This window comes from Lithobates pipiens, unplaced genomic scaffold (genome assembly GCF_037356315.1).
Source record: "Lithobates pipiens isolate NorthernLeopardFrog02 unplaced genomic scaffold, aLitPip1_a1.2 Scaffold_8, whole genome shotgun sequence".
Lineage (NCBI taxonomy): Eukaryota > Metazoa > Chordata > Amphibia > Anura > Ranidae > Lithobates > Lithobates pipiens.
In genome coordinates this window covers 450,271,852-450,377,994 of record NW_027507903.1, presented here as the reverse complement: position 1 = coordinate 450,377,994, position 106,143 = coordinate 450,271,852, and the positions used below count along the sequence as shown (strand labels likewise).

The 106,143-nt window shown below is 45.4% G+C and overlaps 1 protein-coding gene across 1 annotated transcript; it reads right to left on the bottom strand.

Moving 5' to 3' along the window:
* Window positions 1–44,824: 44,824 nt before the first annotated feature.
* On the bottom strand, window positions 44,825–84,434 carry CNOT8 (CCR4-NOT transcription complex subunit 8). The gene is made up of 7 exons (XM_077468381.1): window positions 84,273–84,434; window positions 76,514–76,715; window positions 72,126–72,319; window positions 67,957–68,118; window positions 57,136–57,280; window positions 55,140–55,250; window positions 44,825–47,061 (listed from the first exon to the last, which is right to left on the bottom strand). Exons 2-7 carry the CDS (start codon window positions 76,628–76,630, stop codon window positions 46,921–46,923), a joined length of 870 nt encoding a protein of 289 aa, XP_077324507.1. The 5' UTR covers window positions 76,631–76,715; window positions 84,273–84,434; the 3' UTR covers window positions 44,825–46,920.
* Between the last annotated feature and the right edge of the window lie 21,709 nt (window positions 84,435–106,143).

Below are 106,143 nucleotides of genomic sequence, written 5' to 3'. Positions count from 1 at the left end.
GAGGTCACGGGTAGAAAAGTTTTACATTCACAGCAGAAAGGCCCCAAACCATCCTCCCCAGAAGTCCCTAGCTCCTTTGACTTTTTGGCTGCCAGGGCAGGCATTCTGCTTGTAAACAGCGTTTTTAAAAGTTTTCGAGCTTGTGGGACCACAATCTAAGTACCAACAGGCTGAGAGCTATTGTCACTGGGTTAAATTAACTAAGTAATTAACTGCCACCACTGACTCTTACTGAAAGAATCAGAAATATCACAAGATTAGCAATGCAATTATGATTTTAAAATAAACATCTGTAACACACTGTCAACACAAAGCGGTATATTTATAGATGTATACTACAGTAGCACTCTTCAAGAGACAGGGATTCTTTGAGTTTGCGTTAGGGCAATAGAGATAGTTTAAAACTTTTCGAAATATGGTTTGATAAGGAAAGTGTAAAAAAATAAATGGTGTAAATAAAATATTTACAGAAAAATGGTGTTGCAAGGAGACAATAATGCAGCAGAGAAATAAAAGGAGTTGAAAATTAAGAATACTTAACAATGTCCTACCGTGTTTCCCTGAAAATAAGACCTATGTGATTTTCGGGAAGGGCTGCAATATAAGCCCTACCCTAAAAATAAGCCCTAGTTTATAGTACTGAAATCCACTCTGTTGCAGTAGTGTATAGTGTTGACTGTATGTGTTTGTATTAGGGTTGCACCGATACCACTTTTTTAAGACCGTACAAGTACCAATACTTTTTTTTTTCCAAGTACTCGCCGATTACCAATGCTTTTTTTAATGTCATGTGACAGTGGAACTAATATGGCATGGATGTGGACATTGTCAGTCAGTGTTTTATTTTATTTTTAGAATTTAACCTTTTAAATATTTTTTATTACAATTCTTTATTTCTTATCAGCCCTGTTGTGGGGCTTTGGTGAGATATCAGGGGTCTAAATAGACCCCCGACATCTCCCCTTTGAGACAGGGAAAGGGAATGAGGACACAGATTCCCCAGTCCCTTTCTCTGCAGCCTTAGCTGCACTAAAAATTAATGGACGGGACACGGAGGCTCCTCTCTATTCATAAACTAAAGCATAGTAAACACAGTTTACAATGCTCAGTTATGAATGGGCAATCAGTAATCACTGACTGTGTATTCAGAAAAGGAAGGCGCTGGTAAATGACAGATTTACCAGCTCCTTCCTCCGCTCTCCATCCTGAGAGATCCAGGATAGAGGGTGCCGGAGGAGCACAGAGAAGGGAGCTGGCAGAGGACCTGGGGAGCCACAGAAGGTCACCAGGGGGAGATCAGAGGGGGACCAGAGCAGACCCAGGGAGCCCACGGAGGACCTGGAAGAAGACCCGTGGAGCTGCAGGAGGATACAGGGGGAGACTGGAGGATCACAGAGGGGGACCACTGCAGACCGGGGAAGCGGTGGGGAGCCACGGGGAGACCAGAGGATCACAGAAGGGGACTGAGGACCCAGGGTGTTCCACAGGGGGAGACTGGAGGAGCACAGAGGGGAACCAGGGCAGACTGGGGAGCTGGAGGAGTACCCGGGAAGCCACAGGGGGAGACCAGAGGAGCAGAGAGAGGGACCAGAGCAGACCAGTGGAGCCACAGAGGGAGACTGGAGGAGCACAGAGCAGACCCGGGGAGCCAGTGGAGGACAGGGAGGAGGACCTGGGGAGACCGGAGGAGCACAAAGGGCGACCACAGCAGACCCCATGAGCCGGCAGAGGAACCGAGGGACACAGGGGACAGTCGGGAGGGTCGGTGGGGGCAGTTACAAGCACCGATCTCCCTGTATACCTTTTAATAAAGCAGCTGAAAGCCACAGGAGGGAGAGGAGAAGTGACTGTTGGCTACTTTATTAAAAGGTATACAGGGAGAAGGTGCTTGCAACTACCAATCATCTGTGAGGCTGCCTGGCCCCCCCTGCTATGCTGAGGACGCATGTATCGGGTACAAGTACTCGTGCAAATGCTTAGTACTGGTACAAGTATCAGTATCGGTGCAACCCTAGTTTGTATGATCTAATTGTGCCAAGCACCTTCAGTATAGCGGCGCAGAAGCACTGTGCAGCGCTCATCTGATCTCTCCTTCTCCAAGCTGTCAGTGGGGGATCTCGGGGGCCCCCTTCCTCTGCAGAGCTCCGGTGGGTCAAGGAAGTGCCCAGTGGCACTATAAGAAGGTATGTAGCACAGTTGGTTTGCGGAAACCTACACCGTTTGCATTGTGTGATAATGGAATGGAATGGATTCTAGCATTTTACAAGCACTTTTACACAGAGGATTCCTGACAGGCAGGGAGGGAGAGGGGGAGAGAAGACTGCTCATGATGAGATCTACCCCAAAAATAAGCTCTACTGTGTCTTTTTTTGCCAAAATTATTATAAGACCCGGGCCTATTTTTGGGGAAACACAGTAATTTGCAGAGTCTATTGAATAAGCAAAAATGGTAAAGTGTCTCTCTCAAGATGGGTTAGGTGTTCCTTGGTTTGACGTTAAATTGAGAGCTTTCACAATGTACAGTAGTTGCATTCCACTTTTCTTCACATCAAAGGGAGTGTTGACGGAGACCATCTGACCAATTATCTGGTCAAAGGGGTGATTGCTGGGATGTCACCACTTTCATGACCAAGTCACAGAATACATTTTCTAAAAGTAATAATATCGCTGAATATCTGCAATGTGTAGCCGGCTACCCTTCATATTATTGTACAGCATGAAATTAACTTTGAATTGTATATAGATATGACAGATTTCGGATATCTATTTCTCATAGAAGGTGTGTGGAGGCCTAATCCACTCTGGTACCTACTAGCATAGGGGTGTTTGGGTTCAAAATGCTACCTAATGTCGATGAAGGTGAATATGACTTTATTCTGGCTAAACTGTCATGATTTCAGAAGTTGAACTATACTGGGATGATGGATTCTACTGAGAGACAGATATCTTTGAATTCCAACTAAGATATTTATGACCCAATTCTTTATTTAATGGGAGGAATGATTCCCCCTGTGGGGTCTTCTACATAATAGACACCAAGTGTCTAGTATCACATTCTGAGAGAAAACCTACAAAAAGACTTGAACAACTAAATTGAGGACTTTAACGGTACCACATCAAGTATGATAACAGATCAAAAATGTTTATACATATATTAAGTTAAAACATTCTAATCATGAAGAACAAGAATATTATAATATATATAGTAATGAGATCACAAAATTGAAAGCAAGCCTTGGTTAGCAAAATATGGCAGCTACGATTGCTAATATGACTTTGCTGGTTGCATGGCTATGGTCTGGAAACATTGGCTTCATTGTTATTTGCACCATTGACCTGGGACAAGCGTGTAGCAAGTAAGTTCTAGCAGTCAGATGTTTAGAATTAGCATCTTAAAGAGACCTAAACTGTGTAAACTGCCCAAAAATTGCAAGCAGAGGGCAAAGGACTACTCACCAATGTTGCCTATATGATCATTGCAGCTGATCTTTTCCCATTACTGACTTACCATGCCTTGTTCTGCATATGTTTCTTTTTGTAGGCTGACACCTTGGTAGAGAAGTAGGCCTTTAAATTCCTATGTCAGACCTGCTCCCAGAAGACTGGTGATCTGATGACTGATGTGGGAATATTTAAAGCAGTATTTTACCTGAAAGCAATCATTTATTATATTGCAGCTTACCAATTCTTAGATCTGGTGGCTGTATTTGTTTTCTTTTTAATGTTGTTTTTTTTACCTGGTGATCTGGCCAGCAAGTCTGTTGTTTTTCAAAAGAACAATCTTTCCTCCAGGCGTAGCTGTTAGAGATGAGACAAACCATTTTGAAAATTGGTTTGTATCAAATGTTTGCCGCTGACGTAACACAAATATGCAGCCCCACTGGACTGGGCTTTTTTTTCCACGAGGCTGCTTATTTACGTGTCTCCTTTGTACTGGGAGCGCCCTGCAAGGTACACTCTCAGCAAAGAGACCAGTGTCTCGCCGAAAGCCACTGGCCCAGAACTTCAGATTCCAGGTCATCTGATCACTGTGATAGCCTCTGATTGGCTCTTGTTGACTGATCAGTCACTGTGAAGCCTGCCTCTGTGTTTTCTGTCTCTGAATGGACGAGAGTGATGCATTGTATCTTTCTCTGTTCTTGCAGAGAGAAAGAGAAAAAAAAGTGTTGAAATACAATAATAATTTAAACATTTTTTTAATACCTAGATCAGGGTTTGATTTTGGCCAGTGCCAAGGTTAGTGTTTGGGTCATGGTCAGTATTTTTTTTGGACAAGATTTATTTTATTTTTTTAATTGGTTAAATCAGTGTCAGTGTTTTTTAGTTATTGTAGGTTAAAAAAAAGCAAAATGTGCAGTATTGTTTCTGGGCTATATTACGGGTACAAACAACAACTAACATACACATATGTGTTATTGCTGCAAACGTCAGGAGCAGGGAAATTTATTGTGGGTTGTTCATTGGTAGTTTATTATGGTAGTAGCAAGAAATACACAGCTAAATTACAAAAATATAAATATATATATATTTTTTTTTTTTTACTATTTTGGGCACATTTTTCCATTGATAATAATACAAAAAAAAATCAGGAAATATCCATTACCATTTACTACCAAATGAAAGCCCAATTTGTCCTGAAAAAAACATGGTATATTGCACCTGGATGCACAAAGCAGTTGTGATGATATGTAGGTTTTTACTAACATGTAAAATTGGGCTTAGGCATTAAGATTTATTTTACCCTTAGGGGCGAAGGGTTTAAACTGATGTACCATTTTAAGAAATACATGAGGTAATTTTGAACTTAATGGCAGCAGTGCATCTCAAAAAAGTTGGGACGGGGCAACAAAAAGCTGGCAAAGCAAGTGGTACTTACAAGGAACAGCTGGAATAACATTTTGCAACTAATTAGTCTAGCAACAGCTCTGTAACATGAATGGGTATAAAAATAGCATGTTAGAGAGTCGTAGTGACTCAGAAGTAAAGACAGGCAGAGGTACACCAAAGCTGCATCTAAAAATTGTTGAATAATTTAAAAATAATGCTCTCCATGCAACAGCTGAAAACCACTTTTCTTCCTATCCCTCCTGTGGCTTTTACCTGCTGTATGGAGAGCCATTTAGGGCATCAGTACTTATAAATGCAACCCCCTGTATTCCTCCCTCCCCACATCGCTCACCACTCTCCCACCAGCTGCTGCAGGGCATCTTCAGGATGGAGAGCAGGGGAAGAGGCTTGTAAACATGTAATTTACTGGATCCTTCCTTTCTGAGTGATCAGTACTGATCCCTCACTGTGTTCATTCATAACTGAAGCATAGTAAACTGCATGAACACAGGATTACTTCCAAAAATCACTGTCTGTGAACAGAGTTTGCTGTTCAATCCAAAAATGCAAGGTAAAGCTTTATTATGTAACGAGCAATATCTGATCATGATCCAGAAATGCTGCCATCTTCTTTGAGCCAAAGCTCATTTAAAATGGAACAATTTAAAATAGAAAGTGGGAAACTGTTCTGTGGTCAGGCAAATCTAAATTTGGCATTCTTTTTGACAGCCATAAGCGATGCGTTTTTCAGACTAAAGAGGACAGGGATTTTCCGTCTTGTTATCAGCACGCAGTTTAAAAGCATGCATCTCTGATAGTATGGGGGTGCATTAAAGAGGAAGTAAACCCTGATGAGTTTACTTCCTCTTTCATTCCCTGCAAAGGCAAAGCATACTGGACTACTATGCATTGCATAGTAGCCCATTATGTGTCACTTACCTGACACAGGAGCCAGCAAAGTCACCGCTGTCGCCTGTAGTTTCCGAGCGTCCATCTTCTTGGTGGGTCTCGCTGCTCCGGCGCTGTGATTCGCAGGAGCAGCGATGACGTCACTCCCGCGCATGCGCACCAGAGCCGAGAAGCGCGGCATCTTCGTCATCGACGATGCCACGCTCAGTGCGCCTGCGCGCCGCTGTCTACGGCGCATGCGCCGTAGACAGCGGTGCCCGTCTTCGGGCAAATATGGCCGTATAGGTTTGGGAGATATTTCTTGGACCTACAGGTAAGCCTTAATCTAGGCTTACCTGTAGGTCAAGGTGGTTTGTAAGGGTTTACAACCACTTTAATGCATATGGAATGGGCCGCTTGCAAATATGGAAAGGCACCATCAATGTTGAGCAGCTTTTAGAGCAGCATATTCTCCCATCCAGATTATGTCATTTTCATGGAGGACCTTGCATATTTCAGCAAGACTATGCTAAAGTGCATACTGCATCTCTGATAACAGCGTGGCTTCGTAGTAGAAGAGTCCAGGTGCCTACAGTCCAGACATTTCTCCAATTGAAAATTGTTGGTGCGTTGGTTGGTGTGTTCTATTCCATCTTGAAATGGAATAGAACACAAAGAAGACACAGGACTGTCGAGCAGTTAAAATCCTATATCATGCAGGAATGGGATAACATTCCTCTCACAAAAAAAAATTCAGCCTCAGTTCCCAAATGTTTACAGGGTGTTGTTAATTATCTCCCACCTGGCTTTCCAGTCCTTTCAGAAGCTTTATAATCCTGGGTGGACGTCAAATTACCAGGTGCCTCCTGCACACTCTAGAAGCTGTGTTGCACCTTGATCTGTCACTCGCTGTGTCCAGGCTGGCCCCAGTACCATGTGATCGCTGTGACCCATCACAGCGATCACATGTCGAATGTACACAGTGAATGGCTTTCATTCATAGCCATTAATTGTGTATTATTGTGATCTCTATGCTTGGCCACAGTGATCACATGGTACAGACAGGTCCAATCACAGCACACCTGCACCATGTGAAAGCTGTGGCCAATCACAGCTATCACAATAGTAAATAATGGCACATGAATGGATGCCATTCGTAAAAATGACCATTACTATTACAAGCATAGTGTAAAAAAAATCCAGATCACCTCCCCAGAGTAGTACAGTGTCACTATGTTAACACTGAACACTGCACTGCTCTGTTTACATTATAAATAAAAATGTATTTATTTATTTTAACCGCTTGACCACTGGGCACTTAAACACCCTTAATAACCAGACCAATTTTCAGCTTTCGGTGCTCATATTTTGAATGACAATTACTCAGTCATGCAACACTGGACCTATATGAAATTTTTGTCCTTTTTTTCACACAAATGGAGCTTTCTTTTGGTGGTATTTAATAACCGCTCGTTTTTTTTATTTTTTGTGCTATAAAAGAAAAAATACAGAAAATTCTGTAAAAAAATGAATTTTTATTTGTTTCTGTTATAAAATTTAGTGTTGAAAATATTTTTATTGAACATTTCAAGTAAAAACAATAAGACAGTAACCGTCATGAGGCAAATACAAGCAAGAACAGTAACAGGACTACATTTGTGAATGGACGGCTAACGACTATCAACCACAGTCGGTCCCGTCGGAAAGTTTGGAAAACAAGGAAAACAGCCTGTTCCCGATCCACAAGGCCACAGTAGGGAAAGAATACTCATGGGTTACTACATGAGACAACGTGTAGTTAGTATTACGAAGAAGACAGAAAGAGAGAGAGAAAAGAAAGGGAAGAGAGGAGCAAAAAAAAAGAGGAACAGAGTGTTACAGGAAAAAATTAATATCAAGATGAGATGAGAGGGAAAAGGGGGGAAGGGGAAGGGATACGGGTAGGGGGGGGGGAAGGGTAGGAGAGAGCCCACAGCGTCCCTACGCATTCAATATTTGTTCCATTAAGGTGTCAGAGGAAGAGAAGCGGAGCCAGATCGACCATTGAGATATAAACTTGGTGTAAGTGTCATTGTCCAGTGCCAACATCTCCTCCATTCTCATGGTGTCATTCATGATGGATACCCACCGTGACAATGGGGGGGTAGTCGTCGTCTTCCAATAAGCAGGTATCAGCTGCCTAGCAGAGGACATAAAAAAACGAAGCAATCTTTGTCTCTGCGATTTAATAGACCCGGGCAGTATGGAGAGTAATGCAATTTTCGGAGAGATAGGAACCGGAGTATCAGCTAGAAGATTATAACATTCAAAAACCTGTGTCCAGAAGGGGCGGATCCTCTCACAGTCCCACCAGACATGTAGATAGGTGCCGACTGAGGCTTCACAGCGCCAGCAGGTGGCTGGCGTAGACGGGAAGATTTTGTGTAAAGTAGCAGGGTCTCTGTACCATCTGGACAGCAGCTTATAGTTCTTCTCTTGAGAGTAGCAGGAGATGGTCGACTTGTGGGTGAAGTGGAAAGAGGTTTGCCATTCCGGCACAGAGATGTCTTCACCCAAATCCGCAGACCACAGCCTAGTATAAGGTGGGAGCTGATCATGCGCTAAAGTCTGTAGTAAGTTATATAAGGAGGATAGCAGGTGTTTGGGGGTTTCTGGGAGGGAGCACAATACCTCAAAGTTGGTAAGCTTGCGGTGTATTTGAGAGGAGGAGTGTAGGCGTTTGGTAAATGTGGACACCTGTAGGGCCGTGAGCCAATCTCCAGAGTCTGCCAGGGGGACCGGGGTCCCCTGAGAGGGATGTACAAATGTGAAAGCTTGCGGCCACTCCGTACGCCTAAAGGGTCCTAGGGAGGCTGCCCCTGTACTTTGTGGTAAAGCAGGGTGATCAAAGAGGGACGTCAGGGGGCCCGGATCAGAGGAAAGGGTGGTGTTTAGCCCTGTCTTATACCATAATTTCAGAGAGGCCAAGGTCAATGGGGATAAGGATGTCCTACTAGAGTAGTCCTGATTGTACCCCCATAGAAGAGCTCGGAGATCCACAGGAGAAAGGTCCTGTTCAACGGCCACCGAGGCCTTGCAAGGAGGACGGGGGAACCACTCTATGATGCGAGTCACAAGAGCAGCCGTGTGGTAAGTCTCAAAGTCAGGGAGGCCTGTTCCCCCCATAGTCTTCGGGAGTGTAAGCAGTTTAAATTTAACTCTGGGGAGGCCCCTGTTCCACATGAATCTGATGGCTAACGAACGCAGGGAAATGAAAAATGATTTGGGGACTTGGATGGGGATGGTTTGAAATAAATACAGGAGCTTGGGCAGGATGTCCATCTTTAGGATATTAATCCTTCCGAACCAGGGCAAGGGAGACCCCCCCCCATTCCTCAAGGTCCTTCCGTATACGGTTAAGCAGGGGAATATAATTCAGGGAAAACAGGTTAGCTAGGTTGGAGGGTATAATAACCCCTAGATAAGAAATCCCCTTGGTCTGCCATTTAAATGAGAAATTGGATTTTAGAAGGGACAGTGTGGAGGGGGCGAGGGATATGTTAAGGGCTTCAGTCTTAGTAATGTTGATCTTGAAGTTACTATGGGTACCAAAACGTTGAAATTCTCTGAGTAGGGATGGTAGGGAGGTGTGCGGATTCTGAAGGTACACAAGGAGGTCATCAGCATACAGGGAAAGTTTGTGATGCGCAGACGGAGTTTGGATACCTAGAATGGAGGGGTTTTGTCGTATGGCACAGGCCAAATGTTCAATAATAATGACAAAGAGGAGGGGGGACAGGGGGCAGCCCTGGCGGGTACCGTTTGCAATGTCAAAGGGGGCTGATGTGGTACCGTTGACCAGGACCGTAGCCGAGGGTCGTGAATATAGGGACATAACTTTAGAGATGAAGGGAGTCCGAGGCCAAGTTGTTGTAGAGACAGCTGTAGGAACCTCCAGCTGACCCTATCGAAGGCCTTTTCAGCGTCAAAAGATAAAAGGCAAGCTTTCAGACCTTTACGTTGGATCAGGGAGATAAGATGTATCGTCTTGGAGGTGTTGTCCCTCGCTTCTCTGCCAGGGACAAAACCCACTTGATCGTTATGAATAATTTTAGGCAATAAAGGGGACAGACGGGTAGCCAGAACTTTCGCAAATAGCTTAATATCTATGTTGAGCAGGGATATGGGTCGATAGCTGCTGCATTGGGATGGGTCCTTGCCCGGTTTAGGGATAATAGAGATGTTGGCAGATAAAGATTCCTTGGAGGGGAGGTTAAGACTGTCTACCGAATTAAAGGCCTTTGTCAGAAGGGGTGCAAGTTGTGGGGCAAATGTCTTGTAGAACCGGGGTGTAAAGCCGTCAGGACCCGGGCATTTGCCCACTTTAAGGGCTTTGATGGCCTGCAGAAATTCAGAAGTAGTTAGGGGCTCATCTAGGGACGTAGCGTCTGCATCATCAATAGTGGGTAGAGCAGTTTCCATAATATAATCCTGTGTGGGGTCGGGAGAGGGGGGGGACCGGTCGGAGGGGTTTGCACGCGGGAGGTTATAAAGCTGTGAATAGTATTGCCGGAAGGATTCAGATATCCCGGAGGTGTTAAACGTTTTCCTAAGGTCCGATTGGACGATAAAGGGGATAGAATGTCGTGGGGGTCTAGGGTGAATAGTTCTGGCCAGGTGTTTACCACATTTATTCGCCAGGGAGTAGAAGCGATTCCGTGCTTTATCCCTGGCAATTAGGGAGTGCGCGTCTAAAAGCTGGAGCAAGTCTCTGCGGGCGTTGGAAAGCTGGACAAAAACCGTAGGGTCCAGGTCTTTTTTATGAAGGGGTTCAAGGTCCGCTATGGTAGAAAGGAGTTTGCGTATGTCATGAGCGCGGGCCTTCTTAAGGCGGGAGCCGTGTTGTATGAGGGTACCCCGGATCACACATTTGAGTGTGTCCCACTGGTTCAAAGGGGAGGTTGTGTCCGCGGAGTGGTCACCTATGAAATTTTTAATGACTTTGGAGACATCTGCCACGCACACGGAGTCCCGCAGCAGATTGTCATTAAGCCTCCAGCTCGCCCCCCGGCGGGCAACAGGGGGGCGGACTAGAGTCAGATAGATGGCATGATCGGACCATAGGAGGTTACCGATCGCCGTTTGGAGAGGCGTGTCTAGAAGTGATTGCGATATGAGAAAGTGGTCCAATCTACTGTAGGAGTTGTGTGAGACTGAAAAATAACTGTAATCCCTTTCTGTGGGATGCTGGACTCGCCAGGCATCCACCAGATGGGAAGAATGGAGGAGTGATTTAATACGTGTCAAGGTGGAACAAGGTACAGAAGACTTACCCGAGGACGTGTCTGCGGATGGGGAGAGGGCAATATTGAGATCACCTCCAACAATAAAAGTCGACCCTCCAAAGGAGGATAGTCTGGTGAGGACTGAAGAGAGGAACCGAGCCTGGCCCACGTTTGGCACGTAAACGTTAGCTACTGTAAAGAGAAAATCATTTAGTTTCAGTTTCAAAAATACATAGCGGCCTGAATCGTCTATGAGAGAGTCCAGAACCTCCGGGTTAAAAGATTTATGAAAGGCAACAGATACCCCCTTGGATTTGGCCTGTGGATTAACACTGTGGAACCATTGAGGGTAGTACCTATTGCGCAGTGCCGGAATAGCTCCAGCTCGAAAATGTGTTTCCTGGAGCAACAGAATTTTCGCGCGCTTTTTGTGAAAATGGTAAAGTGTCTGGCTCCGCTTCTCGGGAGTGTTGAAACCCCTACAATTAAAGGAAGCAAAAGTTATCGACTCGTCACTAGCCATGGGGGATCATTGGGGTGGAGCTCGGGATCAATAGGATGAGTGACACTATGGGCAAACCCCATTGGGGTAAGGAACAGGAATAGAGGATGTGAAGGGGAGGTAAGGGAGGGGGGAAGGGGTGGGAGGGTAAAGGCAGAGAGAAGGCGGAGGGGAGAAGAGAAGGAAGAAGAGAGAGAAAGAACAGTACAACAACCTTGCATAGGTAGTAACAACAGTGGCAGATATGGCAACCCATTCCCAGCACAATAAACAGAGGGACATGAAACAGGGCATTTAGAAACATCAGTGACAGGAGATGGGCCCAGTAGGTCAGGCAGAAAAGAGGAGTAGGCAAGAAAGATAAAATAAAAATAAAAACAAAAAAGGCCACTAGGTGGCTCCAAAAGGCAAACATTACAAAGAAAAGAAGCCTGTCATAAAGGCATAAATCAGTGCATCGCACAGTGATCATAGGATCACCGTGGGGCGCACAAAAAAAAAACAAACAAACAAAAAAACTCTGTAAGGGGGGGGGAGGAGTGTGGGATAAAAACATAGAGTCGGGCAGCTCCCAGCACCCCGGCCCCACGGGTAAACCAGTATCAGTTGCGACCTAAGGAGTAAACTAAAGAACATATTAAGCATAATCATCTTAGTGGTCATCAATAAATGCAATTGTAAACCGGCATAAAATAGAGAACATCTATGAGTCATAGGGGGAAGGACATGCAATAGGCCCAACAAAGGGGTCAGATTAAACAAAACAATAATCGTAAAGTAAGTCAAGGGCAATACGGAGGGGACCGTTGTATACAGTGGGTTGCAAAGACAAGTCTTGAGATCAGTCCAGGAACTATCGGCACAACGGAGAACCCCAACTATAGGGAAAGGGGGGAGGGGAACACAGCAACGGGGGTTATAAAAGATACGTAAAAAACCTGTAAACATAAGGGTTAATCAACATGTGAGATATTCGACCCATATGGGTCCAAGGCCATCACAGGGGAAGGCCCCAGCGGCGGGAGGAGAAAACAGGCCCGGGGGGCCCACTGGATCGGGTCAGTCGTTGGGATCCTGAAGCTGCGGGGACCGAGGGGTGCGCTTGCGTCCTTGCTTCTGCCATTGCGGGGTGTAGGGTAGACCTGGAGTGGTCGGTGCAAACGGCCAGTCAGGTAGGGCGACTTGAGGCAGTTCAAGCGTACTAAGAAATGTAGGCAGGTCTCCCAATGTACGAAATACAGCGGTTTTACCCGCGTGGTGCACTCGGAGATGAAACGGGAAACGCCATTGGTATTTGATCTGTCTTGCTTGCAGGAGTTGCGTGAGGGGTCGTAGGGATTTCCGCAAAGCCAGTGTTTGGCGAGAGAGATCAGGAAGAAGCATGACGGGTGTGTCATTGAAGAGGATCGACTGCTGCGTGCTAGCGGCCCTCATGATGTTCTCCTTTACTTTGTAGAAATGGACACGGCACAACGTGTCACGAATGAAGGAGGGGTCAGGGGTACGGGGACCCGATGTACGGTGCACCCGGTCCAATTCGATTGGGTCATCCTTGGGTCTTTGAAGCAGTTGGTTGAAGATAGCCGTCACAGCTGCAGGCAGATTTTTGGGGTCAACCGATTCGGGAATCCCCCGTATACGTATGTTGTTGCGGCGACTGCGGTTTTCGAGGTCGTCCTGTTGGTATGAGAGCTGCTGAAGCAGGACAGTGTGAGTATTGAGGATCCGATCATGCGATTGTACGGTGTCCCGTAGGCCATCCACTGTGCTATCCACATCATCAAAACGCACCCCCACATCTTTTCTCAAGTCAGAGATCTCCTTTCGGTACGTTTCCTCGATCCGGAGTACACAATGTTCAAAGTCAGCTTTGGTGGGTAGGGACCTCATGTAGCTGTGCAGGGATCTAATCTGTGATTCCATGTCCCATCCATCCCCCGAACCTAGGGAGGCATTAGAGCGGCTTCTGGTAAGCCTGGGGGAGAGGGCAGAGTCCTCAGAGTGTGAAAGCAGACTGTGGGGTCTCACCTGAGACTGCAGAGCTGATTCAGAGCGTGCCGGGGATGGAGGGGCCGGCGTCCCCTTGGATGCCGGTCGGTGCTGTGAGGACGACCGACCATGGCCAAAATAATCATCGAGATCCCCTCCCGGGTGACGGCTATTACCGCTCTTGTGTGCTTTGGGCTTGTCTTTCCCCATGGTGCTGTGAATAGCTGGTTTACTGTCCGAAATAAGGGCCGTGGGGCCGGGGGAGCCAGGAGCTGAGCGTAGGCCCGACCTACATCTCCATACGTGGAGGCAGGCCCTCACAGGTGAAAGTCCAGATCATTGAGGAGGGACTTGCATAAATCAAAACGTGGTCCTATAGTTACAGACTTGAGGTAGAGCAAGGTGACCTTCGCCGTAGTAATTCTGTGAGGTATAGTGACGTGTAATCTGAGAGAATGAAAGGATTATCCAGGCAAAAGGAATGTAAAGTGGTCAGTCCCCTGCTGCAGTAGAGTAAATGAGTATACCAAGGTAGCCAGAGCAGAGTCTGTGTGCAGAGGGCTGCAGGGGATGCCTGGAACAAGGATGCCTGGAGTAGTGGACCAGGAGAGCAGGCTGGGGTCACAAACAGAGGTGGATGGAGAACCACAAGCAGGGGGACAAGTCAAATAAAACAATCCTCCGTGGTGGGGGTGGGCAATCAGGCCTGAGCCGACAGGCAAACCGCAGGAGTGGGCCAGAACATCCGCGGAGCACGTTCCCGGGCAGCAGCCGTAGGAAATCCCGGGGATCTTCAGGCCTCAGTAGGCCGCACTAGGCCGGAGCTGGCCGCGGGGCCCACCCGGGAGCCACGGGGGTCCGAAACCACCCCAATTACAATCCGGGCGGGGGGGGATAGCTGGAGAGGGCCGATGACAGCCCCTTACCTCACCCGCCGGCGTGGCTCCGGAGGTCTCGGGCGATCCCGGAGGCCCAAGATGGCGGCGGCCGGCGGAGAAACAAACTGCAGATCCAGGCGGCTGGGAGCCCCAATTCCGGGGAAAAATCGTCTGGGATCCCGTGGCGGCACAGCGCGGACCGGGCAGATCGAGTGGTTAGGCAGATAGTGCACAATTAAAGGTGGATGGCGATGGATAGCTCCGTGAGCGGCAGGAGCTCCTCAGCTACACGTCCGTCGCCATTCACGTCAGGCCACGCCCCCTCTGTTATAAAATTTAGCAGATTTTTTCTTCATACATTTTGTCCAAAATTTATACTACTACATATCTTTGGTAAAAATAAGTACAAATTGGTGGATATTATTTGGTCTTTGTGAAAGTTATAGAGTCCACAAGCTATGGTGCCAATATCTGAAAATTGATCACACCTGAAGTACTAACCGCCTATTTCAATTCTTGAGACCCTAACATGCCAGAAAAGTACAAATACCCCCCAAATGACCCCTTTTTGGAAAGAAGACATTCCAAGGTATTTAGTAAGAGGCATGATGAGTTTTTTTAAGTTGTCATTTTTTCCCACAATTCTTTGAAAAATCAAGATTTTTTTTTTTACTTTTTTTTTTTTTTCCACAAAATTGTCATATTATCAGTTTATTTCTCACACACAGCATATGCATACCACAAATTAAACCCCAAAACACATTCTGCTATTACTCCCGAGTACGGCGATACCACATGTGTGAGACTTTTACACAGTGTGGCCACATACAGAGGCCCAACATGCAGGGAGCACCATCAGGCGTTCTGGAGCACCCAGGACAATTCTGACATTTCTCTCCTACATGTAAAAATCATCATTTATTTGCTAGAAAATTACATAGAATCCCAAAACATTATATATGTTTTTTTAGTAAACACCCTGGAGAATACAATGGTGGTCGTTGCAACTTTTTATCTGGCACGGTATTTGCGCAGAAATTCTTCTAATACTTTTTTGGGGAAAAAAAACTGTTTTGTTCTTAAAAAAACAAAGTAAAGTTAGCCCAATTTTTGCATAATGTGAAAGATGAAGTTACGCTGAGTAAATAGATACCTAACATGTCACTCTTCAAAATTGCACACGCTCGTGGAATGGCGCCAAACGTCGCTACTTAAAAATCCCCATAGGGGACGCTTTACATTTTTTTTACTGGTTATATGTTTTGAGTTACAGAGGGGGTCTAAGGCTAGAATTATTGTTCTCGCTCTAACGTTTGCAGTGATGCCTCACATGTGTGGTTTGAACACCGTTTTCATATGTGAGCGGGGCTTCTGCATGCGACCACATGGGGACAGGGGCGCTTTAAAAAAAAAAAAAATGTATTGCTCATTTTACTTTATTTATTTTAGTTTGACATTTTTTTTCCCCAAAAATAAATTTTTTGATCACTTTTATTCCTATTACAAGGAATGTAAACATCCTTTGTAATAGGAATATGGCATGACAGGTCCTCTTTACAGTGAGATATGGGGTCAATAAGACCCCGCATCTCACCTCTAAGCTGGGAAGCCCGAAATAAAATAAATAAAAAAGATTCTGGCTTTGATCGTATTGGCGAGTTGGTGGAAGCACCGGAGGGCGGCGGGAGGGGGGTAATGTCTATGGCTGGGTATTGCAGGGTATCACCGACTATGGCTGGGTATTGCAGGGTTTCTCCGAGTATGGCTGGGTATCTCCAAGTATGGCTGGGTATCTCCGGGTATGGCAATTTATGGCAGGGTATTGCAGAGTATTGGCAGGGTATAGCAGAGTATTGGCTGGAATTGTACTGCAGAGTATTGGCGGGTAGTGCAGAGTATTGGAGGGTAGTGCAGAGTATTGGGGGGTAGTGCAGAGTATTAGCGGGTGTTGCAGTGTATTAGCGGGTGTTGTAGTGTTGCAGAGTATTGGCGGGTGTTGCAGAGTATTGGCAGGTGTTGCAGAGTATTGGGGGGTACTGCAGAGTATTGGGAGGTACTGCAGAGTATCGGGGGGTGCTGCAGAGTATTTGCTGATACTGCAGAGTAATGGCAGGGTATTGCAGAGTAATGGCAGGGAACTGAGGGGTTAAATTTCGGTGAGCAGCGATGTGGGCACTGCAGATGCAGCCCACAGCGCTGCTGACACCGATCTCTTTCCCCTCCGCTGTACCGAACGGTACAGAGAGGGGGGAACCGGCGTCATAATATGACGCCGGTTTGTTTACAAGTGATCACTCCATCATTTGACGGAGCGATCACGTGGTAAACGGCCGTGATGAGCGGCCGTTTACCGTGATACAGGACCCGGCGGTCATGGATGCTCTCGAGTGCGCGCCCCAGGGGGCGCGCGAGAGCAGAATTCTGGGAGGACGTCATATGACGGCCTCCCAGAGTTAAACAACCGCCCTGTAGCCGTCATTTGGCTATGGGCCGGTTGTTAAGTGGTTAATTACTGTCCCCAGTCAGTATCCCTGCTAACTGCCACATCTGTCCTATGATTAAGCTGTACTTCTCTGGTGACAGTATGTAAAACAAAATATGTTTTATTTTCTTTTTCAAAAAATTGTGACATATTTACAATTTCAAAAAACTCTCCATACTATGTACAGTGCCTTGCAAAAGTATTTGGCCCCCTTGAACTTTTCAACCTTTTGCCACATTTCAGGCTTCAAACATAAAGATATAAAAATTTTATTTTTTGTGAAGAATCACCAACAAGTGGGACACAATTGTGAAGTGGAACGAAATCTATTGGATTTTTTAAACTTTTTTAACTAATAAAAAAATGAAAAGTGGAGTGTTATTCGGCCCCCTTGCGCTAATACTTTGTAGAGCCACCTTTTGCTGCGATTACAGCTGCAAGTCGCTTGGGGTATGTCTCTATCAGTTTTGCACATCGAGAGACTGAAATTCTTGCCCATTCTTCCTTGCAAAACAGCTTGAGCTCAGTGAGGTTGGATGGAGAGCGTTTGTGAACAGCAGTTTTCAGCTCTTTCCACAGATTCTCGATTGGATTCAGGTCTGGACTTTGACTTGGCCATTCTAACACCTGGATACGTTTATTTGTGAACCATTCCTTTGTAGATTTTGCTGTATGTTTGGGATCATTGTCTTGTTGGAAGATAAATCTCCGTCCCAGTTTCAGGTCTTTTGCAGACTCCAACAGGTTTTCGTCCAGAATGGTCCTGTATTTGGCTGCATCCATCTTCCCCTCAATTTTAACCATCTTCCCTGTCCCTGCTGAAGAAAAGCAGGCCCAAACCATGATGCTGCCACCACCATGTTTGACAGTGGGGATGGTGTGTTGAGGGTGATGAGCTGTGTTGCTTTTACGCCAAACATATCGTTTTGCATTGTGGGCAAAAAGTTCGATTTTGGTTTCATCTGACCAGAGCACCTTCTTCCACACGTTTGGTGTGTCTCCCAGGTGGCTTGTGGCAAACTTTAGATGAGACTTTTTATGGATATCTTTGAGAAATGGCTTTCTTCTTGCCACTCTTCCATAAAGGCCAGATTTGTGCAGTGTACGACTGATTGTTGTCCTATGGACAGACTCTCCCACCTCAACTGTAGTTCTCTGCAGTTCATCCAGAGTGATCATGGGCCTCTTGGCTGCATCTCTGATCAGTCTTCTCCTTGTCTGAGCTGAAAGTTTAGAGTGACGGCCAGGTCTTGGTAGATTTGCAGTGGTCTGATACTCCTTCCATTTCAAAATGATCGCTTGCACAGTGCTCCTTGGGATGTTTAAAGCTTGGGAAATCTTTTTGTATCCAAATCCGGCTTTAAACTTCTCCACAACTGTATTACGGACCTGCCTGGTGTGTTCCTTGGTCTTCATGATGCTCTCTGCGCTTTCAACAGAACCCTGAGACCATCACAGAGCAGGTGCATTTATACAGAGACTTGATTACACACAGGTGGATTCTATTTATCACCACCAGTCATTTAGGACAACATTGGATCATTCAGAGATCCTCGCTGAACTTCTGGAGTGAGTTTGCTGCACTGAAAGTAAAGGGGCCGAATAATTTTGCACGCACCACTTTTCAGTTTTTTATTTCTAAAAAAGTTTAAATTATCCAATAGATTTCGTTCCACTTCACAATTGTGTCCCACTTGTTGGTGATTCTTCACAAAAAATAAAAATTTTATATCTTTATGTTTGAAGCCTAAAATGTGGCAAAAGGTTGAAAAGTTCAAGGGGGCCGAATACTTTCGCAAGGCACTGTACTTGTGAGGATGAGATTTCCTAGTCTCACTTAAGAACACATAGTGCTTCCAGTTCCTGCGGTAAATCTTCCTTGCAGCAGCCTTCCTGGCTCTCATAATCGTGGGGATAATGATATCAGAAACACCCATCCTTCAGGATTTATGTAGTTAAAGCCAGCGACCATATATAAAGATGGAGGATTGGATCTTGCAAAAGGAGGTTGGGATGGTTCAAAAGAGTCCAAGGATTGTTCATTGACATGTTCACGATGTCGGAATACCATGTCCTCCTTGGCCAAGATGGTGCAATCAGGATCACCGGTGTTGCCTCCACCTGAATCCTGTGGAGTAGATACGAAAGAAGCTGTAATATATGAAAGGCAGAATCGGTGAGAACTGGTCCCATGGAGTCACCACAGCATTGACAGCAAACGACTACGGAGCCCAGGTTCTGGAGACAGAGCTGTTTTCCCTAAACACCTTCAAGCGGAGAGCCTTCTCCCCAGTTGAAAACTGTGAGTGATTGAGAAAGGTCCGCATGCCAAATTTCCACACCTAGAATGTAAACTGCAGACACAGCAGGGACATTAATTTCCAAACCACAGGATGAAATCCACTTCCTCAAAGGCCACTTACCCCCTGGTGTCTCCTTGATGAATGTGGCATTGTTTGACTGGATCCTTACCCGGAGACACTGCAGCTATACCAACCAATGCAGGAAGAACAAGGTGGATAGGCTGTATTTCCAAAACATTAATTGGCTATGGTGTCTTCTGCGGAGACCAAGCCCCCTTCACTGAAAGGTGATCCAAAATGCCCCCTAAACTAGCTCCTATCATCAGGCCCTTCAAAGAAAGGGGGAATAAGGACTTCTCTGCCTGCAACCATTGGAGAGACATCCACAAGTCCAAAGAATGTAGAGTGTTGAGAAGTAAGGGCAAGTAAGGCGTCCTCCTGTCCCATACCATCAAAATATTCTGCTTGAGAGATTTGGAATGAAACTTTCCCAAGCCCTCATTAGACAAATTGAGGGGTAATGCAGGGACCCAAGAGAAGCCACCTGACATCTCAGAGCAAGGCACTTCCCAAAGGGGGGAATAACCTTCCCCTGGACAGCATCCAGGAGCAGGCCCAGATATTCCAAGCACTGAGGCGAGATCAATGCTGAATTCTCGATATTGAAGACCCAGCCAAACATCTTCAGAGTGTGTATCGTAAGAGATACACTGTGCTCCAGAAGATGTACGGAATGTTCCCTAACAGGCAAATCATCCATGTACCCCAAAAGAGGCACCCTCTGGGTCCTTAGAAGTGCTAGAATTGGAGCTAAGACCTTTTTGATCATCCGGGGGACTGTGTTGTTCTCTAGATCCAGAACGTTCACTCCCTGATAAAGATGATTGAGAGCCTACAAATCTCTTTTTTTGGATTTTTAGTCCAAGAATCTTGGACCTGTGTATGGACAAATGTGAGGTCTGCTGAAAAGAATTCTTCAAGGCATCCAAAGAAAAACAAAAAGCCTGGGAAAAATCCACCAGATCCTTGCTCAAGTCAACATCACTGCTAGGCCTATTTTATATTATCTGTACATGTACACTGAGTAGTTTATATTCGTTTAGAGAGATATGAGTTTATAGTGGAATTTTTTTTTTAAAACAAAAAATGGTGTTCAAGGCGGAAGTATACTGGCATTTCAAACGCCAAATGCTTATAAACTCGTATAAAAGCTGTAACCCAAGTTTAGGCACGTTTTTGTTTATAAGCGTTCTTAAAGAGGAACTTGGAGAGTATGATATGGGGGAAAAAAAAAAACAATTTTCACCACATGGTGTTGCCTTAGAGAGACAAAGGCAGAGAGAGGGAGAGAGAGAGAATATCCATAGTTAAAGCACACTGCTCTCTCTTGTCACAGAATGGCTAAAATAGTTAATCATTTACTTGTTTTTCATGCATTGTGGAAATGTAGGTGGGTCTCCTGAGGCTATCATTAAGAAACGCTTCTAAACTCAAATGCTGATAACTGCTGCTAAACTTGCATAAACTCAGTATGTAAAAGCTGTAAAATTGACGTTTTTCTTTTCTTACATCAGGGGACACAGAGCCATAGTAGTTACTATGTGGGTTATAGGCCCACTGATAGGTGATGGACACCGGCATGCCCTAAGGCAAGAAGTGTACTCCCTATATAACTCCTCCCACTACTGGGAGTCCTCAGTTTTTTCGCTAGTGTCTAAGGTGTTGGTCGGGAGTAAAGATGTGCTGTGCTGAGCTCCACTGGAAGCAGTCCTTGCTGGGGCTAGCCATGCTGACCGGATACGTTCTGATGTCTTTTCATGGGCTAAATGGATGGTACCCGGGCCTCATGTCTGAAGAAACAAGGTTTTGCTTGCGAATGCTTCTCTTTAGAGAGCTGGGCCCTAGAATCCAGTACTTTTTGGTAGTAAGGCCATGAAGTTTTTACTGGCAGGGTGCTGTCGCAGGTCCAGGATTGTGGGTAACCCGAGGTTCCCCAGTTCCTGAAGGTTTCCTAAAATGTCTCAGTGCCCACCGTGAAGGGTAAAGATTGGGTCATTATCTCTGATAAAACCCTGCTGCGAGGAAAAGGTAAGGGAGATTTTTTCAGGAATTTCTCCTTCTATGTAAAATGTTGTCATGCCTATGTGTCACCACTGGGGGCTGTATTGAGCACTCACCATTCTGACGCTGGAAACAGCACAGAAGAAGAAAAATGCATATCTCCATATGCCAAATTTTCCCGCTCACCAGAAATGTCTGCGTTTTGAAATATAAATTTATCAATTCAGTTCTGGCCCTGCCATTTGATTTAGCCACAGCACCACGGGTGTTCTGAAAGGTTCTGGCACCTCCTATAACCAGATTAAGGGCTCCAGGCATAACAGTCCTAGCCTATTTAGAAGATCTACTTTTAATAGAGTCTGATCACAGCCGTAACTACCTGAAATCTCTGGGTTGGATACTCAACCTAGGAAGCTTCTCCTTAAAACCATCAAGGAGATTATAGTACTTGGGGCTGGTTATAGATACCATACAGAAGAAGGTATTCTTACCCCAGACAAGAATCAGTTCCATTGTACGACTAATTCAACTTATCAAATCAAAGGAAAATTCCTTTCATTCGGCAGTGCATGAGATTGTTAGGGGAAATGGTGGCCTCCTTCGAGGCCGTCCCTTACGTGCAGTTTTTACTCAAAAACTGCTTCAAAACACCATCCTGTCGGTCTGAAATTAAAAGATTCAGGCCTTGTTTGTTTCCAATATGCTAGTCCTGTCAGGATTCAGTCTGACAAGGCCACGGCAGTGACTTACATCAATCACCAGGGGGGCATGAGAGGTCATTCTGCCCAAAAGGAGGTGAATAATGTTCTAGCTTAGGCAGAACACAACATTCCCTGCCTATCTGCAATTTTCATTTCAGGAATAGAGAATTGGCAGGCGGACTACTTGAGTCGCCAACAATTAATTCCGGGAGAATGATCTCTTCACTCCATCTTCCTAGCGATATGTCAGAGATGGGGTATTCCGGAAATGGACCTATTCACGTCCAGATTCAACAACAAAGTCGACCACTTTGTGTCGAGAACAAGGGATCCGCTAGCAGGCGGAACAGACGCATTAGTCTTCCTATGGGATCAGTTTTCACTGATCTATGCATTTCCTCCAGTTCTGCTACTTCTGTGCCTTCTCCGCAGGATTAAGCAGGAACGAAAGGAGGTGATTCTGGCAGCCCCAGTGGGTTCCAGAAGATCTTGATTTTCCGAGATCATAAAGATGGCAGTAGGAGTCCTTCGGACTCTGCCATTATAGCCAGACCTTCTCGCACAAAGTCTGGTATTTCATCCTACCTTACAGATGAAAATTTAACAGGTTTGACTGTTGAATCCCACTTTATAAAAGATCGTGGGTGATCTCCTTCGGTAGTGTCTTCTTTGATTAATGCCATGAAGTCGGCTTCCAGAATCACTTACTATAGAGTCTGGAAGGCATGTGTTTCTTGGTGTGGATTCAGGGATTGGCACCCCAGGAAGTATGTCATAGGCAGGATCCCTAATTTACTGCATATGGGATCTGAAATGAAGCTGGCCTTGACTTCTGTCAAAAGCCAGATCCTGGCCTTGTCAGTGTTTTTTTTATGGCCTCTTGCTTCCCACTCTTGGTGCATAGCTTATTCAGGGGGTAATATGGATTAATCCCCGTCAAGGCACCCTTAAATCCTTGGGATTTAAAATTGGTCTTATTGGCTTTGCAGAATCAGCTGTTTGAGCCTTTACGAAAAAATTTTGACAAGAAAGATAATCTTTCTGGTTGTCATTCTTCTGCTAGAAGATATCAGAATTAGCAGCTCTGTTTTGTAAAGAGTCATATTTGATCATGCATAAGGATGAAGGAAGTGGTTCTATGTCCTCATCCTGAATTCATACCAAAGGTGATAACAGGTTTTCATTTAAACCAAGATATTATTCTTCCTTCTTTCTCCCAGAGCCTCAATCTAGGGAAGAGAAGGCACTACATTCCCTTGATGTAGTAAGAGCGATCAGAGTCTATTTAAAGGCGACCTACTATGGCTCCGTGTCCCCTGATGTAAGAAAAGAAAACAGGATTTTTTAAACAGCTTACCTGTAAAATCCTTTTCTTTGATGTACATCAAGGGACACATAGGTCCCTCCCTTCTTGGTATACACTTGTATTGCTTGGCTACAAAACTGAGGACTTCCAGTAGTGGGACAGGCTATATAGAGAGTACACTTCTTGCATTAGGGCGTGCCCATGTCCATCGCCTATCAGTGGCCCTATAACCACTGCCTGGAGTTTGCATGTTCTTCCTGTGCCTGCATGGGTTTCCTCCAGGAACTGCGGTTTCCTCCCACACTCCAAAGACATGCTGGTAGGTTAATTAGATCCGGTCGAAAAAATTGGGCAAAAATATGTTTATGTGTTTGTAAGTGCATCGGAATCCCATGGGGTAAAGGACTGCGGATGGACAGCGGTGGCAAAAAGTGCTCTGATGCGATTCAGTTTGCATAGGTAGTGCTATAAATGTCACTCATTTGAAAGACACATTGCTCTTTTGAGCATTTTGAAATCTACAAAGATCTCAATTTATTCCTTAGGAAAGTGTATTATAGACAAATCTATACTAAAGAGAGACAGGTAGGAGGGGGCGGAGCTTGGAGATGGCGGAGGAGTGAGACACACGCTCTGAGAGCCCTGACCCTCCACCTGGTCAGTAGACGGTGATGGAATACCTGGTATGCTAGACCATGAGGCGGTAGCTTACATGCGGTCATCTGCACGGGGATGAAGAGAAGAGAGAGGCAGCGGAGACAGACAGCACAGCCTGAGATTGAATTGTTTTTCCCCCGTACACGAGCCTCGCGGAGACACACAGAGCCTGATACAGAGAACGCTGAGGGACGAGAGGTGCACGTGGCACACCAGGAAGTGAGAGAGCCGGCGTGGTCTTCCCCCACTGTATCAGCTGAGAGTGACATGGAGGAACAACACGCTGAATACAAGGGACAGAAAGGAGGGAGATCGGGAGATCTGGACCTGAGAACACTACTGCAAGCTCTCCCTACCCATGCAGACCTGCTGGCACTACCGACTCGAGCGGACATGGAGGCGATGGTGGCTCGTCTGGAGGAGATGCACCGCAGAGAGCTTAAGGCTGTACAGGTAGAAGTTCAGCAGCTGACAGAGAGACTGGTGAGTGGGGAGACCGCATGGTCCTCCCTGGAAAACCGAGTTTACCATCTAGAGCAGGTACAGAATGTACAAACCTCTCAGGTCTCTGCTATGCAACTATGGCTGGAAGAGTTAGAAGACCGTAGTAGACGTCAGAATCTACGGTTTAGGGGGGTCCCGGAGGCTATAGGACGGGATATGCTACAATTTCTTCAATATGTGAAAAATTAGCCGGTCCCCTCTCCCAACCCTTGGAATTTGAAAGAGTGCATAGAGCCCCGGGTCCCCCGGCGACAAACGCAAACAGGCCAAGGGATGTGATATGTCGTTTCTTTTGTTTTGCACAGAAGGAGTTAATAAGCCGTAAGGCTTGGGAAAGTGGAGACTTAGAACAGGACGGGGCTTTGGTGAAAATACTGCCTGATCTCTCACGGGCCACCCTGCAGCGTAGGGCAATGTTGCGCCCACTTCTGGATAAAATCAAGATGATGGGGGGGTCCTATAGGTGGGGCTACCCCATCGCGTTAATTATAAAAAAAAACTCAACGACATTTACCTTGCAATACCCGTCGGAACTCCCGGAGTTATTTGCCTTCCTTGAAGTGGAGGCGTTTGGGATACAGAACTGGTTGCAGCCAATAGTAAACACCTTAAGAAATAAAGTCACTAGTAGAGAAAGGGGACCACGTACTCCAGAAAGAGATGGACTGACAAGAGAAAGGACAATTTCACTTTAAACAGAAGGGAAGATATGGGGTTCGGGTGGGATGCTCCCCTATTATGGTCTCCTCTTTTTTATTAGCTAAAAGGGGCTGCTCCCGCCTGACTCCCCTTTTTTCTTTCCCTCTCCTGCGGGAGGCTCGGTGGAGCGGGTGTCTCGGGGGGGGTGGATGGAAGGGGGGGTTAAGGGGGGGATTTTGCCTCTCCTTTGTCCCCCCCCCCGGGGGGCCCTTGGGGTGTTCACCCGGGCTTTCCCTGAGTGGGGAGATGGATAGCTGAGCCGTTAATGCTTCAGATCTTAGAATTTAGACATCACCCCTTTATATACCTGAGAAGAATGAACCTTTTTTCTTTTTTTTGGGGGGGGGGAGGTTAGTCTCTATCTTTACCCCCCCCTTTTTTTTTTCAAGGGGGAGGTTTTTTCTTTACACCCCCCCCCCTTTTTTTTGTGGGGTTTTTTGAGGTTTGTGGGGTCTGGTCCACCTGGGGTAGGAAAACAGAGGTAGTAGGCGCACAGAGAGTGATAAGAGGGAGGGGTGGGAGGTGGTTACACTGGAGGGGGGGGGTATATAGGGTATTTGGGGAAGACAAACAGGGACACATAAGAGGAATGGGTTTTTTTTTCTCGGGTTCTTTGTTTTTTTTTTGTTTGCTGTGAAAGTAATATTATATCACTGTACAATTTGATGGTGCCTAATAGATATGGCACCCCTATTAAACACATGTTTTTTTTAGGAGGCGGGGGGGAGAGGGGAGACGGTAATGGGTAAAGAGGGGTAGTGTTTTTTTTATATATTGATGTAGGTATGTATGCATACACAGGTGTGTGTTTATAGGAATGTATATGTATGTATATATATATATATATATATATATATATATATATATATATACGGAGAAAGAATTTTTTTTAGAGAGCAATGGAATATATAAGAGGAGTGGTATTATCGTCCCTATTGTAATTATATCATTAGATTGTAATCATGTTATGAAATAAGGAAACTAGCACTATTTTTTTTTTTTTTGTACTACTGCATAATTTAGGTGGCACTATACAACTTGGTATGTGTATATGGAATACTAGGGGGGAATATTCTGATAAAGTTTTGAAAGGGGAAGGTTGAAAATATATGGAATAAACAGGAAAAACAGGAAATCTGGAGGGAATATATAAATAATAAATAAGAGGGGGAGAGGGGAGAAAGTACCAGATCTGTTCACACTGACAGCTTAGACAAGATGGGAACTCTAGGGAATCTAAGATAGAATGCACGGTAATTGTAATTTGGAGGAAGCAAGAGAGGGGCAGAAATGGGAAAGAGTAAGAAAGAGGAATGTGGGAGAAGACTATCACTGCCCCTTGGGGGATGGTGGGGTGGAAGGTGCAACAGGAGGAGGGAAAGGAAGGAAGGCATGTAGGTATAGGTAAAAAGGCGAGGTAACATGGAAAGGAAGCCCTAGATGGGGGCTATAGGACCGGGTGGAGGGGATTGGGAACAGAGCTCTCGGCTCTATGCCAAATCCAGGCCGAACCCCAAATTAGGTCTACACCCACCAGAGCCAGACGGTCGGAGGCTCAGAGGGGGGTGTCTCTCTTAGGGGTATTGAGGTTTTTTTTGTTTTTTTATCTCCCTCTCTCTCCTCCCCTCCCCCTCCCCCAGGATGGAGGGGATAAGGGTGACCTCTATGAATGTTAAGGGACTTAAAGCGGGGTTCCAACCTAAAGTGGAACTTCCGCTGATCGGAACCCTCCCCCCCCCTCCGGTGTCACAATTGCCACCTTTCAGGGGGGAGGGGGGTGGAGATACCTGTCAAAGACAGGTATTTACACCCACTTACGCGCATAGACTCCCGTGGGAGTCTACGCCATTTCCTGTCCTGCCGCGCTGTCTGCTGGGACACACACGGGTCTCAGAGACAGCGCGGACAATTCCTATTGCGCTGCGCGACTCGCGCATGCGCAGTAGGGAACCGGGAAGTGAAGCCGATTCGCTTCACTTCCTGATTCCCTCACCTAGAATGGTGGCGGCAGCAGCCGAGAGCCGAACGATCGATCGGCCTCGGCTGCCGGCATCGCTGGAACCCAGGACAGGTGAGTGTCCATTTATTAAAAGTCAGCAGCTGTAGTATTTATAGCTGCTGGCTTTTAATATTTTTTTTGTAGGTGGAATCCCTCTTTAATGTCCCTGAAAAAAGAAGGATGCTATTAAATGATCTGAAACGTCACCATACCGATGTAGCATTTGTACAGGAAATGCATTTTAGGACGGGTGGACTCCCCTTACTTCAGAACAGATTTTTTTCCCTGTGTTTATCATGCACGCAATCAAGAAGCAAAATCTAAGGTGTCCATTCTCATATCTAATCGGATATCTTGGTCTCTTTTGGATAAACGAGTGGATGGGAATGGACGCTTCCTATTTCTTAAAGGCCATATTGATGGAGTAAAAGTAACTTTGGCTACGATATATGCACCAAACATACAACAAGATGCTTTCTTAAATAAAACTTTGAGAAAACTAGCAGAATTTGTAGAAGGAAAGTTGATTCTGGGAGGAGACTTTAATGTCTCCTTGGACCCCGGAATGGATACCTCTATGGGATCATCCTCGACCCCAGACGGTGTTAGGAAGAGGGTCAAACGGGAGATGCAGGAGATGCAGTTGGTAGATGTATGGCGGATTTTTCACGCAGGAGAAAAGGATTATACTTTTTTTTTTCCAACCCGCATCAACAGTACTCCGTATTGATCTATTCCTTGTGCCACACTATCTACTCACGTCGGTAATAGAGGTGACGATAGGAAATATAACCTGGTCAGACCATGCGCCGGTTACATTGCAGATCTCCCTGTCTAGCCCGGCTCGCTCCTCGGGACGTAGCTGGCGTTTGAATGAAAGTCTGCTACAAAAAGCAGATATACAGGAGGATATAACAAAGGAAATGATGGCATACTTTCAGACCAACGACACCCCGGGGAGCGACCCGGGCATGATATGGGAGGCACATAAGGTGGTCATGCGGGGGATTTTGATTAAACATGGCTCCCAAATGAAAAAAGCACAAGAAGCGCAGATAACAAAAATATTGGAAGAAATTCAAAAACTTGAAACGCAACATAAGAAAGTACAGACACCACTCCTGGGGAAAGATCTAGCACATCTGAGGAGGCAGATGACAGACCTTCTCCGTTATAAGGCGAAAGCGGTGATACAGGCTGGGAAGAGAACAGGGTATGAACTAGGAGACAAGTGTGGTAGAGTGTTGGCGGGGAAGCTTAAGGAGAAGGGGAGGACAATCTATGTACCCAATATAAAGGGAAGAAATGGACAGCTAATTACAATGCCCAAAGATATAGCGCAGAGGTTCAAAGAATACTATGCTGCCCTTTACAATTTGACACCCCCTTCCTTCCCCATGGCTAAAGTGGAGGATTATTTATCCTCGGCAGGTCTTCATAGACTGCCCTCTCTGGTCCGTAACAGCTTAGAAATCCCAATAACTGTTGAAGAATTAAGTGTAGCAATAAAATCAGTCAAAAAAGGGAAGACACCAGGTCCGGATGGATACACAATACAATATTATAGGAACTTCTTTCCAATATTAGGTCCACATATGGTAAAGGTTTTCAATGCGCTCGGCCGGACTGCCGCACTCCCTCCGGATATGCTTAGGGCACATATTTTGGTTATTCCAAAGGAGGGGGAGGATCCGGCGGAGTGCGGCAGTTACCGGCCGATCTCATTGCTAAACGTGAATTTAAAACTTTTCACTAAAATATTGGCCTCCCGTCTACAATCGCACTTACATCAGCTGGTGCATTTGGACCAAGTAGGGTTTATCCCCTCACGTGAAACGAGAGATAATGTAATCAAAGTACTAAACTTGGTACACTTTTCCAACCAAACAAAAACCCTAAGTGTCTTTTTAAGTACGGATGCAGAAAAGGCATTTGACCGGGTCAATTGGAGATTTATGTTAACGGTATTAAGACACATGGGGGTGGGAGAGGGTATGCTACGGTGGATTGCTGGGATATATGCCTCCCCACAGGCTTTAGTGAAGGTAAATGGAGTTTTTTCAGAACCATTTAAGATCCATTTAAGATCTCGAATGGAACCCGCCAGGGCTGCCCTCTCTCACCCCTATTGTTTGTCCTCTCATTAGAACCACTATTGAATAAAATCTGACAAAACCCAGATATTCAGGGACTCCAAATAGGGGGGCATAACTATAAAATATCAGCATATGCAGATGACCTTCTGTTTTCCCTATCTAGACCACACATCTCCTTACCAAACCTTATGGAAATTGTAAGATACGGGGAGATATCAAATCTAAAAATAAATTATACAAAATTGGAGGCAATGGGGGTAGCTCTGCCCTTAGGGGTACAACAGACTATACGGCCTAATTATAGCTTTAAATGGGTGAATGTAGCACTTAAGTATTTAGGTACATATATACCAGATAAGATGGAAAAGACTTTTACAGTAAATTTCCCCCCGCTACTACAGGAAATTCTGGCACTATTAGACAAATGGAAACAGGGATTACATTCGTGGTTCGCCAGATGTAATATTATAAAAATGAGCATACTGCCAAAACTGTTATATCTATTCCAGACCTTACCTATAGATATTCCAACATTTTTTTTCCACCAGATAGATACTCTTTTTCACTAAATTTATATGGGCGAACAAACGACCAAGGATCAATAGAAACATCATGAGAGCTCCTAAACGTTACGGGGGCCTGGCAGTACCAGATATGTTTAAATATTATCAGGCAGTACATATTGGTAGAATGATACACTGGTGTAGACACACAGAATTTAAATTATGGACAGAAATAGAACAAAAATGCAGTCCAATACCCCTACGCAGGGCAATCTGGTGTTATACAACATTACCAGAATTGCTTAAAAAACACCCACTTATAGGCCCAACGTTGCGGATAGGGGCTAAGATCAGTCAAAATCCTCAATTCTCTACAACAAATTCACCACTATTTCCCATTCTGGGTAATCCTGTTTTTTTACCGGGAATGGAACCAGGAACATTTCAGGGACTTATAGAAAGGGGCTATAGCCAAGCGTCGCACTTTCTACAATTGGAAACATGGCCTTCGATCGCCACATTGACGCAACGAGGAGGTCGATATGAAATAAATTTTTGGGAGGCATTACAGTTGCGACATTTTCTTCAATCATTAGGACCGGCGCCAAACTATCAAAGACAACTGACAAAGTTCGAGATATACTTTGAGGAGAAAGAGCCCCTTTCACGGGGAATCTCTAAGATATATGAATTGTTGAATGCCCCTCCAGAAGGTTTTAAAATGCCTGGGAAAGACCTTTTCACCCATACAATGGCAGAAGATTATATATCTGGCATTGAACTCATCGATCTGCTCGCGGACTCAGGAATCTAATTATAAGATATTGACGCAGTGGTATTATACCCCATCAAAACGCTGTAAGTTCTTTCCAGAGGCTTCTGACCGTTGTTGGCGGTGTAATAAGGAACGGGGGACTTTGATGCATATATTTTGGCAATGCCCTAAGATAAGACAATATTGGCTAGAAGTACAAAAGATCTCTCAAAAATTTACATCATACCAGATCCCAGAAGATCCGGCCTTTTTTTTGCTTCATTGTACAGAAATACCTTTACAAACATATAGAAAAACGGTGATATGCCATCTAGTTAATGCAGCTAAGGCAGGAATCGCACTCAGATGGAAAGATCCCAGGCCACCTTCAATTGCAATGTGGCTAAATAGAGTAAGAAACGTGGGTGCCATAGAGGACTTAGTTCTCTCTGCCCAAGATAGAAAGGATCAATATGATGAAACTTGGGGATCTTGGAACTCGTTTATGAATTCTGAGGAAGGGAAGAATCTGTTGGGGAACATAGCAGAGGAGTGAGTACGCACGTACTTGAATTGCGTCTGAACCCCCTATGGGGGCTGGGAAGTACTTGTCTCCTGCGGAGGGGGGTAAAAAATAATAATAATATATATATATTTTTTTTTTTGGGGTAAGGGTTAAAAAAAATAGATAAAAGATGAGGGAAGTTTGGGGGAGCTATAATTGGGGGAAATAAGAATTACAATAGATAAAACTGGAATAGATAGATAATATATATAAATTGGAAGATGCAATGTGTAGATAGAACAATTAGGTTTAATTTATATAAATGAAGAGGAAAATGGAATATGTTCTATAAGATATATCTATGTAAGAAATTAATGTCTCTGTTGCCTCTTGTGATTGTTGTTCCCCCCTTCTGGACTTATGTGATATAAATAAAGAAAGTTAAGAGAGACAGGTCATTGAAGTTGAAGAGAAAAACATATAGGATAAGGAAGCTGTGGAACTAATTTCTCTACTTGAGGAATGTGACACAGCATCAGAGGATGATGAGATCCCCCTGTAGAACAATCGAGACGAAAGGCAAACCTCCAGATCAGATCTACATCCATGCCACAATTTAGAAAAAATAAATGGCTTGGTGTATTTCTTGATCTTGTAGAAGATGATCTCAGTAAGCTACGGTGGCAAATGGAGTTTTCAGATAACCTTTCCCATGAGGAAAGGAAAGCACTAGGTGAGTTATAGGAAGCTGAGGGTCTTGTTGTTAAGAACAGCGACAAGGGAGGAAATGTAGTATTGTTATCACAAGAGACATATGAAAAGGAAGCTAGATGTCTTTTGAAAGATGAACTTATAAAAGACTGGATCATAACCCATTTCCTGCCCTTGACGCTCTAATTAACGACAAGCTGTATTTTGCATGTGACGCTGACCTTATTACTAAAAAGGAATTTGGATATTTAAAGGTGGAGGACTTTAATGTTTCAACATTTTATATTAACCCAAAAATACACAAGGAGAAGAGGAATTACTCAAGAAGGCCCATAGTCTCCGCAATTAGGGGCCCTATGAAGAGAATCGGTAAATACATCAATTCTCTTATAAAGGACCTGGTACCAGAATTACCATCCTACATTAGGGACTAGGGATGAGCTTCGAGTTCGAGTCAAAGGTAAGTTCGACTTGAACATCGTCCGTTTGACCGCTCATCGAATTACGAACATTATGGGGCGTTCGCTCCAAATTCGAGTGGTGCGTCACGGCCCATAATTGACTGCAGTTGGCTGATTGGCCAAGCATGCACTATGCCCCACATGCTTTGGCCAATCACAGCGCGGTAAGAACGGAAAGCCATAATTGGCCAAAGGAAAGGTGGCTTTGGCCAATTATGCCTCAGGGGATTTAGTACATGCCCCACACTACTGCTCGGGAGTGGGTCTGATGGGATGTCCCCAGCTCACCCAGGGACACAGACCACCAGCGCAGCCCCCAATCCAGGATCAGAGCCCCCTGGAGGACCCCTGGCTACAGGTACACACACCGCTCAGCAGCCCAGACATGCAGCATCCCCCATGGGGGGGGGGATAGGGACAGGGAGAGAAGAGAGGGTGGAGAGGGACCCCCTAATCAAACTCCCAGGGAATGCCCAGCTACTCAATCCCACTGAGGAAGAGCTGTACTTACCATCCGGATGAGCTGGGGACATTCCATCACAGACCCACTCCCGAGCAGTATGGGGTGGCTGCTGGCCACGGCACACTGTGACAAAGACATCGGTAGTCTGGTCATATGTGTGCTCCGGAGCATTGCACTCACCAGCCACCCCTGGAGCCTGAGGGGCATGTCGTGGCCGACCCAGCATGTAGCTAGGGTCTGCACACGCTCAATGACCAGGCTGGGGAGACTACAAGGATCTAGATTATCCAGCCTGTCACCATAGAGCGTGTGCAGACCCAGCATGTAGCTAGGGTCTGCGCACGCTCAATGACCAGGCTGGGGAGACTACAAGGATCTAGATTATCCAGCCTGTCACCCAGCCAGCTGTTGATAGCAGATCACAGAATCTTAAAATCTTGCGCAAAAGGAAAAAAATCCTGAAAAATCCCCAGGACCGATGGTCCCGCAGGGAGCCTAGGTCCTTCTCCTTCACTATGCAGAAAAAAAACAGCTGCAGGAAGCAGGCTGAGGGGTTATTAACAGAGGGACCGCCCCCTGGGCGGAACTGTAAAGTTCTGTTGTTTTTTTACATATATTACATGTTCTGCCTAGTCCTCTCCTGAAGGTGGCGTAATAACCCTAGATTACTGGAGCTGTGATTACTGGAGCTGTGCCAGTCAATGAGCGAAAGAGAAAATATGCCATGCGGTGCTTGGGGGACAGGAGTCACACTGGGGCAGAGATTCGGTCAGCTCTGCAGGGGCAGGCTCAGAGGTGGTTGATGCCATGCCAGCTTAAGCCAGGAATGTTGGTTTGCAACAATGGCACCAACCTCCTCTCCGCCCTCCGACAGGGACAACTGACCCATGTGCCCTAATTGGCTCACGTCCTTAACTTGGTGGTGCAGCGGTTCTTGGGCAGGTACCTGGGCTTACAGGATGTCCTGAGGCAGGCCAGGAAAGTCTGTGCGCCTTTCCGTCGGTCATATAATGCCAGTGATCTGCTGGCTAACCTCCAAAAGGAATTTAACCTGCCCAAGAACCGCCTAATCTGTCCACCAGGTGGAACTCAACGTTGGCCATGTTGCATACGCAGCAGAGGGCCATCAATGAGTACCTGTGCGACAATGGCACCAGAACAGGGTCAGGGGAGTTTGTTTTTTTCCCCCACGCCAGTGGGCCATGATCGGGGATGCATGCACTGTCCTGTTACCATTTGAGGAGGCCACGAGGATGGTGAGCAGTGACAGTACATGCATCAGTGACACTGTCCCTCTTGTCCACCTGTTGGAGCACACAATGCGTGGAATAATGGACAGGGCACTTGAGGCAGAACAGCAGCAGGAAGAGGACTTCCTTACCTCTCAAGGCCCCCTTTATCCAGACAGTGTTCCTGCGTGCCCACCGATCACATAGGAAGAGGAGGAGGAAGATTGTGTCAGCATGGAGGTGGAGCCTAGCACTCAGCATCAGTCTTCAAGGGATCATTTACAGTCCAAAGAAACCCATGGACTTGTACGTGGCTGCAGATCATGTCATCCTTAGTGACCCAGAGGACTCTGGACTGAATGCCTCAGCAAACCTACGCTGTATGGCCTCCCTGGTCCTGCAAAGCCTGTGGAAGGATCCTCGTATTTGTGGTATCAAGGAGAGGGATCATTACTGGCTGGCAACCCTCCTTGATCTATGTTACAAGGGTAAGGTTGTGAACCTTATCTTGCCATCGCAGAGGATAAAACATCTTCGGGAGACCATGTAGAAAGGTTTGTGCAATGTGTTTCCAGAGTCTGGGAGGTTACAATTTCCTGGACGTGTTGCTGAGGTTTTGGTCAGTCACAGAAGGAACGGTGGAGAAGGTGGCCATCTGATTGATGTGTTCAGACAATTTTTTTAGTCTGCAGCCCCAAGGTATGATCGGTTCGTGCAACCATCGCCAGCGTCTGATTCACATGGTGCAGGAATACCTAGGGGCAAGATCAGACTTGGACACCTTTCCCACGGAAAATACTCTGGGTTACTGGGTCTTGATGGATCACTGGTCAGAGCTTGCACAGTATGCAATTGCGCTACTGGCCTGTCCTGCATCCAGCGTTATTTCGGAACGCACATTCGGTGCTGCTGGAGGCTTTGTAACCGATTCGGTCGATCGGCTGACCTTCATAAAAATGAATCAGTCTTGGATCACCAGCTACCAAGCACCTGATGCTGATATAACCGCATATATTTTTTATGTGAGATCCCTTCAAAACTGCCTATGCTGATGCTGAGTGACTATCCTCTTCCTCCTCAATGTTCATGCTGATAGCTTGTAAGAACATTTTTGGTTCTGGGCACCGCCACCAGTGGCTAAGGCCCAATTTTTCAGCCCCTGTTTAACAGGGGCGTGTAATTACAATTTTTGATGCAATACTTTGCAGCTGGGCTCATTCCTGCGCTCCAGCTAGAGTATCTGTGAGGGGTTGCAGTGTTGTGGCACCAGTGCCTTAGGCCCAATTTTTCAGCCCCTGTTTAACAGGGGCATGTAATTACAATTCTTGATCTAATATTTCACAGCAGGGCCTGTTCCTGCGCCCACCAAGAGTAACTGTGAGGCCTTAGTGTTGTGGCAACACCACCACACCGTCCACCACCAAAGGCCCAATTTTTCTGACCCTGTTCAACAGGGGCATGTAAATACTAGGGTTGAGCAGACACCTGCATGTTCGGGTTCGATGGATTCGGCCGAACTTCGCAAAAAAGTTTGAGTTCGGGACCTGAACTTGACCCCGAACCCCATTGAAGTCAATGGGGACCCGAACTTTTGAGGACTAAAATGGCTCTAAAAAAGTAATGGAAAGGGCTAGAGGGCTGCAAATGACAGCAAAATGTTGTTAAAAGCATGGCAAGTGCTCTGCAAACAAATGTGGATAGGGAAATAACTTAAAATAACATAAAAATAAAAAATAATATGCTGGAGGCCCCCTTCTCAGAAGAAGAGGTACAGGAAGTCATTAAGAACCTCAAATCAGGATCTGCTCCAGGTCCAGATGGTCTCCCTAACCCCTATTACAAGACATTTACCACCACCCTGACTCCACATTTGACACAATTATTTAAAAGCAAAGACACAGGGAACCCCACTTGATCCTCACCTAAACACAGCCTACATTGCAGTAATACCGAAACCGGATAAAAACCCAGAAGTAATTATAGACCCATCTCCCTTATCAATAGCGACTTAAAATTCCTTACCAAACTCTTTGCAAATCACCTTCATTAACCGATATGTTCATAAGGATCAAGTGGGGTTCATCCCAGGCAGCCAGGGCCCTGATCAGATCAGAAGAGCCATAGACATAGTCTCCATACTCCAGACAAACTGGCCAGGAGGTCCAAAACAATCAGGCATGCTTTTATCACTGGACCTTCAAAAGGCGTTCGATTCGGTCTCCTGGCCATACATCTTTACAATCCTTGAACTTTGGGTCTTTGACGACAAGTTTATGGGCCTAATCCGAGCTCTTTATTCAAATCCTAAAGCCTATATTAGGCTTCAAGGCCACTACACCAGACAAGGCTGTCCTTTATTTTCCGCTAATCTTTGCAATAGCAATTGAGACACTCGCCATCTCCATTCGCTGGGACCCCAACATAAAAGGTGTTCAATGTGGCTCTCAGGTTCACAAATGTGGCCTGTTTGCAGAAGACAAACACTGATGCCTCTAGTCACGGATTCCTATCTTAGGGAAAAAGACACATGGTAATTTCCGTCCCTCTCCTTACATTCACACCTAGGGGTCGGTGGTTAAGTTCCTCCTCTCGGGCACAGCTAGCTCCTATTGGGGGTGTCCAGGGAGGACGTACACCTCCGACCATTAGCAGGAATACCAACCCTTCACTCTAACACTACCATGTCTGTCTAAAATGATTTTACATCTCTGATGTGTTACACTCGATTCATGTTGTTGCGCTGCCTGTAACCTTTCTATGTTTTGACTGAATCGACATTCTGAATGTCACTTTCAAATGTATTATTCTTGTTGTGATACAAAATAAAATACTTTGAAATAAAAAAATAATAATCTTGACCTAGGAGGACAAGGTCCATATGGAGTATGAGGTTGAGATAGAGGTGGTTTGTGGCGGTGTAGGTGGAAGCGGCGGTGGAGGAGGACGAGGTAGCCAACACTGGTTTTTGTTTTTAAATATTTTTTTTAATTAGGGTACACCCCAAAAGAGTGAGAAAGATCAAAAATACAACAATGGCTAGGTAAGGCCGCTATACATGTCTATTCTGCACAAGGTACAGACAAGTCCTGTGGGATCCATGCCTGGTTCATTTTAATGAACGTGAGCTTGTCCACATTGGCTCTGGACAGGCGGTTGTGCTTGTCTGTGATAACGCCCCCTACCGTTCTAAATACGCGTTCAGATAATACACTGGCTGCAGGGAAGGCCATCACCTCCAAGGTGTAAAGGGCAAGCTCAGTCCATGTGCCCAATTTGGAGGCCCAGAAGTAGAAGGGGGCAGACCCATCATTCAGTACGTGTAGGCATGTGCTCACATACTGCTCCACCCTGTTGGTGAAATGCTGCCTCCTGCATATCAGCTGGTGGTGCTGGTTCTTGTGGCGTGATGACAAAGCTTTTCCACAATTCAGCCATGCTAACTTCTGAGGTGCTGGCGGTGCCCCGGCTGCGTTGGCAACCTCTTCCTCCTCCTTCGCCTTGTGCTTCCACTGTGCCCCCGCTGTCAGGTGAGAATGCCACCAGCAGCACGTCTACCAGTGTGCGCTTGTACTCGCGCATCTTAGGATCATGCTCCAGTGAGGGAATTAAGGACGGTACTTTGTCCTTGTAATGGGGATCCAGCGGCGTGGCCACCCAGTAATCAGCACCAGTTAGAATGTGGGCAACTTGGCGGTCGTTGCGGAGACACTGCAGCATGTAATCGCTCATGTGTGCCAGGCTGCCCAGAGGCAACGAAAAGCTGTGAGGTGTATCGTCTGTGTCCTCTGTATCCCCCAGCCACGCACCAGTGATGGCCATGAGCTGGTCTGGGTGCCACCCTGCTGTGAACATGGTTCCTCCTCCTCCATCACTGTGCCCTTGTTGGACAATTGTGCACCTGATGTTTGTTGGTGCAGGAACCAACCCTTGGAGCCACTTGTGAATGCCTGCCCTGAAAGCCTTTGAAATTATCCCTCTTCTTCCTGTGCCACATCCTCTTCCATCATTGCCCGAAGCGTTTTTTCAAGGAGGCATAGAACTGGGATAGTAATGCTGAGAACGGCATCATCGGCACTGGCCATGTTAGTGGAGTACTCAAAACAGCACAACAAGGCACACAGGTCTCGCATGGAGGCCCAGTTATTAGTGGTGCTGTTCCGCAGAGTGATTCGCGCGTGCATGCTGCAGCTGAAACTCCACTATCGCCTGCTGCTGCTTGTACATTCTGGCTAGCATGTGCAAGGTGGAGTTCCACCTTGTGGGCACGTTACATATGAGGCGGTGAGCGGAAAGGCCGAAGTTACGCTGCAGCACTGACAGGCGAGCAGCAGCAGGGTGAGAACGCCGAAAGTGCGCACAGATGGCCCGCACTTTCTGCAGCAGCTCTTGCATATGGGGGTAAATGTTCCATGTGCCTCCACAACTCCTGCGCAGTGTGGGGTTTTCCCCCCCAAACAGGAAAGTTTTAAAACTGCCTTCTGTTGTTTATCCCTGGCTGTGCTGAAGTTGGTGGTGAAGGTGCTACGCTGACTAGATGAGGAGGCGGTAGAGGATGAGGAAGTGGAGTAGGAGGAGCTAGGCAAACTGAAGTGCCCTCCAATCCTCGGTGGTGGAAGGACATGTGCCAAACTGCTATCCGCCTCAGGCCCAGCCGCCACTGCATTTACCCAGCGTGCTGTTAGGGAGATATAACGTCCCTGACCGTGCTTACTGGTCCACATATCTGTAGTTAGGTGGACCTTGCCACAGACGGTGTTGCGCAGTGCACAACTGATCTTGTCCCCCACTTGATTGTACAGGGAAGGGATGGCTCGCCTGGAAAAGTAATGGCGGCTGGGCACGACATACTGTGGGACAGCCAATGCCATCAGACTTTTAAAACTCTGCGTCTCCACCAGACGGAATGACAGCATTTCAAAGGCCAGGAATTTTGAAATGCTGGCATTCAGGGCCAGGGATTGCGGGTGGGTGGGGGGGTACTTCCTCTTCCACTCCAGTGTTTGGGAGATAGAGAGCTGAACGCTTCCATGGGACATTGTGGAGATGGTTGGTCACGCAGGTGGTAGTGTTGCTGGCAGATCCTCTGTTTGCTGGTTGGCAGGTGCCACTGTCACTACAGAGGTGCATGAAGAGGCCGAGACTGCAGCAGAAGAGGAAGCAGGAGGAGCCAGAGACCTTTCTTGGTTTTTGAGGTGTCTACTCCACTGCAGCTCGTGCTTTGCACTTAGATGCCTGCTCATGCAGGTTGTGAACGTTTATGCCTTGCTTCAGTCTCTGATTGCGCAGCGTGCAAACCACTCGTGTCTTGTCATCAGCACATTGTCTGAAGAACTGCCATGCTAGGGAACTCCTTGGACTTGGCTTTGGTGTGCTCGGTCCCTTGCTGCATTGGGCAGTAGCAGGCGTACTGTGTAGGGGGACGGACGCTCCGCTTTTGCACCCTGCTCCCTCTTCTGCTGTGCTGGTGGCTCTGTGTGACCACCGCCTCTTCCTCCGAACTACATAGGTCATCTGCATGACGTTGATTCCATGTGGGGTAGAGGACCTCGTCGGCCTCCACATCTTCCACCCAGTCTTCACTCCTACCCTCCTTGTTGGTCTGCACAATTGCGAAAGCAGCAGCAGTTGGCACCTGTGTTTCGTCCTCATCCGAGACGTGCTGCGATGGTCCCGTACTCATCTTCAAACATAAGTGGTTGGGCATCAGTGCACTCAATCTCTTCCACTTCTGGGATTAAAAAAAAAAAAAAAGCAGAAGAGACTGCTGCATGATTTGGGGCTCAGACTGCTTAGCTTTCACTTGTGTGTGTAGCTGGCACAGATCGACCACGCCCTCTCCCTGCAACAGGAGCTCCACGACCGGGGGCCACGTCCCTTATTTGACGTTCTCCTCATATTTCTCAAATTTAGGATCTTGCCCTAAATGGGTGTTTTTTGAATAGCAGAGTAGAAGAACAGTATCTAAGGGTGTATCTCACAGAAGAAAATGCTATTCCAAAAAAATAATTTTGCCCTAAATTATTTTTTTGGAATAGCAGAACAGTATCTAAAGTGTGTATCTCACATGTACATATATGCAGGAAACACTGCAAAATATATATTTTTTGCCCTAAATGGGTGTTTTTAGAATAGCAGAATAGAGCAACAGTATCTAAACGGTGTATCTCACACGTACAGATATGAAGTAAATGCTATTCAAAAAAAATATTTTTGCCCTAAATTATTTTTTTTTTTGAATAGCACAATACAAGAACAGTATTTAAATTGTGTATTTCACACGGACAGATATGCAGGAAATGCTGTAAAATATTTATTTTGGCCCTAAATGGGTGTTTTTAGCCTAGCAGAATAGAGCAACAGTATCTAAACAGTTTATCTCCCACACACAGACATGCAGAAAATGCTATTCAAAAAAAATGTTTTGCCCTATAGCACAATAGAAGAACGGTATCTAAAGTGTGTATCTCACATGTACAGATATGCAGAAAACACTGTAAAATATTAAATTTTTTTCCCTAAATGTTTTTTTTTTTTTTTTTTTTTTAGAATAGCAGAATATAGCAACAGTATCTAAAAAGGTGTATCTCACAGTAACATGTGCACTGAGCTTGCATAATATTACCAACAAATAAGGGGAACTGCCATGTGAGCACCATGGGGCACCCACCTATGCCTGCCTGCACCTAGGTTGGTGGGAGGAGTAGGTCTACGCCTCACCTATGTACCTGGGCCAAGTTTGTTTGTGGCTCAGGTACATAGATGAAAAGTATGGTGGCAAGCATACTGCTCCATGCAAGCAGTCACCACCCAAAATCCCAGAAAAAAGGCATCCCAGTGGGCCAGTTCCAGAGAATTAGGCGTAATTGTTCAAATGAACTAGACTATAGTCAGAAAACCAAAGAAATGTACCAAAGGTTTAGAGAGAGGGGCTGCTCACATCATAAATTTAAGAGCCAAAAAAGATAGCAAGCAGTAAATGTAAAAAAGACTTAATCAAGCTCCGGAATATACAAAAGGCCACAACAGAGGGAACTGTAAGGATTATCAGCAAATTTGGTGCACAATGGAATGATTTGAATAAGATACTAAAAGAACATTGGCACATCCTTACAAGATCAAAGGACCTCAGCACTATAGTAGGATCCAGACCCCATCATCTTGTGGCCAAACGTTGCGAGTAACCTCAATAATACCCTGGTATAATCAGAAATCATCAAAACTAAAAGCAGAAACTGGCTAGCCGATTTGCCACAACTTAGGGGGATATTTGAGTGTGGTATCTGCAGCTATGAGGAGTGCTCTGATGTGTTCACGGATTCTGATGGAGTCCATAGATATAATATCAATTTTTCAGTTGTGCTACCACTAGAGTTCTTTATCTCTCGGAACGTCCCTGTAAGAAGCTCTATGTGGGCAAAAAAAATGCCAACTACACATCAGGATCGATGAACACATTAAGAGCGTTAACCAAAGAGAAGATAACCCCATTGGACAGCACTTTGCTGAGTACTATAGTGCATGTCCAGAAGGCCTAAAGGTGAAGGGCTTTTTTGCCTTTAACCTCTCAACCAGAAGAGGTGATTTTGACACATCTTCTCAATAGAGAAAGTCTGGATCTTTGGATTAGGAAGCATGACCCCCAAGGGGTTAAACAATGAATTAAGCTTTAAAGTGTTCCTTGAACAATAATGACCGACTATCTTCGGCTGTGAAATAAATTCAGAGGCTAGTGAATTCCTCTAAAAGTAAGGTTGAGGTTGCTCAAATAGCCCCACCATTTAAAATATATTCCCCTATCCTTAACTAAATAATTAACTATTTTTCTTCCTTCTTTCTCTCATCTTGTTCCTCTTTTTCTCACTGTATTCCCTGATAGCTGTCTGTATTAATGGCAACCAATTGACATAATCAGGGATGGAATTTGGTTTCCCACTGTTCTTAAAAATAACTGGCAAGTCAAAAAACACTGAAATATTGTCTTTGGGATTTCTTCCCCTCTATCAAAGTGGTTGTATAGTCTTTTTGAACTTTTGCCTACAGGTAAGCTATAATAAGGCTTACCTGTAGGTAAAATTAATAACTCCTAAACCTGTACGGTTTAGAAGATATTTACTTTTTAATCAGCCGTTGACGTCATGCGGCAAATGCGCTGTTAAGGCCCGGCAGAACTGCCAGACCTTGCCAGGAAAAAAACCTCCCACGTGCATGCGCAGGAGTGACGTATCGCAGCTTCGGCCACTCACAGCGCTGGAGCCACACCAAGGCAACGTCAGCTCATTCGGCGCGGATTGGGTGAGATACTGGCGCCTCGTTCTAAGGTGAGTATATCATAATGAGCTAGTATGCGCTGCATACTAGCTCATTATGCCTTTGCCTTGCAGGTTTTTTTTGCTTTTAATTAAAAACAAAAGCGCAGGTTTACTATTGCTTTAAGTAGCCACTAGATGTCTCCAGAGGCACTTCCAGACATGACACACTGTAATTGGGGATTCCTCAGGCTTTAAAACAGACATCTGGTCAGCATCTCAACATCCTGATGAAGCGAACGTAAAGGTACGTGAAATGCATTTACCTGAGCAGAGACCACAGGACGCCATGCTGCTGAGCCAAGGCAATCTAATACACTGAAGACGTGAGACCGTGACACTGCTGGGGCCTCCCTTAAGGAATCCTGTTCAAGTTCATGAGGATTGTGATCTGTACTCTTCCCACTGGACGACAGTGAATCTATGCAGCTGTAGGAGGACAGTTCCTCTGAGTGCAACTCCGAAGCGACACGAGTCTAAACTGACCTGCCTCCGACATCCCTGTCTATGCAAGACTATGCGCAGTGGTATGTAGTGGTCTTCCTCTGAACTTGATTGTCCCCTTTGAATAATCTATCCTGATGCCTTTTTGATGCCGGTGCAATACCAATTAATGACCCTACCCAAAATCAGCTGTTATGTCAGGAATCTGACAATTGGATCCAAAGAACGCCAGATAAGACTTTCTTGTTGGTTCTGGATTTAATGAGTTTGGGTCAATTAGGACACTATAGCCCTCACCTATTTTCTGGCTACATGGCATATATTCAAGGAGGACATTATTTATTACAGGTTTTATTGCTATAATGCCCTATTCCACTGACTTATGCAATACCAAAATAGTGAAAATCAATTGCTGTACTATTCGTGATATCTTCTAAGGTCTCTATCCAGTTGTCCTGTATTTAATGTGATATAGCAACATGAAATTGTTTTATCCAGCAGTGTATTCATTCCCTTTGTATCGTTAAAGCCCTGGACGACCTGTCCATCAATCGGACGGTATCTGTTTAGGGAATCAATGAGACATAGCATACAAACAGTCCAAATGAGACAAGTATTGCTCGGTGTTCTAGACAAAACCCAGATTATTCCGGCTTTGATATATAGGAATGCATTTGAGACGGCTATCCAAGACTATTGCAGCCACATCCTGCGAGTCATTTATTTTACGGCGACAACGTTGTCTCTTTGAAATATATTTTTAACCATTTTATGGTACTTAGGAGGGTGTTTTTTTTCTAAGTAAATTTTTGTATAATTACCCTTTCCCTGTCAGTTTCCCTACAATCCTATTGCTCTTATAGCAAAGTTGTGGAGGCACCCCTGTGCTAAAAAGACAAACTGGTCTCTGTTGCATAATTTTACCAGTAGTTTGAGATACATCTTTTACACAATTTCTCCCTAGTTTTCAGGGTGGCCTGGGAAGCTCCAGCACAATCAGCAAAGTACCAAAGTTTGTAAAATAAGGAGCAAATGTGTACTTAAAAAAAAAAGCACATTAGAGGGCCACTGCCCTGGCCAGGGTGATCATTAGGAGATGGTCCTTGCTGAGGCTATCAGGGTACTCAGCAGTCCAAACCAAAGAACCCACTAAGAGGTCCAATCATCACCAACTACAGCAGGCTCTGCCTAAGGGCCTCAGGGGCTCTGCTTTCTACACCGGCAGGGCAAATATACCACTGCTCAGGGATCTGTCCTGCAGAGTACAGTGGCGACAGACAAGGTTAGAGGCTGTCCCTGCATGTCCAGGGTAGGATCTGGGTGCTATTCCCCAGAGCATTGAAAAGCCATAGATAATAGATTCTGGAAAAAGCCAATCCAAGAACCATAGAGAAGCTAGCTAGACACTTGTGTAGAGAGTACACAGACATGACCATAACCTAAGGCACTAGCAAACGGAAGCCTTACCTAACAGGGAGAAGTTATGCTTAGGAGGGGAGGGGAGTTCCTGTCTTTTTTGCCAGTGTCCAATTACCTGAAGGTGACAGCATAATCCTATCGTCATGGATATAAAAATGCCTTGTGTCCTATCATATACAATAAAAAAAAAAAAAAAGGAACAGGCCTGCTGGTAGGATCAATAGGTAAAAGCTGTGTTAAACACTAGTAACAGACAGTATTATAGATATATTTAAAATTGATGAAAGTTTCAGTTTAAAGAAAAATAAAAAAAAGCTGCTGGGTTATAAACAGTTACAATGCATGAGGTGCATGCCACCTACTGAAACACTGCCTGCAATTTACACATTTACTGCCCAGTAGTATAGCTTTCACCATAATTTCCTAACTGTAACAGGAGACTTTTGACTCTCCTACAAAAGCAGATGCCCTGCTTGTCTGCATCGCCTCTTGTCATCTAAGGATTTGTATTCAGTGAATCCAACCACAAAACACAAAAAGGTTCTTGGGAAAGGACAGGGAAGTAAAAGGTGGACAGGAAGGCTGCTGTGTAGGAGAGCCACATGACTGCTGTTGGGAATGCCAGAAGTCTAGTGAAAAGCTATATGGCCAATAAAAGTGTAAAGCATAGGCAGGAGATAGCATACACCTCCTGCAAGTTTTTCTTTAAAAATAATTCTGATTATGGTTTTCAGAACACAGCTGCATAAGGGCATAAGTTTCAAGCTATATATACACTTGATGAGATGATAAAAGGCTAGTGCTGACTTCTTGAAAGACAAATCACTGAAAAATAAAATACACACTTCACCATTTAAAAAAAAAAAAAAAAAGAACAAAAAAGAAACATCTTTATTTTACAAATTTAAAAACATAAATAATATTTACACGTTTAAACTCCAGCTTACAACAATGGATGTGGGTTACAAAACTTTGGCTGGCTAAAACCGCAACTGTAACAGCGAACAGTATCTTTCCAATGCTTTTGGCCATTCTGAATAATTATTTTTTTATATATTAAACAGACATAGAAAGGAGTGGGACAGTGCTTGTTCTCATTTCTGCGGCTCAGTTGATAGACACATAAAAATAGGACACACTTTAGAGAAATAAAAGAAAAAAAAAAAAAAGTTTACCACCATATCCCTGAGACTTAAAATGGCATAGGGAAGACCTTTCAATCTCACACATCTTATTCATAAAATAAAAAGTTTTTCTGAATGTTTTTCTGATTGAATTTCATAGCCTACAATAAATATAATTTTGTTACATAATAGGAGGCTTTTTCTTTTCTAAATAAATTATAGTTATTTGCACTTTGTTAAGCAGGTCAAGTTTTGTGATAGGTAGATATGGCATGTCCTACGTTAAACTGCAGCAAAATAGTGAACTGTAATATACTTTTATTAAAAATCTACACCCAAAATCATAAAGTCCAATAAATCATACGTTTTTCCCATTGTAACTGGAGTGGACGTCACACTGAATCTTTACTGTTACCAAGGAGATTCTATCATAGCTGTGGCAGAGAGAAATTAGCTTCTCTGCCAAGCAACCACCATGCCATTAAATATTCCCATGTATGCAAAATAAATCAGGGGGCACACGATAAGCATTTTTGTATTCTACAACCTCTAGTGTATCCTTAAAATACAAAGAACACTCCAGAAATAGTAACTTATTTTAAAAAGAAAGCTACACTTGATACAGACCTTTTTGGAATGGGCACAGTGTCTCCTTAAAGCAACACAATCGCTTCTCTAAATACACCAAAAAAGAAAATGTAATATATATATTTTTCTCAATTCAGGCATCTGCATCCTGCAATAGAAGAGGATACTGGCAAGCAGCGAGTACTTTTTTTTGTTCTCTTGCAGAGCCAGCAACACTGCGCTCTTTCCAACACTTGCTGGTGTGTCAGGTGTCAGATAGCGTGTTTCCCCACTGGAGGCAATGGTCCCTCTCACTGGCTGCTACATCACTAGACTAGAACTCAGTGGCCAGATAGCATGTTTCCCATTGGGCACCATGGTTCTGCTATCAGAAGTACCCAAAAAAAGTGTCAAGATAGCAGCAGCATGGCTAGCTCTGTAAAAGAGTGTAGTATAGTCTCAACATCCTTCAGAGAGGTGAGCATACATACTCTCTTGCGATAGTGTGCAGTATATTATTTTAGGGAAGTAACATGGTCCCTTTAAGTCTATAAATGCATCCTTTTACAGGGTGACATTTAACAGCTTTTTTTTTTTCAAAGTTGGTGATTACACTGTAGATATGACAAAAGTCCAGAAAATAGAGGAGACGTAAAAAGAAAAAGGTTAAAAAATACTATTTTGCTCTTAGAACCCAAATAGATTTCTTTTCAATATTTAGCCTGCAATTAATTTTTATTGGTTTGTCTCTTTTTCTCCAGTTTATAAATTAGACTCAATTTTTTTAAGCGCTTACATTGATAAGGCTGCAGAAATACCCGACTGCCTAAAACTGATTTAGCCTTTTCTGGAAGTGTTACTAAAAGGTGCTTGGTTTTGCTAGTGCCTATGAGGACAAGCACTGGCCTGGTCCAGGATTGCTGTGTCCACACTTACAGCATGTAAACCATCTTCTGTAAAAGCAATGGAAAAATATGCAACTGAAGCCGATGGCAAAGCTGCATTGGAGGCCCCACGTGGCTACTCGTAGGTAAAAAAACGAGATGGTCCAGAAGCGGTTTGGCTTTTTCTCTCCATAAAGCTGTTGATGTCTTCCCTTAAAAGTTTTAAAACAAAGAAAAAAAGTGACATGTTGGACAGAATGTTCATAAAAGAAGTCACTTCTACTGATTTTTTTTCAGCTGGTTCCAAGAGTTGCTTTTTGGAAGGTGTGCAGCGAACACAGTGGAGAGGAGCAGACATGGAGAATGGTGATCAGATGACCAAGTCAAGGCCATCTCATTGTTGTCCATTGTTGATGAGAGACATGATGCTTATTTTTTCTTCTGCCTCCTCGTTGGATTTTGGAGCCACTCCTGTCCCTAGGCCATAGAGGCGTCCACAGTACTTGGCATCGTCAATGTGGTCCTCAAAAAATAACTGGATAGTGAAGAAGACAACCAGAAAACTATAATTAATGTACTATCTACAGCTTGAGGAAAAAAAAAAAAAGTAATGACTGGAATTTTCTAAAACAAAGGGTTTTATGCATGAACAAATAGAGGACCAATGACGACTTAGACACTCCCTGCAGGTCTTTGTAGAATGTACTAAGTACACCCTATGGGCTTAACCAAATACCCCTGGACCCAGACAGCTGTGTGCACCAGGATTCTAAAATCAGTTTGATAGTTATGGTCCTGTAGGTTTGTAGGAGATGGCAACAGTGACTCTCCCTCTATCTTTGTACCAGAAACAAAATTTAGACCCCTTTCACACTGGGGCAGGCGGGGGGGGGGGGGGGGGCGGGGTTTTTGGGTGGGGCGCGTTACCGGCAAAGTGCCGCTAGCTTTAGCAGCGCTTTACCGCTGTTATATCGGCGCTTTTCTACTACTAGCAGGGCGCTTTTAACCCCCATTAGCAGCTGAGGAAGGGGTTAATAGCGCTCAAAGAGCACCGCTGCCGAAGCGCTCTGGCAGAGGTGCTAATGCATTTCAATGGGCAGGGGCGGTGTATACATCGCTCCCCCACCACCCCAAAGATGCTGCTTGCGGACATTTTTTCTCTTATCCTGCAGTCGCACTGCCCCAGTGTGAAATCACTCAGGCTTTCATACTGGGGCTCCAGAAGAGGCAGTTTACAGGAGCTTTTCAGGTGCTATTTTTAGCGCAAAAACATATCAGATGGCAAATTCTGCCAGGAACAACTTGCCAGCAGCAGGATTGTTAGGAGGAACTGTTCCCCACTAGCTGAGCCAGGAAGATGTTCACTATCGAGATTCAGCAGCTTTCCTGGCTAGAAATCCTAATAGGATTTTTATAACAGCTTAGCTGTAAAATCCTTTTCTTTGAAGTACATCACGGGACACAGGGCCATAGTAGTCACTATGTGGGTTATAGGCCACCTTCAGGTGATGGACACTGGCACGTCCTAAGCCAAACAGTGCCCCTCCCACTACTGGGAGTACCTCAGTTTTGTAGCAAAGCAATACACGTGTATACCAAGAAGGGAGGGACCTCTGTGTCCCGTGATGTACTTCAAAGAAAAGGATTTTACAGCTAAGCTGTTATAAAAATCCTATTTTCTTATTGTACATCATGGGACACAGAGCCATAGTAGTTACTATGAGGGATGTCCCATAGCAATGCCAACTGAAGAGATGGAGACACAACAAAAGTAGAGTACCATGAGATCAGAGGACTTATACTGCAGCCTGCAGTACACTGTGCCCAAAGGCGATATCCCCGCAAACTTTTATATCTACTTGATAGAATCTGGTAAATGTATGGACTGAAGATCAAGTTGCGGCCTTGCCGATGAGAGACATGGAGGCTTGGTGATGCACTGCCCAAAAAGCACTAACAGCCCTGGTGGAGTGCGCTTTAATATGAAAAAGGAAGAATTTTCCTCTTTAAACCATAAGCTTGAACAATCACTTCATAAATCCATTTAGAAATAGTATATTTCGATGCCGCCTGTCCTCTTTTAGGACCGTCGGGCAACACAAACAAATCATCCATTTTATGAATCTGATCGGTCACTTTCAAATAGACCTTGACCACTATCACCACATCAAGAGAATGTAGTGACCTCTCTTCCACAAAACGAGGTTCTGTGAAAAATTAATCCAAAACAATATCCTGGTTTAAATCAAAACCTGACACTGCCGTCGGTATGAATTTAGGATGAGGTCGCAACACAAGCTTATCCTTATGAATAATCAAATATTGCTGATGTAAAGCGCTGCGTAAACTGTCGACGCTATATGAATCCTGTATAATAATAATAATATTGCTCTTTACAAGAAAGAGGAGCCAACTCTGATACTCTTCTTGCAGAAGATATGGAAACCAAGAACATTATTTTCTTCGTCAAAAGAACTAAGGGAATATCTCGTGTTGGCTCAAAAGGCTGTTTTTGTAATGCTGACAGGACTAAATTTAAGTCCCAAGGGTTCACGGGTGGCCTAACCGGAGGATTAATCCGTGTTACCCCCTGAAAAAAAGTTACGAACCAGAGAGTGAGAAACAAGTGGTCATTGAAAAAAAAAAAAAAAAAACCCACTGATAAAGGCAGACACCTGGCCTTTGATAGTACTCAGGGCCAGCTTCATTTCTAATCCCATCTGTAGGAATTCAAGGATCCTACCTGACATATTTCCTGAGGTGCCAACCCCTGGATTCACACCAGGAAACGTGCCTTCCAGACTCTATAGTATATGACTCTGGAGGCTGGCTTCCTAGCTTTAATCAAAGTAGAAACTACTGAAACTGACAGCCCATAGCATTTCAGAATGTGGGTCTCAATAGCCAAACCATCAAATGTAGCATTTGTAAGGTAGGATGGAATACTGAATACTGAACCTTGCGAGAGAAGGTCTGACCACAATGGTAGGGTCCAAGGTTCCTCTACCACCATCATTATGATCTCAGCAAACCAAGATCTCCTGGGCCACAAGATAGAAGGTGTGGAAGCAATAGGAGGGAACACATAGATCAGTGAAAACTGATCCCATGGAAAAACCAAGGCATCTGTTTCGTATGCCAATGGATCCCTTGTCCTTGACACTAAGTTGTCCATCTTGTTTTTGAACCTGGACGCAAAAAGGTCCACGTCCAGAACTCCCCATCTTTGACATATTGACAGAAAGATGTCGGGGTGAAGGGACAATTCTCCTGGAAACAATTTTTGGCGACTCAAGTAGTCTGCCTGCCAATTCTCTATTCCTGGAATGAAAATTGCTGATAGGGAAGGAATGTTTTCTGCCGAAGATAAAATATGATTCGCCTTTCTGGGCTGCACGACTTCTCATGCCCCCTTGGCGATTGATACATGCCACTGCTGTGGCATTGTCGGATTGTATCCTGACAGGATACTTCTGTAGTCTGAGCGTCCAGGCCTCTAGGGCCAGGTGTACTGCTCAAATCTCTAGAATATTGATGGGCAAGGTCCTCTCCGATTTGGATAATTTTACTTGGGCAGACGCTTCTTCCAGGACTGCTCCCCAGCCCAGAAGGCTGGCATCGGTTACCACCTTCCAGGTGACTGGTAGAAAGGATTTTCCTTTTTGAAGATTTCCTGGATGTCAACCACCAATTGAGGCTCTGATGCACTTTGGGGGATAAAACGCACTGGGAAGTCCAGAGCTTGGACCTTGTTCCAAGTTGACAGAATACTGTTTTGCAACAGTCTTGAATGAAACAGCGTATAAGGAACGGCCTCGAAAGAAGCCACCATCTTTCCCAATAACTTTAAGCAAAGTCGAATAGAAGGACTTTTCTTTGTTTTGACCAACTGAATGAGTTCCTTTATGGAACCGATCCTTTCCTGGGGCAAAAACACCTTCTTCTGAACTGTATCTATTATCAGCCCCGAGTACTGCAATCTCCTTGATGGTTTTAAGGAGGATTTCTCTAGGTTGAGGATCCAACCTAGATATTCTAGGTAGCTGACTGCGGTGACCAAACTTTGGTTTTAGTGTGTTACCGACTGATCTATCAAGAGTAGGTAGTCTAAGTAGGCTAGTTTAGGTATACATTGAGCCCTTAAACCTGGCTCAAGGAGGAGCCAGGACCTTTGTAAACACTCGAGGTGCAGTAGCTAGAACGAAAAGGCAGAGCTACAAACTGAAAATTAAGATTTTCTATCTCTATCTCTAAGTGTAGAAATTTCTGGTGAGCGGGGAAAATTGACACATGGAGAGAAGCATCCTTGATGTCGATTGACGGCAGAAATTCCCCCCCTTGCAGGATGGAGACTACTGATCAGATTGACTCCATGCGAAAGGAACGGATATGAAAAAACTGGTTTAGATCTTTGAGATCTAAAATGGGTCCGACATCCCTGTTTGGTTTTGGAACCATGAAAAGGTTTGAATAAAATCCTAATTAATCCTTGCTCTTCCAAGCAGACCACTGATATCACTCTTCAAGACAAGAGATGATCCAAAGCTACAAGCAGAGACTTCTTTTTCACTGGATCTCTGGGAACGTTTGATCTGAGAAAACGAGGAGACAGGAATTCTCTGAACTCTAGTTTGTAACCTAGAGAAATTGAGGTAGCCATCCATCTGTCTTGACATTGTTCCTGCCAGACCCTTGAAAACTGCAGAAGCCTTCCCCCCACTCAAGCGAGCGGGGGCAGCCCTTCATGAGGAAGCTTTAGTATTTTGTTTTGTGGGTTTACACCCCCAGGTCCTCTTTTGGCCCTGGGACTGACCCGGAGGTTAACCTCTTGAACCTGACGGTGAAGGCCGTCGTGACTGGCTGGTGGCTGATACCCTTGGCACTGGAGAAGCATGTTTAAAAGAAAAATGCTTAAAACATCTTCTTAACCGGTAAAAGGGAAAATTTTCCCATTAGAAATTCTTTGGATATACTTATCCAGATAGTCTCCAAATAACCGTTCACCATGAAATGGGAAACTGGACAATAGCTTTTTGCATGGCACTGGACAATTTTTCAGCCATAAGATTCTACGCACATGTACCAGCCCTAGCATGAGCCATAAGGCCTGGAGAATAGAATCTTTCATAGCGTCCACTGTAAAACACAACACTTCTGATATAACGGCCAAATCCTGGCCTGCTGATCAGAAAAAACCTTGAGTACCTCTATAAACTGGTCCTTTAAGGACTGAGATACTCTGATCGTTGCCAACGCAGGCTGAATGACTGAACCTATGAGCAAAATATTGTTTTTAAAAAGGAACTCCAACTTCTTATCTGTTGGATCCTTTAGCATATGAGCATTGTCTACTGGACAAGTCAGGTTTTTGTTTACAGAGGATATAGCAGCGTCAATTGCTGGAATTCCCCATTTCTTATAGAACTCTCCCTCCATAGGATAAAGTATTTAAAACTTTTTTGGAGGGAAAAACTTTATCTGGGTGCTCCCACTCAGAATACATTAGCTTCCTTAGCCATGAATGGATATGAAAAGCATGAACAGATTGGGGAGGCTTTAGTGAACCAAAACCAGAGACGGGCTTATCGACTGCGTTATTGGCAGTAAAAAGACTAATTCAGTGAGAGATTGTACCAACAATCTTTCCTGTGAACCTGATCCTTCCATATTAGGTAGGTTCTTCGGTAGAGGAGACATCAGCCTCTTCCTGGTCCTTTGAAATATGTCATCTCTCGCCTCTTATTCCTCAGCATGAGGGTCCTGAGCAATAAACGGGGATCTGCTATGATAAGTTACACTCTGAGATGAGATTAAAGCATACATTTTGTGCTCCAAACTTAAAATGGTTGAAGAAAAAAAAACCTCCTTAGTAATATACACAGGAGCTGCAGTGTTAAGAGCAGCTGCAACACTTGCCCCTCCTCACTCTGACCAGCCATATTACTCTCAGGGGAGGATGCCATCTTTTTTTAGATGGTTCTAGGCTGCCGTGTGACTAGAGTCCTTCTAGAGCCCTTTTTTTAGGTGTTTTAACCCCCCCCCCTTATGACCATAGCCCGATGCACAAAGCAGAGGTACTACCAGAAGGAATGCATTCACTACTTGAGCAATAGTCCACCTCTGCTGCTGCTATTAATGCTCAGCCTGATGCAGTAGTAAATGTGTCAAAAGGAATGCCCCTATTGCCAAAAACCTCTTGCATGCCACCTTTGCTCTTGTCCCTTTGCAACTTTGCAACAGCAACAATGGTGCCTTTTAAAAAACACCTTCCCACGCTGGGCGTTGCAGGACGTCAATGCAGCTCTAACACCCTCCCAAGACTCACCGGAGGTCTGCTGCCGGCCAAAGAGAAAAATGTTTTTTCCTGGACACATTGTGAGCTCTCTGAGAAGCAAGAGACAGTGAGTGCTCTATACAGCCCCCAGTGGTGACACATAGGCATGACAACATTTACTACATTAAAAGGAGACATTCATAGGAAAAAATCTTTAAAAATTTCTTAGAAGACTCCACTTACCTTTCCCGCCGCAGGGTTTTCTGTGGTAAACCAACAGACCCAACCTTCACCCTTCACGGTGGGTTCCGTTAAACCTTCAGGAGCTGGGGATCCTTGAGGAAACCCACAATCCTGGACCTGTAATAGCATCACCGCCAGTAAAACTTTATGGCCTTAATACCAAAAAGTACTGGATCCCAGGGTCCAGCTCTCTAAAAAAAGAAGTGTTACAGGCAAGAACTTGTTTCTTCGGATACCAGAAAGACACTTTGAATGGATCCAGCTGCATGGCTAGCCCCAGCAAGGATTGCTTCAGTGGAGCTCAGCACAGCACATCTTTACTGGTGACCAACACCTCAGACACTGGTGAAAAAACTGAAGGTACTCCCAGTAGTGGGAGGGGTTATAATTGTCTTAAGGCGTTCTAGTGTCCATCGCTTGAAGGTGGCCTATAAGCCACATAGTAACTACTATGGCTCTGTGTCCCATGATGTACGATAAGAAAAATGTACTATAGTCTCTAGTTTTATTCTTTGCCTTGTTCTATCTACTAAAGAGGAATATATTAAAGGATATAATTTTACAATACCCTTGTGATCATCACGTTCACAAATTCAGGGCTCCTCAACCTCCTGATTAACTAGTCTTTCCTCTGTTTTGCAATACTTTTGTACACTGCTCATGCTAAGCTTGCAGGGATATGTCCCATGTACTATGGTACTCGGACGTGTCCCCAAGCTTTTTTGTTACTGTATCTCTAGAGTAAAAAAAGGGTCCCTGTTGGAATTGAACATGATACATCTAAAGTTTCTACATATCTGTTGGTACAACCAAGTCACCAAACACAATCTGCATAGCAGAATGAGTTCTATTCAGCCCACCTGGTGTGCACGAAGCTTCAAAGAGATTTAGGACAATGAGGGCTCCGGTCTGTCTGTAAGGACAAAGGGGACCTAATGATCTGGAAGGGCGTCCGAGATCGAATCACAAGATGTGAACCCAGTCGGAGCAGTTGCAATTCATGGGCAAACACTGCCCCCCAGAGGCCAATTATGGCAGGACTGTCAGAGATATTTAGCCTGGGGGAGGAGACGCCCCAGAGACGCTGATTGGTCCACAGGCAAAGGAGGGTGGGCAATGGGGTGTGGTGTGGCTGAGGTGTGTTTATCAAAAAGGGTTTCATCAAAGAGAGCTGTCACTCCCTCCATCATGAGGCTCAGCCGCGAAGATCTGATAAGTATCGCTTGTATTGCATTCTGATTGTATGCCATGTACTCTTGTAACTTCTATTGATACCTTATGCAAGCTTTCTTATTTCCTTGGGAAATAAAGGAGATTTGATTGATCCTAGACCGTGTATTTGGTTTCATAGCTAATTGTTATAGTATTGTGATATTAATGATAGCATGTGCTCAGAGTATAGATAGACTAACTAATCTATAGGGACTAGACAAAGTAATACATAACTGATGATGATAATAGGATGTATTGATCAGTTACTTCAGTCTCCATCCCATAATGCAATGGAGTTTCACGCAATGGTTAAAAGACTACAAAAGTTTATCTGATAACAGGTCATAAGACATAAGCCAGTGGTCTGCAGTGTAAGGAAATCTGAACTTTAAGCCATGGGTGGCCATTGGCTCAAAAAAAAAAACTTTGATCTGAAAGTCAAAGGAGCCAGTTGAAAAATCATCACCCGAACAGTGATGGCAGACAATCAGAGCAGCAGTTGCTGTCTGAATATAGTAACTCATTTAGCATAGATGCAGGAATCCACCGATTTTCCCCATTTAGCCCCGTGGGCATAATGAGAGAAATCTTAGCAGTTAGTCTAGTCATTAATGTAATTTCTCATGCAACATGCCCAAATGACTGGAGTGGCACATGAACCTATGTGCAACAGCTAGGGCTTGATATCAGAAGCACCTCCAAAATGTTCTATCCCCCATAGAGTTCCATTGGTCAGGCTAAGCCTAGAAGTCATGAAGACTTTACCCAGAGACGGAATATTTTGGCACAGTACTGAAACATACAATATATCTGGCCACATTCAGATGCTAGCATAAAGATTTTACAAGCCAAGCACTTGAAGCCCCATTAATGCAAGAGCTCACCTCCTTCATCCGAAAAAAAGCCATGCCGGTGAGCAGAGAATCAGAACCAGCCTGATGCTGCCTACCAATCCGCTGCAAATCCAGCTGATCAGCCACCTCCTGCAGACCACCCTGTGTAAGAAAAAGTGTATTACAGACACAAAACAAAAGAACTGCATTTGATAACACTTCTCATCAACCACTAAGCAAAAAACAAAACAACCAAAAAAAAAAGGGAAGAAAACACTGTAGGCTTTATTCCTAAAACTTAATTGACCTAATACTTAATTCTCATATATTATCCAGATATAGGAAAGAGTTTGGTTGCTATAGTCTATGTTCAATGACATGGCTATGTAGGAACCAGATATACTAATTCAGTCACCCCCAACTTTAACCAAAACGGTCTTTTAGATTATTCATGTCCCTGACCTCAAAAACCTCTCTTCTTATTTTGGATAGAATGGATGGAGACATTTTAGAAACATCTATCAAGTTCTAATTGACATCTGTGTACCCATTGAGGTGATTCCCTCACTTTCTGTCCTGGTGGCAGGATGTGATATGGTATCATCAGTAAGAAAGAATTAAAAGACAAATTTCAACAATGGGAACACAGGTCACAATAAAACCTGCACAGGAATTGAGGTGGACGCAAACTAATGTTTCCAAAATCTACTGACAGGCAGGGTATTTGTGACAGGAGAGACACTACTGGTCTCTTCTGCTATAAATGCATCCTCCTGCCTTGTCAGCCATCACGTACACCGAGTCACACATGTGCAGCGCAGCAAACATTTACTGCCCTGATCTGTGCCACAGCAAATTGACTCCTATGTGTAATATCTGGGGGCGCGTCATCGCGGCCAGGCCCATCAAACGGCCAAAGGCATGGAACCCGGAAAGAAGACAGGGCTAAGACAGAAGCACCAGGGGCCCACAGGATCAATCCCACTGCAGGGCTGGTGGCCACAGTTTGACGACAGGTCTGCCATAATGTACTAATATGCTGTGCATACTAGCACATTATGGCATAACCCACTGGAGGGCCCTAAAAAGAACGTTTTATAGGGGGTGTTAACTACCGCTTTAACTGCTTGCTTTCCAGAGTAAATTTTACACACACGTTAAAAGAAGTATTTTTTGATGATCACAGCAATACCACATATGTGAATGGTATTTGTTGTTTGGGCTACCTTGTCTACTGACCCTAACCTTTCACCTTGACTGTGACGCATATCTTGACCTCAACACTATCCTTAACACTGACCTAGATCAAACTTAAAGTGGAAGTCCATGCAAAAATGAAAATCCCTGCATCTATAGCTACCAACATTCTAACACTAACCTCCCTAATCAGTTGTCGAACGTGTACTCAGCAGAGCTTCCGCCACTGGCGATCCAGTCGGATTGCCTGCAGAAAAGGTATGTATACTCATTTTTAATTTGCAGGGCTAGAGTGGTTAGTGTTATAATGTTGGTGGCTATAGATGTAGGGATTTTAGTTTTTGCATGGACCTCGGCTTACATTTTTCTTCCCTGGCAAGGAAAGAAAGATACAATGTATCTTTCTCTCCTTTCAAAAAGAAACAAAAACAAAACACATGGGCAGGCTACACAGTAACTGATCACTGTGATAGCAAATCAGAGGCTATCACAGTGATCAGGTAATCGTGAACCAGGAGTTCCTGTTCCCAATTATTAGTATGAGACCCAGGGCTCTTAGTGAGAGCCTGTTCTCTGTGCTGGGAGCTGTGCGACGCACTCCGAGCACAAATACAAGTACACGTACGTGGCCTCACGGAAGGGGACCCACTTCAGCGAGGCCATGGGAAGAGGTTAAACACCTCAATTTGCAATACATTAGAACAACCCTTTAACCAACCTAATCTAAGGACACATGATAAAACTGGGGAACAGGGAAAGATGAGAGGATACTGACACTATCTGCTATAGGGTTATCTTTATTTGTGTTACTACTGGGTTTCTGGTCAATACAAGGACTACGTTTCTGCACCTTCAAATTTTTGCAACTCTTCATCAGATATTTTACATCATAGATCGATGGAAAGAAAAGATTCAAAATATGGAAAAATTCATGTTCCTCTTCAGGGAGACGAGAGTCTGTTAGAAGCTTCACCATATAGCCAAAATCATAACCACTGTAGAATAAAGCAAAAATAAAAAAAATAAAAGTAAAACAGAACCAAAACATTAAAGGCATTAAAGTATAACTAACAGCAACATTTTTTTTTATTTTGGACAGAGCGGAGATGGATCAGAACACCTATTAGGTTTTTATTGCCGTCTGTGCCCCCGTTAAGGATATTCACCCTCTCAATTTGTCCTGTCTACCATTATCATTGAAAAGAAAATCCCAAATTCTGGGTTATCCCCAGAAAAGTAGCAGAGGGGAAATCTTCCAACGGGGACACTAGTTCTAAGGATTCACTTAATTTGCAGCTTCCTGTTTTAGTTATGGGACAGGCAGTGAAGGGAAGGTGACAAAAAAATAAAATAATCTAACAGGGGTTATAACCGTCCCCTACCCACTTCCTCTCCCTTTGCCATTTATAAACAGAAGCAACTTGAAGTGGTAATGCCAGGAAAAGGACTGCAGCTACAGAACGGTATTGTTTTTTTTTAGCAGTAATTTTATTTTTAGTAAAAGTAATCTGAGCACCTATACAGTCGCTGGATTACTATTACAGGCAGTGGAAAGGGGTTCCACCCCGCCCCTTGCTGCCTTTACTGGTCTCTCCAATCGGTTCGGACAACCTGGTAAGGATGTGACTGGCAGCATCTTGTTCCAAGTACAAAGTGAGAGGAAAGGATGTTGTATCTCCTGTGTGAAGTCAGAAAACTGGAAGTGACAAGGATTTTTTCATTTACAATTTTAGTTTTATGTAAAACAAGCTATTCCTGGCTTATGAAAGCATCAGATCAAACCGATCTCTAAACAGATGCTTTGGAGGCCAGAGGAAAGATATGGGGTCTCATAGACCTCAGATCTCTCCATAAAAAGGACCTGTCATAACCCATGCTATCACAAGATACTGGGCGGCACAGTGGTGTAGTGGTTAGCACTCTCACCTAGCAGTAAGAAGGTCACTGGTTCAAATCCCAACCATGACACTACCTGCCTGGAGTTTGCATGTTCTCCCTGTGCGTGCGTGGGTTTCCTCTGGGCACTTCGGTTTCCTCCCACAATCCAAAGACATGCAGGTAGGTTAATTGGCTTCTGTCCAAAATTGGCCCTAGTATGTGAATGGGGACCTTGGATTGTGGGCTCCTTGAGGGTAGGGACCAATGTGGGTGTAGCAATGTACAGGGAAAGGGACAATTGTAGACACTCACTCAGGTTGAACTGGTGTCTTTATTCAACCTAACTAACTATGAAACAAGAGACGTTGTTCATCCCAATAAGGTTGACAAAAAAGAAATATAATATAAATATATATATAAATATATATATAAAATCTAAAGCTCCCGGTCCCCTATCCCCCCGTGCGCATGCACAAAGGTGAATGAACACACACACACACCCCGGTCCTCCATGCATATGTAAACAGTCACAGCACCACACATGTGTGGTATTGCCATGAAAGACAGAGCAAGAGAAATTACTCTAGTGCTAGACCTCCTGTGTAACGCTAAAGGTTTTTAGGTACTGAAGTTTGGCTCTGTTCCATGGGCGTACACAATTTTAAAGTCTTCAGCCAATAAAAGGGAACAAATGAAAATAGGATTTTTCAAACGGCTTACCTGTAAAATCCTTTTCTTTGATGCACATCAGGGGACACAGAGCCATAGTAATAACCATGTGGCATATCAGGTGCTGGACACCCCATGTAACCCCTCCCATTACTGGGAGTCCTCAGTTTTGTAGCCAAGCAATCAAAGTGTATAAGAAGAAGAAGGGACCTGTGTCCCCTGATGTACATCAAAGAAAAGGATTTTACAGGTAAGCGGTTTGAAAAATCCCATTTTCTTTTCTTACGTCAGGGGACACAGAGCCATAATAACAACTATGTGGGATGTCCCATAGCAATGGCAACTGAAGGGGGGGGGGGGCAGAATCATGGAAACAGGAGGCCAGAGGACTCATACTGCAGCCTGCAGTGTATGCTGTGCCCAATATCCTCATGACCTTTAATATCAATTTGAGAAAAAATAAATAAATATCGGATAAACGTTTGAACCAAAGACCAATGTTGCGGTCTTACAGATCTGAGCCATAGAGGCCTGATGATGCACCACCCAAGAGGCACTAATCGCCCTGGATGAATGTGCTCTTAATATGAGAAGGAAGAATAATATCTTGGTTTAAATGAAAACCTATTACCACCTTTGGTAAGAATTCAGGATGAGGACATCAAACCACCTCGTCCTTATGCATGATGAAATATGGCTCTTACAAGACAGAGCCGTTAGTTCCAATACTTTTCTAGCAGAAGAAATGGCAAGCAAAAAAGATTATCTTTCTAGTCAAAGAACCAAGAGAATTTCACGTAAGGTTCAAACGGCTGATTTAACAAAGCCGACAAGACAAATTTTAAATCCTAAGGATTTATAGGTGCCTTGATAGGGGGAATAAACTGTGTTACCCTCTGAATAAGCTACGCACCAAGAGTGGGAAGCAAGAGGCCGTAGGAAAAGACAGACATTGACACGGCCTGTATCTGGCTCTTGATAAAAGTCAAGGCCAGCTTCAAATCAGATCCCATATGCTGGAATCCTCCCTATTGACATACTTCCTGGGGTGCCAACCCCTGGATCCATACCAAGAACCTATGCCTTCCAGATTCTATAGCAAGTGGTTCTGGAAGCCAGCTTCCTGGCATTAGTCAAAGTAGACACTACTGAAGGAGATCACCCACAATCTTTTATAGAGTGGGATTCAACAGTCAAACCTGTTAAACACCTTGTCCTTAAAGTAGGATGAAATACCAGACCCTGTGTGTGCGCAAGAAGGTCTGGCTATAATGGCAGAGTCCAAAGGACTTCAACTGCCCTCTCTATAATCTCGATAAATTGGGATCTTCTGTTCCTGCTTAATCCTGCGGAGAAGGTGCGGAAGTAGCCGAGCTGGAGGAAATGCATAGATCAGTGAGAACTGATCCCCTGGGAAGACTAATGCGTCTGTTCCGCCTGCTAGCGGACCCCTTGTTTGACATAAAGACGTCAACCTTATTAATGAATCTGGACGCAAATAGTTCCATGTCCGGAGTACCCCATGACATACTGCTAGGAAGGTGTCGGGGTGAAGAGATCATCCTCTCGGAAATGATTGTTGGCATCTCAAGTAGTACGCGTGAAAAATTAAAATTGCCGACAGGCAAGAAGTGTTGTGTTCTGCCAAAGCTAGAACATTATTCACCTCTTTTTGGGCTGCATGACTTCTCGTGCCTCCCCTGGTGATCGATGTAAGCCACTGCCGTGGCTCTGTCAGACTGAATCCTGTCAGGACAGTCCCGTTATCTGACCACCAAGATTCTATGGCCAGATGTACTGCCTGAAACTTCCAACAAAGTTGATAGCAAGGTCCTCTAACCTGGACCATCTCCCCTGGACAGAATCTTCTTCCAGGGCTGCTCCCCAGCCTAGAAGGATGGCATCTGTTAACACCTTGCAGGATAAAGATTTTCCCTCCTGCTGGATAACTACCAATTTAGGCTCTGACCTATGTTGGGAGCCGAGCGTATTGAAAGCAAACAAGGCCCGAATCCTCTTTATTCCAGACCAACAGGATGGCACCTTGAAGCAGTCTTTGAATAAAATTGCGTGTAATGGATGGCCTTGAAGGAGGCCACCATTTCCTCTAAAAATCTCCTGCAGCCAAAATGAAGTAATTTTCCTTTCCTAAGTTGAATTAGTCCTACAATGGAACGGATTCACGTCTGGGGTAAGAATACCCTCTTCTGTATGGTATCTATAACCAGCCCCCAAAGTAACCTCCTTGACGATTTTAAGGAGAATCTTCCTAGGCTGAGAATCCAACCTGAGATCAGACTCTGGTTTTAGACCCGAGACTAAATGATCTATTCAAAAGTAGATCTTCTAATAGGCTAGGACCGCTATGCCTTGCGCCTTTAACCTGGCTAAAGGAGGTGCCAGAATCTTTCAGAACACTCATAGTGCTGTGGCTAAGCCGAATGGCAGTACCTACGATTGATGAAAATAATTTTATAATTTCAAACTGCAGAGATTTCTGGTAAGCGGGAAACTTTGGCACATGGAGATATGCAACTCCGCTCCTTGCAGGATGGACACAGCTGATCGAATTATGAAAAGATCGGATGTTTAAGTACCGATTCAGATCTCCGAGATCTAGAGTGGGTCTTACCCCTCTGCTTGGCTCTGGGACCTTAAAAGGTTTGAGCCAAACACCCCTGTTCCACTAAGGGAATCTCCGATATCACTGACTGGGATAACAACTGATCCAGAGACCAGAAAGAGACACTTATCTTCTTTCTTTCTCTGGAACGTTAAGAGCATTCTTTGAGGAGACGGACACTCTTGCATAAAGACTGCCACATCAGCAGCCCCAAGGACCCCACAGGCAGCACCCAAACAGGACCCGGACCCTCAGATTGAAAGCCGATTGGGCCATCCGGGCTCTTGAAACTCTAGATGCTCCTTCATGCTGCCTCAAGGGCTTTCTGCCCCAAGGTCCTGGTGCTGCCCCTGTCGAGACTGCCTAAAGGCAGATACCCCAGGCATTGGGAGAGGCTGCATGATTAAAAGGAGAACTGTTTGAACCTCCTTTATTGGTAAAGAGAGCTTTACCACTTTTGGATGTACTTATCCACTTTAAAGAGTCGTACCCCAGGAAGGCTGGCTGAGGGTTTTCACCTGGTGCTTCGGCTGATCAATATCTCAGCCATAGACCTCTGCAAAAATGCACTAGTCCAAGTATAAGCCATAGGGCTTAAATGATCGAGTCCTTCATAGCATCCGTGAGACACAGTGCATCAAATACACCAGCCCCTTGCAAGGCCTGCTGATCAGGCAGAACTTTCAGGTATCTCACACCTGTTCCTTAATCCCTTGGAGTCCACATTCCAATGTATTGGCATGACTCAAAATGTGCTCCACCACAATAGTGGAGCAGATGTTAAAGGGTTATTGGACTGAGGTACTCCAATTGTAGCCAGAACTGCAAAAGACATCTTGTCTTTAAAAGGAAAATCCAACCTTAACTTGCTGGATCCTTTAACATCGGTGCATTATCCACTGGACATGTGAGACTCTGCTCACTGAGGTGATTGCAGCATTAATAGCTGGAACCTCCCATTTCTTTCATAGAAATGTTCCCATTCAGAATATATAAGTTATGCATGAATAGAAAAAAACATCCCCAGGTGGGGGAGGTTCAAATGAACCCTAATAGAGGTAGATAGTCAAGAGCCTGTGGCAGGCAACAAAAGGGTTAAAGAGAGTAGACAAACACCTGACTTGTGCAGCTACTCCCTCCCCATTAGGATCCCCTGAAGAGGAAAAATAAGTATCTTCCAATATTTGGGAAGATTTACCTGATCCCCAGCCTCCTGCACCTCAACAAAAGGGCCCAGAGGACTAGATGGGAATCTGCTATGTTTAGCCCTACTATGGAGAGACATCATAGCAATAATCTTTTAAATGGTAGAAGAAAAACCTGTTTGTATGAAATACACAGGGACTGAAGTGTTCTACCCTTGACGGCTTCATCTGACTGGCCGTATTTAACTTTTTACCTCTCGGGGGAGGAAGGCAGACATTCTTTTGGAAGGGTTTTTAGTTTGATGTATACCATTAACCGCTTAGAACCCTTAGAGGGGTTCCTGCTCCCTTTGTCACTCATAGCGTACTGTACAAAGCAGAGGCAGTACCAGCAAAAGAATGTTTCGCTTGCTAGGCTATAGTGCAGTACAATAACTGCTATTAGTCCTAGCTATACAGTACAATGTTGCCAAAAGGAAAACGTCTGTGTCACCAAACCTGACCAGCAACCACACTGCTCTGTCCCCAGTAGCTTCTCTTGCAGAGCTCTAACTACTTCCTACACGTGTGGCAGGCGTCTAACGCGTTTAGCGAAAACGCGTGCCCCCCCCCTTCCTGTTTCAAACAGGGAAGCGAATCTCCCCCGTGAGCACCGGCATCATGACGGGCGGGGGGTAAATCTTCCGCTCGGCGAGTGGCCGCGACTTGCCAAAAAAACTAGTTAGACTTACCGGTAACTCTGTTTCTAGGAGTCGTCCAGGACAGCACTAGAGAGATAGACTCCACCTCCAGAGGCAGGAAACACAATCCAGATCTTTAAAGGGTGGTCTCCGTCCCTTCCCCTTCAGTCTTGTAACCGAGAACTTCCCTGGAATGGCTTCTGTAACAAAAACACTTGTCCATCATTATAACAGCATATAGGGAGGGAATCCCTGCTGTCCTGGACGACTCCTAGAAACAGAGTTACCGGTAAGTCTAACTCTAGTTTTCTCTAGTCGTCTGTCCAGGACAGCACTAGAGAGGATCAACGAGAACTTACCAGATTAGGGTGGGGGGGGGCTACCGCTTAAAGGACCTTTCTCCCAAACGCCTGGTCTCGCGCTGAGATAAGGTCCAATCTGTAATGCTTCATGAAAGTCGAGTAGTTTGACCAAGTTGCTGCTCAACAGATTTGTTCTGGTGTCGCTCCAGCTCATTCTGCCCAAGAGGTCGATAGTGCCCGTGTAGAGTGAGCCATGGGGGGGGGGGGGGGAAGGACATTCCATTTTCATCACTTTGTAAGCTTCCACAATTGCTTGTTTGATCCACCTTGCAATTGTATTCTTTGAAGCTTGTGACCCCAATTTTTTACCCGCATGTAAAACAAATAATGCATTTGATTTTCTAATGCTTTTCTACAACTCCAGATACTGTAAGACACAGGCTCTCACATCCAGTTGGTGAAATTCTACCTCCTTAGGATTAGTGGGGGACCCACAGAACGAAGGTTAAACAATTTCCTGTGTTCTGTGGAATTTTGTCACTACTTTGGGTAAAAACCCAGGGTCCATGCGCAGCACCAGCCTGTCTTCAAAAATTTGCAAAAATGGTTCTTTCACCGAAAGTGCCTGAAGCTCGCTAATGCGTCTAGCTGTGGAAATAGCCACTAGGAATACTGTTTTGAGCGTGATCCATTTCAAGGAGGGCTCTTCTTCCTGTGACCTTTTTACCCATCCCTGTAAAACAATTGACAGGTCCTATTTGGGTAAAATTTTGAAAGGAACAGGTTTAATCCTGGTTAACCCCTTAAACAATCTGCTAACTAGCGGGTCTGACGCCAGGGGTTGCTGCAAAAAAAAAAAAAAAATAAAAAAAAAAAAAAATAAATAAAAAATAAAAGACAGGGCCGCAACTTGCACCTTTAGGGTACTAATGGCCAGTCCCTTATCCGTGCAGTCTTGTAAAAACTCCAAGACTGCCAGGATACTTACAGACACCTTTTTAGTGTCTAACCATGAACAAAAAACCTTCCAAAACTAAACAAATTGCTTGGGTTACCTTCTTTCTACTAGAAAGGAGTGTTCTAATCACCCCGATCACTCTGAGAGCCCCTTAGACTTCAAAAGGCTCTCTGCAAGAGAAGCTACTGGGGACAGAGCAGTGTGGTTGCTGGTCAGGTTTGGTGACACAGACATTTTCCTTTTGGCAACATTGTACTGTATAGCTAGGACTAATAGCAGTTATTGTACTGTACTATAGCCTAGCAAGTGAAACATTCTTTTGCTGGTACTGCCTCTGCTTTGTACTGTAAGCTATGAGTGACAAAGGGACCAGGAACCCCTCTAAGGGTTCTAAGCTTTACCTGTTGTCTTTTTGGTTTTAACAGGAAAGGTCCTCGTGTCCGCAGTACGGTCCAGGACATTCTCAAGATCCTGCCTGAACAAGAGGTCTCCTTCAAAAGGGAATGCCACATAACCTCACTTTTTAAGCTGGGTCCCCTGACCAAGACTTCAAAGTACCCTGCGAGATGCGTTTACGAAGGCAGTGGTCCTAGCTGACAATTTGACCGACTCCGCAGAGGCATCTGCCATGTTGCCTGCTGCTTTATGCAGCATTGGAACCGAATCCAGGATTTCCTTCCTGAAGGTTCCTCCTTCCAAATGTCCTTGCAACCGTTCCAGCCAGACCTCCAAATTGCGAGCCACTATTGTTGTGGCCGTTGCAGGTTTTAAATTTGTCATGGTTACTTCCCATGACCTTTTCAGCAGTACCTCCATCCTTTTATCCATGGGTTCCTTGAGGACACTCATGTCCTCAAGGGCGAGGTCTATGATTTTGCACACTGGGAAAAGGCTGCGTCTACCTTAGGTAGTTTGTTCCAGACGCAAGTGGGGTCCTCACTGAAGGGGAATCTCCACTTCATACTCTTAGGGAAAAAGAGCTTTTTCTCTGGTTCCACCCACTATTTTTCAATTGAATCTACCAGTGTGCTATGAACCGGAAAAACCCTGGCTGAATCTTCCTTTAAGGTTTGATACATTCGGTCATGTAATGACAGGGAGACCTGCTCCTCTTTAATTTCGAGCGTCTCATAAATCACCCCCAGTAAGGCATCAACCTCCTCGAGTGAGCCTGTATCTGGGAGAGCTTGTCCCTTGAGTAGGAATATCTCTGGATGATGCCGTTTCACTTAGGCCATCCAGAGAATCGAATTCCTCTTCCCCTGATTTGTCACCCTCCTCTGGGGTGGAAGCAGGGGGGACTGCGGCTGGTTTTGGGGTCTCAAGGTTCGCTAGCATTGTCTTGATGGATTGCATTTCTTTCTGTACCCCATAAATCAGATCCTTACAAGCCCCCGTAGCCTCCTTATAGACCAACTTGTCTATACAGGGTTTAACCCATCCTTCTTTTAATTTGTTCATACACGATGGACACCTCTTCCTCCCCCCTGACCTCTCTGGTTCTTTGGGCAGAGCCCAAGACAAGAGGAGAGAAGAAAGGAAGGGAAAACATAGACAAGCTAACATCAGCGAAACCTTTAGCAAAACTAGGATGCCTTCAAACACCTATGTGCACCCCGCCAACAGGATTCACAAGACACGCTAGTCCGGATTCTGTTTTAAAGAGGGAGGGAGGAGAAGCACACCTGGACCATTTCATAATGCCTTTGCATTGATTAGTCCAGGTACAAGACACCCCTGTGCTTGCGTACCTGAGCTGGTTCGGCTCCACTGCCACTTTCTACGGCATCCATGTCCGATCGGAACCTTGCCTGACCGCCGGGAGGCTTTTCCCTTCGCGTGTGATGCAGAATGTTTGTTATGTGGCCGGGGCTTTTTAAAATAGCCGCCAAAGCTCAGATCGTCCACGCTCGCCGCACGACCCAGGAACAGGAAGTGAATTGCCGGAAGTCCTCTGTCCCCCTCCTGCGTTCCACAGGCCGGAACTCGATTCCTGTGCCCGTTCCCCGCCTGACTTTGCGCCAAATCCGAACCTATCGTCAGGCGAGGGAACGCCAGCCCTCCTCTGGCTTTCAGAAGGAGAACACTGGTTCGCAGCTGCTGTCAACCCGAACGGAGGACCTCAGATGTCCGCTACCTCACAGGTACACAGACCTCCTTCCCCGTCTCTTATGGGCTCTCCCACCGTCAGGGAAAGGAGAGCTCCTGATCCAGCTTCCTCCTCCGGTGGAGGAAACACAAATACTGAAGGGGAAGGATGGAGACTGTCCTTTAAAGATCTGGATTGTTTCTCCTGCCTCTGGAGGTGGAGCCTATCTCTCTAGTGCTGTCCTGGCCAGACGACTAGAGAATAAATACATTTTTCTCCTTCCCCCCCTTTTAAGAAGAAGAAAAAAAAAAAAAAAAAAAAAAAAAAAAAAAAAGAGGCAGCTGCCTGGCATTCAAATAGATCAAAATCGCCAATCTGGGGGCCCAGGAAGTAATTAGACCCCCCTTCATACCTGAGGGTCTGAGCTGGCTTGAGCGGAGAAGAGAGTGGAGCTTCTGCGTCGGAATGGTAAGTGCTCAATACAGCTTCCAGTGGTGACACAAACATGACAACACAATACATGGAAGGAGAGATTATCTCCCCTACCTTTCCTCGCAGCAGGGTTTGTCAGAGATAAAAAAAAAAACAATCTTCGCTCTTCACGATAGGCTCCGAGAACTTAAGAGGAAAGCTTCAGGAACAGGGGTACACTCAGGTAATCCCGCAATCCTGGACCTGCGAGAAGACCCTGCCAGTAAACTTTTATTGGCCTTACTACCAAAAAGTACTGGATTCCAGGGCCCAGTTTAAAAGCATTTCGCAAGCAGAACCTCGTGTCTTCGGATGACGAGGCCTGGGTACCGCTCTTTTAGTCCATTACGGAGACATCAGAATGGATCCGGTCAGGATGGCTGGCTCTCAAAGGATTACTGCCCGTGGAGCTCCGTACACACATCCTTATACATGCCCAACACCTTAGACACTGCCGAAAAAACTGACTCCCAGTAATGGGAGGGGTTATATAGGGGAAGTTCATGCCTTAAGGGGTGTGCCAGTTCCTCTAATCTTTCCTCATAGCTGAGCTCCTTCACGCCTTATGAATTTGTTTGCCCTTCTCTGCACATTCTCCAGTTCCCCGATATCTTTTTGTGAACGGGTGCCCAAAACTGAACTGCATATTCAAGATGAGGCCTTAATAATGGATTTGTACAGGGGCAAAATGATCGCTCAGTGCAGTCTATACCTCTACATAAAAGAGCAATGTCAGCTGCAACATTTTTAAAAAGTCTATATAAAAACAAACACATTACATTTTGGCTGAAAAGGGTTAGTAACAATATCTGTAAACTGAAAAGCATTCTCATTAGCACACGCACACACCCCTCACCTGTGGAATGAAAGCCACTTGACATTATCACATAGAACCACCCCAGAGGTCATAAGCAGCTCAGCAAAGGTCAGGGTGTCTATCCCTTCTTCCTCGTGCTTCTGGAACTGGAGGCCAGAATTTGCCAACAGATCAATTGAGTCTTGAGAATACATGTCTTCTCTGCAAGATCAAGAAGACGATAAATCAAAATAAAGTTTTTGCTTTTTAAAAAGACACCATTTGTCAGGCCAAAAAAATATAAATACATTTTTAAGTGGTAGTAAAGTCTGTATTTTGATTTTAACCTACAGGTATGCTTACAATAAAGCTGACCTGTAGGTTAAATGAATATCTCCTAAACATGCACCATTTAGGAGATATTCAAGGGAGCAGCAGTCAGTGAATCACTGGCACATGCGCGCTGAAATAATATATCCCTGCCATTCCTTCAGGGCTCTGTGCCATAACGTTGACATCATCACGGCTCAGCCATTCAAGTGACTGCAGCCCGCGAACCCAGAACGAAGACTGGGTGAGGATGGAAGCCTCTGCAGTGGTGACAGTGCATGGCTGGAGGGTTTTGTTTCAAAGTAGGTCTTTCACCTTGCAGGGTTTGTGTAAATTGTTTTTTTTTAAAGCTTTACAACTGTTTTAACCACTTTGCGCCCACGCTATAGCCAAAAGACGGCTACAGCACGGACGCCAACTGCCGGGAAACCGTCCCTGGATGTCCTCCCTTTAACTTCCCCTCTGCGCGCCACCCTGGGCGGGCATCGGGGAAGTTCTGTGCTGGCCGTGTCCCCCGGACACAGCCAGTCACAGATCTCTGTAAACGGCCAATCACAGCGGCCATTTACAGCGTGATCGGCATTCCCAATGAGAGATGATCTCATATGTAAACATATGAGATCATCTCTCATCGCCGGATTTCCCTCCTCATACAGACAGCATGTGAGGAGGGAGAGATGAACCACTGCAGAGATGCAGCGGTCAGTGTAAAAAAATAATAAAATGAAAAAATAAAATAAAAAATACAGTGCCCACCTGTCCCCAGTGCCACGTATAAGTGCCATCTGTCATCAGTGCCACATAGTGCCATCTGTCATCAGTGCCACGTGCCATCTGTCATCCGTGACACGTATAAGTGTCACATAGTGCCATCTGTCATCAGTGCCACCTGTCATCAGTGCCACGTATAAGTGCCATCTGTCATCAGTGCCATATCGGTGTCACGTGTCATCATCCTGGTGCTCCAGGACCTTCAAAAGTGTACTAGGTAGTCAACAAGTTAGATGTGTAATTTATGCTCCTAGAATACGTGATGGTGCTTCCTGCATGTCGGGCCTCTCTATGTGGCCAGGCTGTGGAAATGTCCCACACATGTGGCATCGTAATACTCAGGAGTAGCAGAATTTGATTTGGGGCATTATTTGTGGTATACACATGCCACGTGAGAGAAATAACCTATTACAATGACAATTTTGTGGAAAAAATTTAAATAAAAAAGAATTGTGAGACCCGAACAAGCCAGGAAAGTACAAATACCCCCCAAATGACCCCTTTTTTAAAGTAGACATTCCAAGGTATTTAGTAAGAGGAATGGTGAGCGTTTTGATGTCATTTTTCCCCACAATTCTTTGCAAAATGAAGATTTTTTATTTTATTTAAATTTTTTCCCACGAAAATGTCATTGTAATAGGTTATTTCTCTCACGTGGCATGTGTATATCACAAATAATGCCCCAAAATAAATTCTGATACTCCTCCCGAGTATTACGATACCACATGTGTGGGACTTTTCCATAGCCTGGCCACATAGAGAGGCCCAACATGCAGGGGAACCATCACGTGTTCTAGGAGCATAAATTACACATCTAACTTGTTGACTACCTATTACACTTTTGAAGGCCCTGGAGCACGAGGACAATGTCACGTGACACCGACGTGGCACTGATGACAGATGGCACTGATGACAGATGCCACTAATACGTGGCACTGATGACACGTGACACTGACAGATGGCACTAATATGTTGCACTGATGACAGATGGCACCGATACCTGGCATTGATGACACGTGACACTGATAACAGATGGCACATGACACTGACGACAGATGGCACTGATACGTGGCACTGATGACAGATGGCACTAATATGTTGCACTGATGACACATGAATGAATGAATGAATGAAACACTTGTATAGCGCACAATGCGAACTGAATCGCCTCTAGGCGCTGTGGCGAGCTTTGATCATCTGCTAAAAGAGGAAGGTCTTGAGTTTTTTCCTAAAAGCCAGGCGATTTTCTTCCAGGCGGATGTTGATTGGTAGAGCATTCCATAGCCGAGGCCCTTGGACAGCGAATCTCCGATCCCCCTTGGATTTATACCGGGCTTTAGGCACGAGGAGGTGGTTTTTGTTGGCTGATCGAAGACTGCGGTTTGGTGTGCAATGATTTATTTTCTCCATTAGGTATTGCGGAGCTTCTCTATGCACGCATTTGTGGGTGAGGCAAAGGGTCTTGAACGTGATCCAATTTTTTACGGTTAGCCAATGTAAGCTCCTCAGCAAAGGAGAGATGGATTCCCAGGGTTTTTTCTGTGTTACACATGGCACTGATACCTGGCATTGATGACACGTGACACTGATAACAGATGGCACGTGACACTGACAGGTGGCACTAATACGTTGCACTGCACTGATGACAGGTGGCACTGATGACACGTGGCACTATGTGGCAGGTGGGCACTTTATTTTCTTTTTTTTTACACTAACCGCTGCATCTCTGCAGCGGCTCATCTCTGCAGCGGCTCATCTCTGCAGCGGCTCATCTCTGCAGCGGCTCATCTCTGCAGCGGCTCATCTCTCCCTCCTCACATGCTGTCTGTGTGAGGAGGGAGAGCCGGCGATGAGAGATGATCATCTCTCATTGGGCACGCCGATCACGCTGTAAACGGCCGCTGTGATTGGCTGTTTACAGCGATCTGTGACTGGCTGTGTCCAGGGGACACGGCCAGCACAGAACTTCCCCAATGCGCGCCCGCGGCAGCGCGCAGAGGGGAAGTAAATAGGACAACGTCCAGGGACGCCCTCCCGGCAGATAGCGTCCGCGATGCAGCCGTCTTTTGGCTATAGCGCGGGCGCGAAGTGGTTAAAATTAGTTGGTGTCAAACCCGTAGGTAACCATTTTTCCCTTTGCTGCTGTCGACAAGGTTTATTTGAGATGGGTTGCTTACCCAAGTGTCTTCAACCCTCAAAAAAACATCAGTAACATCAAAGACGAAAAACATACAATACATTTTTACTGCTTTAAAAAACCAAAACAAAAACAAAAAACAAATTGTACAATATACTATTATATTTCTGACTGGCAACTACAGATTCCAGATCAGATTACAACATCCCATTGCTAAAGTGGAATTCCAGCCAATAATTTTGTCTTAGAACAGGGAACGGTCTAAAGTTCTTTCAGGTTTTTATTGCTGTGTTCCCAAGACCACTGCAATTCAGATAGTTCAGCAGAGATCCGCCAAATGTTGGTCCTTGTATGGTCTAGGTCAGTGATTCTCAAACAGGGTTCCCACCGACACCATTGATCTTTTTAGCTATCTGTAAGGTTATTCTTCCCAATGACCACAAGTGTAAGGACCATTCTTCCCACTGACCATCACACTAGTGTATAAGTTGTAGATTTCTAAAATTTAGCAGGGGTTCCTCAAGACCAGAGAACTATTTCAAGGGTTCCTATGTGTTGAAAAGGTTGAGAAAGGCTGGTCTAGGTGGTTGTATACAATATTCTATTAATAAACTGGTGTAAACCAGTCTGTCTTTTTTTTCACACCGATTACTGCCGCCACCTATAGCCAGCAACACTGATCACTGTATTCTGCCTGCAGGGAGGGGAGGGAAGGAGGCAGAATACAATAACACATCAGGATTTGATTACAGCAGCTGTGGATGGAGGAATTGCTTCATTTTTTTTTTCTTTGAACCGAGGCATCCACCGCTTGTACAGTAAACTGTAAATAGATTACAGGTTTGCTTTAGGTTTAGATATTCTTTATTGCCCCAGTTACACAGACAATTGAAAAACAGATAAAAACAATAAAAGCATGAGCTATTTTCAAACCCATCTTGCTTTACCCTTAAATAACCCAAACAATGTTCAAGACGATGGAGAGACTTACGTGAGGTTAAACTTGAAATTAAACTGCCAAGTGTTGATTCCAGAAGGGTACTCTCCTTTTTCATTCATGAAGGTGAGACCCAGCTGTATAATTTTTAGTAGATCCACATTACAGCGTAAAAGTTGATACTGATAGTCTATCGTACTTCGAAATTCCCCAATTGGCCTTACAACCACCCCTGGAAACTCTGTATCCTACAGGAACAAAAACAAGAAGAGGCTGAAGCAACAACTTTATAGCAAAGTGCTATGAATATTCCCAATATGATTTCAATAAAACAACAAAAATTGTCAAGAAAAAAAAAAAAAAAAAAAACTTAAAGTGGTTGTAAAGGCTAAAGTTTTTTTTTTAACCTAAATGCAATCTCTGCATGAAGGGAAAAAAAAATAAAAATAAACACCTTTTGGGTGCAGCTCCCCCCACCCCCTCAAAACTTACCCGAGCTCGATCGCAGCACAGCGCTGCTCTCTCTCTCCCTCCTCACTACTCAGGAGTTGGCTCCTGCTGCTGTCAATCAAATCCAGCGACGAGGGAGCAGGGGTGGGGTAGAGCCACACAGTGTGTCAACAGACGCACACAGTGCAGCTCAGGATCGAGCCCGCGCAAGTACCTCCCCAGCAAGAGGCTTGCTGGGTAGTTACTCAAAGGCAGGGGGAGCCAGGAGTGCCGGGTGGGGAGAAAGGAGAGTAGCGGTAATTTAATATCAATTTAAAGTGGTGTTAAACCCAAAACAAAAAATTTATTTTATTGTATTAGGTGTAGTGGCTGCATTGGTTTTCTCTTCTTTGGCTTTTTTCTCCCCTCTGCTTTCACCTAGCAATCTGGCTAACACACCAACGGAGGAATGAGCACAAGAGACAGAGCAGATAGCAGCCTTGTCTCCCTGGAGGGCTAGTGGTAAATGTTAGATACACTAACAAATTAAAGTCAAACTCCAGCTCACACTTTATAAGCAGTTACAGCAAACAGTTGTTTCCTTTTGGGATAAAGGATTTTGCATGAATACATAAAAGCTTATCAATTTAAATCACCCCTGTCAGTGTTAAAGCGAGAATAAACCTGCTTTATTTATTTTTTACACCTGCAAGGGAAAAAGACATACCTCATACTAGCTCATTATGAAATACTTACCTTATAACGAGGCGCCGGCATCCCACTTGGTCCACGCAGAGGGAGCTGACATGTTCGCTTGCCGTGTCTTCCGGGTATCGCGGCTCCGGCGCTGTGAGTGGCCGGAGCCGCGATGTCGTCACTCCCGCGCATGCACACGGGGGTTTTCTTCCCAGCAAGGTCTGGCGTCTGCCGGACTTTCAGCCGAGAATCCCCTGTGCATCGCTGCGAGGGGAATATCTCCTAAACCGTACAGGTTTAAGAGATATTCTTTTTACATACAGGTAAGCCGCCTTATAAGCTTAAGTGGTTTGTCTCATCCATGCAAACTAATACATTCTGATGGAGAGCTTGGGCTTTTGAATAACAAACTTGTAAAAAAAAAAGGAAAAAACTATTACTGCCATCACATCTGAGGACTGGCAAGCTGCAATATAATAAATGTTTTCTTTTTGGTTTAATACATTAAAGGAAATGCAGAAAAAGGGAAAAAACCAAACAAAAAAACAGTTCAGCACTGACTGAGCAAAAGCCTTTTACCAATCTGTATTTAAAGCAGAGTTCCACCCACATACTTTGCAAATCCACATTCGTGATTACTGTACAAATTTCTCATTGGACACTTTTTGCCCCAGTAATCTAGGAACCATTTTTAGAAGGCGAATGCTCCCCTTCCGATGTACTTCACCGCGGCAAGGTATGCAATTTCCGGTCGCGCATTGGCACCTGGGATAGGAGTGATCCCAATCCCAGGAGTCAATGGGCATCCGGTAACAATTCTTGCGCTGCAATTTCTACAATATGAGCATGCGTGAGATAGGGAGGTGTATGCTGGTTATCCAGCAGCGCTGTATCCGGGAAGAAGCACTGAACATGGGAGTGCGCTGGGAAGAGCAGAGTAAGTTTCTTAAAAAGAAAAAGAATGGTAAAACATACATTACTCATATGTATAGGATTAGTTGAGACCTTCACATGGGCATAAAAAAATAAATAAAAGCTGGAACTCCACTTTAACATCCCCTGTCAACACCAACAAACTCAGGAAAGTCCTATAAAATTTTGGTAATGGAAAGGACAGAAGACAAAGTGGGCAGGACAGGAAAAGACAAGGGAGGCAAAATCGAAATAGGATTTTTGTACAAATCGTAAAATCCTTTTCTTAGAAATTGAGGCACACAAGTCTTTAACCTTCAAGTTACACTTACACCCACCTGCAAGAGCAGTATACAACAGCAAACAAAACAAATAGGTCACCCCAGGATAACCACTCCAACTACCAGCATCCCAGTGTACCTCAACTGACCAACAAAATAAATTTACGGTGAGTACAAAAATCCTGTTTCCTTTCTTGTCCATTGAGGGATGCAGGAAGTCAGTACAGCACTTCTGGGATGGACCATAGAGATTTTGATTGGTCAGCACCATCAGAGAACGTTGCCCTGATCGATCCCTGAAGCGTTTCACAGAGAAGAGGGAGAAGAGCAGGGATGTCAAATCCCCAGACCACTGGACCAGCTGTGTAGGCTAGGGTTGCCCATATGCCGAAACCGGATATCTTTGTCAGTGGGATTTCCCTGCTAAAAGCTGAATTGTAAAGAAAAAAATGCCGGCAATTATTGACTGTTTAGGATTGGTTGCCGCGTCCTTAAAAACCCATGACATTTCATCTATCTGCAGGAATCCCTTCCCGCCAGCTGTTGCGAGCCGCGGTGAGGCGTCTCCGACTTCCTCGCCGCGACTTGCAGGGGGGGTCAGCGGCGACTTGCAGAGGACTTCTGCATAGAAGTCAATGCAAGTCGCCCCCAAAGTCGCCACGAAGTAGTACAGGAACCTTTTTTCTGAGTCGGAGCGACTCGAGTCGCTCCTCTCAGAACGGTTCCATAGTACTGAATGGGGGCGACTTGCGGGAGCGAGGCGAGGCGAGCCGTGTCGCCTCGCCTCGCAGTGTGAACCGGCCCTAAGTTACAATGTTTCAAGTTCTACACTTGGCAGATTGCCCTGGATGCTTTCTTTTGATAGCTGAGTGAGCAGATAATCTCTCCACTTGTTCATATGACAGAAACCAGGAAGAGATCGTCAGGGGGGTGAATTGAGATTGCGGTTTTTTTTTTTTTAACGATTAATCGTGCAGCTCTATCCAAGAGTAGAGCTGATGAACACCACATTCATCATTTATGCTGGAATTTTTTATTTTTTTTTAACCTTGTGCGTGCATTTCTTACCTTTTTTACATTAAATTGCAGTCATACTGCGATGCTCTCTCTGTCCTTTTTGCTCCCAGGACCCTTCTAACCCTTACCCTCCTACTCCCATATTTTCTCATTGTGGATCCTACGATGTTATATATCCTGGAAATATATATTTTTTTAAACTAGTAATGGCAGGGATCAACGCCTTATAGCGGGACTGCAATTGTATAGTGGGCAATCTTACACTGACACTTTATGGTAACTGGTGACACTAATACAGTGATCAGTGTTAAAAATATACACTATCACTGTACTAATGACAAGGGCTGGGAAGGGGTTAAACATCTAGGGCGATCAAAGTCTCAACTGTGTGCCTAGCCAGTGTGGTCAGCAAGCAGATAACTAGCCTTTGCAGTAGGGTGAACATGGAACACAAGGATTTCCCAGCACACTTATCACCTAGCCTGCAAAAAAAAGACAAATTGCCCCTGTCTAACTATACACATTTGCAAATATATGCATTAGCCACAGTGCCTACATCAAGGCTTCTCCGTGGTCCTAACTTTTCAGAGGCTCCCAAGTTGGAGCACATATAGCAGTGGATAGATAAAGGGCAGGTTTAAAGGGGAGGGAGACCACCCCTCCTTAAAAGGCACAGGAACACAAAGCAAGAGAACAATGGCAGCTGAAGGCATCCAGTGTGTCAGAGAAACTGACTCTGCTGCTCTCGGGCACGGCACTGGATCGAGATTGAGTTCTAGTATTTATGGGGGCTGGGGGAAAAAAAAAAACCTGCAAGGTTTTTAACTTAATGCAAAGAATGCGTTAAGGCAAAAGCCTTTACAACCACTTCAACAATCAAGTATGGCTGCCCTCTTGTACATATACATTTACAAATTATGCACAAAAAAACAAAAACAAAAAAAAAAAAAAAAAAAAACAAGGTTTTGTTGAAAAACAAATGCCATACACTAACAAGATTATTTACCTCAGGCTGGTCTCATTGACACATTTATCTAAAAACTGGAAAAAAAATACATATTCCCTTTAAAGATAAAACAGTTGCAAATAGAAAAGGACTGCACCCACCATTGCAATGTATCCATAAGTGCGAACAAGCTCTCGGATCTTACGCATTTCCTCCTCCAGGTTGACTGCCCATACTTCACATATCACTTGACTATTGTCCACTACAGCGGCTGGCATTGTAAAGGACTGATGCACACTTGCTGCAGGTTGATCAGGTATAAACAAAAGGCAGTATAGGCCTTTCCCTGAGGGGTAATCACACCTATGTAGGAGAAAGAGTAACTGCAGATGTGCACATTAAGCAATAAAAATGCATAAATTAAAAAAAAAAAAAAAAAGGAAGAGGAAATGTATACCTTAGTGGCTTTTAAGAACACTGGAGCTTTACTCACAATTCCAAGCTGGTATATTTACTTATGTCAATCTGTCCTTACAAGGTTTAAAGTGTATCTAAAGTCAAAACATTTTATATGATCCATCCTACCAGTCGTGTGGTGGCTTCATAAGGTTTTTTTTCCAACTTTTTTTTTTTATCTGGTGATCCTGCCAGTAACACGCTTCCTTCTCTAGGGTGACAACACGAACTTACTATATATATCTATGGAAGAGTAGTATTGTCAGCCTATGCTGCATTCCTGTTCTGGATTACACAAACCTCCTGCACTGCTCTGCCTCTGGAAATGTTGATAATATTGTTTTTAAATATCAGTTCAGTATACAGGAACTTACAAGGACACTGGTATTTTTCTGTACTTGCAGCAAACATATGTAGCTTTACAAAAAAGAAAACAAACGCAGCCACCACATCTAAAGACTGGTAAGCTGCAATACATTAGATGTTTCTTCTTGGGTTTAACCATTTCCCGACCGGCGCATGCCGATGTACGTCGGCAGAATGGCACAGGCAGGCATATTGGCGTACAGGTACGTCCAGTTTTAAATGCCGCCCTGCCGGTCGGGACCCCCGTGAGTCCGGTCGCGGGTCCTGCGGACTCAATCGCCGCGGGCATACCCACGATTGTCTCACGGGGCGGCTGAACGAGGAAATGCTGTTGTAAACAGCATCTCCCCGTTCTGCCTAGCAACAAGTGACGCTGATCTCTGCTCCATGTGATTGGAGCAGAGATCAGTGTTCACTAAAACCAAGCCCAGCCCCCCCACAGTTAGTAACACGCCCCTAGGAACACTTAACCCCTACACTGCCACCCACTGGTTAACCCCTTCACTGCCAGTGTCATTTACACATGAATCACTGCATTTGTATAGCTGACTGATTGCTGCATAAATGACAATGGTCCCAAAAATGTGTCAAAAATGTCCGATGTGTCCGCCATAATGCCGCAGTCACAATAAAAAAATAAAAAATAAAAAAATAAAAATAAAAAAAATAAAATAAAATAAAAAATCGCCGATCACCGCCATTACTAGTAAAAAAAAAATATTCATAAAAATGCCATAAAATTATCCCCTATTTTGTAAACGCTATAACTTTAATAATCGCTTATTGTGATTTTTTTTTACCAAAAATATGTAGAAGAATATGTATCAGCCTAAACTGAGGGAAAAAAAGTTTTTTTTATATATTTTTGGGGGATATTTTATTATAGCAAAAAGTAAAAAATAATGCGTTCTTTTCAAAATTGTCGTTCTATTTTTGTTTATAGTGCAAAAAATAAAAAAACACAGGGGTGATCAATACCACCAAAAGAAAGCTCTATTTGTGGGGAAAAAAAAAAGGGCGTAATTTTGTTTGGGAGCCACATCGCACGACCGCGCAATTGTCAGTTAAAGCGACGCAGTGCCGAATCGCAAAAAGTGGTCTGGTCTTAAGCCAGCAAAATGGTCTGGTCTGAAAGTGGTTAAAAATCCTTTTTAGGCTATATAACATTTGCTGAAAAAAAAAAAAAAAAAAAACTTAAATAAAGTTCCCTGAAAAGGACTGGTGTTGTAACTCATTTCTCCTGTGGTGTTGATCTTCAGTCCTAAGTGGCACAGCTTCCACCAGAATTCACTTCTGGGTGTGTCTGATGCCAGGTTCCCCCCATCTGCTGACTATGTCACTACTTTCTCCTGTATTGACATAGGGGGTCAGAAGATGGAAGCACAGTGAACAGCAGGAAAACACGCGTCCAACACCCTCAAAAGTATTGGATACTGTAGATTCCGACCAAGCTCTCCGTTTCATGAGACCAAAGATAAGTGGCACGGTTCACCACCAAGGTAAACATAATGCAGGGAACAGTATGCTGTCCAGTTCTTGGCACCAGTCCTCAGGAAGGATGTACTGGAAATTGAGCAAGTACAAAGAAGGGCAACAAAGCTAACAAATGGTCTGGAGGATGTTAGTTATGAGGAAATATTACAAGCACTGAACTTATTCTCTCTGGAGAAGAGACACTTGAGAGGGGATAGGATTTCAATTTAGAAATACCGTACTGGTGAGCCCACAATAGGGTTAAAACTTTTTTGCGAAAGGGAGTTTAACAAGACACGTGGCCACTCATAATTAGAAGAAAAGGGTTTAACCTTAAACTGTGTAGGGGTTCTTTGCTGTAAGAGTGGCCAGGATGTGGAATTCCCTTCCACAGGCAGTGGTTTCAGCAGGAGGGGACCCATGAATTGTTTAACCCCTTCAATACAGGGCACTTAAACACCTTCCTGCCCAGACCAATTTTGAGCTTTCAGCGCTGTCGCACTTTGAATGACAATTGCGCAGTCATGCTACGCTGTACCCAAATGAAATTTTTATCGTTTTTTTCACACAAATAGAGCTTTCTTTTGGTTGTATTTGATCACCTCTACGGTTTTTATTTTTTGCTAAACAAATAAAAACTTTTTTTTTTGTTTCAGTTTCAAAACTTTGTAAATAAGTTTTCTCCTTCACTGATAAGGCGGCTCTGATGGGCACCAATTAGGTGGCACCAATGAAGTGGCACTGATGAGGTGGCATTGATGGACACTGATGTGGGACTGATAGATGGGCGACACGGATGGGCACTGATAGGTGGCACGGATTGGCATGGATGTGTATGGATAGGCGGCACTGATAGCCGGCACAGGTGGGCACTGATAGGCGGCATAGTATGTTATACTGTACTAATGGATGCCAATCAGTGCCAAACAATGCATGCCAATCAGTGATGCCCATTGTGGGCACTGATTGGCATCCATTATGGGCACTGACTGGCATCCCTGGTGGTCTAGGGAGGATTTCCTTGTGCTGGGCATCCCTGGCGGTCCAGTGTGGGCATCCTCAGGGGGGCCGCGCTGATAATTGATCAGCACAGACCCCCCCTGTCAGAGGAGCAGCCGATCGGCTCTCCTCTACTCGCGTCTGACAGACGCAAGTGAGAAAAAGCTGATCACCGGCTTTTCCTATTTACATTGTGATCAGCTGTGATTGGGCACGGCTGATCACATGGTAAAGAGTCTCCGTTGGAGACTCTTTATGGAGACCGTAGTTGCAGGGTGTCAGACTGACACCCCGCAACAACGATCGCCGCTATGCGGGCCCCGGGGGCGCGTAGCGGCTCTAAATCCTGATCACGTCATATGACGTCCGGTCAGGATTTTGAAACCACTATGCCGCCGTGTATCTGCTATAGGGCGGGCGGCAAGTGGTTAAAATCAACTAGAACTTAGATGAGCACTTGAATGACCTTAAAATACAGGGATATACAACGTAATACTGACATACACATAGGTTGGACTTTTGATGGACTTGTGTCTTTTTTCAACCTCACCTACTACGTTTGAAAGATTTTAGTGACTTTAAAGTGGTTGTAAACCCTTACCCAGTGAAGTGACTGGTTTAAGGCGATACACAGATATGAAACAAATCCTCCTACATACATTGTACCTGATTATCTGACTCCCTCTCTCCTCTATAGCTGCTCAAAGTGCAGAATTTCTATAGCTTGTCTGAGCTTTCAGAAAGCAGGGGGTGGTGTGGCTGAAGTTACAGTGAGGAGAGCTGAAGAGGACTAAAGAGAAGGGACATATCCCATTCACACAGCACACAGCACACAGAAACAGAGCAGATGTTGTCAAAGGCTGTGTGCTGGTGCTCCCTTTCCTGTCTTTTTACATCTGTGTCAAGAAAACCTGCCAAAAGTGACTCAGGCAGACTGCAGCAGACAAATGACACTTCTCTAAAATGAGACAAGTACATACTATAGAGCAGAGATATGCAATTAGCAGACATCCAGCTGTTACAAAACTACAAGTCCCATCATGCCTCTGGGTGTCATGCTTGTGGCTGTCAGTGTCTTGCTATGCCTCATGGGACTTGTAGTTCTGCAACATCTGGAGGTCCGCTAATTGCATATCCCTGCTATAGAGGGATATGCTTTATTCATATTTTTATGTCAGAAGTTTATAACCATTTGACCTCTGGAAAATGTAATCCCTTTCATGACCAGAGCATTTTTTGTTATTCAGCACTGTGCTACTTTAACTGGCAATTAACACTGTACGCAATGTACATATACGGCCAGGTGGGTGCCCTCTCCTTCTGAGTGGACGTTCAGAACGTCCTTCAGAAGGAGGGGGGTCGTGCACGTGTGCCCGCGCAGCGGCACGATTCCGATGCTCTCGTGTCACCCAGACACAGCGCATCTCCGATCAGCAGGAGGGCTCTATGATTAGCCCTCCTGATCACATGATGGCCATTTCCAATCACAGCCATCATGTGATGTAAACAAACAGCCGGTCGCTGAGGAGAGGGGATCGCTGCAGCCGGCTGGTGATCAGTGAGTATGAGCTGTTTTTTACAGCTTTTTACTCACTGATCACCAGTCTAGTGTAAACACACATGTCCCCAAATAATAAAAACACCTGCCCCCCATCTATGTCCCACTGATCACCGGCACACATCTGTACATGATCATTTGCCTACATATGTCTGATCACACAAACCAATTATTATATACTTAACTGAATTTTTTTTACCATAAACATGTAGCAGAATAAATTTTTTCTTAAATTTATGACAAAATTCGATTTTATTTGATTTCTTTTAAAATAGAAAGAAGAAAATATCGTTTTTTTTCCAAATTTCCGCAATTTTTTCGCTTATATCGTAAAAAATAAAAAAAACGGAGTCGGGAATTAATACCACCAAAATAAAGCTCTATTTGTGTGAACAAAATGATAAAAATGTTATTTGGGTACAGCATAGCATGACCGCACAATTGTCATTGAACGTGCGAGAGCGCTGAAAGGGGGCGAAAGTGCCCTGTATTGTAGTGGTTAAATATATCAAATAAAATAAATGAAGGGCAAAATGCACTCTGCTACATGTCTTTGGTAAAAGAAAAAAATCCCAACAAGTATATATTACTTGGTTTGCGTAAAAATTATAGCATCTACATACTATGGTATATGTATACTGGAATTTACAGCACTATAGACACTATACTGTAATGGCAGTGACTTACAGTGCGATTGCAACAGGGTGGCTGACAATCTGGCACTAATCGAGAATGGCTGGGAAGGTCACTGACAATGACATTGCTAGTGTCACTAATACAGTAATCAGTGATAGTACTGTACAATGAAACTGGCTGGGAAAGGGTTAACATCTAGGGGCTAACTGAGTGCTGCTTTTACTTTATTTTCTGGCTGTATTTGTAAACACAGAACTCTGGGTGTGATTGGCCGATCAGCTAACCTCAACCAAAATCATTGGCTGAAATCAGCTGCCAAACTCGTGCACGAGTCAGAAGGGGGTGCCTGCATGCTTGCCCCAGAAGAAAGGCAGCAATGTACAGGTATGTCACCTGGCCTGCAGCTGCCACCCATCTGTGCAATTACTGTGAGCGGAAAGTAAAGTAGAACAAAAGGCAAAACTTATTTTTATATGGTAGAATAACTCCTATCAGGTTTTTTTGCCTTCTGCATCTCAGAGCCAAAACAAGAAATTGGCAGAAATGCCTCCAAAGTGAGGGAATCTCTGGCTGTCTCCAAGGTCAACAGAACTAGTGTTTCTATTGGAAGATGCCCCCCCCAATTCTTGTACTGGTGACAGCTCAAAATTTGTGATTTATTTTACTTACGGTGATAATGGTAAACAGGACAAATAGGGAGGATGAATCTGCCTGGGACACAAACGGCAACAACACCTGTCAGGCGTTCTAATCCTTCTTCAACCTATCCAAAACTGCTGGCTCCTGCCATGGTTTCTGGGCTCCTGTTGCTTCAGGGAAGCCTGGGATTGCAAGTAAGGCCTCTTTCACACTGGCACTGTATTTATGCGTGTTTCAAGAAGAAATCTAAACTCACATAAATCAGATTTTTTTCAACAGAGCCATTCACACTCAATGTTTACCTGCATTCAGAGAAAACAGGATCTGGTTGGACATGCATTAACCACTTCAATACTAAGGGCATCATATGACGCCCTTGACACTGAGTGGGAATATCTGAATGATACCTGCAGCTACAGGCATCATTCAGATATCGTGCACAGAATCGCCGGCCGGAAAGAATGATAAGAACGATCATAGCGGCAGTTCCGCCGATTGATCGTTCTTATAGGCGACAGGATGGGACGTCTCCCCCTCCGCCACCATCCAGTGCTTCTCCGGGCTCTGTCGTGCCATCGGTGGCCCGCAGCCGGATGACGAGCATAGAGATTTCCGGTGACCAGATGGTCACCAATCATCTCTATGACTGGCGGAGGCCCAGGGTGCGATGTTATGACATCACAGCCGGGTTCCCGGAAATAAACAAAGCTGCAATAGTGGATGTCAGCAAGAGAATAGTGAATTATTTTTCCCGATCTCATGCTTTTCAGCCTGGAGGAGAGATGTGGAGTCTTCTTGACCCCGCAACTCTCCATAAAGAGGACCTGTCACACACCATTCCTATTACAAGGGATGTTTACATTCCTTGTAATAGGAATAAAAGTGATCCAAAAAAAAAAAAAGAAGTGCAAAAATAAAATAAAAAAGTAAAACATACCTGCTTCCACTTCTTAATGAATTTGCAATGGTGAGGTCAGCTGAAGCCTGGCCTCCTTCCCAGAGGACGTGCTTTGCGTATGCGCAGTAGGGAACAGACCATTAAGCCGTAAGGCTTCGCTCGGGTGAGGACACCGCTGGATCCTTGCACAGGTAAGTGCCCTAATATTAACAGTCAGCAGCTACAGTATTAGTAGCTGCTGACTTTGTTTTGTTTTTCCCAGGAGCTACGCTTTAAGTTTTAAGTAGCGGTGAACAGTTTGAACCCCTGTCAGATTTGGTTTTCTAGGTAGGTTCACCCTCTGTTCTAAGCTTTTAAAGTTGCAACCAGTACAAGAAACAGAGGGAAATCTTCCATGGGGGACATCTGTCCCAATGACAATGGTGCAAGAGAAGATTTCCCCTTACTTCCTGTTTTGCCTAAGGGACAGGAAGTGACATATCCACAATAGGAGGGACAGATGGTACCTAAAACATACCAAAAAAAGAGAGCTTTAAATATACTCCAGTGCTGTCCAGTCGGGATCTTCAGAGGCTCACTGTACATTATATACAAATCATCCCTACACATGAAGATCGCTCCAAGCACATGGATAGCATGAAATCCTGCCAGCTTTGTGACTGGCCAATTACAATATTACCAGGGACACGTCTAAAGGAGCTATCCCTGGAAATCAGGACCATAGCAGCCTTGCATAAGTCTTATCGGGTACAGTCCTCCAGCCACTGCGGAAGTACACAGAACAAGCTATGCTGGGACTTGTACTTCCTACACACCTGGAGGGCCACTCTTCCCCTAGTCAGCTCCGCGCCTTTTAAGCCCAAAGGCCTGGCAACCCCGAGCCGCCTTCACTTACCTCCCGGGCTCTGTTGTCCCGAACCACCGCGCGCGCGCACACAGACGTCTCTCTCTCACTACAGATGGATAGGATACGCAGAGAACTCTCTATGGTACAGCCGACCGCTCCAGCCACCCGTCTCTATGGTGCGGGAGGACTGGTTTGAGCGACCAGCCGCGCGTTGTATTGTGAGGGGAGGGGGAACTTGCTTTGCTGCAAGAATGTAGAGCTAGTGCGCATGCGTGCTCTGGGTAGCGACGCATGCGTTGTATGGGATCTGTCCCGAGCTTTTTGCTGAGTTTGCTACTTTAGTGACGATGTGTGTATAGTGTATGCTTTATGGCATTGCTGAAATCATTTGTCTTTTTGGGTAGAAAGGACAGTTGTGTGAAATGTAAAGCCTTGCCATGATGTCAGCTGTACTATTAAAGCGGGACTGTACTGCGGAAAAAAATATTAAAAGCCAGCAGCTACAAATACTGCAGCTGCTGACTTTTAATAAATGTACACTCACCTGTCCCGGGGTCCAGCGATGCTGGCAGCCAAGGCCGATCGAACGCTCAGCTCTCGGCTGCTGCCGCCACCATTCTAGGTGAGGGAATCAGGAAGTGAAGCGAATCGGCTTCACTTCCCGGTTCCCTACTGCGCATGCACGAGTCGCGCAGCGCAATAGGAATTGTCCACGCTGTCTCTGGGGCCCATGTGTGTCCCAGCAGACAGCAGGACAGGAAATGGCATAGACTCCCATGGGAGTCTATGCCCGGAAGTGGGTGTAAATACCTGTCTTTGACAGGTATCTGCACCCCCCCCCCCCCCCGAAAGGTGCCAATTGTGACACCGGAGGGGGGGAGGGTTCCGATCAGCAGAAGTTCCACTTTAGGGTGGAACCCCGCTATTAATGAGTAAACTCGTGCATATTCAAAAAAAAATCTCCTTGTGAGTTAAAGTGGTTGTATAGTCAAAATGTGAACTATATGGTTTAGGAGATATTTCCCTCGCAATGAGCCGCTGACTGCAGTGGTGCATGCACACTGGATTCTCGGCTGAAAACCTGGCAGATGGCGGAAAGAAATCTCCCGCGCACGACATCACGGCTCTGGCCACTCACAGCACCGAAGCCGCGATACCCGGAAAACACACGAGGGAACATGTCAGCTTCCTCGGTGTGGATCGGGTGAGATGTCGGGGCATCGTTCTAAGGTAAGTATTTCATAATAAGCTAGTATGTGGTGCATATTAGCTCATTATGCCTTTTGCCGTACAGGTGTGTAAAAAAAAAAAAAATGTCAGCGGGTATACAACCTTTTTAAGAGCATAATGTATGCATCGCATTCTAGCACATAATGAAATACCTTCGAACAAAGCCCTCCAGTGACACGCTCTAGAACAGGGATATGCAATTAGTGGACCTCCAGCTGTTGCAAAACTACAAGTCCCCTCATGCCTCTGGGTGTCATGCTTGTGACTGTCAGAATCTTGCTATGCCTCATGGGACTTGTAGTTCTGCAACAGCTGGAGGTCCGCTAATTACATATCCCTGCTCTAAAAGCTTCCATCTTCCCTCAGTCTTCTATCCAGGTTTGTGGGCTGTGGCTGCTTGAATGGCTGAGGCGCAATGACGTCGCTCCCGCGCATGCACCCAAGAGTCACAGCGCAGAGCTCTGAAGGAACAACACAGGTATGTCGCTCCTGTGTGGGTGGCGTCACCGGCTGATAGACCTGCACTACCAAAATGTTTGTTTCTTTCCGTTTTTGTTTCATTTGTTTTTTTTCCATTTATTGGATCATTCGTTATGATCTGTAAATGTACGCTGAAGAGCCGGCATGACTGGAAATTCCGTTTTTAATCATTAATATCATATGACCATGGTAAAAGAACTCACAGATGGGCTTCAAAACACAGGCCTTGTTTACAGCACTGTTGCTATGATCGCCATTCGTAATTTCAGATGCAATCACATTTGTTCCATTCGTTTAGATGCGGCATTTGTTACTTTGGATAATTTGTAACTTCGGATGCATTCATATTCATTCCGTTGCATTCGTTACTCGGATAATTTGCAACTTTGGATGCATTTGTATTCGTTCCGTTCCATTGGTTTAGATGCGGCATTCGTTACTTCAGATAATTTGTAACCTCGGATGCATTCATATTCGTTCCATTCCATTCACTTAGATGCGGCATTCGTTACTTCGGATAATTCGTAACTTCGGATGCATTAGTATTCGTTCCGTTCCATTTGTTTAGATGTGGCTATCATTACTTCAGATAATTGCCTGCACAAGGGAATAAGGGGAACACACTAATGCCGCGTAAACACAATCAGACTTTCCGACAACAAAACTGTGAAATTTTGTTCGAAGGATGTTGGCTCCAACTTGTCTTGCATACATACGGTCACACAAATGTTGGCCAACAATTCCGAACGTGGTGACGTACAAGACGTACAACGAGCCGAGAAAACAGAAGTTCAATAACCAGTGTGGCTCCTTCTGCTTGATTCCGAGCACGCGTGAACTTTTGTGTGTCGGACTTGTGTACACACGATCAGAAATTCCGACAACAAATTTTGTTGGCGGAAAATTTGGGAACCTGCTAGCCAACATTGGTTGGCGGAAAGTCCGACAACAAATGTTCGATGGAGAATACACGGTCTGACTTTCAGCCAACATGCTCACATCCAACATTTGTCAGAAAATCCGATCGTACAGGCCATTACACTGCCCATCCAAAAATCAAATCAATCCAAATATATCCAAAAGAAATAGGAATACATTCATCAATTATTTGTTTATATTTCGCGATAACAAATAGTTGGAAAGAAAGAAAAACAAAATAATCCGAATGTAATCGATTTGTTAAACTCATAGGTTGAATTGTTTTTCGTTCTTTCGGATCCTCGTTCTTTCGGATCATCGTTCTTTCAGAATTTTGTTCTTTTGGTTTTTCTTTCTTTTGGATTTTCGTTCTTTCTGACAATTCATTTCCGTACACATTCATCATAAAAAGAGCCTTTCGTTCATTTGGATGCTCTCAAATGAACGAATATGTCGAAAACGAATTCGTAACGAAACTAGCTGCACATGTCTACCGGCTAGGGCAACACTGAATATCTCCTAAATGGCACACGTTTAGCACATATTGTACCTACAGGTAAGCTTTATTATAAGCTTACCTGTAGGTATACCAGCCGTGTTTACTACCACTTTAAAGCTAAAGTCCAGGTGAACAGTTAAAGCGTAACTATACTGAATCTAAGCACTACAAACCAAAATGCTATTTAACCACTTGACCACTGGGCACTTAAATACCCTTAATAACCAGACCAATTTTCAGCTTTCGGTGCTCTCACATTTTGAATGACAATTACTCATACATACAACACTGTCATGTCACAGTCATACAACACTGTACCCATATGAAATTTTTGTCCTTTTCTTCACACAAATAGAGCTTTCTTTTGGTGGTATTTAATCACCGCTGGGTTTTTTTATTTTTCGTGCTATAAAAGAAAAAAGACGAAAATTCTGTAAAAAAAAAAAAAAATTTCTTCGTTTCTGTTATAAAATTTTGCAGATTAGTAATTTTTCTTCATACATTTTGGCCAAAATTTATACTACTGCATATCTTTGGTGAAAATAAGTACAAATTGGTGGATATTATTTGGTCTTTGTGAAAGTTATAGAGTCCACAAGCTATGGTGCCAATATCTGAAAATTGATCACACCTGAAGGACTGATGGCCTATTTCAATTCTTGAGATCCTAACATGCCATAAAAGTACAAATAACCCCCAAATGACCCCTTTATGGAAAGAAGACATTCCAAGGTATTTAGTAAGAGGCATGATGAGTTTTTTGAAGTTGTAATTTTTTTCCACAATTCTTTGAAATATCAAGATTTATTTTCCTTTTTTTTTTTCACAAAAGTGGAACAGCTTTGTTCTTATGGTGTAGGGAATCGCCGGCTGAAAAAGCTGATATCTGAATGATGCCTGTAGCTACACCCTTCATTCAGATATCCCCGCACAAAGTCAAGGACATCATATGACGGCTGGCTGGGTGTTGCAGGATATCACCGACTATGTCTGGGTATTGCAGGGTATCACTGACTATGGCTGGGTATTGCAGGGTATCACCGAGTATGGCTGGGTATTGCAGGGTATCACAGAGTATGGCTGGGTATTGCAGGGTATCACCGACTATGGCTGGGTATTGCAGGATATCACTGACTATGGCTGGGTATTGCAGGGTATTTCCGAGTATGGCTGGGTATCTCCGAGTATGGCTGGGTATTGGCGGGTATTGCAGAGTATTGGCGGGTATTGCAGAGTATTGGCGGGTATTGCAGCGTATTGGTGGGTATTGCAGAGTATTGGCAGGGTATTGCAGAGTATTGGCAGGGAATTGAGGGGTTAATTTTAGGTGAGCAGCACTGTGGGCACTACAGATGCAGCCCACAGCGCTGCTGACACCAATCTCTTCCCCCTCCGCTGTACCGATCGGTACAGAGAGGGGAGGGAGGAACCAGCGTCATAACATGACGCCGGTTTGTTTACAAGTGATCACTCCGTCATTTAACGGAGTGATCACGTGGTAAGCGGCCACGACGAGTGGTTAATTAATTTATAGTGTTCAAATCGAACACCTATCCATCCATGCTTTATTTTGCTGAGAAATCACTATAAAAAACGCTGCCCTAGTATTTCTAGCTGTGGCCATCTTGAGTAAGGGCAGATAATTCTTGCAACATTTACTTCCTGGAATCCATTTGCCCTTAGCTCAGGCATGCAGACAGGAGGGAATGTTTAGCTGAGAAAAACCCTCCTACTCTCCTGAAGACACCTGGGATGTATGACATAATTTGCCTAGGCCTGGAAACCCGTAAGTAAGTGAAATTTTTTTAAAAAAAAGTTAGTTTACAACAAGTAAATATAATGTAGCACTAACCAGCTGCTGGTTTGATTTGGGCCTGCACTCTGCTAATAAACCCCACTAACTTGACTCAGTCCCCTTGACACAGCTGTGGTGCAATACAATACGGTACGATATAATATAACACAATATACCTGTATTCAACTTTCAGGATCCACTGGCTCCACCTGCTGGAGGAAAAACAATATTTCACACAACGATGTACTAAACCAAAGTATATTTTACTATAAGTATTGGCAAACAGGTGGTTACAATAATGTGCTGTCATCCCAACATAGAATGACAGAACAATGACTTTTGATATAACAATTATAAACAGGATAATTACAAGGGAGCTTCCCCTACTTTTATAGCTCTGTGTGAGATCTCACTTAAAGTACTCAGTCTTTTTGGTCTTCTTGTCTTCGCTAGCAATGATAATTCCTTATAATTTGTAATCCAAGGGTTAAAGTAATTAAATTTGAGTTAAGGATGATCTTAGTGTTGCTTCCGTAATTATAATACAATACTTGAGATGCGATAGTAAGTAGACCTTATGCCTGCCTAGTGCCAGTTGCTAGACTTCTGCCCTCCTCCGTAGGACTATGGATCCCAACGAGGCCTGTATATAAGTCTAACTAGGTGCACAGTTTAATAAACTGTGGGCCACAACCCGCACACCAACTGGATCAAAAGCTTGGTATGGTAAATTTGGTCCGGTATTTGCAGCTTGCTTCTATGTCAGCCGGCTCTGTCATTCCGTCCCGATAGGGGGACCTGGTCTTCCGATGCTCAAACGAGTGTCTCTCGATCTTCCCAATATGATCACTGTGTCTCTGCAAGGGCAACAGGCTTCCTCACAAATCCTCACAGGCAGGCCATGCATTCCCAAGAGCCCTAAGATGGCTGCTCTGGCTCCTTTTATGTCCTACCCAGCATGCACTGTCAGTGAGAGTCTCCATGGGTAGGGCATCCGGCATCCTGGGTAAAAAGTTAAACTCTCCAGTGTAAACAGTCACTTCCTGTAAAAAAGTTCAATGCTTTGATAAAGCAAAAATCATTTAAGTCCACTATCAGTGTTTGGCCGCTAGATGGCGCCAAACACTAAGCCATAGAAACGTCCATAAACTTTCATTGTAAATGCTAACATCATTTAGTAGGCAAGGATGCCAGCGCTACACACTCCCCCTACTTTGTCTCTTTTGGTCCCCAAAGATGTTCAAAATCTTTACTCTATCCTGTATTCTTGTCTCTATACGGTTACACAATACAGAGAGGAGCTTCCCACCAATTCTCATGTGGTGAGGAGCTGTCCTGTGCACCTACATCTGACACTATAGTGTCTGTTACAGATGTGTCAAGGGGTGAGTTGTGGTTGTCCCTCACTGAATCAGAAGTAGAGGGACCGGGCATTTCAGAGTTTCTTTTGCTGGCAATTTGAGTTGCTTCAGAGCATTCACCCAATGTACAAGTCAGTGTCTTTGGTGGGCGAATGTCTCTCTTTGCTCTTTGCCTTTTGGTGTATCCACCATTCTTGAACAAGTATCCTCATTTCAGATGCTGGTAATGGGGAATAGACAGGAGTATTCTATTCTTCCGCTTGTTGCGTTATTGGCACAAATTCTGGGGCTTCTGCCCTAAGAGTCCCATTATTATCTTCTCCTGTCTTTGGGGAAACATCAACTTCAGATTCTGTCTCAGGTGACCACAGCCAACTCATCTCCATTTCCTCATCCTCATCTGCAGAGGGGGCAGGCTGAGACCTAGTTGCTAGTCTGCACACAGCAGTGGATGTGGAGGGGAGATCCTCTTCTGGATTTACCCTAACTGCTTCTGTGAGGGGTAAGAGATGATTTCGATGCCAGGTTTTCACTGGCCCATTGTTTCCTTCTGGCTTGATTTTGTACACTGGGAGTCCTGGGAGCTTCCTGTAGTCTCCAGCAATCAGCCAACTTATGTTTGCCTGGGATGCCCAGATTCCTTAGTAGGACACGGTCACCTGGTTGGAGATCCTGAATTCGGACTTTTAAATCAAAGTTCCTCTTATTCCTATTTTCTCTGGTGTTCAAGGTAGCTTGAGCCTGCTCATAAGCTAGCTTCAAGTTCCTCCGCAGTCTGTCCACACACCCTCGATGAGAGGTCTCTGATGTGTGGTCCAGAGAGGTCCCAAAGGCTAGATCCACTGGCAGCCTGGCTTCACCCCTGAACATTAGCCTATAAGGTGAATATCCAGTGGCATCACTCTTGGTACTGTTGTAGGAATGAACCAATGCAGTGATGTGCCTACTCCAATGGGATTTCTGCTCTGCAGTCAAATTCCCCAACATGTTCAGGAGAGTTCTGTTGAACCTTTCCGGTTGAGGGTCCCCTTGTGGGTGGTAGGGAGTAGCCCTGGACTTCTGTATGCCTAGTAAATCCAACAGTCTTTTTATCAGTGTGCTCTCAACGTCTCTTCCTTGGTCCAAATGTATCCGTCGAGGTAGACCATAACGGACGAAGAACTTTTCCACAAGAGTCTTTGCTTCTGTGGCTGCTTGCTGGTCTCCAGTAGGGAACGTCTGGGCATAGCGGGTGAAGTGATCTGTAACTACTAAGATGTCCCCTTACCCACTTAGGTTGGGTTCCAAACATAGAAAGTCTATGCAGACCAGATCCATTGGCCCAGTGCTCTCTAAATGACCCATTGGGGCAGCCCTCTGGGGCAGGGTCTTCCGTTGTATGCACCTGAGGCAGGAATGACAATAGCTCTCCACTTCGGTCCTCATGTGAGGCCAGTGGAACCTGTCCCTTACGAGTTGAAGAGTTCTCTCAGCTCCCAAATGACCATGGTGGTCGTGCAGAGCGATCAGCACCCTCTCTCTGTCGGAATCTTCAGAGGGGCCCCTTCGGTAGACCACCCCATGTTGTAACTGCAGCCGATCCCACTCTTTCTGTAGTAGCCGGGCTTCTTTCCGGGGGCTCTTCTGCAGCAGATCAGGTTGTTTGTTCTCCAGTGCCTTTAGTACTATCCCACAGAGTGAATCTTCCTCCTGGTCTCTCCTGAGATCCTTTTTAGATAGCTTGGGAAGACCCTCTTGCTTAATCTGGGAGATGCTACAATAACACCTGGGCACACCCACTGAGGACACTCCCACTTCTTCAGCTTGGGCCCCACCTTTTCCTTGCTGGCCTGTCCCTTCACAGAGAGCTCTTACTCATTCAGGGGTAAGGTAAGTCCAATCTTCCGAGGGGTTTTGGGAGTCACGGGGCCTTCTTGACAAGGTGTCCGCATCTCGGTTACCAACCCACGGTCTGTACTTCAGGCTGAAGGTAAACGCAGAGAGAGCAGCCAGCCACCTGTGGCCGGTGGCATCCAGCTTCGCGGTGGTGAGCAAGTATGTGAGGGGGTTGTTGTCTGTCTTTACGATGAACTCTGCCCTGTAAAGATAATCCTTCAACTTGTCCACCACTGCCCACTTCAGAGCCAGAAATTCAAGTTTGTGAGTGAGATAGTTTCTTTCAGCAGGAATTAGACTTCTGCTCACATAGGCAAGGGCCTCAGATGCCCATCATATCAGCACTCCGCCTAGCCCGTCTCGGCTGGCATCCACGTGCAGTTCTTAGGGTTTGGTGGGGTCTGCATAGGCCAAGATCGGAGCAGTGGTAAGGCTCCACTTCAACTGTCTGAAAGCTTCCTCACATTGTGGAGTCCACTAGTCCTGGATGGACTCTTTCTTCTTCCTGGGCCCTTCCTTTCCTTTCCCTTCCCAGACCAAGCAATTGTCATTCTAATTGTGAAAGTGCTAAAAGCTGAAAATTGCCCTGGGTAGGAAGGGGGTGAAAGTGCCCGGTATTGAAGTGGTTAAGGGCTTTTTCATAACATGTCTGTTGAGTTGCATTTTTCTACCCACCACCGTACATGTATGGTGTGAAAATGGCACATATAATTCAATGTGCCCTATTCACAACAGACATAGTGCAGTGGTGTGCAGAAAAACCCAGCTCAATAGACATGTGAACACTACTATTTTATGGAATGTTAATGCACAACTCAAGCTTTTTTTCCCATTTTGAATAGAGTGGGGAACAGCTAAGATTTTTGTTTTTAAACCCGTATGTGACTCCATCAGAGAGATTTCCTTTTACTTCTCGTCCTATGAGGCCTGTAGGATGAAAAACCTATAGAAATGTAAACTCTTCCCCAGTCTATCCAGATGGAATTTTTTTTCAGATACCTACCATAAAATTTAATTTCCTGACAGGCTCTATGGCAGCATATGTGTTGGTTGACCCCGCATCCATAACTACCCAATAGGACCCCTCCCTATAAATTTCAGTTGTGAGCTCCTAGCCATGTTATTTTTTTGTCCTCCTCCATAGGACCATATGTTTGGTTCTCCTAGCTGAAGACGAGGTCCTACAATCTTGATTGGCCGAACGATATGGTGTCACGTCCCTCCTATAAGCCTTGACTGTTAGCAGGGTATGGAGAGTATTGCAGAGTAAGCGCTGAAGAGTTGGAATCATGTCTACTATTGGAAAGACAAGTGCACACAGTCCTGTTTGCCTAGCAGTTTGCAGGTGGCAATTATCTGCCCGGAAAAGCCCGGTGTGTGCGTATTGATGTCCTAGCCGAATCGATCGTAGGGGGTGGTAAGTGATCACCTTCATAGCAGCAGTGTTTGTGTTTGTTGTTTTTTTTCTGCATTGCCTGTCCTTTCATATTTATGTCTAAGCAGCGGTTGGCTCCCTGTGTGTTCCAACCGCCACTCCCTCTTCCGGGTTCCGGCTGCATTCTGCGCATGCGCAGCCGTGACATCACGCAGTGGCAATTTTAAAAGCCTGGGAGGCCTGCAGATTCCGGGAATGATCATGGGCATAGCAGCGAATTCCCTGAGCACCTGCAGAGCCTACCCCAGGTAAGTGCAATTACAGATGGGTCTGAATTTTTGCCTTTCTCCCTTGCTGACATCTGATGCATTCTCTGTTCCACCTGCAGTGTATTCGGTATCATGGACCCATGGACTCTTCACTGCCTCCTGGTGGCCAGTCCTCTCGCAGCAGGTAGGATTTGGAAACTGTGTTTTTCCTTTACCTGCTGGAGGGAAGAGAGTGGAGTGTAGGGCATTATTCCTGACCTTGAGCCTTTCTCTCACTCTATTTCTGTCTTTCCCTCTTTTTCTCAGCCCTTCTAGGTTTGACCAACGACAAAGTAGTTCCCACAGAAGGAGCGAGTCTTCTAAATCACACCACCGGCACTCCTCCTCTGGTTCTAGACACCATGGATCCTCCTCTAAGTCCAAGGACCATAGTAGAGGCTCTCTGCACCCCCCTCATCTCACAGTAGGGGCCCAGAGAGATCATGTAAGGGATGCAGGGTCCCAGTTCATGCCTCTCTCTGTGACCGCTGTTTCTCTAAAGCAGCTAATGCGAGAGAAGGTGCAGACCAACACCTAGAAACACTAAGTGTGTCATGAAAGAGTCGCTACAGGAGAAAGACGCTGAAAAGCCTTGTGATTCCCCTCCAGATCCACTGATTCCTCTATCAGGAGAGGGACAAGTCCATGAGACATGGGAGCAGGCCCGGACTGGGACAAAAAAATAGGCCCGGGCATTTTGCATTGAGCAGCCCATGACATGTTAACCTGCCCCTTCCCCACTGTCCTCCCTGACAGATCCCCTGAGAGGGGGAGGGGGTGAGGTGGGACCAGGAAAGAGCATGGGGGTTGGAGAGCACAGGGAAGAACCTTGAGAACATGGGGGGGGCGAGTACACAGGGGAGAGGCAGAGAACACAGGGAGGAAGAGGAGAGCACAGGGGGCAGCGTAGAGCATAGGGGGAGAGCACAGGGGGGCAGTGGAGAGAATGTGGGGAGGTGGAGAGCACAGAGAGGACGGCGGAGAGCAGGGGGTGGCGGAGCGCACGGGGGTGGCGGAGCTCACGGGGGCGTGGGCAGAGAGCACAGGGAGGGTGGCGGAGAGCACGGGGGAGGTTGCGGAGAGCACGTGGGGTGGCGGAGAGCGCGGGGGGAGGTGGCGGAGAGCACGGGGGGAGGCGGAGAGCAGGCGGGGAGGCGGAGAGCATGGGGGAGGCGGAGAGCATGGGGGAGATGGTAGAGAACATGGGGGAGGTGGAGAGTATGGGGGGATGGCGGAGAGCATGGGGGGTGGCGGAGAGCATGGGGGTGGCGGAGAGCATGGGGGGTGGCGGAGAGCATGGGGGGAGGTGGAGAGCATGGGGGGGTGGCGGAGAGCATGGGGAGGGGTGGAGAGCATGGGGGGTGGCAGAGAGCATGGGGGGAGGTGGAGAGTATGGGGGGGAGGTGGAGAGAATGGTGGTGGCAGAGAGCATGGGGGGGTGGCAGAGAGCATGGGGGGGTGGAGAGTATGGGGGGGAGGTGGAGAGCATGGGGGGGTGGCAGAGAGCATGGGGGAAGGTGGAGAATATGGGGGGATGGCAGAGAGTATGGGTGCCTTGGAGAACATGGGGGGGTGGAGAGCATGGGGGGGAGGCAGAGAGCATGGGGGGAGGCAGAGAGCGTGGGGGGAGGCAGAGAGCATGGGGGGTGGCAGAGAGTATGGGGGGAGGTGGAGAGCATGGGGGGGTGGCAGAGAGCATGGGGGTGGCAGAGAGCATGGGGGGCTGGCAGAGAGCATGGGGGGCTGGCAGAGAGCATGGGGGGGTGGAGAGCATGGGGGAGGTGGAGAGCATGGGGGGAAGGTGGAGAGCATGGGGGGTAGCGGAGAGCATGGGGGGAGGCGGAGAGCATGGGGGGTGGCAGGGAGCATGGGGAGAGGTGGAGAGCATGGGGGGAGGTGGAGAGCATGGGCGATGGCAGAGAGCATGGGGGAGGTGGAGAGTATGGGGGGTGGCGGAGAGCATGGGGGGGTGGCAGAGAGCATGGGGGGGTGGCAGAGAGCATGGGGGGTGGCAGAGAGTATGGGTGCCTTGGAGAACATGGGGGGAAATGGAGAGCATGAGGGGGTGGTGGAGAGTATTGGGGAGAGGTGGAGAGCATGGGGGGTGGCAGAGAACATGGGGGGAGGTGGAGAGTATGGGGGGTAGCAGAGAGCATTGGGGGTGGCAGAGAGAATGGGGGAGTGGCAGAGAGTATGGGTGCCTTGGAGAACATGGGGGGAGGTGGAGAGCATGGGGGGGTGGCAGAGAGCACAGGATGGCAGAGAGTATGGGTGTGGTGGAGTGCCCAGGGGTGGCAGAGAGCATTGGGGGGTGGCGGAGAGCATGGGGGGAGGTGGAGAGCATGGGGGGGTGGCAGAGAGCATGGGGAGAGGCGGAGAGCATGGGGGGTGGCAGAGAGCATGGGGGGTGGCAGAGAGCATGGGGGGTGGCAGAGAGTATGGGGTGGAGGTGGAGAGTATGGGGGGAGGTGGAGAGCATGGGGGTGGCAGAGAGCATGGGGGGGTGGAGAGCATGGGGGGTGGCAGAGAGCATGGGGGAGGTGGAGAATATGGGGGGATGGCAGAGAGTATGGGTGCCTTGGAGAACATGGGGGGAGGTGGAGAGCATGGGGGGGGAGGCAGAGAGCATGGGGGGAGGCAGAGAGCATGGGGAGAGGTGGAGAGCATGGGGGGTGGCAGAGAGTATGGGGGGAGGTGGAGAGCATGGGGGGAGGTGGGTAGTATGGGAGGGTGGCAGAGAGCATGGGGGTGGCAGAGAGCATGAGGGGGGTGGCAGAGAGCATGGGGGGTTGGCAGAGAGCATGGGGGGTTGGCAGAGAGTATGGGTGTCTTGGAGAACATGGGGAGAGGTGGAGAGCATGGGGGGGGGAGGTGGAGAGCATGGGGGGGGTGGCAGAGAGCATGGGGGGAGGTGGAGAGTATGGGGGGGAGTGGCAGAGAGCATGGGGGGTTGGCAGAGAGTATGGGTGCCTTGGAGAACATGGGGGGAGGTGGAGAGCATGGGGGGTGGTGGAGAGTATGGGGGGGAGGTGTAGAGCATGGGGGTGGCAGAGAGCATGGGGGGTGGCAGATAGCATTGGGGGTGGCAGAGAGCATGGGGGGGTGGCAGAGAGCATTGGGGGGTGGCAGAGAGCATGGGGGGTGGCAGAGAGCATGGGGGGGTTGAGAATATGGGGGGATGGCAGAGAGTATGGGTGCCTTGGAGAACATGGGGGGGTGGCAGAGAGCACGGGATGGCAGATAGTATGGGTGCGGTGGAGTGCCCAGGGGTGGCAGAGAGTGTGGGTGCGGTGGAGGGCCCAGGGGGGAGCAGCAGAGAGAACCAGGATAGGAGGAGGGGTGGGGGCGGCTGCATATAGAAGAATAATTCTCTCCATCCTCCTCCTGCAGTCTCGGAATGCTTCTCCTCTCCCTCTCGCAGGCATTCCGTTACTGCAGGAGGAAGATGGAGAGAATTATTCTTCTATATACAGCCCCCCGGTCCTCCTATGCAGTTTAGGGGGGGCTGAACTCATATTTTCACCAACTCCAAGGTGTCTGCTCTGGCTCCTCCTCCCGGCACCAATGGCTGACATGTACAGGCGGCCGCGCAGCCGCGCAGAGGCCGAAGGAGTCTCATCTAGCTCCTCCTCCTGGCAGCCGGGCGGCCGAGGAGAGGCTGGATGAACAGCGCCAGCTCAAGCCCCGCAAGGACTTGCAGCCTGGCGGCCCCAGTGGCCGCGGCCCACCGGGCAAATGCCCGGTTTGCCCTATGGCCAATCCGGACCTGCATGGGAGTCTTCCCAACCTAGTCACCAGTCAGCTAGCTCCCCCTTCAGATAGTGGGTCGGAAGCAGATGATCCTGGGATGGGTGTTGAATACGCCTTGGTTCCTTCTCTGGTAAAAGCGGTTAAAGAAGCTCTGAATTGGGAAGACCCAGTAATTTCTCCTCCTAAACAGAGAAATTTTTTCAATCAGCTCGGTAACGAAAATCTAAAATCTCAAAACTATACCCTTTCAAGGAAGAAGAGGTTAAACACCTTGAGTCAGCTCCTTTGGTGGATGCTGCATTAATGAGACTTGTTAGGTACGTACTCTTCCTCTCAAAGATACGGTCTCATTTAAGGATCCTTTGGCGAGATGGATTGATTCCGACCTGAAACGGATCTATTTGACAGCAGGCACAGTTTGCAAACCTTTCCTGGCCTTAGCAGCAGTCTCTAAGGCCTTAGAGGCATGGTCAGAAAATGTGAACGAGTCTCTTAGCGGTATCTCTGAAGTGGTAGCCAAAAGTTCTGTTATTCAGGAAATCAGGCTGGTCTCCGCCTTTCTGGAGGAGGTCTCTATTGACGTTATTCTACTAGTGGCCGGGGTAATGCTGTCAGAGGTCTCCACCCGTAGGGCCTTGTGGCTCCAACCCTGGTTGGCAGATCCAGCTTCTAAACAAGCTTGGTGCTGTATTCCCTTTGAGGGCACTTCCCTCTTTGGCAACAAGCTTGATAGCGCCATAACCCGGGCCATGGGTGGTAAGTTGGGTTCCTCCCTCAGGATAGGCATTTACAGAACTAGAAACACACCTTTTCAAGAGCACAGAATACCAATTGTGCAAGGGAAGCAGGCAGCTATAGGCCTGGTCGTGAATTTTCAAGATCGTGGAAATCCAGGCAGTCCTCTTTTAAAAAGCCCACAAAAGGGTCTTCCTCTGGTAACCAGGACTCCACTAAGTCCTTTTGAAATTGGGCCCATTCAAACATGTCAGGGGCTCTCCTTCTCCACTTCCGGCATGTTTGGGCAGCCTCAATTCTGGATTTCTGCACCGTCAAGACGGTCTCCTCAGGCCACACCTGGGTCTTCAACAGCACCCCCAGACTAAGATTTATGCCTACAAATCTTCCAAGTTCAGAGGAAAAAAATCAAGTTCTTTTAGCTTACGCAAGCTCTTTATTGGTTCAAGGCGCAGCCATTCCTGTTCCAGATGGCAAACGAGGCGAAGGCATGTATTCTCCTCTATTCTTGGTGCAGAAAAAGAACGGCACATGGAGACCAGTCATAGACTTGACTCATCTAAACCGGTTTATCTAAAAGGAAAAATTCAAGATGGAATCACTATTAACAATTCAGCAGTCGGTTCATCCAGGGGACTGGTTGGTGTCAATAGACTTGAAAGATTCCTACTTTCACGTTCCTGTGGTGGCAGACTTCCAAAAGTTCCTTTGCTTTGCAGTAGGTGATCAACATTTATAGTTTACCTGCCTTCCATTTGGTCTCACGACATCAACACGGGTGTTCTCCAAGGTTCTGTTAGCTGTTGTTGCTATGCTCAGAGTCAAAGGAGTTCATCTTCATCATTATTTAGACAACCTCCTCCTTCTACCCAGGACAAAGGTCAACTTCTAGAGCACTGGAGCCTAATAATTGCCACTCTCCAAGAGTTTGGGTGGCTCCTGAATTTGGAGAAAAGTCATCTGAATCCATCTCAGTCTCTCGTATTTTTAGGTGCACATTTCAACACAGTGGAAGGGACCATCTCACTACCCGAGGAGAAGATTGCGGTGATCCGGGACAGGATCCGCTCAACCCTCGCTTCATCTCACCTGACCGCTCTTCAATGTCTGAAGGTGATTGGCACCATGGCAGCCACTAAGGCTGAGCCGAACACCCCCTGTTCGGTTCGCATCCAGAACATGAGAACAGGCAAAAAATTAGTTTGAACATGCAAACACTGTTAAAGTCTATGGGACACAAACATGAATAATCAAAAGTGCTAATTTTAAAGGCTTATATGCATGGTATTGTCATAAAAAGTGTTTGGGGACCTGGGTCCTGCAGTTTTTTCAGGAGCAATGATTTTAATAATGCTTAAAGTGAAACAATAAAAGTGTAATATTCCTTAAAATTTTGTACCTGGGGGTGTCTATAGTATGCCTGTAAAGGGGCGCATGTTTCCTGTGTTTAGAACAGTCTGACAGCAAAATTACATTTCTAAAGGAAAAAAAGTATTTTAAAACTACTCGCGGCTATAATGAATTGTAGGTCCAACAATACACATAACAGTTCATTGAAAAAAACGGCATGGAATTTCCCCACAGGGGAGCCCCAAACCAAAATTTAAAAAAAAAATGTGTGGGGGTCCCCCTAAATTCCATACCAGGCCCTTCAGGTCTGGTATGGATGTTAAGGGGAACCCTGCGCCAAAATAAAAAAATAAATGGCATGGGGATCCCCCTCAAAATCCATACCAGATCTGAAGGGTCTGGTACAGATTTTAAGTGGAACCCCGTGCCAATTTTTTTTTTTTAAATGGCGTGGGGTCCCCTCAAAAATCCATGCCAAACCCTTATCCGAGCACGCAACCTGGCAGGCCGCAGGAAAAGAGGGGGGGGACGAGAAAGCGTCCCCTTTTTTGGGGACCAGTAACATTATTACATTGATCAGTGCTATAAAAATGCACTGATCAATGTAAAAATTACACTGGCTTGGAAGGGGTTAACACTAGGGGCAATCAAGGGGTTAAGTGTGTTCCCTGGGTGTGTTCTAACTGTGGGGGCGATGGGCTCACTGGGATATGACAGATCGCTGTTCCTGATCACTGAACAGAAGATCTCTGACATGTCATTAGGCAGAACGGGGAATCGCTTTGTTTACATAGGCAGTTCCCCATTCTGTCTCTGTATACAGTTGACTGTATACATCGAGTCCATGTGACCCGCGGGCACGCTCCGCTGCAGTCTGCGTGCCCTCTTTGCACGGACCAACGTACAGGTACATAGGTTTGCGCAGGGGGGCCAACCTGCCGCAGTATATGTGCATGAGCTGGTCGGCAAGTGGTTAATGTTTTCCTACAAGAAAAATCCGATATGAAAGACTGCACATGATCAGAAACAATAACCAAAAAAAAAAAGCTTTTGCCGGTCGAGAATTTTTGTACAATTAGTACCATGCTCGGTTTGGACCTGCTGTGAAACATCGAGAAAAACTGGACGACCGTGCGTCTGATTTTCTTATGGTGTGTACTTTAGTAAGAAAGAGCTTCATAGTCATTCCCCCATCACTTATGGGAGTCACTTATCATATCAATTATTATCATTTTTCAGTGACTGTAAACAAAGTGAACTATGGTGCTATGATAAAAAAACAAGTTAAAATAATAAAGTGTTTCAACCTTTATGTGTTATTATGAGGAATTTAAAATCCCTGTAATCCATCTGTACAAGTAGTGCTGACATTAGACCCAGCCAACAAATACATAAGTACTGTATGTCAAAATGAGAGCATCCAAATATAATAAATACTGATCTCATACAATGCAAGAGTCCAAAAAAATCACCCAGACTAACATAAATGTACTTAGCAATTTGGAATAGTGCAGTATTTGTCATGCTAAATTCACTATATTTATTAAAGTGGATGTAAACCCACTCTCATCCTTTCTAAACTACTGCAATATTGGTTATCTAGAAGGATATAATGTCTCCCCCTCTATCTGCTATGAGACCCGAAAAACTGCAGATTTTGTGGGTGGGTCTGTTTTCCAGGGCACAGTGGGTGGAGTCGTGATGTCAGTAGACTCCAAGCCCACCTCTACACTCCCCTTATCAACATGCATTTTCTCCTGTGTATTTCTTACACTGAACTTCTGCTATGATCGCTAACATCCAGTCAACACCCAGAAAAGTCCCCACATGACTTCAGCATGCCAAATCTTGCTGAGGTGTGGAACAGCCAATCCTTGCAGAGCAGCAGAAGAAAGGAGTGGGAGGGAATTAAAAAATAATGCATGTCTCTTAGGCTAGTGCAGAGATATGTAAACCACCTGTCACTCACAGCAAGGGGGAGGATTTGACAAAGTTTTTCTCTGTTTGTCAAGATTTATTTCACTGAACAATAAAAGAGGATTGCTTAGAGCTGGATTAACTCTTTGTGGCAAGACTGGGCACAAATGATAGGAAATATTATACTCTACATTATGACATAAAAAAAATGTCGGGCTTACATCCACTTTAAAACCCAAATCTGGTTTAAAGCAGTTGTAAACCCTCACATATACCCAATGAAGCGACTGGTCACAGGTGATACACAGAGATGAAACAAATCCTTCTGCATAAGTTGTAACTGTTATCTGCAGTCTTTTCTTCTCTACATTCCTTCAAAGTACAGAATTTATAGAGTTTGCCTGAGCTGTCAGAAAACAGGGGTCGGAGAGCTGAAATTACATACTGAAGAGATTACACAGCATACAGGAACAGAGCTGGGGCTGTCAATCATGTGCCAGAGATCCCTCCCCTGTTACTTTTTTTCTCTTGGTTTCAGGAAAAATTGTCATAAGTGATTTATGCTGATAGCAAAGGAACGCAGCAGCAGACAGAAATAACACTTAATGCTCTGGATTGAGATAAGTACAAACTATAGAGGGATATGCTTTGTTCATATTTCATGTCTGAGGTTTACAACCATTTTAGTCTAGGTTCACATATGTGGTTGCTGTTGAAGCAGTATTTCAGGCACATTTTGCGTTTTTAAATCTGCAATTGTGATGCGTTTTTGCATGCAGTTTTCACGCATGTTGCATTTTTTTTTCTCTTTAAAAAACATGAATAGCTGGTTGTTAAGGAGTGGGTAGGGAAGTCATTCGATGAGTCAAGGGAACCCTGCTGACAGCTGAATGTAAAAAATAAATAAAAAATTGCCGAAAAAAAAAAATGGGAACAGAGCGGTGTAGCATCCTCCCAAAATCCATACCAGGCCCTTCAGGTCGGATATGGATTTGAGAGGAACCCCACAACTAATTTTTTTTAAAATGGCATGGTGTCCCCCCCAAAATCCAAAACAGACCCTTAGCCAAGCATGCAGCCTGGCAGGTCAGGAAAGGGAGGTCACAAGCGAGCACCTCCCCCTATCCATTACAGGCTGCATGCCCTCAAAAAGGAGGAGGGCTTTGACCATGCCTTGGTTGATGACGTCACAGGGGGCGGTGCCACCTATTTAAGAACTGTCGGAGGAGCAGGCAGATGGTGGAAGCCTTTGAGCAAAAGCAGAGCTTTTTTTTAGGGTCCGGCAGTGCGGCAGGTGTTGCGATTGACAATAGACCTACACTGGGAGCATTTTTTTTTGTTTAATAAAGGGATTGTCAAAAACTGTGTGTGTGTTTTTATTTTTTTACACATTTTTTGGTGAATGAGTACTCATTTGCATGGGGGGTTAGGATCTGGGGGCCCTTCCAGATCCCAATAAGCCCCCTGCCGCAGACCCCCATAACCACGGCCAAGGGTTGTGGGGAAGAGGCCCTTGTCCCCCAGCCCCAAATCACCCACCCCCATTTTGAGAGCATGTGGCCTGGTATGGTCCGGGGGGGGGGGGGCGCTCGCTCGTCACCCCCCTTTCCTGGCCTGCCAGGCTGCATGTGAAAATATAAACAGATACCACAAATACCTCTAGATTAAAGGAGAATACATTACCTACTATGTGATACATCTCTGAATCAGCCATTCCTCTTCATGTGTATCTACCACACCCTACAGATTTTCTGCTTCTTATTCTTCTCTCCAAGGCTCTGATGAAGAGGGAAAACCTTGAAACCTGTACTTTGAGCATTTGCTCTTGCATGGGCATAATGAATTATTAATTTTTAATGAATATCTTGTAACCCATTTTAATGAATTCTTAGTAATTTCTTTGTATTTATCTACTGTGTCTATAAATTAATCATATCACTTTGATTCATGTGTTATATCACACGCCTTCCACCCCCTTTTTTCACTTAGCTACCAGGCTGCATGCTCAGATAAGGGTCTGGTATGGACTTTTCACAGAATAAGAGTGAGAATTGCTATGTTTACAAATCACACTAAAATTACGGCAAAACATTTATCCTTTATCGCACCCTAAATGCAATGTGATTTTTCCGCAGCAAAACTTGAAAATCGTGCTAAAATGCATGTGATAAACACACCTGTCTCAAAGCCAAAATTTGGTCCTTGAGCTTCTTTGGCACAACAAAATGGGCACAGGCAGTCTATTCAATTGAATGGGCTGCCCTATGCACGACACATGGAATTCACAATACACAATGCATTCACAATGACTTTTAGATCCTTGCATTAAAACATATGATTCAAAAAGAGAGAATTGCCTAATTCTGTTGAGCTATATGCCAGAATTAACCACTTCAGCCCCGGAAGGATTTACCCCCTTCCTGACCAGAGCACTTTTTGCGATTCGGCACTGCGTCGCTTTAACTGTCAATTGCGTGACGCAATCGTGTAACGTGGCTCCCAAACAAAATTGATGCCCTTTTTTCCCCACAAATAGAGCTTTCTTTTGGTGGTATTTGATCACCTCTGTGGTTTTTATTTTTTGCACTATAAACAAAAAAAGAGCGACAATTTTGAAAAAAGCGCAGTATTTTTTACTTTTTGCTATAATAAATATCCCCCAAAAATATATAAAAAACAATTTTTCCCTCAGTTTAGGCCGATACGTATTCTTCTTCATATTTTTGGTAAAAAAAACAACGCAATAAGCGTTTATTGATTGGTTTGCGCAAAAGTCATAGCGTCTACAAAATAGGGGATAGTTTTATGTCATTTTTATTAATAATTTTTTTTTTTACTAGTAACGGTGGCGATCAGTGATTTTTATCTTGACTGCGACATTATTGCGGACACATCGGACAATTTTTACACATTTTTGGGACCATTGGCATTAATACAGCGATCAATGCTATAAAATTGCATTGATTACTGTAAAAATGTGACTGGCAGTGAAGGGGTTAACCACTAGGGGGAGGGGAGGGGTTAAGTGTGTCCTGGGGGAGTGTTTCTAACTGTCTGAAGGATGAGCTGTGTGTGACATGACACTGATCGCTGCTCCCGATGACAGGGAACAGATGATCAGTGTCCTGTCACTAGGCAGAACAGGGAGATGCTGTGTATCGGCATCTCCCCGTTCTTCAGCTCCGTGACATGATCGCGGTTATCCCAGCGGTGATCGAGTCCATGGGTCCTGCGGACATGGTCACGGAGCTCGCGGCAGGCACGTTATTTTGCCCAGCCATGCCATTCTGCTGACGTATATTTGCTGACAGCGGTCGGCAAGTGGTTAAAGACTTGGAACTCATGGAATCTCTAACAGAACCCGTGAACAACATAATAAGGTTTGGGAACACAGAAAACAGTGCTTGAGTTTAGTTTTTGTTGTTTTATTGAGGGGATAATAACTTTGATGGGGTTAGAGATTATGGGATGCCCAACTTGACAGTCACAAAAAATAAACCAGGGACAACTTCCACCCTAATTACAGCTCCACCAGTGGTGGCTGGTGCTCAATTTTTTTGCAGGGTCGCTCAATCGATTGCCTGCTCTATCGGCGATTCACTCGCTCACTCTCCCTTCGCCCTCCAGCCCAGCACTTACCCCATCCAGGTTGCGCCTTCGGTGGCTTCCCCCCTGCATCTCCTCCTGAGTCTTGACGGTTGCTTCTCCTCCTGGCCAATTGGGTCTTAGGACTCCGGGCCAATCGGGTCAAAGGACTCGCTTCCTAATTGGCCGGGAGGAGAAGCAGGAAGACATTCGTGAATATTAATTCACTAATGTCACACAAGTGACTTTTTAAATCCATGCGCCTGGTGCCCTGCATGGGGATTAGGGTTTGGACGCATGGATTAGGGGGGCGGCACCCTTGCGCCCCTTATGAGCGGTCATCACTGAGCTCTACTTGTTCCTCCTGCACAGCTTGACTTGATCCTCTGTACAGCTCCACTTGACATACTACGCAGAACTCCTACTGATTTATTCTGTGAGAGCTAACAGTCTCTTGTTAGATAAGCAAAAGCCCCTTACAGGCTAGGAACTCTCAGTCCCTTGAAAAGTAGCGCATGCGGAGTGAACTGCACCCTGAAACACCTTCAGCTCCCTTGTAGACACTGGTCCCAGCTCTACTTCTTGCAAGAAATGCTAGCCCACTTGGCTGTCTCTTCACCAGCACACCTGGCTGCTTCTTTTTCCCAGTCTACCCGACTGACACTCGTGGAGATTTCCCAGGGCAAGGTTCGATGAAGACTTAGCACACTGCCTTCTTCAAGAGAGACCTGCTGCAAGTGG

Coding starts and splice junctions, on each gene's coding strand:
- CNOT8 (XM_077468381.1), bottom strand. CDS start 76,630: ATGCCAGCCGCTGTAGTGGACAATAGTCAAGTGATATGTGAAGTATGG. Junction 57,281..67,956: donor AAGTGGCTTTCATTCCACAG/GTGAGGGGTGTG, acceptor TTTATTCTACAG/TGGTTATGATTTTGGCTATA. Junction 55,251..57,135: donor AGAGTTGCAAAAATTTGAAG/GTGCAGAAACGT, acceptor TTTCTTACACAG/GGTGGTCTGCAGGAGGTGGC.